This window comes from Salvelinus namaycush, chromosome 23 (genome assembly GCF_016432855.1).
Source record: "Salvelinus namaycush isolate Seneca chromosome 23, SaNama_1.0, whole genome shotgun sequence".
Classification (NCBI taxonomy): Eukaryota; Metazoa; Chordata; class Actinopteri; order Salmoniformes; family Salmonidae; genus Salvelinus; species Salvelinus namaycush.
In genome coordinates, this window is record NC_052329.1 from 29,298,112 (window position 1) to 29,442,290 (window position 144,179).

The following is a 144,179-nucleotide window of genomic DNA, read 5'->3' on the forward strand; positions in this document are numbered from 1 at the left end:
ATTTGATGGGGGGATCCCGGATCCGGGGTTGTGACTCGTTAGAGGTTAAAAACCCATTCTATGGCGTATGATGTTATTGTACTCACTCTAGCTTACTATACTAGGCCACTATAAACCCACTATAAGAACTCCCCAAACAACAAACCACCCCAAAATAACTCACTTTAAAGCTAGAATCCTTAATTGAAACAATAACAAAGCTTCCTCCCCGCCCCTGTTTTGCTTAAAAGCAAAGGGATGAGGTTGAATCAATGTAGCCACTCTCGAATTCACACACACAGAGCTATGGATGCAAGGACTGACCACCCATGATATCAAATTTATACAGTGTTTCTTCACACTTACATTGTTTAAAGACATTGGAGTAAAACAAGCTTATATTTTGGGTTATGATGGGGTAACGACAGCTAAAGCACAAATCATTTTGACACCTATCTTTTTTAGATTTGTTTTGTATTTCTTGTTAAACAAAATATTTATATTTTTCTAGTATAAAACAATATAATAGTCATTTTTTTGCATGCAATATAGCTTTGCATTATTTATTTTATAGTCTTTTTTGCTCATCTTTACCAAAGTGCCAATAATTTTGGGTGTGACTGTATTTTATGTTTTATGTGGACCCCAGGAACAGTAGTTGTTGTCTTTTTGGCCTTGCCGCCGTTTTCGCACTTTCCGACCCTGAACCATCAAATTTTGGTTCAGGCACAACACCAACAACCCCTCACTGTCTTGGGATGTCTATCTGAAAGCGGCAGTGGTGGGATTCAAACCCGTGTCGCCATGGGTTGGCATAACCTTTACTCTACTGTAATGTACTGAACTGTACTGAGCTGTATTGTACTATACTGTACTGTATTGGACTGCACCTTGGCATAGATTCTACAAGTGTCTGGTACTCTATTGGAGGGATGGGACACAATTATTCCATGAGAAATGCCATCATAAAAAATACATTCTTATGGTGGTGGAAAACACTTTCTCAGGCGCCGGTCCAAAATCTCCCACAAGTGTTCAATTGGTTTGAGATCTGGTGACTGAGACTGACATGGCATATGGCTACATCTTTTTCATGCTCACCAAACCATTCAGTGATCACTCGTGCCTTGTGAAGGGGGGCATTGTCATCCTATGGGGGCATAGCCATCGTAGACAAAATAATGGTGAAAAAAATGGCCTGCCCAGCATTTTTATACATGACGCTAAGCATGATGGGATTGCTTAATTAACTAAGAAACCACACCTGTGTGGAAGCACCTGCTTTCAACATATACTTTGTATCCCTCATTCAATCAAGTGTTTCCATTATTTTGCCAATTATCTGTACTTTTCTAGTCATTATTATTCGCCTTCCGCTGCTCTAGCGCAGATATTCACAAACTGGGGTACTTGTACCCCCAGGGGTACGCGCAATGCCGTCAGGGGTACGCAAAATAAAAATGTGATTCACATTTAAAAATAATAATAATAATAATTATATATGTATATATATACAGTTGGTCAAAAAAGTATTTAGTCAGCCACCAATTGTGCAAGTTCTCCCACTTAAAAAGATGAGGCCTGTAATTTTCATCATAGGTACACTTCAACTATGACAGACAAAATGAGGGAAAAAATCCAGAAAATCACATTGTGATCACAAAATCACTGCTTCTTAACACAGTGCGCCTCCAACCCGGAAGCCAGCCGCACCAATGTGTCGGAGGAAACACTGTGTACCTGGCCCCCTTGGTTAGCGCGCACTGCGCCCGGCCCGCCACAGGAGTCGCTGGAGCGCGATGAGACAAGGATATCCCTACCGGCCAAACCCTCCCTAACCCGGACGACACTATGCCAATTGTGCGTCGCCCCACGGACCTCCCGGTCGCGGCCGGCTGCGACAGAGCCTGGGCGCGAACCCAGAGACTCTGGTGGCGCAGCTAGCACTGCGATGCAGTACATTGTAGGATTTTTTATGAATTTATTTGCAAATTATGGTGGAAAATAAGTATTTGGTCACCTACAAACAAGCAAGATTTCTGGCTCTCACAGACCTGTAACTTCTTCTTTAAGAAGCTCCTCTGTCCTCCACTCGTTACCTGTATTAATGGCACCTGTTTGAACTTGTTATCAGTATAAAAGACACCTGTCCACAACCGCAAACAGTCACACTCCAAACTCCACTATGGCCAAGACCAAAGAGCTGTCAAAGGACACCAGAAACAAAATTGTAGACCTGCACCAGGCTGGGAAGACTGAATCCGCAATAGGTAAGCAGCTTGGTTTGAAGAAATCAACTGTGGGAGCAATTATTAGGAAATGGAAGACATACAAGACCACTGATAATCTCCCTCGATCTGGGGCTCCACGCAAGATCTCACCCCGTGGGGTCAAAATGATCACAAGAACGGTGAGCAAAAATCCCAGAACCACACGGGGGGACCTAGTGAATGACCTGCAGAGAGCTGGGACCAAAGTAACAAAGCCTACCTTCAGCAAGGGCATTGAAGATGAAACGTGGCTGGGTCTTTCAGCATGACAATGATCCCAAACACACCGCCCGGGCAACGAAGGAGTGGCTTCGTAAGAAGCATTTCAAGGTCCTGGAGTGGCCTAGCCAGTCTCCAGATCTCAACCCCATAGAAAATCTTTGGAGGGAGTTGAAAGTCCGTGTTGCCCAGCAACAGCCCCAAAACATCACTGCTCTAGAGGAGATCTGCATGGAGGAATGGGCCAAAATACCAGCAACAGTGTGTGAAAACCTTGTGAAGACTTACAGAAAATGTTTGACCTCTGTCATTGCCAACAAAGGGTATATAACAAAGTATTGAGATAAACTTTTGTTATTGACCAAATACTTATTTTCCACCATAATTTGCAAATAAATTCATTAAAAATCCTACAATGTGATTTTCTGGATTTTTTTTCTCATTTTGTCTGTCATAGTTGAAGTGTACCTATGATGAAAATTACAAGCCTCTCTCATTTTTTTAAGTGGGAGAACTTGCACAATTGGTGGCTAAATACTTTTTTGCCCCACTGTATATACTTTTTTTTTTTTTTTTTACAAAAAAACTAATCTTCACATTTTCAAACAGTCCATTTATATTTTCCAACGGGGCTATACATTTGGGTGAGGTTTTTTTCTCGCCTGAGTAGCCTCGTTTCACTGTCAAAAATAAAATTAAACCATCTAGTGTTCAGTGAAATAACAACACAATGTCAAATACAGGTAGCCTAGTCAAAAAATTAACATCCAATCACATTAACCGTTACTCTCTCGCGGGAATTCCACTAACGGTCCATATGTAGCCAAACGTAGCTGCTGCTCATTCCGTTTGCTCGAAAATTGATAAATGGTTAAAAAAAGTGTCCATAGAGACACATACCAGCTCTGCACCTGTCGACGACACAAGTTGTTCTGCTTCCACGAGCACATCCAATGCTAGCATCAGTAATTCTACATTTGTTGTTAACCCAGCTAGCATGGACACTGACAGTTGTGAATCTGATGCAGCTGAAGAGCTACTGCCCCCTTACCCGTGAAAGCACCGAACAGACAGGGATGTTGGACCATCGAAGAGGCGCAAATATGATGAGAACTAGATTGATTTGGGGTTCACTTATATTGGGAGTAGTGCCTTTCCTCAGTCACAGTGTGTTATATGTGCAAAATTACTATCTCACAACTCGATGAAACCTTCACTCTTGCGCAGACATTTGGAAACAAAACATGCCAATTTGAAAAATAAGCCACGGTTTTTGGAGCGAGAATGAAGACAACTTTCGAGTAGTAAGACATGTATAAAAGCAACAGATACCATTAATAAGAAGGGGCTAGAAGAGTCTTATATGGTGACCTACCGAGCGGCTAGGACAGGCAAGCCCTATACTATTGTGAAGGACTTAATTCTTCCTGCTGCCGCAGATATGGCTGGGACAATGCTGGGGGAAAAGGTTAAAACAACTATACAGACAATGTCTTCATCAAACAACACTGTTTCACATCGCATCAGTGACATGGCAGGAGATGTTTTGAAACAATTACTGCTTGGCATACAAGCCAGGGAATTCTATGCGTTACAGCTGGATGAGACAACAGACGTGGCGGGCCTGGCACAGCTCCTGGTATATGTCCGTTACGTTTATGGGAGGTCAATTAAGGAAGACATCCTATTCTGCAAACCAGGACAACATGAAATTACATTTTTAAAGTCCTGGACTGCTGTTTGACATCAAATGGACTTTGGTGGTCAAGATGTGTTGATATCTGTCAAATGTGATGGAGCGAAGCACCTGAGTGAGTTGGGTGCGCAATTAAGCAGGTACTTTCCCAAAACGGATGACACAAACAACTGGATTCTCTATCTCTTTCATGCCCTGCATCCAGTCTACTTACCAATATCTGAACAAGAGACACTCTTCGAAATTGCAACAAGCTGTTTTGTGAAAATGTAATTTAATCAGAAGCCACTGCCAGATTTCTGGATTGGGCTGCGTTCAGTTTCTTGCCTTGGCAAATCGCGCTGTTAAGACACTGATGCCCTTTGCAACCACGTATCTGTGTGAGAGTAGATTCTCGGCCTTCACTAGCATGAAAACAAAATACAGGCACAGACTGCGTGTGGAAAATGATTTAAGACAGACTCTCTCCAATACAACCCAACATTGCAGAGTTATGTGCATCCTTTCAAGCACACCCTTCTTGTTAACCTGTGGTGAGTTATTCACAATTGTCGATGAACAAATAAGGTTTTATATGTAAGATGGTTAAATAAAGAGCAGAATTATTATTATTATTTGTGCCCTGGTTCTATAAGAGCTCTTTGTCACTTCCCACGAGCCGGGTCGTGACAAAAACTCACACGCATTCTTATGTTTAATAAATGTATCGTATAGTGTGTGTGTGTGTGTGTGTGTGTGTGTGTGTGTGTATGTGTGGCAGGCTTACAATGATGGCAAAAAACAAACATTTGAGAGTGCGCTGACCCTGGTGCTAGAGGGGTTATGCAACTGGAGGTTGAATGTTTGAAGGGGAACGGGACTATACATGGTTTGGGAACCACTGCTCTAGCGCAAAATCGTACAGGCAGACTGTCTCCAGGTTGCTTGGAAAAACCTTTTTGATAGTACTATTACTTTTCATACTACAACCACATTTGCATAATGTGGTTGTGGTGGGGATGTCTGTGGTGGGGATGTCTGGTTGTCTGTCTCTTGGGGTTGGTAGTAGTTGTTACATTTTAGAATCCTTTTCACACTATTGTGCCAACCCGTACTGTACTGTGCTGGCCCTGGTATATCTTGACACAATGTCCTTTAACACAATTCCAGCAACTATGCTGAATGCCAATAGCAGAACCCTTGAAGAACCCTTTTTGATTGAGGGTACAAGCCCTTGGGGTTCAATGGAGAACCTTCTCCACATATGGTTCTAACTGGAACCAAAAAGGGTTCTCCTATGGCGACAGTCAAAGAACCCTTTCAGAACCCTTTTTCTAAAGGTGTAGGGACTATATAATGAGACCACATACAACAGTACTGGATATGTAATAATAATATTAATCATTCTGTGCCTTCCAGCAACTATGCTGAATGCCAATAGGAGAACCCTTTGAAGAACCCTTTTTGATTGAGGGTACAAGCCCTTGGGGTTCAATGGAGAACCTTCTCCACATATGGTTCTAACTGGAACCAAAACGGGTTCTCCTATGGCAACAGTCAAAGAACCCTTTCAGAATCCTTTTTTCAAAGGGGTCGGGACTAAATAATGAGACCACATACAACAGTACTGGATATGTAATAATAATGCTAATCATTCTGTGCCTTGACATGTCATAATACTCCTAGTCTAACTGTTATTTGAGCAGAATTGTGCTGCTCTACAGACTTGCATGGGGAAGGGAGAGGGGAGTCTGACTGCTGTTTTGATGCAGCAATACACAAGTACATGTGAACAGTAACATCCCCTGAATTCCAAGTTCCAGCCCCCACTACATCCTACGCTCTTGTGTAGATCTGAGATGATCGGTAAAGAGGTGGGAGCTCCATATCGCTCTCTGATACGCAATGTGGAATTGTCGCCATTATACTATTGCTTACACTTATCCAATTCTTTCAGATCTCCACAAGTGGACAGGGTATATGGGCTTGTTGTCAGACTCAGGGTGCATTTCAGCTTTAATAGAACGTCATGATCTGGTAGCTTGACCTAATCATTGTAAAGGACTCAGACAGGCTACACGATCACAACAACATTTATAAATCACCATCTGAATATCTTTTTAAAGAAGACTATGCTGTGATTTTGAACATGTAAACCTGAGTGTTCAGGTTTATTGAGAAGCCTTGTGAAATGTAGTTCTCTTTATGGTTAACCTGCCTGACATACAGTAGTACTGTAAACCATGTCAGTGTCAAGTAGAGGAAAACAGACTCGTGAGAAAAGACCTTAATATATTTTTCTGTTTATATTTCCCCACACCGAAATGGGTGCAACCAAATATTCAGCATTGGCCAGAGGTATATCATATCACTGTTGATCATTATCAGTGTTAAAAAAAAATATTCTAAGGTAAACTTTTTCATATGGCACTTGTATGATTATATAGATTTCCTAAGATCTATTAAAACAGAAATGTTACTGTGAGTCTGTGGTTTGAAATCATAGCAACATGGTCATGGTTTTATTAAAACATGCATTTCATTTTCAGTAGATGCAGTGCATTCTCATCATCGCAGTGGAAACACTGAAATGCTACTTTTGAAATAACGATCTCACATAATCACTTTAGTAATAGCAGTTTTAGGGTTACAACAGCAGGTTGTGACATGTTAGCACAAATCAAAGTAACAAAACAAAATAAACAGAGTTAAAAGGTAAAATCCTACAGCCCATCTCTGCCCACCTATTCAAATTGACATAAGAAAAAATGTGTTCACTTACAATATTAAAAACGGTTTATGAGTTTGTCAATGTGGTCAATGTGTTACCATGAACTATAAGCATCAAACTAAATAAATTGAGAAGATTCATGAGCTCTGCCTAAAAAAACATTCCTACGTATGAAAGCACTTGGTTGAGCCCGGGTCCAGTCAGCTTGTGATTGGCTCTCTGTCTGTCACACTTCATTGATTTCATCACCTGTGAAAATGTCAAATATCAATAGAACATTCCCTGCTTGTCCTAGGATCTTACTCTATAAAACAGTGAACATATACACATCTTCACAGGGCCGGCTCCAGGCATAACCGGTTGCTTAGGGCCCCCTTGACCAAATAAGGGTTCTCCTATGGCGACAGTCAAAGAACCCTTTCAGAAGGGGGCCCACTCAAATAACATCCAGCCAACTTGACAACTGTGGAAAGCTTTGGAATCAACATGGGCCAGCATCCTTGTGGAATGCTTTCAACACCTTGTAGAGTCCATTTCCTGACGAATTGAGGCTGTTCTGAGGGCAAAGGGGGGTTCCTAATTTTCAGAATACATCGTTTTAGAGGGGTGGGGGGGGGCACTCAGTCGGGATCTCAACTTTCTGTTACGTTTTAGAATTGTAGAATACACAAGGTGCAATTTCAAAATGTGGTTGTGCAGACACTGACAGTCACCCAAATCAGCCATGTTAGCTAACGATTTTTAGATTGACCTCTCTGACCTCCAGAGAGCCCCTCATTGATTTTTTAAGTGACTCTCATATCATTAAGATGCCATAAGTCTTGGCAAAATGTTTAGAATTACAGGAATTTAGCTGTAAAACTACACTTTTTTTTTCTCTCTGCCACAAGGCAAAATGAGTAGCATTGCATGTAATTTGTTATAAAATTGCTAAACTTCTCCCTGCCTCTTGGCAAAATGTGTAGAATTGTAGAAAGCTTACTTTAAAACTGCAACATTTTCTTTACTCCCCATGACAAATGTGTAGAATTGCAGGAAATTAGCTTTACAACTAAAATACTTCTCTGTCGTCAAGAGGGGGGCCACTAAAATGTTTTGCCTGCGAGGTGCGAATCTGTATGAGACATGTAGGTTTGGTTGTAGAAAGGTTGTTATGTACTTACTCTCTGCACATGGGGAGCTGTATTCACTCACAGCTTCATCACCTAAGAACAGAACAGATAATGCAGAGGTCAGTTTCTTCTGCTAACTTTACTTCCCTTTCAGTCAGTCAACATCATTAAACTCCCACTTCAGTGGTGAACCAATGGGCCCACTGGTGATGTCTTGTTTCCTTCTTTAGGGAACAAGAGTTACGTATGTAACCCAGACAGGTTTGCCAGTGTCACCAAATATCAAATATTTCAGAGAGAAATGGGTGGTTTGGAAACTGGTTAATAGAAACGTGTAGTCTCCATTAATAGACAAAAAGCAACATCCAAACAACTACTGTATATGTTGTTATTTTCAATTCATGGTGCTCTTTTTCAAAGGACTAATATTTCTGGGACTAATATAGCCTATGGGGAACAATGTTTTCGGTGCATGAGAAGACGTTTTTACTGTCGGTGTTAGATGGAATTCTTACTTGTCTGGTAGTAGTCATACACTTTCACCACAGCTGGTTTCAGATTCCTCACAGGCACATCCTCCTCTATGGCCAGGCTGTACGTCTTAGTTTCCTTCTGCTTCAGCTGGAAGAAAAGGAAATAATACATTTGACACTGCAGTTCAATGTTATTGATTCATATAGTGTTCCTGTATAAAACATCCACTACGGTCTTACTTTGATGTTACTGTTCAAGTTAAATCCAGTGTGTGGATGCAAATGAGACCACATCCAACTAGGTTTTCTGTAACCGATAAAGACAGCAACCTGTTTAGACGCAACATTCATTATTCATGTTCCTACCCCATCTAGGTAGATTATGACATGTCCTTCCTCCAGGTCAACTCGCTTGACAGTGGGGTCATTTTTCAACTGGAAGAACAGAACACAGGTTAACATTGTCATAGACAGTAGAACTGATATGTCCAAAGGACAACCACTGGCATTGACAATACTTACAATTAGAACAGACGCCATTATCATTATTATATATCAACTAATCCTGGAGGGGATTATACTTAGGGCCAGTAGTGTTCCCCAACCTGGTAAAACTCCTGGCCCTGATTAAACTGTATATGCGTTCCCCTCAACTAATGCTCTCTTATTGACTCACAGGCCTAAGGGAGGACTTGTCCAGGATGAAGCCGGAGAGAAGCTTGACATTGATGATCACCATGTTGGTCTCCTCTCGCCGACCGTTGTACCTGTCAGTCAAACCGGGTCAGATGAAGGTAAGATACTGTATTACCCTAAAAAGTTGCAAATATGTATAAATCGCTCCATTTCCTGGTTGCTACAGTTCTACTAGTTTGCCTAATTTATGTTTATGTGACAAAACAAGGAGTAGCACAGTATGAGTCATAATACCCATAAAACCTAGAGGTCAAACAGGGAAATGACGTTTTGATAACCGTGTAAATCTCTCTAGGATAGGTGACTTTTATCAATATGTATTCACCTGTATTTTTCCCCCAAAAATGAAACGCTTTTTAGCTGCTAATATTGCTATCATAAAGAACTACAAATGCCATGATGATCTGGACGAGACTACCGAATCAAGGCAAAAGGTAAGAATATCTGGGTTAACTATCTAATGTTAAATGTAGTAATGAATAAATAGGCTACATTTCTTTCAATGGACAATTCTGTGAACTGTCTTGTACACATTTTTAATTGACACAATACCAGTTAGAAAAGTAGCAGATAGAGATGACGTGCAGGAGCTTGCAGGGATTTGTAGTTTTGCATGATGTCTACTTTGATGCTAATTAGCGTTTTCGCATCTGAGATAAATTGAGCTAAAAATATTGATAAGTCACTTTGTCCGAGAGAGATTTACAAGGCTATCAAAATGTCACGCCAGGTAAGCCTACACAACACACAGCCCTTATTTTAAGTGTTTCTAAAATGAATAGTCAAAAAAACGACCTGAACCATTTCCGTGCATAACTGCTAGGTTGTCTGGGTATTATGACACCTCCACTGTGGGGCTCTATGGTGTAGAGAATCAATGTACCATCTCAACCTCTTTGAAATATATTTTCAATAACAACAAATATTGTATTTTCTGCTGTTTGAAGCTGGTGTACAAAACTGAAAGTAAAAGATGCAAAAACTAAATGTAAGAATGGGAAGCATAAAAATAGTGCACATAAAAACAGATCTACTGCTTCTTAGACTTGCTGTCAATGAGAATGACAGATCTATAACTCACATTTCTATGTGAATTTGGTTGGGTTGCCCAAAAAGTTACATATTGCAGCTTTAAAGATATTGACATCTACACACTGGTGGTTCAGTCACTTTTTTCACTTGTCCTACCAGTATCAGTCAGATGCTATTTCAAGGTTAAAAGGAATACCACTGTACCTTACATCCACAGACACAATCAGAGATTTCTTGGTGCCGTCGCATTTCCCCAGTGTCTCTGTTGAGATGTTAAAAGTAGAGAAATCAGGAGGAGGGGGAATATTGTAGTGCATGGCGATCTGAAAAGAAAACCGAGACAATGACATTGAGATGCATGAAATCAACATCCACATTTCAATGTACAGTACACAGGCATTTCCGTTAATGCTGACACTCTAGGGTTGAAACGTTCGTTTTTGTGCAACAGTGTGCCCTACTGAACACAAACCAGACACTCAGTACTGCATGTAGAGAGGCAGCAAAGGGCAAATGACTGGAGCCTGACCTGCACAAACACGCAGCTCTTGCCCTGTGCCTTGATGTTGTAGTCCCCAGGGACCTCCTTCAGCTGCTCCTCCTGATAGAGCAGCCTGTTGTTCTGATTCACAGTGAACTCCATATTCAGGCCTCCGGCAGAGCTCACACTGACTGCACTGGCGCCCTCTGGACTGAAGGTGGCAGCACCGTACTTGGCCAGGGCCTGCAGTGCTACCACTGTGTCCTGGTGACAGGGGAAGAAGAGGGAGATAATGTTGCAAATACAAATCTGGATGACTACAGCTTGGGTATGGATGGAGAGAATCAATATAACAAAGCAATACAATAAGAATGTAAAATTAATCACAACAATTCAAGGAAATCCATACAATGTGTTATGAAGTAAGGCTTTAATAAAATGTCCAATATGCTACATTTCATATAAAAATAAGTATTTGGTGTGATCAATGTTGAACCATGTACTAACAGTAGGATCGACAGGCAGATGAGGTGCTAGAGTGAATGAATGTCTACCAGACCAATAAAGTACCTGTGTGGAAGCAAAACCTCCGTAGGGGTTCTGCTGCTGGGCCAGCCAGCGGACGATGGCGGTGGAGTAGTCCAGCCCAAAGCCTGGCATGGAGGGGCCTGAGAGCAGCGCCAGCAGCACGTAGGATGTCATTTCCACCTCCAGAGAGTCCGTCTTCTGCCCAGAAGCCTCTGCTCTCTGCCAGTGACGATTGCCACCTGTGGTAATTTTCGTTGTCAGTAGAAACAGTGACTGTTTCACGGCAGTCAGACAGACAGGTAAAGACAAAGACATTTTCACAAAGAGACAAGACACATACCTGAGGTATCAGCAATCTTGTCCAGGTGGGTGATGAGCTTGGCCCTCATGTCCTGGTTTTGTGCCAGGGTGAATGTGTAGGACAGCAGGGCTGTGGTGTAGGTGTTCTCCAGCTTGTCAGACACTGCTGCCTTCAGACACACCAGACTCTTCTCCACCATGGGGTCCTGACACACCCACATACAAATACAACAGTGTTGTGTTCATTAGGCACCAGACAGAGGAACACTGATTGAAACTGTGAGGGAATACCTGGACCAATAAGAAATGCTAATTTTCAGTTGCAAAATGTCTATGGGTTTTCCACTGCGTTCCCTATTGAATACAACAAAGACCGTTTATCTGGTCTTTAATATGGGTATGAGTACTGAATAATGTTAGCAATACAAATAAATTAACAGGTGTATGCATGCACAGTACCAGTCAAATTTTGGACAAATACAAATAATACTACTAATACTTTCCTTTATTTTGACTATTTTCTTCATATATTTTATATTTGAGATTCTTTAAAGTAGCCACCCTTCGTCTTGAAGAAAAGCTTTGCACAATATTAGCATTTTCTCAACCAGCTTCACTTGGAATGCTTTTCCAACAGTCTTGAAGGAGTTCCTACACATGCTGAGCACTTGTTGGCTGCTTTTCCTTCACTCTCCGGTCCAACTCATCCCAAACCATCTCAATTGGGTTGAGGTCAGGTGATTCTGGAGGCCAGGTCATCTGATGCAGCACTCCATCCCTCTCCTTCTTGGTCAAATAGCCCTTACACAGCCTGGAGGTGCGTTGGGTCATTGTTCTGTTGAAAAATAAATGATCGTCCCACTAAGCACAAACCAGATGGGATGGCGTATCACTGCAGAATGCTGTGGTAGCCATGCTGGTTAAGTGTGCCTTGAATTCTAAATAAATCACTGACAGTGTCACCAGCAAAGGACACCCACACCGCCTCCTCCTTGCTTCACGGTGGGAACTACACATGCGGAGATCATCCGTTCACCTACTCTGCATCTCACAAAGACACGGCGGTTGGAACCAAGAATCTCAAATTTGGACTCATCAGACCAAAGGACAGATTTCCACCAGTCTAATGTCCATTACTCGTGTTTCTTGGCCCAAGCAAGTCTCTTCTTCTTAATGCTTCCTTTCCTGTGGCGGTCCTCATGAGAGCCAGTTTCATCATAGCGCTTGATGGTTTTTGCGACTGCACTTGAAGAAACTTACAAAGTTCTTGAATTTTGGTTGAGAGAATGCCAAGAGTGTGCAAAGCTGTCAAGGCGAAGGGTGGCTACTTTGAAGAACCTGAAATATACTACATCAAACAAATTATTTGTCACGTGCGCCGAATACAACAGGTGTCACCTTACAGTGAAATGCTTACTAACCAACAGTGCAATTTCTAAGTAAAAAAATAAAGAAAGAAAGGTATTAGGTGAACAATAGGTAAGTTGTAACGGGTTTCGTCTTCTTCGTCTGACGAGGAGTAGTAGGAAGGATCGGAGGACCAATGCGCAGCGTGGTAAGTGTCCATAATGATATATTTAATAAATCAAACAGAACACTGAAGGAAATTACAAAAGTACAAACAACCCGAAACAGTCCCGTATGGTGAAAACACTAACACAGGATACAACCACCCACAAAACCCAAAGGAAAACAGGCTACCTAAATATGGCTCCCAATCAGAGACAACGACTGACACCTGCCTCTGATTGGGAACCATACTAGGCCAAACACAGAAATAGACAACCTAGACATACAACATAGAATGCCCACCCACATCACACCCTAACCAAACAAAACATAGAAACATACAAAGCAATCTATGGTCAGGGCGTGACAGTACCCCCCCAAAGGTGCGGACTCCGGCCGCAAAACCTGAACCTATAGGGGAGGGTCTGGGTGGGCAACTGTCCGCGGTGGCGGCTCTGGCGCGGGACGTGGACCCCACTCCACCATAGTCTTAGCCCGCTTAAGTGGCGTCTTTGGCGCGGCGACCCTCGCCGCCGACCTAGGACTGGGGACCCTAATAAAGGGCACCACTGGACTGAGGGGCAGCTCCGGACTGAGGGGCAGCTCCGGACTGAAGGGCGGCTCAGGCGGCTCCTGACTGAAGGGCGGCTCAGGCGCCTCTGGACTGAAGGGCGGCTCAGGCGCCTCTGGACTGAAGGGCGGCTCAGGCGCCTCTGGACTGAAGGGCGGCTCCGGCGCCTCTGGACAGACGGGCGGCTCCGGCGCCTCTGGACAGACGGGCGGCTCCGGCGCCTCTGGACAGACGGGCGGCTCCGGCGCCTCTGGACAGACGGGCGGCTCCGGCGCCTCTGAACAGACGGGCGGCTCAGGCGCCTCTGGACAGACGGGCGGCTCAGGCGCCTCTGGACAGACGGGCGGCTCAGGCGCCTCTGGACAGACGGGCGGCTCAGGCGCCTCTGGACTGAAGGGCGGCTCAGGCGCCTCTGGACTGAAGGGCGGCTCAGGCGCCTCTGGACTGAAGGGCGGCTCAGGCGCCTCTGGACTGAAGGGCGGCTCAGGCGCCTCAGGACTGAAGGGCAGCTCAGGCGCCTCAGGACTGAAGGGCGGCTCAGGCGGCTCCTGACTGAAGGGCGGCTCAGGCGGCTCCTGACTGAAGGGCAGCTCAGGCGGCTCCTGACTGAAGGGCGGCTCAGGCGGCTCCTGACTGAAGGGCGGCTCAGGCGGCTCCTGACTGAAGGGCGGCTCAGGCGGCTCCTGACTGAAGGGCGGCTCAGGCGGCTCCTGACTGAAGGGCGGCTCAGGCGGCTCCTGACTGAAGGATGGCTCAGGCGGCTCCTGACTGAAGGGCGGCTCAGGCGGCTCCTGACTGAAGGGCGGCTCAGGCGGCTCCTGACTGAAGGGCGGCTCAGGCGGCTCAGGACAGACGGGCGGCTCAGGCGGCTCAGGACAGACGGGCGGCTCAGGCGGCTCAGGACAGACAGGCGGCTCAGGCGGCTCAGGACAGACGGGCGGCTCAGGCGGCTCAGGACAGACGGGCGGCTCAGGCGGCTCAGGACAGAAGGGCGGCTCTGGAGGATCCAGACTGGAGGGAGGCTCTGGAGCGTCCGGACTGGAGGGACACACAGGAGACTTTGTTCAGATCTACTGGAGGCCTGGTCGTTGGAGGAGGCACAGGATAGACCGGTCCGTGGAGGCACACTGGAGGTCTCGAACTAAGGACCTGCACAACCCGTCCTGGCTGGATGTTGATTTTAGCCCGGCACTTGCGGGGCGCAGGCACAGGACGCACTGGGCTGTTCAGACCCACGGGGGACACAGTGCGTAGGGCTGGTGCCATATAACATGGACTGAGGAGACGCACTGGAGACCAGATACGCTGAGCAGGCTTCATCGCACCTGGCTCGATGCCCACTCTAGCCCGGCCGATTCGAGGAGCTGCGATGTAACGTACCGGGCTAAGCACACGTACTGGAGACACCGTACGCATCTCCGCATAACCCGGTGCCTGCCCGGACCACCTCTCTCCACGGAAAGCATGGGAAGTTGGCTCTGGCCTCCTACCTGACTTAGCCCCACTCCCCGTGTGCCCCCACCCAATACATTTTTGGAGCTGCCTCTCGGGCTTCCAGCCGCGCTGCCGTGCTGCCTCCTCATACCACCGCCGCTCAGCTTTCACTGCCTCCAGCTCTGCCTTGGGGCGGCAATATTCCCCAGCCTGTGTCCAGGGTCCTTCTCTGTCTAGAATCTCCTCCCATGTCCAAGAGTCCAGAACTCGCTGCTGCCCGATACCACGCTGCTTGGTCCTTTTTTGGTGGGTGGTTCTGTAACGGGTTTCGTCCTCTTCGTCTGACGAGGAGTAGTAGGAAGGATCGGAGGACCAATGCGCAGCGTGGTAAGTGTCCATAATGATATATTTAATAAATCAAACAGAACACTGAACGAAATAACAAAAGTACAAAAAACCCGAAACAGTCCCGTATGGTGAAAACACTAACACAGGATACAACCACCCACAAAACCCAAAGGAAAACAGGCTACCTAAATATGGCTCCCAATCAGAGACAATGACTGACACCTGCCTCTGATTGGGAACCATACCAGGCCAAACACAGAAATAGACAACCTAGACATACAACATAGAATGCCCACCCACATCACACCCTGACCAAACAAAACATAGAAACATACAAAGCAATCTATGGTCAGGGCGTGACATAAGTAAAGAAATAAAAAGGTAAGACAGTGAAAAATAACAGTAGCGAGGCTATATACAGTAGCGAGGCTATTTACAGTAGCGAGGCTATATTCAGGCACCGGTTAGTCGGGCTAATTGAGGTATTATGTACATGAATGTATATTCAAAGTGACTATGGATATATGATAAACAGAGAGTAGCAGCAGTGTAAAAGAGGGGTTGGGGGGGGCACACAATGCAAATAGTCCAGGTAGCCATTAGATTACCTGTTCAGGAGTCTTCTGGCTTGGGGGTAAAAGCTGTTGAGAAGCCATTTTGTCCTGGACTTGGCGCTCCGGTACCGCTTGCCATGCGGTAGTAGAAGGAGAACAGCCAACACTGGGGTGGCTGGGGTCTTTGACAATTTTTATGGCCTTCCTCTGACACCGCCTGGTGTAGAGGTCCTGGATGGCAGGCAGCTTAGCCCCAGTGATGTACTGGGCCGTACGCACTACCCTCTGTAATGCCTTGCGGTCGGAGGCCGAGCAGTTGCCGTACCAGGCAGTGCAACCAGTCAGGATGCTCTCGATGTTGCAGCTGTAGAACCTTGTGAGGATCTGAGGACCCATGCCAAATCTTTTCAGTTTCCTGAGGGGGAATAGGCTTTGTAGTGCCCTCTACACAACTGTCTTGGTGTGTTTGGACCATTCTAGTTTGTTGGTGATGTGGACACCAAGGAAATTGAAGCTCTCAACCTGCTCCACTACAGTCCGGTCAATGAGAATGGGGGTGTGCTCGGTCCTCCTTTTCCTGTAGTCCACAATAATCTCCTTAGTCTTGGTTACGTTGAGGGATAGGTTATTATTCCGGCACCACCAGGCCAGGTCTCTGACCTCCTCCCTATAGGCTGTGTCGTCGTTGTCGGTGATCAGGCCTACCACTGTTGTGTCGTCTGCAAACTTAATGATGGTGTTGGAGTCGTGCCTGGCTACGCAGTCGTGGGTGAACGGGGAGTACAGGAAGAGACTGAGCCTGAAGGGCTCCTGTGTTGAGGATTAGCGTGGCAGATGTGTTGCTACCTACCCTCACCACCTGGGGGCGGCCCGTCAGGAAGTCCAGGATCCAGTTGCAGAGGGAGGTGTTTAGTCCCAGGATCCTTAGCTTAGTGATGAGCTTTGAGGGTACTATGGTGTTGAATGCTGAGCTGTAGTCAATAAATAGCATTCTCACATAGGTGTTCCTTTTGTCCAGGTGTGAAAGGGCAGTGTGGCGTGCAATAGAGATTGCATCATCTGTGGATCTGTTTGGGCGGTATGCAAATTGGAGTGGGTCTAGGGTTTTTGGGATAATGGTGTTGATGTGAGCCAATACCAGCCTTTCAAAGCACTTCATGTCTACAGACGTGAATGCTACAGGTCTGTAGTCATTTAGGCAGGTTGCCTTCGTGTACTTGGTCACAGGGACTATGGTGGTCTGCTTGAAACATGTTGGTATTACAGACTCATGATTCCATATGTGTTATTTCATAGTTTTGATGTCTTCACTATTATTCCACAATAGTAAAAATAAAGAAAAAACATGGAATGAGTAGATGTGTCCAAACTTTTGACTGGTAATGTATGTATATAAACTCAATATTGTATAGCTAACCTTGTGGGGACACACAATTCAGTCACATTCAAAATCCTATTTTCCCTAACCTCACCCTTAACCCAAAAACCTAACCCTAGCTCCTAACTTTAGCACCTAACCCTAAAAATAGCATTTGACCTTGTGGGGACCAACAATATGTCCCCAGTTGTCCCCACAAGAAGAGTTAAACATGTCCACACACCACACACACACCCTCACACAGTGCCTGGTTCTCTCCAGACGTGACGCTTGGCATTCAAGCCAAAGAGTTCAATCTTGGTTTCATCAGATCAGATAATCTTGTTACTCATGGTCTGAGTCTATTAGGTGTCTTTTGGCAAACTCCAAGCGGGCTGTTATGTGCCTTTACTGAAGAGTGGCTTCTGTCTGGCCACTCTACCATAATGGCCTGATTGGTGGAGTGCTGCAGAGATGGTTGTCCTTCTGGAAGGTTCTCTAATCTCCACAGAGGAAATCTTGAGCTCTGTCAGAGTGACCATCAGGTTCTTTGTCCTCCTTGACCAAGGCCCTTCTCCCCTGATTGCTTGAGTTTTGGGCGGTCAGCTCTAGGAAGAGTCTTGGTAGTTCTAAACTTCTTCCATGTAACAATGATGGAGGCCACTGTGTTCTTGGGGACCTTCAATGCAACAGAAATGTTTTGGTACTCTTCCCCAGATTCGTGCCTCGACACAATCCTGTCTCGGAGCTCTACGGACAATTCCTTCGACCTCATGGCTTGTTTTTTTCTCTGACATGCACTGTCAACTGTTGGACCTTATATAGACAGGTGTGCCTTTCCAAATCATGTCCAATCAATTGAAATTACCATAGGTGGACTCCAATCAAGTTGTAGAAACATCTCAAGGATGATCAATGGAAACAGGATGACCTGAACTCAATTTCGAGTCTCATAGCAAAGGGTCTGAATACTTATGTAAATACGTTATTTCTGTTTCTATTTTTAATAAATTAGCAAACATTTCTAGAAACCAGCTTCAGCTTTGTCATTTTGGGGTATTGTGTGTAGATTGATGACAAAAACATTTAATTTAATCCATTTAAGAATAAGGCTGTAACGCAGGGCTGTCCAACCCTCTTCCTGGAGTTCTACTGTCCTGTAGGTTCAGTCCAACCCTAATTTAGCATATCTGATTCAGCTAGTTAAGGTCTTGTTGAGCAGCTAATTAGTAGAATCAGGTGTGTTAAATTAGGGTTGGACTGAAAACCCACAGGACAGTAGATCTCCAAGAAGAGTGTTGGGCAGCCCTCCTGTAACCTAACAAAATATGGATAAAGTCAAGGGGTCTAATACTTTCCGAATGCACTGATGGATATATAGAGATGTATTTCGATCTATGAAATAGTGGGACGGCTAATGTCACGTTCCTGACCTATTGTTCCTTTTTCTTTTATTTATTTAGTTGGTCAGGGCGTGAGTTGGGGTGGGTTGTCTTTGTGTGTTTTGTCTAGTTTAGGGTGTGTGTATTGTTTAAGGGGTTTTTAGTATGTATGGGGATGTGTTCAGTGTAGGTGTTTAGGAAAGTCTATGGTTGCCTGATTTGGTTCTCAATCAGAGACAGCTGTTTATTGTTGTCTCTGATTGGGAGCCATATTTAAGGCAGCCATGGGCTTTAGGTGGTTGTGGGTAATTGTCTATGTCTATGTCGCATGTGTGCACTTAGTTCAGGTTTAGCTTCACGATCGTTTGTTTTGCTCATTTTGTAAGTGTTTGTTTTTTCCTTCATTAAAAGAAGATGTATTTTTCACGCGCTGCGCCTTGGTCCTCTCTTTCTCAAGAAGACGATCGTGACAGCTAAGCAGAAACATCCCCTAGGTCTGTACATTTTGTGATAAAAGCACCAAATGTGGCCTTCTTGTTTATCAATATGATGTAAAAAGATATGGATAAGGAAAAAGAGAAAGGTCAAACGGTGATAACTCACAGTAGTGTTGCCATCCAGCTCCAGCAGTGCAGCGGTAATGTAGGCAGTGAGCGACACTTGATCCCCGACCCCTCCCTATAACACCAAAGGATGACAGTAAACTTCATCCAACATTATACAGTACTCTCAGGTGCTACAGAGTTTCAAAGTCACTCTGATATCAACCGATATCAGGCAAAAATCAATGCAGTGTTTAAAACAACATTTGCATGGTATGGTGCACCAAGATAAAGAACAGGCTGGGAAAACCTGTTCAGCCCTTTAGATTCAAGTGTACTGTTGTGTAGATACACAAAAGATGTCAGGACTAGTCAGACTCCGGTAAGTTTGGGGAGGTGGTGTGTTTTCAGGACAGGCTAAAACATGCTTGGGATTCTTGTTTTGCTCAGCACGTGCTTTTTTGGGGCACACGTGGGGTCCTAGGTCCTCCTGAACAGTACATTATCCCAGGTGTCAGTGCAGGATGAATTATATAAAGTACACATATTTGATGTTACAACTATGTATTGTTATCAAGTTACATTGCACTAAATAGAATGGGACACTTTTGCACCAGAACCTCCTGCTGAATCTCTGCCCTTAACGTTCACTTTTCACATTAGGCGGCAGCAGTAAGATACTCTTCCTCCTCTTATTTCCAGCTAAGCTCTGATTCGCCTTTACCTTCATGCCGTTATGGAAGAGTTTCCCCACTGATGTGATGCAGCCATCCTTCTGCTGGTGACTGGCCAACCAGGCCTTGGCCTGGGCAATGTGGGCGGGGTCCACAAAGATGTAGGGCTTGGCCCCGCCAAAGGACTTCAGCACAAAGGAGGTGAGCCTGAGAGGACACAGGGAAGATGTTACTGGAGTTACTAAGACTAAACTCAGCAAAAAAAGAAACGTCCTTTTTTCAGGATCCTGTCTTTCAAAGATAATTCATAAAAATCCAAATAACTTCACAGATCTTCATTGTAAAGGGTTTAAACACCGTTTCCCATGCTTGTTCAATTACCATAAACAATTAATAAACATGCACCTGTGGAACGGTCGTTAAGACTAACAGCTTACAGACGGTATGCAATTAAGGCCACAGTTATGAAAACTTAGGACACTAAAGAGGCCTTTCTAATGACTCTGAAAAACACCAAAGAAAGATGCCCAGGCTCCCTGCTCATCTGCGTGAACATGCCTTAGGCATGCTGCAAGGAGGACTGCAGATTTGGCCAAGGCAATAAATTGCAATGTCAGTACTGTGAGACACCCAAGACAGCGCTACAGGGAGACAGGACGGACAGCTGATCGTCCTCGCAGTGGCAGACCACGTGTAACACCCACACAGGATCGGTGCATCCAATCATCACACCTGCGGGACAGGTACAGGATGGCAAAAATAACTGCCCGAATTACACCAGGAACGCACAATCCCTCCATCAGTGCTCAGACTGTCCGCAATAGGCTGAGAAAGGCTGGACTAAGGGCTTGTAGGCATATTGCAAGGCAGGTCCTTCCTGCAGGCTCATCCTGACATGACCCTCCAACATGACATTGCCTCCAGCCATACTGCTCGTTCTGCACGTGATTTCCTGCAAGACAGGAATGTCAGTGTTCTGCCATGGCCAGCGAAGAGCCCGGATCTCAATCCCATTAAGCACATCTGGGACCTGTTGGATCGGAGGGTGAGGGCTAGGGCCATTCCCCCCCAGAAATGTCCGGGAACTTGCAGGTGCCTTGGTGGAAGAGTGGGGTAACATCTCACAGCAAGAACTGGCAAATCAGGTGCAGTCCATGAGGAGGAGATGCACTGCAGTACTTATCGCAGCTGGTGGCCACATCAGATACTGACTTAATTTTGACCCCCCCCCTTTGTTCAGGGACACATTATTCCATTTCTGTAAGTCACATGTCTGTGGAACTTGCTCAGTTTAGGTCTCAGATGTTGAATCTTGTTATGTTCATACAAATATTTACAATGTTAAGTTTGCTGAAAATAAACACAGTTGACAGTGAGAGGATGTTTCTTTTTTTGCTGAATTTAGATGTGGTGAGCCTTACCTAAACTATGGATCATAGAATCTAGATAAGAGTGGCTAGTAGCCATACTGTATGTGCTGAAAGCCAACCCTAACTTTGCCACGATAACAAATCGGCTTCAGCACATCCTAATATGGATTTGAGACGATCACATTCTACCTTTATTACATACTGTTAACACCCTTAAATCAAATGTCATTTTCTAGAGTGACTTAAAAAAAAACATCTAAATTGTGGAATAATCTAAGAGACGGTATTATGACTGTGTGGACTTCCAATAAACTGACCAGGTGTTTCCAGACTCATCACTCTGCCCAAAGGCACTGTAGGAGCCATCATCATGCTTGTAGTTGAGCTCTCTCTGGTAGCCTGCAACACAAATGGACAAATGAACAAACAGACTCCTTCTAGCGACAGGTACTGTACGTGGAAGGTGCAGTTAACTGGTTTTGTGCCAAATATAGGCAACATGTTGTTGCTAGTCAGAGGGGAGATGCACAAAGAAATGATCAGACCACAAATTGTCAGAGATCGTGATCATCGTTGCAGAGTCCTGTTCAATCACAGCTCATTATTTAAAAACCACAAGGCTTATTGCAAATTATCTTGTCATATCCCATTCTATGTATTAAATTAAGCATTTGCCTTCAGAATAGATAGCAGCCTATTTACCAGGGTTGTGTCCAGTAGGGAGATTTTTTTTTTAAATGCTATTGAGTAAAATAGGGAGTGTAGGCTGTAACTGAACATGTCTGATAATAAATGCTTGTTTTTCGTTGCAACATATTTTCAACCAGTTTTGTTATGTTGTGCCTTACTGAACCAGACCCAGCTTCCTCACCACTCTCTAAGAAGCCTGTGGCCCTGGTCTGGATCTCCTTGGTGAGCTGCCTGGTGCTCTGCAGGTAGTTGAGGATGTAGATGTTGGGAGCAAACAGCACCATGTTCTGCTCTCCACAGCCATAGGGCATCTTCAACAGGCTGTCCAGGTTCTTCATGGCCCGGCCCATCAGGTCGCCTGGTGAAAGAGACCAACCATTGAGGCAAGCAATCAAACATTGGTCTCTAGTTAATGGCAGTTATTTGACCTGCAGATCCCTGTTCCTTACCCTAACGTTAATCAATGCTTATCCCTATCCTCACCCATGACCTTAAGGCAATCATAGATCTGCAGGTTTAATAGTTGAATATCCACTTCCCCCGTCATGAATAGAGGGATGACAAATCCTTGCCTACACTTCATCTGCACCAAAAGGAAAACATATCCTGAACATTTTATAAAACTTAGCATTAGGTGTGAAAACTCAGACAGAGTATTCTCACCTAGTACTGAGAGGGAGGCCTTGGCAGAGCCCTCCACAAACACCTCAGGCAGCTTCAGAGAGATGTCCTTCTCCACTGGGCCTTCTGGTGACGCGAGACAGATAAATGAGACAGACTGAGTGACTTGAAAACCGGTATAACCAATTCAAAAGTATTTAATCTAAACCAAAACGTCAACTTAATCATCAGGGTAATTATGAGAAAGTAAAATGACTGATAGAGGTCAGGAGATCACCTGCAGGGCAGAGCAGGGCGTTGTGGCTAACCGTCTCCTGGGTTCCCTCGGCCTAATAGAGGGAAACTGACTTTTTTCAGGAAAAACAGCACCAAAAGAAAAGTCTAATGATGACAACTCTAGTTCATTCGATCCTAGAATTTATATGGTAATCACTTAAAGGTTATTTAAATGTTTTTGACCTGAAAAGTAGACTGTTCAGATAAGTCTACGTCCCAGGCCGTCTGTTGTGTCAGTCCAGCTATACGACTCAATCCAAAATATATGCATTAAGTAATTGACAGATTACATTTTTCTTCAAACTTGTAAAAATATTTCCTATTTATTTATTATGCATCGGCCGGTGTATAACTGTATTTGACCTTAAAACACCAAACCATGCAGGGGATATAAAGTCTAATGTATTTACCCTCACCCTAGTGCTACTGAAAACATGTTATCAATGTGGGAGAAAGAACAGTGGACTTGCTATACAGGACAAACACTCACCTCTACCAGCAGTGTTTGCACAATGGTGTCAATGCGTCCTTTCTCTGGCACCGTGGCCACTTCGTTTCCGCAGAGCTCCTCAGTCTTCAATGCCTCGGCGCTCACTTTCACACTCACCTCCCCTATAGTTCAGGCCAGGGAGACATTAACATGCAAGTCTAGACCAGTCACCCATCAGCGTGCTCCGTTTCACCCTCTCATCCTAAAGTTAAATCTAGACTTGGTTTCTTCTATCGTAAATCGCTCCTCTTTCATCCCAGCTGCCAAACTAACCTTAATTCAGATGACCATCCTACCCATGCTAGATTATCAAGACGTAATTTATAGATCGGCAGGTAAGGGTGCTCTCGAGCGGCTAGATGTTCTTTACCATTCGGCCATCAGACTTGACACCAATGCTCCTTATAGGACACATCACTGCACTCTATACTCTTCTGTAAACTGGTCATCTCTGTATACCCGTCGCAAGACCACTGGTTGTTGCTTATTTATAAAACCCTCTTAGGCTTCACTCCCCCCTATCTGAGATATCTTCTGCAGCCCTCATCCAACACCCATTCTGCCAATCACAATCTGTTAAAGGTCCCCAAAGCACACACATCCCTGGGTCACTCGTCTTTTCAGTTTTCTGCAGCTAGCGACTTGAACGAGCTGCAACAAACACTCAAACTGGACAGTTTTATTTCAATCTCAATCATGGACACTCTTACTGACCGTTGTGGCTGCTTTGCGTGATGCATTGTTGTCTCTACCTTCTTGCCCTTTGTGCTGTTGCCTGTGCCCAACAATGTTTGTACCCTATTTTGTGCTGCTACCATGTTGTGCTCCTGCCATGTGTTGCTGCCATGCTGTGTTGGTCTCTCTTTATGTAGTGTTGTGTTGTCTCTTGTCATGATGTGTGTGGTGTCCTATATTTTTTACATAATTTATTTTTAATCCCAGCCCCCAGCCCCGCAGGAGGCCTTTTGATAAATAAGAATTTGTTCTTAACTGACTTGCCTAGTTAAATAAAGGTTAAATAAAAACATTATTTAAAAAATAATCCTCTAGCCTCTCCTCAGTCACTCATGTACCCTGGCTCAACTGTTCCCTCCCTCGTTCCTTCCTTCCCACCCACCCACCCTCGTTCCTTCCTTCCCACCCACCCTCATTCCTTCCTTCCCACCCACCCTCATTCCTTACTTCCCACCCACCCTCATTCCTTCCTTCCCTTCCTCCATTTATTCGATACCCCTGAGGGAGATCTTTCTGAGCACATCAGATATCCCTCTTGACGTTAGTACAAGCGATTGTCAACATTTCTTTACAGGGCTAGGATATATACAAGGAATGTATTTGAGCCATGTCTAATAGATACATAACTGAATATTCTTACATTTCAGTCTGACGAGAGCTATGCGAAGTGAATAACGCTGTCCTTAGGCACTACAGTGGTACCACAGACGGCAAAATTCCCATCCTACCCCCTCTTTGGCCCTAACCCGTCAACATTTGCATTAATTAAGGGTCTGGATAGGTATACGCAGTTTAGTGGAGTTACCACCATATTTATTACTTGTGATAGATTGACAGAGAGTAATGTATGGCTCACCCAGAGCAGTTGGGGTGAGGATCCACTTGAAGGTCCTGCTCTCTTCAGCACACAGACACAGGGTGTACTGGCAGCCTTCACATGGCCTGGCTGTGAACTGGTCCGACTCAGCTAGAATCACCTTCACCTAGGAGAAACACATGGGGTCAATCTCAAGTCTTTCCTAGATTCCATGTGTCCTCTTCTCTCGTCCTTAATGTCAGAGTGTCAGGTTGTCTACAGGGACTATCCAAATGAAGTGGGACTGGAGAGGTAAAAGAAATAGACAATACTGGGAGGGTTTACCATGATACACTTGGAGAGGTAGTTGAACACTGTGGCCTTGAGTGTGAACACCTCCCCCCGGATGACAGAGTAGGGCAGCGTCAGGCTCACAAAGAAGGGTTGGAAGGCAGTGAGGCCAGTGTTGGGAGCCAGGCCAAAACCCACTGAGGAAGTACAGAACGCCCCTGCAGCCCACTTAGTGATGGTGTCAGGGACAGTCTTCTCAACATTCACCTTTCCTGTATCTCTGGTGGTAAAAAGGGTGCAATAAAACAAAATGTATATTACCATTTGAACACATGGTTTATGGTCAATTCAAAAAAGGTTAAATAACCCCCCCCCCCCCCCCCCTTAAAAACAACCCCTTGGACAAAAACATACCTGTATTGCCCTATTACAAGGCATTGTCAGCTCAGCACCCCATCAAAAGGGATGTGCGTTAAACTAAATAGAAATTGGACTACAAATATGGTGTCTGTTACAGTGCTTACCCCACAGGCACCAGGTCCCAGATCCAGGTCTCAGGGAAGTATGTGCGGACGGTCTCCTTAGGCCCGTCAGAGGCTTCAGCTCCTGAGGTCTCTCGCGTCATGTAGGCAACTGCCAATGGAGCATCAATTTCATCTACGTATTTAAATAGGATAGATGTAAATAGAAACCAATCCTTTATTAGGTTAAGACTAGAAAGGTTCACACATTAGCGTATCATACCATCTACCATATCGTACAATTCCATAGAAAACCTTAGGTTACAGTCAAAAGGTTTTTTCACGTCGGAGTTGGTCAGGATCTTGATTCCAACTTCCTAAAATTAAAAAGTACAGAAAATTCTAAAAACAGTGTCCAGAAATAAAGGCCATATCATACCTGTATTTCAGTTTAGCTAAATTATGTGGGTGATAGTTTTAAAACCCAAACATTTTTTGTAGATACTGTGTACATGTCTTTCTACTTATTTCTGAAACATCACTTCACAGATTGCATTCCATTTTAATTTATTCAGTGTCTACTTCAAAAAGATCGCATTTTAGCTTGAACCTCTTACTTAATATGAGACTCTTACTTTAAAGATGTTGTAAACGTCGTTTTTGTTGTTGTTGGGGCCAAACCAGAATGAGCGTTTTTTCCTATCAGGTACGGGTGTTGCTTCCAAATCCTCAGCCAGTTTAGGTACAGGTGGAGGGGGCATCTCCATCTCCTCTTCAATGATTGGAGGAAATGGTAGGCATGGGTAGGGGTCAAAGTCTTCTACTCTGTGTGAATATCCAGACAACTTCTGAACAGGCAGCTGACTGAAGACCTGCAGAGAGAGAATATACCTCTTGTAATACTGACTAGATCATCCACATTATCTTGACATGGTCAGAGCGTGGTCAGAAAGTGATCAGAGGTTACAGGGTCAGTACGAGGTCAGTGCATAGGATAACACCTGGGTTAAATACATATAGCAAATACTTGATTTAGCTTGAGTGGTACAAGAGAACCAATGGAATAGTCCCAAAAGTTTAAACTTTAAGTATCAGACAGTTGCTAAAACATGGTTAGAAGAAGCTGAAAGTAAGCCGGATCCTATCTTGAAATACATGGGTGCACAAAATCAATGCCAAAGGAGGATTTGTGTGATCGTGGTTAAGCTTCAGCTTAGTGTGGTGAGTCAATGGTTAGTAAGTGGATGGGCTGTGTACTGTCCCAAATTGCACCCTACTCCATATATAGTTCACTACTTTAGACCAAACACCTTTGAGGCCCAAAAGTAGTTCACTACATAGGGAATAGGGTGCCATTTGGGACGCCCCCATGGAGAACGTACAGAGTCTAAGCTGAGCTCCTGTTCAGGCTGCAGCAGCAGCACACTCTGGTCGATGGCCCTGAGAGAACAAAGAGACCCCGGGTGGGCCTGGAGGCTCAGAAAGGTCTTCTCCCCTGGCAACTCCTGGAGGGACGAGAACTTCAGGGACACCTGGAGAGGAGAAAAGGAGAACACATCCCCCAGCAAATGTTTAAATATATCTTCTGTGCCTTTAGAAAGTATTCATACTCCTTGACTTACACCACATTTTGTTGATCCAGCCTGAATTCGAAAATTGTTTTAATATGTTTTTTCCCCTCACCCATCTACACACACACACAACAATAACAAAGTGAAAACATGTTTTAGAAATGTTCGTAAATATATTTATAATGAAATACAGAAATATCTAATTTACACAAGTATTCATCCCGAGTCAATACTTTGTATTAGCGCCTTTGGTGGCGATTACAGCTGTGAGTCTTTTGGGGTTAAGTCTAAGAGCTTTGCACACCTGGCTTGTACAATATTTTCCCATTATTCTTTAAAAAAATATTTATCAATGATCAACAATCAACTTGACAGAGCTCAGACAGCCATTTTCAAGTCTTGCCATAGATTTTGAAGTCGATTTAAGTCAAAACTGTAACTCAAGAACATTCAATGTCGTCTTGGTAAGCAACTCCAGCATAGAATTGACCTCGCCGATGACAAGCATACCCATAACACGATGCAGCCACCACCATGCTTGAAAATGCAGTATGACGAGTGGTATTAAGAGATGTGTTTTGTTGGATTTGCCCCAAACAAAACGCTTTGATATTCAGGACCTAAAATTAATTTCTTTGCCATAATTTTTGCAGTATTACTTAAGTGCCTTGTTGCAAACAGGATGAGGACCACACAAAATGTGAAAAAACACAAAATGTGAAAAAAGTAAAGGGGTTTGAATACTTTCTGAAGGTACTGTATACTAACATATATGTCCAACACATTGGTTCATTTCAAATACAGTAGCAAAGTGATGTGCATATTGGAACAGAGCCCACATATAGTAATAGTGCTAGAGTACTGTGTAGAGGAACAGAAACAGACCCAACGATTTTGTGATGATCCAAGAGGTGCAGTTGAAGCATTTCATATCGTAGTCTGATGCAAAGTCATTTTGGAAATCGATTGTAGTGCACGTTGCCCCGATATATCCATATGGCTCAGGCTCTCTGATGTGACATTTTGACATCTCATGTAGCTGGTGAAAGGTGCCTAGTGCCTACCTTGTTTTTCAGGCAGAGGTGAATGGGGAAGTCTCGACTGTCTGCTACTGCCTCCCCATCAGGCAGCATGGTATACACCACTACCTGGGCTAAAGGGGTCAGCTCAGGCATTCGCTGCAGCGAGAGCGTCAGCTCCCCTTGGTTTACTGAAATGAGACGGACAATGTGATTGAAATTAAGTCACCGTAAACCACCAGTCATCCAATACGGACATTGTGATCTGTGATTAGTCTATGAAATGTAAATATACTTTGCACTGTGCAGTAAGAACTTGTATTGAAGATGTAATCTGGCTGATTGAATCCTGTTGAGACAGATTTTCATCCCATGACAGTTTAATGCCATTAGGCCTTTCAACAAGGTATATTCTCTAATCAAGTGAGGTTCTGTGAAGTCCTAAAGAAACAATGTCAGGAAGCATTCGGGAGAATCCAAGACCAATTAATTTACCTTTTCCTTCAATAACGGCCACAGGAAGACGGCCGTGCTGCTGAATGCTGCCTCTAGATATAACCTGGGACATAAGATAACTTTTCAGCTGCATGTAAAGTATTGCACGGTTTGCCTGATCCATTCTTAAAATCTTTCCAGACATGACAATCAAATACCAAAGTAAGTAATATATATATTCCGAAAACCACAGTAAGTGGAAAAACAGGTTGTATTTTGAGTGAAACATCCCTTTAACCTTACCAGATAGAAAAAATCCAGGGTCTTCTGTCCCTTTATCAGCTCCTCCCCCTGGATGATGTAGCGAGCAAGAACAATACCGTCCTTTTTACAGGAGAACTTCCCTTCGCCCTGCATTATCTTCACAAAGCTCTTGCTCTTGGAATAAAACTTCCTTGCGAAATGGTTAGCGGATGTATATTTTGGTCTACACACACCGTGCATGTACTGATAATCCTCCTTAAACTTTTGATAACGAGCCTGGTTGAAGAAATACAGAAAATGTATGAAAAATAAACAACTGTAATACACCATGAGAAATTAATGATCTCATTCTGAACAAACATTTTCATATTTAAATAATATATCATTAAATATTTAGAGGAAAACATGAGTGAGTGACAACTGACCGACAGAGACACAGACTCAGAACTCCACAGAGAAGTGTCTAGAGAGAAAGAAGCAATGCCCTTGCTGTCTGTGGTGAGAGTCCAGTTCTCAGATGTGCCACTGTTTTGTAGGAAGAGATACACAGGCTCATTGGGAATGGGAGTAGAGTCTGGACCGGTCACTTTGATCTGAAAACACAGGACATGATGACTGCAGATGTCCAATATACTACATGTAAACTCCCATTGCACACAACACATCAAAATCATGATTTAGATGCTACAAATGATACGTTAACATTTATCACAACTTCTTTCACAAAGATTTTCCTGAGCAATCCGTTTCCCTGCAGTGTTATTAAACAGGCATTTGTTAATATATTTTGTCCTCACCTTCCCCTCGTATGCAATCCCTGGTTTATATGCTTGGGGCACGTCCTCAAAACTAACAGTTATGATGACATTGGTGAAGCTTGCCTTACCACTACCTTTAAGGATGACCCCTGGAGAGAACACAGGCAAGGGTCAGAGGTTAACAGTTGAGCATGTAAACACCTCTACGTTAAAGATGAAGTTCTCTCCTACCCGTTCCATATTCCTCCATCTCAGTCTCCACTTCAAAGTCATCAAACTTTGATTCATTTAGACCGAACCGGGTCACGTCAATAATTTGGGTTGCACAACCAGTTTTGTCGGTCTAGGGAGAATGAGTACAGTTATTGTAGGTCAGCTTAGCTCCTCTACGAAGCATGCTTCCATAAACCTCACAAATTTCACCACAGTGAGTTCTATTTGTCATCAAAGGATTTAGCGTAACAAGAATAAAAAATACTTACTTTCATAAGATACAAGTCGCAGATATTACTAGAATCATATAACCAGTGATGTCGAATGGCATTTCTGCAAACTTTCGTCGTGACAGACCCCAGCACTGGTTTTCCATAAGTGTATCTAGAAACAAAGTCACCATAAGAATGACAATTCAATAATGGTAAACACATGTGTTGTAAAAATAGAAACAGCTATGAACATGAGCAAGTATCAAACATGGGACAGTATCTATAAAGTATAGTCTATGCAACACACACATTAAGTCCTAATATTCTGCCCATAAAATGTCCTTGTTTAAAAGCTTGTTTGTCATTATCATTATCTTGCTGGTCATTATCATCTTATTGTCTGTCATGCTCTGTCGATCATCTTAGTCACTTACTTTCCACAAACTCTCAGTGTTGCTTGTTTGTCCAGAATAGTTATTGTTTGGGGAAGATGGACCTTCACCTCATATTTGGGCAACACTGTAAAAAAGACATGTTGATATTACTTCTTCATTGTCTGTTGTTCTACACCAAAAACAAATCACAGACCACAATTTAAATCACCATGTAATCACAATGTAAAAACAATAGAATCAGACACAAGACATCACCATATTCTTTGATGTCAAAGTTTTGGGAGGTTTGTTCTCCCTTCTCATTCCATGCAGTGATGACGTAACTTCCTTGCGTTGCCTCTGCAGACATGGGGTGGGACAGGTCCAGAATTCCACTCACTGTTGACTGGTTCAACCACTGAGCAATGCGGTTGGAGTTGGGGTCCTGTACAGATTCATAATAGGTTGAAGGAAGATATTTTTGTTACAGAGGCAGGCATTGTATCAATTCATGCCTCAGTACATATTGGCAGGTAATATTTTTGAAGGGAGATCCTGACATTATTATTGCTTATGTTATATATGCAGATTTGGTTTTTAGGTGCAATAGATGTGAATGAGTCTCACCTGAAGTTCCACTGTTTCATACTAGAAAAGAGAAACAAACATTCAGCATTTACATTGGGCCCCCAAATCTTTTTTAAAAACTGTATTTGTATTACTACCCAGAATTGTTTGGTGTCAGAAATGGGTTTAAAACATTAAATACATAACTTTCCAAAACAGTTTCCACAGTACAGGCATCTACAGAGCTACAGTACAGAGCAGGCCTTGAGATCCTGTTGATTCAGATGCTCTGACCAAACAGCCGAGCTAAATGAACTCTGACCACATGTTTGCTGATCCACCCACATACACTCACCCACACTGCCCCATAAAAAAAATGGGACTGCAAGAGAATGAAATCATTGCTCCATCACGTCCCTTCCTTACTCAACTACAGTAAACCTCTCCCAAACGACACAGCACCTCCCTAGAATGTTCCAATGCTGACTAACACCGGCTGTCCTGTACAACCCAACTTAAAAATGCTTTGAAAGACTAACTTTATTTTTATTGAATAACACTGAGAGTAACTTACCATCTGATTGAATGACAAGAAACTAGCCTCCAGCGAGACGATTCGGAACTTGACTGGAAAAGTGGTAGAAACATTGATCTATATAGCATCTGTCTATATACAGTATATTCATCATCCATTTCAGTAATGACCTTTCCTCAATATAAGTATGTATAATTATCATTCAACATTATTAACAGACGAAAAGGGTCAGTTTAGTACATTATTTGATCAATAATGAAATGTATCTAACTACCTGTCTGTCCAGGTTTGTAGACTGGTTTGTCTGTCTGGAAAATGGTGAGGAATCTTTTGGGCTTGATAAAGATCTTGGTCTTTTTACTCATCTCATCCTTCCTCCCCTTGATGCTGACATGGACAGTGGCCACACTGTCAGCCTTCACTGTGGGTACCTGTACAGCAATGGATGTTTTTTAGAAGTTCTAATATTCTCTAGCTCCTAACCTTAGCTTGGCTCTCCTAACAGTAGTTTGAGAAGAGGGCTTTTTGTTAAAATGGTGGATAGTCATACTTCACTATGCTGAGGTTAAAATAACAACTATTACATTTCATAGGTTGGATCATTTTGCATACAGCCTGGAAACCAAGTTGAGTTCCACACAACATGACTGACTGACCAAACTATTCAGAATAAAAGACTGAAATTAATGTGTGTTGTTGAATGAATGCGCATAGCTAGCTTGAGTCTAAGAATAGTGTTTTGTTTAGATAAAGAATGACCAGTACAGAAGAAGAGTCAGGAGTTTCTATCAACTGTTATCTGATATACACAGTGTATACAAAACATTAAGGACACCTTCTCTTTCCATGACAAACTGACCAGGTGAATCCAGGTGAAAGCTATGATCCCTTATTGATGTCACTTGTTAAATCCACTTCAATCAGTGCAGATGAATGGGAGGAACCAGGTTAAATAATCATTTTTAAGCCTTGAGACATGGATTGTGTATGTGTGCCATTCAGAGGGAGAATTGGCAAGACAAAATATTTAAGTGCCTTTGAACTGGGTATGGTGGGTGCCAGGTGCACCAGTTTGTGTAAAGAACTGCAACACTGCTGGGTTTTTCACACTCAACAGTTTCCCGTGTGTATCAAGAATGTTCCACCAACCAAAGGACGTCAAGCCAATTTGGGCCAGCATCTATGTAGAACGCTTTCGTCAACAAGTAGAGTCCATGGCCCGACAAATAAAGGCTGTTCTAAGGGCAAAACTCAATATTAGGAAGGTCTTCTTAATGTTTGGTATACTCAGTGTATGTACAACTAGTGGGGGTTACTGTTCAACTAAAATCAATATGAAGCGAGGCACAGGTTGTGTAACACCCAACACTGACGGGAAGAGACCCAATTCAAAGTGTCAGCTACTATTAAAGCTGATGGCTCCGGTCAGTGTTAGTTAAGTAAACAAATGACGTCAACATTTAACAAATTGGCTTGTTGACTGTAGTCGGGATGCTTTTGCATGTGAGAAGATAGAATAGGGCCACATTCAGTAGATCACATTGTTGTGGAACTTTGCAGTTAGAAATGTCATAGATAGAGCTGGCATGATTCCTTAATCTACATGTCAGAGAGGCATGTTGGCTCTACATAATATATTTCTATCAAAGCCTTCCACAATGTTGTAGCCTGCTGAACACAGCACAGTTGCAGCTGACCTGGAAGGAGGTGCAGCGATAGAAATCCTGTGTTACGGCTTCCTCCAGTAGAATGGTGCTGCTGCCATCCTCCATCTCCATCGACACCTTCAATGACAGAGGCTCTGTGGCTTGGTGGACCTGAGCACAAAGTTTCTCTGTGGTCCCTCCTACCACTTCCGAGCTGACCGTCACCAGGTAAATCCTTAAAGGGGAAAGAGTCAGCATGAATGCAGCTGTGGTAATAATACTTAAGTGGCAGTGTACTCAAACTGCTCCTTTGTTCCTCTTTTTGTTCCTACTGATGTTTTAAAGTTGGGGACAAAGTTATCTTAATCGTCTCTGGCTATGTGCCCCACTCAGAGAGGCCAACCAATGAGAAATGGAGGACACAATTGATTTTGTTTTGGACAGTGTTAGAGGGAATACCAATGAGTTGTCTTAATGATCTGTCAACCATGTCTTGGGGATGATTAAACAGAGAGACATTGGAGGAAAGCACACCAATAGGGGGGCAGTGTCTGTCAACATCTCTCAGGTGCAAATTTAAGGGCTAACTCTATTTGAATTTTCAACCCAAAAATCTATAGTTCTAATTGCCAGCATGTCTCACAACATGTGAAAAGCCTCACAACATGTGAAATGCTCAGAGAGAAAGAGAGAGGTCCTGTGGCCTTACCACTATATTTTTTGTATTATTATTCACACATGGAGACAATTGCAAGCAGACATTCAGTTATATCAGTACATATAAGTGATTACATTATGTCATATTAGGTTTATAACTAAAATAATTATATTGCTCAGGTGGACTATTCTACACCTGCAAGTGCAACGTGTGCAGAATACGGAGTAGAATTAATTATGTTGCAGGCAGAAAGGCATGTAAATACAAATTGCTGATTGTGTGTTTAATCTACTACCAGCTACATCAAATGTTTTGTAGCGTACTTACGTTTTGAAGGTGCTCGATGTCACAGTTTGTACAATCACTGAGGTGATCAATACAAGGGAAAGTAAGTGGAGAGCCATGGCAATAGCTTCGGTACACAGCCGGTCTTCCTCCGCACTTCGAAATGCTCCCTTCCCTCGTCCAGATGAGATGGTCAGAAAAGTTGCACAAACAGTGCTATTTATACCCAAATGCACCCTCGTGTCACTCCCTTCCAAATTATTTGGAACACTGCAGCCACCTCCCGTTTCCTCCTAATTCCACATAAGTTCTCAAATAGTCACAGCCCCGACTAATGGGATGGTCAGAATGACGACCAAAACACCTCAAGCTATTTTTCCAGACACATTTAGGCGGGGACACCTGATAGAAGAAATGCCTGTGTAGCCTGGCTGACCTATCGATTTAGCCCACCTGTCAATTTAGCCATTAGCCATGTAAAAAGCCACCACAGGCTACAGCTTTCTGCTTTGACTGATAAAATGCAACATATTAACTCACCAATAGCATATTTATTTCCCACTGTGTCAGCAATATGTCAATATCAACAGCGAAATATTGTCATCCAATCTAACAGTAAACATAGTGGATCAATATACTGTACCAGTCAAAAGTTTGGACACACCTACTAATTCCAAAGATTTTTCTTTATTTTTACTATTTTCTACATTGTGGAATACTAGTGAAGACATCAACACTATGAAATAAGACACTTGGAATCATGTAGTAACCAAAAAAAGTGTTAAACAAATCAACATATATTTTATATTTGGGATTCTTCAAAGTAGCCACTCTTTGCCTGGATGACAGCTTTGCACAGTCCTGGCATTTTCTCAACCAGCTTCATGAGGTAGTTGCCTGGAATACATTTCAATTAACAGCTGTGCCTTGTTAAAAGTTAATTTGTGCAATTTCTTTCCTTGTTAATGCATTTGAGCAAATTAGTTGTGTTGTGACAAGGTAGGGGTGGTATACAGAAGATAGTCTTATTTGGTAAATGACCAAGTCCATAATATTGCAAGAACAGATCAAATAAGCAAAGAGAAAGACAGTCCATCATCACTTGAAGACATGAAGGTCAGTCAATCTAGAAAAAATAACTTTGAAAGTTTCTTCAAGTGCAGTCGAAAAAAACCTCAAGTGCTATGACGAACTGGCTCTAATGAGGACCGCCCAGGAAAGGAAGAACCAGAGTTAAATCTGCTGCAGAGTATAAATTCATTAGAGTTAACTGCACCTCAGATTGCAGCCTAAATAAATGCTTCACAAAGTTCATTCAACAGACATTTAACCTAACATCCCCTACCACCTAACATCGTAACTGTTCAGAGAAGACTGTGAATCAGGCTTTCATGGTCGAATTGCTCGAAAGAAACACCTACTACAGGACAGCAATAATAAGATTGGACATTAGACCGGTGGAAATCTGTCCTTTGGTATGATGAGTTCAAATTTCAGATTTTTGATTCTAACTGCCATGTCTTTGTGCGACGCAGAGTAGGTGAACGAATGATCTCTGCATGTGTGGTTCCCATCCTGAAGCATGGAGGAGGAGTTGTGATGGTGCATTGCTGGTGATACTGTCAATTATTTATTTAGAATTCAAGGCACACTTAACCAGAAAGGCTACCACTGCATTCTGCAGCGATACGCCATCCCATCTGGTTTGCTCTTAGCGGGACAATCATTTGTTTTTCAACAGGACAATGACCCAACACACCTGCCTGGAGTGCTGCATCAGATGACCTGGCCACCACAATCACCCAACCTCAACCCAATTGAGATGGTATGGAATGAGTTGGACCGCAGAGTGAAGGAAAAACAGCCAACAAGTGTTCAGCATATGTGGGAACTCCTTCAAGACTTTTGGAAAAGCATTCCAGGTATAGATGGTTGAGATAATGCCAAGAGTGTGCAAAGCTGTCATCAAGGCAAAGGGTGGCTACTTTGAATAATCCCAAATATAAAAGATATTTTGATTTGATTAACACTTTCTTGGTTACTACATGATTTCATATGTGTTATTTCATAGTTTTGATCTCTTCACTATTATTCCACAATGTAGAAAATAGTAAGAATAAAGAAAAACCCTGGAATGAGTAGGTGTGTCCAAACCTTTGACTGGTACAGTATATTGATCCACTATGTTTACCTTTAGATTGGATGACAAAAGCATGCTGAAGTGGCAAAGTCAATTCCACGTCTACAGTTATTGTTATTTTTGGTCGTAAACATTATTTTGAGTTACTTCTATGAGGGGGGAGGGTGTTCAATTTATTTTACAGTACAAGGGGAGAGTTGTGAAAAGATTTGTAACTTTGGGGACGGTGCATCCCCTCCCCCCAGTATATTTTGATCTGTCGCTAAAGCTTGCTGTATCCCCAATCATTTACATTTTAGTCAATTAGCAAATGCTCTTATCCAGAGCCACTTACAGTAATGACTGCATCCATTTTCATATTGGTCCCCCGTGCGAATCAAACCCACAACCTTGACTTTGCAAGCACCATGCTCTACCAACTGAGGTATACGGGACGATGGTGAAATGCAGACTTCAACTTCCAGGATATTTTTTGCAGCAACAATTAAGCTTAAAAACCCATTGTATTGTAATGAGTATTAAACTTGCCCACTATGATAACTCCACACCTAAAAACCGCTCGAAAATAACTCACTTTAGCAATAGGGGGTGCTATTTGCACTTTGTAATAATTTCGTTCCCAAATTAAACTGCCTCGTGCTCAATTCTTGCTCGTACAATATGCATATTATTATTACTATTGGATAGAAAACACTCTCTAGTTTCTAAAACCGTTTGAATTATATCTGTGAGTAAAACAGAACTCGAGTTGGAGCATTTTTCCTATGAGGATGTGAGAATGCAGAATTCTGCAAGCTGTTTCCAGGTCAGTTTATTAATTTGCCTGTCTTCTATTGGTTGAGATGCACTGCATACGCCTTCCCCTGGATGTCAGCGAATAGTGAGATTTGAAATGGAGTCTCTAGGCAGATCTGAGAGGTTATAAATAGCTTGGGATTCTACAACCGAGCAACGATTCTTTTGGACAAAGGACACCTTGCCAAAGATTCTGATGGGAGTTCATCAAAAAGTAAGAACTATTTATGCTGTTAATTCGTTGTTCTGTTGAAAAATGTAAAATGCATAATCCGCCATTCATTTCCGTGCGGTCTCGCTTTAACGCAAGCTGTATGTCGTAGTAACGTTAATTTAAAAAATGTGACACAGCGATTGCATTAAGAACTAATGTATCTTTCATTTGCTGTCCAACCTGTATTTTTTAGTCAAGTTTATGATTAGTTATCGATTAGAATAGGTGCCTCTCCCAAGATTTCTCCCGACATTTTGTTGGCAGCTGGGCTACTTTTCTCATTGTATAACCACGATTTGTGCCGCTAAATATGCACATTTTCGAACAAACTCTATATGTATTGTGTAATATGATGTTATAGGACTGTCATCTTTAGAATTCTGAGCAGGTCAGTGAAAAAATGTATATCTTTTGCTGGGTTATACGTTATCACTATTTTTGGCTTGAATCAATGCTGTTGTGTGGTTTGCTATTGTGGTAAGCTAATATAATGCTATATTGTGTTTTCGCTGTAAAACACTTAAAAAATCTGAAATATTGGCTGGATTCACAAGATCTTTGTCTTTCATTTGCTGTACGCTGTGTATTTTTCAGAAATGTTTTATGATGATTATTTAGGTAATTCACGTTGCTCTCTGTAGTTATTTTAGTCGCTTGGTGAGAGTTGTGATGGTGGCTGCAATGGTAAACTATGATTTATACCTGAAATATGCACATTTTTCTAACAAAACATATGCTATACAATAAATATGTTATCAGACTATCATCTGATGAAGTTGTTTCTTGGTTAGTGGCTATTTATATCTTTATTTGGTCGAATTTGTGATAGCTACCTATGCAGGAAAAAAATGGTGGAGTAAAAAAAGTGGTGTCTTTTGCTAACGTGGTTAGCTAATAGATTTACATATTGTGTCTTCCCTGTAAAACATTTTAAAAATCAGAAATGATGGCTGGATTCACAAGATGTGTATCTTTCATCTGGTGTCTTGGACTTGTGATTTAATGATATTTAGATGCTAGTATTTACTTGTGACGCTATGCTAGGCTATGCTAGTCAGCTTTTTTACTGATGGGGGTGCTCCCAGATCCGGGATTGGGAGGAATTAGAGGTTAACTAACCCATGACAACCCTATAACTACAACTACCATTACAGAGGCCTACTTCTGTCTTTACCAATTCTGTTTCACAACCATTAATACTTCAAGACTAGCAAGCACACACATTTACTTTAATAAATACTGTTTGCTAAGAATGTTTGCTGCACAGTAATACATTATAATCTGTCCGATTACAGTAGTGTTTTCACTGAATTATCTCAAAGTTTTACTTGATAAAATCCAGCCAGATGTATAATAATGATAATATGCAACCTCCATACCTGGTTTAGAGTGTGTACTTGAATAGAGCGGTAAAACTGGTAATGCAATGTCAATACCTGGTCAAGAATGTGTTCTTGCCTGGAGCTGTGAAACTAGTAATGTACATGGCAACATTTGTTTGTGTCCATACTGTACAATCTACCTGAGCTGCTCAACCAGTCTTTACTTGACCACCTAACATCGTAGCTGTCAGGTTCTCCCTAGGAGAGGTGGGTGTGGAGTCAGGCGCAGGAGAGTACGAATTACAAGAAGTGCGTTTATTTACAAGTCCATCAAGAACAGGCACAGGACCACAACAGCAGCCACTAAACAACAGGAACGCAGTCCAGAAAAAACACCTGTTCAACAGAACAAACCAAACGCAACCCAAACAAATGACAGATACACAAACAATCCCGCACAAAACCGAGAGGGTAGGGCGAGATTAAATACCCCACTAATGAACCTAAACTAGACACAGGTGAACAACAAGACAGACAAAACCAAACGAAAAAGAAACGGGATCGGTGGCAGCTAGTAGACCGGCGACGACGACCGCCGAGCGCCGCCCGAACAGGGAGAGGAGCCACCTTCGGTGGAAGTCGTGACAGTACTCCCCCCCCCGACGCGCGGCTCCCGCAGCGCGCCGACGCCGGCCTCGAGGACGACCCGGAGGGCGAGGCGCAGGGCGATCCGGATGGAGGCGGTGGAACTCACCCAGCAGAGATGGGTCCAAGATGTCCCCCACCGGCACCCAGCACCTCTCCTCCGGACCGTACCCCTCCCAATCCACGAGGTACTGCAGGCCCCTCACCCGACGCCTAGAGTCCAGGATGGAACGTACAGTGTACGCCGGGGCCCTCTTGATGTCCAGGGGGGGAGGAGGGACCTCGCGCACCTCAACGAGGAGAGACACATGAAACGAAGGGGTTACTACGATAGTAAGGTGGAGCTGTAACCTATGGCACACCTTGTTTATTCTCCTCAGGACTTTAACCTCTTTCAGCTAGGGGGCACTATTTTTATGTTTGGAAAAATAACGTTCCCACGGTAAACAGACTATTTCTCAGGCCCAGATGCTAGAATATGCATATAATTGACAGATTAGGATAGAAAACACTCTAAAGTTTCCAAAACTGTCAAAATATTGTCTGTGAGTACAACAGAACTGATTTTGCAGGCGAAAACCTGAGGAACTCCAACCCAGAAGTGCCTTTTATTTGGAAAAATCCCTGTTCCATTGACTGCCCCTCCTCCATTTAAAGGGGTATCAACCATATTCCTTTCCCAATGGTTTCCTCGGGCTGTGACCAGGCTTCAGACATAGTTTCAAGCTTTTATTTTGAAAAATGAGCGAGATTTATCAAAACGCGTCAGGTGTCCTTTGATTAGTTCATGCGCCCGAGACTTGTGGGCCCAGCTTCCGGCAGGGCATGCGGAGGGGTAGGTTTCGGGTCGAGAGGCAGACCCGGTCCCCCGGTGCGAACACGGGGGCCTCACTGCGGTGGCGGTCAGCGCTCTCCTTCTGCCGCCCACCGGCCCGTTTCAGGGATTCCTTGACGGTTCTCCAGGTTTCCTTTGAGCACTGCACCCATTCCTCCACCGCAGGAGCCTCGGGTCTGGCTCTAATGCCACGGTACCAGGACCAGCTGATAGCCCAACATGCACTGAAACGGCAACAGGTCCGTGGAGGAGTGGCGGAGTGAATTTTGAGCCATCTCGGCCCATGGGACGAACCTCGCCCACTCTCCTGGCCGGTCCTGGCAATACAACTGCAGAAACCTGCCCACATCCTGGTTCACTCTCTCCACCTGCCCATTACTCTCTAGGTGAAAACCCGAGGTCAGGCTGATCGTGACCCCAGATGCTCCATGAACGCCCTCCAAACCCGGGACGTGAACTGGGGACCCAGATCTGAAACTATGTCCCCAGGCACCCCGTAGTGCCGGAAGACATGTGTAAACAGGGCCTCCGCAGTCTGTAGGGCCGTAGGGAGATCGGGCAAAGGGAGGAGACGGCAGGACTTAGAAAACCGATCCACAACGACCAGGATTGTGGTGTTCCCTTGTGACGGAGGAAGATCGGTGAGGAAGTCCACCAACAGGTGTGGCCAAGGCCGCTGTGGAACGCGGAGGGGCTGTAACTTCCCTCTAGGCAGGTGTCTAGGAGCCTTACACTGGGCACACACCGAACAGGAGGAGACATAAACCCTCACGTCCTTGGCCAAGGTGGGCCACCAGTACTTCCCCCTTAGACCTCCCACCATCCTATCAATCCCTGGATGACCAGAGGAAGGTAGCGCGTGGGCCCACCTGATCAATCTATCGCGAACACCAAGTGGGACGTACCTCCGAACAGCTGGACACTGTGGTGGAGTAGGTTCTAACCGTGACGCCCGCTCGATGTCCACGTCCACCTCCCATACCACCGGTGCCACCAGACAAGAGGCCGGAAGTATGGGGATGGGATCGATGGACCGAGACGGGACAGTGCGTCGGCCTTAGCGTTACGGGAACCTGGTCTATATGAGATGGTGAAACTAAATCTGGTGAAAAACATCGCCCACCATGCCTGACGAGGATTCAGTCTCCTCGCCGCCCGGATGTACCCCAGATTACAGTGGTCAGTCCAGATGAGAAAAGAGTGTTGCGCCCCCTCAAGCCAATGTCTCCACACCTTCAGAGCTTTTACCACAGCCAGCAACTCCCGGTCCCCCACATCATAGTTCCGCTCCGCCGGACTGAGCTTCCTCGAAAAGAAAGGTCAGGGACGAAGCTTCATGGGCATGCCCGAGCGCTGTGATAGCACGGCTCCAACACCAGCCTCGGACGCGTCCACCTCTACTATGAATGCCAAAGAGGGGTTCGGATGCGCCAATACGGGAGCATCGATAAACAACGCCTTCAGACGACCAAAAGCTCTGTCCGTTTCCGCCGACCACCGCAAACGCACCGGCCCCCCTTCAGCAGTGAGGTAATGGGAGCAGCAACCTGCCCAAAACCCCGGATAAACCTCCGGTAGTAATTGGCAAACCCTAAAAACCGCTGCACGTCCTTTACCGTGGTCGGAGTCGGCCAATTACGCACGGCCGCAATGCGGTCACACTCCATCACCACCCCAGATGTGGAAATGCGATACCCCAGGAAAGAGACGGCTTGTTTGGAGAACACACATTTCTCAGCCTTGACGTACAGGTCATGCTCCAACAGTCTCCCAAGTACCCTGCGCACCAGAGACACATGCGCGGCGTGTGTGGCGGAATAGATCAGAATGTCATCGATGTAAACCACCACACCCTGCCCGTGCAGGTCTCTGAGAATCTCGTCCACTTAGTTACACGAGAGTTACACGTGAAAATTGTAAACTTTTTTAAAGCAAGGCCCCTGTACTTTCGTGTATTTTCTGCACTATGCAATGATATGGGCAGCGACCATGTAAAGCTTTTACAATTTACAGAAGTGCGCTGGTTATCAAGGGGCAAAGCATTGACATATTCTTTTTAATTGAGAGAAGAGCTTCAAGTTTTCTGTATTGACCATAATTTTCACTTGTCTGACCTCTTGCTCACACGACTGGCCTATATGGGTGCTGTTTTTTTTTCGCCTGAATGATCTGAATCTAAGATTACAGGGACAAAATTGAGGCTAGGATTAAGAAGTTGGAGCTCTTTTCAGTCTGCATTAACAAGGAAAACACACAGGTCTTTCCATCATTATGATTTTTGTGTGCAAATTAACTCAAGCTTACGGACAATGTCAAATGTGATAGAGCGAAGCACCTGAGTGAGTTGTGTACGCAATTAAGCAGATACTTTCCCAAAACGGATGACACAAACAACTGGATTCTCTATCTCTTTCATGCCCTGCATCCAGTCTACTTACCGATATCTGAACAAGAGAAACTCTTCGAAATTGCAACAAGCTGTTCTGTGAAAATTGAATTTAATCAGAAGCCACTGCCAGATTTCTGGACTGGGCTGCGTTCAGTTTCTTGCCTTGGCAAATCGCTCTGTTAAGACACTGATGCCCTTTGCAACCACGTACCTATGTGAGAGTGGATTCTCGGCCTTCACTAGCATGAAAACTAAATACAGGCACAGACTGTGTGTGGAAAAGGATTTAAGACTGAGACTCTCCAATACAACCCAACATTCCAGAGTTATGTGCATCCTTTCAAGCACACCCTTCTTGTTAACCTGTGGTGAGTTATTGTTGATGAACAAATAAGGTATTATATGTAAGATGGTTAAATAAATAGCAAACTTATTATTATTATTTGTGCCCTGGTTCTATAAGAGCTCTTTGTCACTTCCCACGAGCCGGGTCGTGACAAAAACTCACACACATTCTTATGTTTAATAAATGTATCGTATAGTGTGTGTGTGTGTGTGTGTGTGTGTGTGTGTGTGTGTGTGTGTGTGTGTGTGTGTGTGTGTGTGTATGTGTGGCAGGCTTACAATGATGGAAAAAACAACATTTGAGAGTGCGCTGACCCTGGTGCTAAAGGGTTTACGCAACTGGAGGTTGAATGTTTGAAGGGGAACGGGACTATACAATGTTTGGGAACCACTGCTCTAGCGCAAAAACGTACAGGCAGACTGTCTCCAGGTTGCTTGGAAAAACCTTTTTGATAGTACTACTACTTTTCATACTACAACCACATTTGCATAAATCCCAATAAAGAGAGAGTCTAATGGCAAAGATAACCCAAACAACACAATATTCAAGTCACAGCTTGATCAGTGCTAAACAGAACTCCTCCAATGCTTAGATAAAACCTCCATATGCAGCTAACTCTGTGTCGGTCTAAAAATGACAACGCAGCACTTTTGAAGCACTTTCTTTCCGTGGCTTACTACCCTTGGTTGATATGGCTTGGCCTTGATTGCCACTGCTGAGGAGCATTGTCATTGGAGAGAGCCAAGGGGAGTGGCCAGACCCCATGGTGACCTTGTGTGGATGTGGTGGGGATGTCTGGTTGTCTGTCTCTTGGGGTTGGTAGTAGTTGTTACATTTTAGAATCCTTTTCACACTATTGTGCCAACCCGCACTGTACTGTGCTGGCCCTGGTATATCTTGACACATTGTCCTTTAACACAATTCCAGCAACTATGCTGAATGCCAATAGGAGAACCCTTTGAAGAACCCTTTTTGATTGAGGGTATAAGCCCTTGGGGTTCAATGGAGAACCTTTTCCACAGATGGTTTTAACTGGAACCAAAAAGGGTTCTCCTATGGCAACAGTCAAATAACCCTTTCAGAACCCTTTTTTCAAAGGGGTCGGGACTACATAATGAGACCACATACAACAGTACTGGATATGTAATAATAATGCTAATCATTCTGTGCCTTGACATGTCATAATACTCCTAGTCTAACTGTTATTTGAGCAGAATCATGCTGCTCTACAGACTTGCATGGGGAAGGGAGAGGGGAGTCTGACTGCTGTTTTGATGCAGCAATACACAAGTACATGTGAACAGTAACATCCCCTGAATTCCAAGTTCCAGCCCCCACTACATCCTACGCTCTTGTGTAGATCTGAGATGATGAGAGGTGAGAGGAGGTAAAGAGGTGGGAGCTCCATATCGCTCTCTGATACGCAATGTGGAAATGCCGCCATTATACTATTGCTTACACTTATCCAATTCTTTCAGATCTCCACAAGTGCACAGGGTATATGGTCTTGTTGTCAGACTCAGGGTGCGTTTCAGCTTTAATAGAACGTCATGATCTGGTAGCTTGACCTAATCATTGTAAAGGACTCAGACAGGCTACACGATCACAACAACATTTATAAATCACCATCTGAATATCTTTTTAAAGAAGACTATGCTGTGATTTTGAACATGTAAACCTGAGTGTTCAGGTTGTTGAGAAGCCTTGTGAAATGTAGTTCTCTTTATGGTTAACCTGCCATGACATACAGTAGTACTGTAAACCATGTCACTGTCAAGTAGAGGAAAACAGACTCGTGAGAAAAGACCTTAATATATTTTTCTGTTTATATTTCCCCACACCGAAATGGGTGCAACCAAATATTCAGCATTGGCCAGAGGTATATCATATCACTGTTGATCATTATCAGTGTTAAAAAATAATATTCTAAGGTAAACTTTTTCATATGGCACTTGTATGATTATATAGATTTCCTAAGATCTATTAAAACAGAAATGTTACTGTGAGTCTGTGGTTTGAAATCATAGCAACATGGTCATGGTTTTATTAAAACATGCATTTCATTTTCAGTAGATGCAGTCATGTGCATTCTCATCATCGCAGTAGAAACACTGAAATGCTACTTTTGAAATAACGAGCTCACATAATCACTTTAGTAATAGCAGTTTTAGGGTTACAACAGCAGGTTGTGACATGTTAGCACAAATCAAAGTAACAAAACAAAATAAACAGAGTTAAAAGGTAAAATCCTACAGCCCATCTCTGCCCACCTTTTCAAATTGACATAAGAAAAAATGTGTTCACTTACAATATTAAAAACGGTTTATGAGTTTGTCAATGTGGTCAATGTGTTTCCATGAACTATAAGCATCAAACTAAATAAATTGAGAAAATTCATGAGCTCTGCCTAAAAAAACATTCCTTCGTATGAAAGCACTTGGTTGAGCCCGGGTCCAGTCAGCTTGTGATTGGCTCTCTGTCTGTCACACTTCATTGATTTCATCACCTGTGAAAATGTCAAACATCAATAGAACATTCCCTGCTTGTTCTAGGATCTTACTCTATAAAACAGTGAACATATACACATCTTCACAGGGCCGGCTCCAGGAATAAGCGGTTGCTTAGGGCCCCCTTGACCAAATAAGGGTTCTCCTATGGCGACAGTCAAAGAACCCTTTCAGAAGGGGGCCCACCCAAAGAACATCCAGCCAACTTGACAACTGTGGAAAGCTTTGGAATCAACATGGGCCAGCATCCTTGTGGAATGCTTTCAACACCTTGTAGAGTCCATTTCCTGACGAATTGAGGCTGTTCTGAGGGCAAAGGGGGGTTCCTAATTTTCGGAATACATCGTTTTAGAGGGGTGGGGGGGGGCACTCAGTCGGGATCTCAACTTTCTGTTACGTTTTAGAATTGTAGAATACACAAGGTGCAATTTCAAAATGTGGTTGTGCAGACACTGACAGTCACCCAAATCAGCCATGTTAGCTAACGATTTTTAGATTGACCTCTCTGACCTCCAGAGAGCCCCTCATTGATTTTTTAAGTGACTCTCATATCATTAAGATGGCATAAGTCTTGGCAAAATGTTTAGAATTACAGGAATTTAGCTGTAAAACTACACATTTTTTTTCTCTCTGCCACAAGGCAAAATGAGTAGCATTGCATGTAATTTGCTATAAAATTGCTAAACTTCTCCCTGCCTCTTGGCAAAATGTGTAGAATTGTAGAAAGCTTACTTTAAAACTGCAACATTTTCTTTACTCCCCATGACAAATGTGTAGAATTGCAGGAAATTAGCTTTACAACTAAAATACTTCTCTGTCGTCAAGAGGGGGGCCACTAAAATGTTTTGCCTGCAAGGTGCGAATCTGTATGAGACATGTAGGTTTGGTTGTAGAAAGGTTGTTATGTACTTACTCTCTGCACATGGGGAGCTGTATTCACTCACAGCTTCATCACCTGAGAACAGAACAGATAATGCAGAGGTCAGTTTCTTCTGCTAACTTTACTTCCCTTTCAGTCAGTCAACATCATTAAACTCCCACTTCAGTGGTGAACCACTGGGCCCACTGGTGATGTCTTGTTTCCTTCTTTAGGGAACAAGAGTTATGTATGTAACCCAGACAGGTTTGCCAGTGCCACCAAATATCAAATATTTCAGAGAGAAATGGGTGGTATGGAAACTGATTAATAGAAACGTGTAGTCTCCATTAACCTGTTTGGGCTGCAAGGGGCAGTATTGAGTAGCCAGATAAAAGGTGCCCATTTCAAACGGCCTCGTACTCAATTCTTGCTCGTACAATATGCATATTATTATTACTATTGGATAGAAAACACTATCTAGTTTCTAAAACCGTTTGAATTATTTCTCTGAGTGAAACAGAACTCATTCTGCAGCACATTTCCTGACCAGGAAGTGGAAAATCTGAAATCGATGCTCTGTTCTTCTTCCTGCCTATAAATGGGCACGAGACCTATTAGTATACATGCACGTCATACACCTTCCCCTGGGTGTCAAGAGGCTGTGAGAGAAGAAATGAGGTGCTTATCTTGGTCTGAGATGGAACACATCATCTTGGAATGACGTGTCCCCCATTTTCTGTACTCTGAAGAGCGCGAGGTGGACAGTGGGATTGCCTTTTGTTTAGCTGCCGTTATAGGCGACTACAATCTCCGGCTTTGATTTTATTTGATACATGTCACCATATCATCGTAAAGTATGTTTTTTCAATATAGTTTCATCAGATTATTGAAATTTTTTCGGGAGTTTTGCCGTGTTCCGTTCTCTTCCGTTTGTTGACATGGAGAGCTTTGTGCCACTAGGCTAGCGCGCTTGCTAAATGAAGAGGGAAAGTTGCCGTTCTAAATCCAAACAACGACTGTTCTGGACAAAGGACACCTTGTCCAACATTCTGATGGAAGATCAGCAAAAGTAAGAAACATTTTATGATGCTATTTCATATATCTGTCGTAGTCGTCGGCGCCCAAGTGTTTCTGGCTATTGTGGTAAGCTAATATAACGCTACAATTTTTTCCCGCTGTAAAACACTTAATAAATCGGAAATATTGGCTGGAATCACAAGATGCCTGTCTTTCATTTGCTGTACACTATGTATTTTTCAGAAATGTTTTATGATGAGTAATTAGGTATTTGACGTTGGTGCCTGTAATTATTATGGCTGCTTTCGGTGCAATTTCTGATTGTAGCTGCAATGTAAACTATGATTTATACCTGAAATATGCACATTTTTCTAACAAAACATATGCTATACAATAAATATGTTATCAGACTGTCATCTGATGAAGTTGTTTCTTGGTTAGTGGCTATTTATATCTTTATTTGGTCGAATTTGTGATAGCTACTGATGGAGTAAAAAAGTGGTGGAGTAAAAAAAGTGGTGTCTTTTGCTAACGTGGTTAGCTAATAGATTTACATATTGTGTCTTCCCTGTAAAACATTTTAAAAATCGGACATGTTGGCTGGATTCACAAGATGTGTACCTTTCATATGCTGTATGGGACTTGTTAATGTGTGAAAGTTAAATATTTAAAAAAAAATATCTTTTGAATTTCGCGCCCTGCACTTGAAGTGGCTGTTGTCATAAGTGTACCGACGCCGGGCTTAATAGACAAAAAGCAACATCCAAACAACTACTGTATATGTTGTTATTTTCAATGCATGGTGCTCTTTTTCAAAGCACTAATATATCTGGGACTAATGTAGACTATGGGGAACAATGTTTTGGGTGCATGAGAAGACGTTTTTACTGTCGCTGTTAGATGGAATTCTTACTTGTCTGGTAGTAGTCATACACTTTCACCACAGCTGGTTTCAGATTCCTCACAGGCACATCCTCCTCTATGGCCAGGCTGTACGTCTTAGTTTCCTTCTGCTTCAGCTGGAAGAAAAGGAAATAATACATTTGACACTGCAGTTCAATGTTATTGATTCATATAGTGTTCCTGTATAAAACATCCACTACGGTCTTACTTTGATGTTACTGTTCAAGTTAAATCCAGTGTGTGGATGCAAATGAGACCACATCCAACTAGGTTTTCTGTAACCGATAAAGACAGCAACCTGTTTAGACGCAACATTCATTATTCATGTTCCTACCCCATCTAGGTAGATTATGACATGTCCTTCCTCCAGGTCAACTCGCTTGACAGTGGGGTCATTTTTCAACTGGAAGAACAGAACACAGGTTAACATTGTCATAGACAGTAGAACTGATATGTCCAAAGGACAACCACTGGCATTGACAATACTTACAGTTAGAACAGACGCCATTATCATTATTATATATCAACTAATCCTGGAGGGGATTATACTTAGGGCCAGGAGTGTTCCCCAACCTGGTAAAACTCCTGGCCCTGATTAAACTGTATATGCGTTCCCCTCAACTAATGCTCTCTTATTGACTCACAGGCCTGAGGGAGGACTTGTCCAGGACGAAGCCGGAGAGAAGCTTGACATTGATGATCACCATGTTGGTCTCCTCTCGCCGACCGTTGTACCTGTCAGTCAAACCGGGTCAGATGAAGGTAAGATACTGTATTACCCTAAAAAGTTGCAAATATGTATGAATCGCTCCATTTCCTGGTTGCTACAGTTCTACTAGTTTGCCTAATTTATGTTTATGTGACAAAACAAGGAGTAGCAAAGTATGAGTCATAATACCCATAAAACCTAGAGGTCAAACAGGGAAATGACGTTTTGATAACCGTGTAAATCTCTCTAGGACAGGTGACTTTTATCAATATGTATTCACCTGTATTTTTCCCCAAAAATGAAACGCTTTTTAGCTGCTAATATTGCTATCATAAAGAACTACAAATGCCATGATGATCTGTACGAGACTACCGAATCAAGGCAAAGGTAAGAATATCTGGGTTAACTATCTAATGTTAAATGTAGTGATGAATAAATAGGCTACATTTCTTTCAATGGACAATTCTGTGAACTGTCTTGTACACATTTTTAATTGACACAATACCAGTTAGAAAAGTAGCAGATAGAGATGACGTGCAGGAGCTTGCAGGGATTTGTAGTTTTGCATGATGTCTACTTTGATGCTAATTAGCGTTTTCGCATCTGAGATAAATTGAGCTAAAAATATTGATAAGTCACTTTGTCCGAGAGAGATTTACAAGGCTATCAAAACGTCACGCCAGGTAAGCCTACACAACACACAGCCCTTATTTTAAGTGTTTCTAAAATGAACAGTCAAAAAAACGACCTGAACCATTTCCCTGCTTGACTGCTAGGTTTTCTGGGTATTATGACACCTCCACAGTGGGGCTCTATGGTGTAGAGAATCATTGTACCATCTCAACCTCTTTGAAATATATTTTCAATAACAACAAATATTGTATTTTCTGCTGTGTGAAGCTGGTGTACAAAACTGAAAGTAAAAGATGCAAAAACTAAATGTAAGAATGGGAAGCATAAAAATAGTGCACATAAAAACAGATCTACCGCTTCTTAGACTTGCTGTCAATGAGAATGACAGATCTATAACTCACATTTCTATGTGAATTTGGTTGGGTTGCCCAAAAAGTTACATATAGCAGCTTTAAAGATATTGACATCTACACACTGGTGGTTCAGTCACTTTTTTCACTTGTCCTACCAGAATCAGTCAGATGCTATTTCAAGGTTAAAAGGAATACCACTGTACCTTACATCCACAGACACAATCAGAGATTTCTTGGTGCCGTCGCATTTCCCCAGTGTCTCTGTTGAGATGTTAAAAGTAGAGAAATCAGGAGGAGGGGGAATATTGTAGTGCATGGCGATCTGAAAAGAAAACAGACAATACCATTGAGATGCATGAAATCAACATCCACATTTCAATGTACAGTACACAGGCATTTCCGTTAATGCTGCCACTCTAGGGTTGAAACGTTAGTTTTTGTGCAACAGTGTGCCCTACTGAACACAAACCAGACACTCAGTACTGCATGTAGAGAGGCAGCAAAGGGCAAATGACTGGAGCCTGACCTGCACAAACACACAGCTCTTGCCCTGTGCCTTGATGTTGTAGTCCCCAGGGACCTCCTTCAGCTGCTCCTCCTGATAGAGCAGCCTGTTGTTCTGATTCACAGTGAACTCCATATTCAGGCCTCCGGCTGAGCTCACACTGACTGTACTGGCGCCCTCTGGACTGAAGGTAGCAGCACCGTACTTGGCCAGGGCCTGCAATGCTACCACTGTGTCCTGGTGACAGGGGAAGAAGAGGGAGATAATGTTGCAAATACAAATCTGGATGACTAGCTTGGGTATGGATGGAGAGAATCAATATAACAAAGCAATACATTAAGAATGTAAAATGAATCACAACAATTCAAGGAAATCCATACAATGTGTTATGAAGTAAGGCTTTAATAAAATGTCCAATATGCTACATTTCATATAAAAATAAGTATTTGGTGTGATCAATGTTGAACCATGTACTAACAGTAGGATTGACAGGCAGATGAGGTGCTAGAGTGAATGAATGTCTACCAGACCAATAAAGTACCTGTGTGGAAGCAAAACCTCCGTAGGGGTTCTGCTGCTGGGCCAGCCAGCGGACGATGGCGTTGGAGTAGTCCAGCCCAAAGCCTGGCATGGAGGGGCCTGAGAGCAGCGCCAGCAGCACGTAGGATGTCATTTCCACCTCCAGAGAGTCCGTCTTCCGCCCAGAAGCCTCTGCTCTCTGCCAGTGACGATTGCCACCTGTGGTAATTTTCGTTGTCAGTAGAAACAGTGACTGTTTCACGGCAGTCAGACAGACAGGTAAAGACAAAGACATTTTCACAAAGAGACAAGACACATACCTGAGGTATCAGCAATCTTGTCCAGTTGGGTGATGAGCTTGGCCCTCATGTCCTGGTTTTGTGCCAGGGTGAATGTGTAGGACAGCAGGGCTGTGGTGTAGGTGTTCTCCAGCTTGTCAGACACTGCTGCCTTCAGACACACCAGACTCTTCTCCACCATGGGGTCCTGACACACCCACATATAAATACAACAGTGTTGTGTTCATTAGGCACCAGACAGAGGAACACTGGTTGAAACTGTGAGGGAATACCTGGACCAATAAGAAATGCTAATTTTCAGTTGCAAAATGTCTATGGGTTTTCCACTGCGTTCCCTATTGAATACAACAAAGACCGTTTATCAGGTCTTTAATATGGGTATGAGTACTGAATAATGTTACCAATACAATTAAATGAACAAGTGTATGCATGCACAGTACCAGTCAAATGTTTGGACATCTATTCATTCAAGGGTTTTCCCTTTTATTTTTCCTATTTTCTTCATGTATTTTATATTTGAGATTCCTCAAAGTAGCCACCCATTGTCTTGATTACAGTTTTGCACAATATTAGCATTTTCTCAACCAGCTTCACCTGGAATGCTTTACCAACAGTCTTGAAGGAGTTCCTACATATGCTGAGCACTTGTTGGCTGCTTTTCCTTCACTCTTCTCAATTGGGTTGAGGTCAGGTGATTGTAGAGGCCAGGTCATCTGATGCAGCACTCCATCCCTCTCCTTCTTGGTCAAATAGCCCTTACACAGCCTGGAGGTGTGTTGGGTCATTGTCCTGTTGAAAAACAAATGGTAATCCCACTAAGCGCAAACCAGATGGGATGGCGTATCGCTGCAGAATGCTGTGGTAGCCATGCTGGTTAAGTGTGCCTTGAATTCTAAACAAATCACTGAGTGTCACCAGCAAAGGACCCCCACACCTCCTCCTCCATGCTTCACGGTGGGAACTACACATGTGGAGATCATCTGATCATTAGAAAGCAAATTACGGACTCCTCTAAATCTGCGTATTCCTCCAAAGCTCAGCTGTCCTGAGTCTGCACAACTCTGCCAGGACCTAAGATCAAGAGAGACCCCAGCCTCGAGGGCGACCCGGAGGGCGAGGAGCAGGGCGATCCGGGTGGAGGCGGTGAAAGTCCTTCAAGAGGGAAGGATCCAATATGTCCCCCACCGGTACCCAGCACCTCTCCTCCGGACCGTACCCCTCCCAGTCCACGAGGTACTGCAGGCCCCTACTCCGCGTCTCACAAAGACACGGCGGTTGGAACCAAGAATTTCACATTTGGAGTCATCAGACCAAAGGACAGATTTCCACCAGTCTAATGTCCATTGCTCATGTTTCTTGGCCCAAGCAAGTCTCTTCTTCTTAATGTTGTCCTTTAGTAGTGGTTTCACTGCAACAATTCCGCCATGAAGGCCTGATTCTCCTCTGAAAAGTTGATATTAAGATGTGTCTGTTACTTTAACTCTGAAGCACTTATTTGTGCTGCAATTTCTGAGGCTGGTAACTCTAATGAACATATCCTCTGCAGCAGAGGTAACTCTGGTTCTGCCTTTCCTGTGGCCGTCCTCATGAGAGCCAGTTTCATCATAGCGCTTGGTGGTTTTTGCGACTGCACTTGAAGAAACTTACAAAGTTCTTGAATTTTGGTTGAGAGAATGCCAAGAGTGTGCAAAGCTGTCAAGGCGAAGGGTGGCTACTTTGAAGAACCTCAAATATACTACATCAAATCAAATTATTTGTCACATGCGCCGAATACAACAGGTGTCACCTTACAGTGAAATGCTTACTAACCAACAGTGCAATTTCTAAGTAAAAAAAAGAAAGAAAAAAAGGTATTAGGTGAACAATAGGTAAGTAAAGAAATAAAAAAGTAAAAAAACAGTGAAAAATAACAGTAGCGAGGCTATTTACAGTAGCGAGGCTATTTACAGTAGCGAGGCTATAACCATGCACCAGTTAGTCGGGCTGATTGAGGTAGTATATACATGTAGATATGGTTAAAGTGACTATGCATATATGATAAACAGAGAGTAGCAGTAACGTAAAAGAGGGATTGGCGGGTGGTGGGACACAATGCAGATAGCCCGCGTAGCCAATGTGCGGGGGCACCGGTTGGTCGGGCTAATTGAGGTATTATGTACATGAATGTATATTCAAAGTGACTATGCATATATGATAAACAGAGAGTAGCAGCAGCGTAAAAGAGGGGTTGGGGGGGGGCACACAATGCAAATAGTCCAGGTAGCTATTAGATTACCTGTTCATGAGTCTTCTGGCTTGGGGGTAAAAGCTGTTGAGAAGCCATTTTGTCCTGGACTTGGCGCTCCAGTACCGCTTGCCATGCGGTAGTAGAAAGAACAGCCAACACTGGGGTGGCTGGGGTCTTAGACAATTTTTAGGGCCTTCCTCTGACACCGAAGGTGTAGAGGTCCTGGATGGCAGGCAGCTTAGCCCCAGTGATGTACTGGGACGTACGCACTACCCTCTGTAGTGCCTTGCGGTCGGAGGCCGAGCAGTTGCCATACCAGGCAGTGATGCAACCAGTCAGGATGCTCTCGATGTTGCAGCTGTAGAACCTTTTGAGGATTTGAGGACCCATGCCAAATCTTTTCAGTTTCCTGAGGGGGAATAGGTTTTGTCGTGCCCTCTACACGACTGTCTTGGTGCGTTTGGACCATTCTAATTTGTTGGTGATGTGGACACCAAGGAACTTGAAGTTCTGAACCTGCTCCACTACAGTCCCGTCGATGAGAATGGGGGTGTGCTCGTTCCTCATTTTCCTGTAGTCCACAATAATCTCCTTAGTCTTGGTTACGTTGAGGGAGAGGTTATTATTCCGGCACCACCAGGCCAGGTCTCTGACCGCCTCCCTACAGGCTGTCTCGTCGTTGTCGGTGATCAGGCCTACCACTGTGTCGTCTGCAAACTTAATGATGGTGTTGGAGTCGTGCCTGGCCACGCAGTCGTGGGTGAACGGGGAGTACAGGAGGAGACTGCGCCTGAGGGGCTCCTGTGTTGAGTATCAGCGTGGCAGAGGTGTTGTATCAGCGTGGCAGAGGTGTTGCTACCTACCCTCACCACCTGGGGGCAGCCCGTCAGGAAGTCCAGGATCCAGTTGCAGAGGGAGGTGTTTAGTCCCAGGATCCTTAGCTTAGTGATGAGCTTCGAGGGTACTATGGTGTTGAACGCTGACCTGTAGTCAATGAATAGCATTGTGTATGTGTATGTGACAAATAAAATTTGATTTGATTCTCACATAGGTGTTCCTTTGTCCAGGTGTGAAAGGGCAGTGTGGAGAGCAATAGAGATTGCATCATCTGTGGATCTGTTTGAGCGGTATGCAAATTGGAGTGTGTCTAGGATTTTGGGATAATGGTGTTGATGTGAGCCAATACCAGTCTTTCAAAGCACTTCATGGCTACAGACATGAATGCTACGGGTCTGTAGTCATTTAGGCAGGTTGCCTTTGTACTTGGACACAGGGACTATGGAGGTCTGCTTGAAACATGTTGGTATTACTGACTCATGATTCCATATGTGTTATTTCAGAGTTTTGATGTCTTCACTATTATTCCACAATAGTAAAAATAAAGAAAAAACATGGAATGAGTAGGTGTGTCCAAACTTGACTGGTAATGTATGTATATAAACACAGTATTGTATAGCTAACCTTGTGGGGACACACAATTCAGTCCCAATCCTATTTCACCTAACCTTACCCTTAACCCAAAAACCTAACCCTAGTGTCTAACTTTAGCACCTAATCCTAAAAATAGCATTTGACCTTGTGACCAACAAAATGTCCCAGTTGTCCCCACAAGAGTCGTTAAACATGACCACACACATGTAACAACACCCACACAGGATCGGTGCAACCAAACATCACACCTGCGGGACAGGTACAGGATGGCAAAAATAACTGCCCGAATTACACCAGGAACGCACAATCCCTCCATCAGTGCTCAGACTGTCCGCAATAGGCTGAGAAAGGCTGGACTAAGGGCCTGTGGGCATATTGCAAGGCAGGTCCTTCCTGCAGGTTCATCCTGACATGACATTGCCACCAGCCATACTGCTCGTTCTGTGCATGATTTCCTGCAAGACAGGAATGTCAGTGTTCTGCCATGGCCAGCGAAGAGCCCGGATCTCAATCCCATTAAGCACGTCTGGGACCTGTTGGATCGGAGGGTGAGGGCTAGGGCCATTCCCCCCCAGAAATGTCCGGGAACTTGCAGGTGCCTTGGTGGAAGAGTGGGGTAACATCTCACAGCAAGAACTGGCAAATCAGGTGCAGTCTATGAGGAGGAGATGCACTGCAGTACTTATCGCAGCTGGAGGCCACATCAGATACTGACTTAATTTTGACCCCCCCCCCCCTTTGTTCAGGGACACATTATTCCATTTCTGTTAGTCACATGTCTGTGGAACTTGTTCAGTTTAGGTCTCAGTTGTTGAATCTTGTTATGTTCATACAAATATTTACACATGTTAAGTTTGCTGAAAATAAACGCAGTTGACAGTGAGAGGATGTTTCTTTTTTTGCTGAATTTAGATGTGGTGAGCCTTACCTAAACTATGGATCATAGAATCTAGATAACAGTGGCTAGTAGCCATACAGTATGTGCTGAAAGCCAACCCTAACTTTGCCACGATAACAAATCGGCTTCAGCACATCCTAATATGGATTTGAGACGATCACATTCTACCTGTAACGATTGTTCTCCTCAATCACCCACAAACAAACGGTGTGAACAGCCTACCTTAATATGCTTCTCAATCAGAGGAAACGTCAAACACCTGCCCCTGATTGAGAACCATATAAGGCTAAATAACAATGAACCCAACATAGAAACACATAACATAGAATGCCCACCCAGCTCACGTCCTGACCAACTAAACAAAGACAAAACAAAGGAAAATAAGGTCAGGAATGTGACAGTACACCCCCCCCCCCCCCTCCCCCCAAGATGCGGAGGGGGGGGGGGGTTAAAACTGAACCTATAGGGGAGGGTCTGGGTGGGCTTCTGTCCACGGTGGCAGCTCTGGCTCTGGACGTTGTCCCCACCCCACCATAGTCAATCCCCGCTTCCGTAGCCTCCTCCCAATGGCCACCCTCCAAATTAACCCACCTGGATTAAGGGGCAACACCGGAAAGAGGGGCAACACCGGAATGAGGAGCAACACCGGACTGAGGGGCAGCACCGGACTGAGGGGCAGCACCGGGCTGAGGGGCAGCACCGGACTGAGGGGCAGCACCGGACTGAGGGGCTGGTCATGGCTGGCTGACGGCTCTGGCTGGTCATGGCTGGCTGACGCCTCTGGCTGGTCATGGCTGGCTGACGCCTCTGGCTGGTCATAGCTGACGGCTCTGGCTGCTCCTGCCTGGCGGACGGCTCTGGCTGCTCCTGCCTGGCGGACGGCTCTGGCTGCTCCTGCCTGGCGGACGGCTCTGGCTGCTCCTGTCTGGCGGACGGCTCTGGCTGCTCGGGACAGACGGGCGGCTCTGACGGCTCGGGACAGACGGGCGGCTCTGACGGCTCGGGACAGACGGGCGGCTCTGACGGCTCGGGACAGACGGGTGGCTCTGACGGCTCGGGACAGACGGGCGGCTCTGACGGCTCGGGACAGACGGGCGGCTCTGACGCCTCGGGACAGACGGGCGGCTCTGACGGCTCGGGACAGACGTGCGGCTCTGACGGCTCGGGACAGACGGGCGGCTCTGACGGCTCGGGACAGACGGGCGGCTCTGACTGCTCGGGACAGACGGGCGGCTCTGACTGCTCGGGACAGACGGGCGGCTCTGACGGCTCGGGACAGACGGGCGGCTCTGACGGCTCGGGACAGACGGGCGGCTCTGACGGCTCGGGACAGACGGGCAGCGCAGGCGGCTCTGGGCAGACGGGCAGCACTGGGCAGACGGGCACACCTGTAGGGAGGAGACGGAGAGACAGCCTGGTGCGTGGGGCTGCCACAGGACCCACCAAGCTGGAGAGACCTACAGGAGGCTTGATGTTAAGAGGAGGCACCTGAAGGACCGGGCTGTGGGGGAGCACTGGAGCTCTGGTGCGCAGCCTTGGCACCACTCCCCCAGGCTGGAATACTACTCCAGCCTGGACCCTCCAGAGTGCAGGCACAGGTTGAACCGGGCTGTGGATGAGCACTGGAGATCTAGTGCCTACTACGCGCACCTCTCCCTTAGGCTCCACTCCCACATTTGCCCCGTACGAGCAGAGCGTAGGCATAGGACGCACTGCACCTTCCCAGCGCCCCGGAGACACAGCAAGCAGAGCCGGCGCAGGATACCCTGGACCGAAACTGCGTACCGGAGACCAGACGCGCTGAGCAGGCACAATACGCCCCGGCTAGATGCCCACACTCACATGACACTTTCGGGGGGCTGCCCTATAGCGCACCGGGCTATGGGCACGCACTGGCGACACCGTGCGCTTAACCGCATAACACGGTGCCTGACCAGTAACGCGTTGCTTATGATAAGCGCGAGGAGTGCGCTCAGGTCTGCTACCTGGCTTAGCCACACTCCTCTCTAGCCATCCCCCCCAAAAAAATTCTGGGGCTGCTCCTCCTCGTCTGAGCATGGATCGGACCAAAACGCAGCTTGTGTGGAATACATGATGAATTTATTTAAACAAGACGAACACGAAGCACACTTGAATAAATTACAAAATAACAAAAACGACGTAGACCGACCTGGACATGAGAACTTACATAACACGAAGAACGCACGAACAGGAACAGACTAAACAAACGAAACAGTCCCGTGTGGTACATACACAGACACGGAAGACAATCACCCACAAACAAACAGTGTGAACACCCTACCTTAATATGGTTCTCAATCAGAGGAAACGTCAAACACCTGCCCCTGATTGAGAACCATATAAGGCTAAATAACAATGAACCCAACATAGAAACACATAACATAGAATGCCCACCCAGCTCACGTCCTGACCAACTAAACAAAGACAAAACAAAGGAAAATAAGGTCAGGAACGTGACACTACCTTTATTACATACTGTTAACACCCTTAAATCAAATGTCATTTTCTAGAGTGACTTAAAAAAAAACATCTAAATTGTGGAATAATCTACGAGACGGTATTATGACTGTGTGGACTTCCAATAAACTGACCAGGTGTTTCCAGACTCATCACTCTGCCCAAAGGCACTGTAGGAGCCATCATCATGCTTGTAGTTGAGCTCTCTCTGGTAGCCTGCAACACAAATGGACAAATGAACAAACAGACTCCTTCTAGCGACAGGTACTGTACGTGGAAGGTGCAGTTAACTGGTTTTGTGCCAAATATAGACAACATGATGTTGCTAGTCAGAGGGGAGATGCACACAGAAATGATCAGACCACAAATTCTGTAACTGAACATGTCTGATAATAAATGCTTGTTTTTCGTTGCAACATATTTTAAACCAGTTTTGTTATGTTGTGCCTTACTGAACCAGACCCAGCTTCCTCACCACTCTCTAAGAAGCCTGTGGCCCTGGTCTGGATCTCCTTGGTGAGCTGCCTGGTGCTCTGCAGGTAGTTGAGGATGTAGATGTTGGGAGCAAACAGCACCATGTTCTGCTCTCCACAGCCATAGGGCATCTGCAACAGGCTGTCCAGGTTCTTCATGGCCCGGCCCATCAGGTCGCCTGGTGAAAGAGACCAACCATTGAGGCAAGCAATCAAACATTGGTCTCTAGTTAATGGCAGTTATTTGACCTGCAGATCCCTGTTCCTTACCCTAACGTTAATCAATGCTTATCCCTATCCTCACCCATGACCTTAAGGCAATCATAGATCTGCAGGTTTAATAGTTGAATATCCACTTCCCCCGTCATGAATAGAGGGATGAAAAATCCTTGCCTACACTTCATCTGCACCAAAAGGAAAACATATCCTGAACATTTTATAAAACTTAGAATTAGGTGTGAAAACTCAGACAGAGTATTCTCACCTAGTACTGAGAGGGAGGCCTTGGCAGAGCCCTCCACAAACACCTCAGGCAGCTTCAGAGAGATATCCTTCTCCACTGGGCCTTCTGGTGACGCGAGACAGATAAATGAGACAGACTGAGTGACTTGAAAACCGGTATAACCAATAAAAAAGTATTTAATCTAAACCAAAACAAATACATGTCAACTTAATCATCAGGGTAATTATGAGAAAGTAAAATGACTGATAGAAGTCAGGAGATCACCTGCAGGGCAGAGCAGGGCGTTGTGGCTAACCGTCTCCTGGGTTCCCTCGGCCTAATAGAGGGAAACTGACTTTTTTCAGGAAAAACAGCACCAAAATAAAAGTCTAATGATGACAACTCTAGTTCATTCGATCCTAGAATTTATATGGTAATCACTTAAAGGTTATTTAAATGTTTTTGACCTGAAAAGTAGACTGTTCAGATAAGTCTACGTCCCAGGCCGTCTGTTGTGTCAGTCCAGCTATACGACTCAATCCAAAATATATGCATTAAGTAATTTACAGATTACATTTTTCTTCAAACTTGTAAAAATATTTCCTATTTATTTATTATGCATCGGCCGGTGTATAACTGTATTTGACCTTAAAACACCAAACCATGCAGGGGATATAAAGTCTAATGTATTTACCCTCACCCTAGTGCTACTGAAAACATGTTATCAATGTGGGAGAAAGAACAGTGGACTTGCTATACAGGACAAACACTCACCTCTACCAGCAGTGTTTGCACAATGGTGTCAATGCGTCCTTTCTCTGGCACCGTGGCTACTTCGTTTCCGCAGAGCTCCTCAGTCTTCAATGCCTCGGCGCTCACTTTCACACTCACCTCCCCTATAGTTCAGGCCAGGGAGACATTAACATGCAAGTCTGGACCAGTCACCCATCAGCCTGCCCCTCCATCTGCTTCCTCCCTTTCACCCTCTCATCCTACAGTTAAATCTAGACTTGGTTTCTTCTATCGTTCTATCGCTCCTCTTTCCCCCCAGCTGCCAAACTAATCCTAATTCAGATGACTATCCTACCCATGCTAGATTATGGAGACGTAATGTATAGATCGGCAGGTAAGGGTGCTCTCGAGCGGCTAGATGTTCTTTACCATTCGGCCATCAGACTTGACACCAATGCTCCTTATAGGACACATCACTGTACTCTATACTCTTCTGTAAACTGGTCATCTCTGTATACCCGTCGCAAGAACACTGGTTGTTGCTTATTTATAAAACCCTCTTAGGCTTCACTCCCCCCTATCTGAGATATCTTCTGCAGCCCTCATCCAACACCCATTCTGCCAGTCACAATCTGTTAAAGGTCCCCAAAGCACACACATCCCTGGGTCACTCGTCTTTTCAGTTTTCTGCAGCTAGCGACTTGAACGAGCTGCAACAAACACTCAAACTGGACAGTTTTATTTCAATCTCAATCATGGACACTCTTACTGACCGTTGTGGCTGCTTTGCGTGATGCATTGTTGTCTCTACCTTCTTGCCCTTTGTGCTGTTGCCTGTGCCCAACAATGTTTGTACCCTATTTTGTGCTGCTACCATGTTGTGTTCCTGCCATGTGTTGCTGCCATGCTGTGTTGGTCTCTCTTTATGTAGTGTTGTGTTGTCTCTTGTCGTGATGTGTGTGGTGTCCTATATTTTTTACATAATTTATTTTTAATCCCAGCCCCCAGCCCCACAGGAGGCCTTTTGATAAATAAGAATTTGTTCTTAACTGACTTGCCTAGTTAAATAAAGGTTAAATAAAAACATTATTTAAAAAAAGAATCCTCTAGCCTCTCCTCAGTCACTCATGTACCCTGGCTCAACTGTTCCCTCCCTCGTTCCTTCCCTCCCACCCACCCACCCTCGTTCCTTCCTTCCCACCCACCCTCATTCCTTCCTTCCCACCCACCCTCATTCCTTCCTTCCCACCCACCCTCATTCCTTACTTCCCACCCACCCTCATTCCTTCCTTCCCTTCCTCCATTTATTCGATACCCCTGAGGGAGATCTTTCTGAGCACATCAGATATCCCTCTTGACGTTAGTACAAGCAATTGTCAACATTTCTTTACAGGCCTAGGATATATACAAGGAATGTATTTGAGCCATGTCTAATAGATACCTAACTGAATATTCTTACATTTCAGTCTGACGAGAGCTGTGCGAAGTGAATAACGCTGTCCTTAGGCACTACAGTGGTACCACAGACGGCAAAATTCCCATCCTACCCCCTCTTTGGCCCTAACCCGTCAACATTTGCATTAATTAAGGATCTGGATAGGTATACGCAGTTTAGTGGAGTTACCACCATATTTATTACACGTTACAGAAGAGTTAGTGGGAAGGACCAAGGTGCAGGAATGTACATTTGGAGCCTTGTGATAGATTGACAGAGAGTAATGTATGGCTCACCCAGAGCAGTTGGGGTGAGGATCCACTTGAAGGTCCTGCTCTCTTCAGCACACAGACACAGGGTGTACTGGCAGCCTTCACATGGCCTGGCTGTGAACTGGTCCGACTCAGCTAGAATCACCTTCACCTAGGAGAAACACATGGGGTCAATCTCAAGTCTTTCCTAGATTCCATGTGTCCTCTTCTCTCATCCTTAATGTCAGAGTGTCAGGTTGTCTACAGGGACTATCCAAATGAAGTGGGACTGGAGAGGTAAAAGAAATAGACAATACTGGGAGGGTTTACCATGATACACTTGGAGAGGTAGTTGAACACTGTGGCCTTGAGTGTGAACACCTCCCCCCGGATGACAGAGTAGGGCAGCGTCAGGCTCACAAAGAAGGGTTGGAAGGCAGTGAGGCCAGTGTTGGGAGCCAGGCCAAAACCCACTGAGGAAGTACGCCCCTGCAGCCCACTTAGTGATGGTGTCAGGGACAGTCTTCTCAACATTCACCTTTCCTGTATCTCTGGTGGTAAAAAGGGTGCAATAAAACAAAATGTATATTACCATTTGAACACATGGTTTATGGTCAATTCAAAAAAGGTTAAATACCCCCCCCCCCCCCCCCCCCTTAAAAACAACCCCTTGGACAAAAACATACCTGTATTCCCCTTTTACAAGGCATTGTCAGCTCAGCACCCCATCAAAAGGAATGTGCGTTGAACTAAATTGGACTACAAATATGGTGTCTGTTACAGTGCTTACCCCACAGGCACCAGGTCCCAGATCCAGGTCTCAGGGAAGTATGTGCGGACGGTCTCCTTAGGCCCGTCAGAGGCTTCAGCTCCTGAGGTCTCTCGCGTCATGTAGGCAACTGACAATGGAGCATCAATTTCATCTACGTATTTAAATAGGATAGATGTAAATAGAAACCAATCCTTTATTAGGTTAAGACTAGAAAGGTTTACACATTAGCGTATCATACCGTTTTCTACCATATCGTCATATTCCATAGAAAAGCGTGTGTTACAGTCAAAAGGTTTTTTCATGTCGGAGTTGGTCAGGATCTTGATTCCAACTTCCTAAAATTAAAAAGTACAAAAAATTCTAAAACAGTGTCCAGAAATAAAGGCCATATCATACCGGTATTTCAGTTTAGCTAAATTATGTGGGTGATAGTTTTAAAACCCAAACATTTTTGTAGATACTGTGTACATGTCTTTCTACTTATTTCTGAAACATCACTTCACAGATTGCATTCCATTTTAATTTATTCAGTGTCTACTTCAAAAAGACCGCATTTTAGCCTGAACCTCTTACTTAAATATTAAGTACACACACACACTTTCCATATCCCACACAGACAAAAACAATAACAGCAAACTTATTTGAGACTCTTACTTTAAAGATGTTGTAAACGTCGTTTTTGTCGTTGTTGGGGCCAAACCAGAATGAGCGTTTTTTCCTATCAGGTACGGGTGTTGCTTCCAAATCCTCGGCCAGTTTAGGTGCAGGAGGAAAGGGCACCTCCATCTCCTCTTCAATGTTTGGAGGAAATGGTAGGCATGGGTAGGGGTCAAAGTCTTCTACTCTGTGTGAATATCCAGACAACTTCTTAACAGGCAGCTGACTGAAGACCTGCAGAGAGAGAATATACCTCTTGTAATACTGACTAGATCATCCGCAGCATCTTGACATGGTCAGAGCGTGGTCAGAAAGTGATCAGAGGTTACAGGGTCAGTACGAGGTCAGTGCATAGGATAACACCTGGGTTAAATACATATAGCAAATACTTGATTTAGCTTGAGTGGTACAAGAGAACCAATGGAATAGTCCCAAAAGTTTAAACTTTAAGTATCAGACAGTTGCTAAAACATGGTTAGAAGAAGCTGAAAGTAAGCCGGATCCTATCTTGAAATACATGGGTGCACAAAATCAATGCCAAAGGAGGATTTGTGTGATCGTGGTTAAGCTTCAGCTTAGTGTGGTGAGTCAATGGTTAGTAAGTGGATGGGCTGTGTACTGTCCCAAATTGCACCCTACTCCTTATATAGTGCACTACTTTAGACCAAACCCCTTTGAGGCCCAAAAGTAGTTCACTACATAGGGAATAGGGTGCCATTTGGGACTCCCCCATGGAGAACGTACAGACTTTAAGCTGAGCTCCTGTTCAGGCTGCAGCAGCAGCACACTCTGGTCGATGGCCCTGAGAGAACAAAGAGACCCTGGGTGGGCCTGGAGGCTCAGAGAGGTCTTCTCCCCTGGCAACTCCTGGAGGGACGAGAACTTCAGGGACACCTGGAGAGGAGAAAAGGAGAACACATCCCAGCAAATGTTTAAATATATCTTCTGTGCATCCAGAAAGTATTCATACCCCTTGACTTACACCACAGTTTGTTGTGTTACAGCCTGAATTCAAAAATTGTTTTAATATGTTTTTTCCCCTCACCCATCTACACACACACAACAATAACAAAGTGAAAACATGTTTTAGAAATGTTCGTAAATATATTTATAATGAAATACAGAAATATCTAATTTACACAAGTATTCATCCCGAGTCAATACTTTGTATTAGCGCCTTTGGTGGCGATTACAGCTGTGAGTCTTTTGGGGTTAAGTCTAAGAGCTTTGCACACCTGGTTTGTACAATATTTTCCCATTATTCTTAAAAAAAAATGTCATCAATGATCAACAATCAACTTGACAGAGCTCAGACAGCCATTTTCAAGTCTTGCCATAGATTTTGAAGTCGATTTAAGTCAAAACTGTAACTCAAGAACATTCAATGTCGTCTTGGTAAGCAACTCCAGCATAGAATTGACCTCGCCGATGACAAGCATACCCATAACATGATGCAGCCACCACCATGCTTGAAAATGCAGTATGAAGAGTGGTACTAAGAGATGTGTTTTGTTGGATTTGCCCCAAACAAAACGCTTTGATATTCAGGACATAAAATTAATTTCTTTGACATAATTTTTGCAGTATTACTTAAGTGCCTTGTTGCAAACAGGATGAGGATCAGTGACACAAAATCTAAATTCAATCAATTCTAAATTCCGTCTAACACAAAATGTGAAAAAAGTAAAGGGGTTTGAATACTTTCTGAAGGTACTGTATACTAACATATATGTCCAACACATTGGTTCATTTCAAATACAGTAGCAAAGTGATGTGCATATTGGAACAGAGCCCACATATAGTAATAGTGCTAGAGTACTGTGTAGAGGAACAGAAACAGACCCAAAGATATTGTGATGATCCAAGAGGTGCAGTTGAAGCATTTCATATCATAGTCTGATGCAAAGTCATTTTGGAAATCGATTGTAGTGCACGTTGCCCCGATATATCCATATGGCTCAGGCTCTCTGATGTGACATTTTGACATCTCATGTAGCTGGTGAAAGGTGCCTAGTTGCCTACCTTGTTTTTCAGGCAGAGGTGAATGGGGAAGTCTTGACTGTCTGCTACTGCCTCCCCATCAGGCAGCATGGTATACACCACTACCTGGGCTAAAGGGGTCAGCTCAGGCATTCGCTGCAGCGAGAGCGTCAGCTCCCCTTGGTTTACTGAAATGAGATGGACAATGTGATTGAAAATAAGTCACCGTAAACCACCAGCCATCCAATACGGACATTGTGATCTGTGATTAGTCTATGAAATGTAAATATACTTTGCACTGTGCAGTAAGAACTTGTATTGAAGATGTAATCTGGCTGATTGAATCCTGTTGAGACAGATTTTCATCCCATGACAGTTTAATGCCATTAGGCCTTTCAACAAGGTATATTCTCTAATCAAGTGAGGTTCTGTGAAGTCCCAAAGAAAAAATGTCAGGAAGCATTCGGGAGAATCCAAGACCAATTCATTTACCTTTTCCTTCAATAACGGCCACAGGAAGACGGCCATGCTGCTGAATGCTGCCTCTAGATATAACCTGGGACATAAGATAACTTTTCAGCTGCATGTAAAGTATTGCACGGTTTTCCTGATCCATTCTTAAAATCTTTCCAGACATGACAATCAAATACCAAAGTAAGTAATATATATATTCCGAAAACCACAGACAAAGTAAGTGGAAAAACAGGTTGTATTTTGAGTGAAACATCCCTTTAACCTTACCAGATAGAAAAAATCCAGGGTCTTCTGTCCCTTTATCAGCTCCTCCCCCTGGATGATGTAGCGAGCAAGAACAATACCGTCCTTTTTACAGGAGAACTTCCCTTCGCCCTGCATTATCTTCACAAAGCTCTTGCTCTTGGAATAAAACTTCCTTGCGAAATGGTAAGCGGATGTATATTCTGGTCTACGCACTCTGCGCATGTACGGATAATCCTTCTTAACCTTTTGATAACGAGCCTGGTTGAAGAAATACAGAAAATATATGAAAAATAAACAATTGTAGTAACCTTAAAGAATACACCATGAGAAATGAATGATCTCTTTCTGAACAAACATTTTCATATTTAAATAATATATCATTAAATATTTAACAGAGGAAGACATGAGTGAGTGACAACTGACCGACAGAGACACAGACTCAGAACTCCACAGAGAAGTGTCTAGAGAGAAAGAAGCAATGCCCTTGCTGTCTGTGGTGAGAGTCCAGTTCTCAGATGTGCCACTGTTTTGTAGGAAGAGATACACAGGCTCATTGGGGATGGGAGTAGAGTCTGGACCGGTCACTTTGATCTGAAAAAACAGGACAGGATGACTGCAGACGTCCAATATACTACATGTAAACTCCCATTGCACACAACACATCAAAATCATGATTTAGATGCTACAAATGATACGTTAACATTTATCACAACTTCTTTCACAAAGATTTTCCTGAGCAATCCGTTTCCCTGCAGTGTTATTAAAAAGGCATTTGTTAATATATTTTGTCCTCACCTTCCCCTCGTATGCAATCCCTGGTTTATATGCTTGGGGCACGTCCTCAAAACTGACAGTTATGATGACATTGGTGAAGCTTGCCTTACCACTACCTTTAAGGATGACCCCTGGAGAGAACACAGGCAAGGGTCAGAGGTTAACAGTTGAGCATGTAAACACCTCTACGTTAAAGATGAAGTTCTCTCCTACCCGTTCCATATTCCTCCATCTCAGTCTCCACTTCAAAGTCATCAAACTTTGATTCATTTAAACCGAACCGGGTCACGTCAATAATTTGGGTTGCACAACCAGTTTTGTCGGTCTAGGGAGAATGAGTACAGTTATTGTAGGTCAGCTTAGCTCCTCTACGAAGCATGCTTCCATAAACCTCACAAATTTCACCACAGTGAGTTCTATTTGTCATCAAAGGATTTAGCGTAACAAGAATAAAAAATACTTACTTTCATAAGATACAAGTCGCAGATATTACTAGAATCATATAACCAGTGATGTCGAATGGCATTTCTGCAAACTTTCGTCGTGACAGACCCCATCACTGGTTTTCCATAAGTGTATCTAGAAACAAAGTCACCATAAGAATGACAATTCAATAATGGTAAACACATGTGTTGTAAAAATAGAAACAGCTATGAACATGAGCAAGTATCAAACATGGGACAGTATCTATAAAGTATAGTCTATGCAACACACACATTAAGTCCTAATATTCTGCCCATAAAATGTCCTTGTTTAAAAGCTTGTTTGTCATTATCATTATCTTGCTGGTCATTATCATCTTATTGTCTGTCATGCTCTGTCGATCATCTTAGTCACTTACTTTCCACAAACTCTCAGTGTTGCTTGTTTGTCCAGAATAGTTATTGTTTGGGGAAGATGGACCTTCACCTCATATTTGGGCAACACTGTAAAAAAGACATGTTGATATTACTTCTTCATTGTCTGTTGAACTACACCAAAAACAAATCACAGACCACAATTTAAATCACCATGTAATCACAATGTAAAAACAATAGAATCAGACACAAGACATCACCATATTCTTTGATGTCAAAGTTTTGGGAGGTTTGTTCTCCCTTCTCATTCCATGCAGTGATGACGTAACTTCCTTGCATTGCCTCTGCAGACATGGGGTGGGACAGGTCCAGAATTCCACTCACTGTTGACTGGTTCAACCACTGAGCAATGCGGTTGGAGTTGGGGTCCTGTATACAGATTCATAATAGGTTGAAGGAAGATACAGAGGCAGGCATTGTATCAATTCATGCCTCAGTACATATTGGCAGGTAATATTTTTGAAGGGAGATCCTGACATTATTATTGCTTATGTTATATATGCAGATTTGGTTTTTAGGTGCAATAGATGTGAATGAGTCTCACCTGAAGTTCCACTGTTTCATACTAGAAAAGAGAAACAAACATTCAGCATTTACATTGGGCCCCCAAATCTTTTTTTAAAACTGTATTTGTATTACTACCCAGAATTGTTTGGTGTCAGAAATGGGTTTAAAACATTAAATACATAACTTTCCAAAACAGTTTCCACAGTACAGGCATCTACAGAGCTACAGTACAGAGCAGGCCTTGAGATCCTGTTGATTCAGATGCTCTGACCAAACAGCCGAGCTAAATGAACTCTGACCACATGTTTGCTGATCCACCCACATACACTCAACCACACTGCCCCATAAAAAAAATGGGACTGCAAGAGAATGAAATCATTGCTCCATCACGTCCCTTCCTTACTCAACTACAGTAAACCTCTCCCAAACGACACAGCACCTCCCTAGAACGTTCCAATGCTGACTAACACCGGCTGTCCTGTACAACCCAACTTAAAAATGCTTTGAAAGACTAACTTTATTTTTATTGAATAACACTGAGAGTAACTTACCATCTGATTGAATGACAAGAAACTAGCATCCAGCGAGACGATTCGGAACTTGACTGGAAAAGTGGTAGAAACATTTATCTATATAGCATCTGTCTATATACAGTATATTCATCATCCATTTCAGTAATGACCTTTCCTCAATATAAGTATGTATAATTATCATTCAACATTATTAACAGACGAAAAGGGTCAGTTTAGTACATTATTTGATCAATAATGAAATGTATCTAACTACCTGTCTGTCCAGGTTTGTAGACTGGTTTGTCTGTCTGGAAAATGGTGAGGAATCTTTTGGGCTTGATAAAGATCTTGGTCTTTTTACTCATCTCATCCTTCCTCCCCTTGATGCTGACATGGACAGTGGCCACACTGTCAGCCTTCACTGTGGGTACCTGTACAGCAATGGATGTTTTTTAGAAGTTCTAATATTCTCTAGCTCCTAACCTTAGCTTGGCTCTCCTAACAGTAGTTTGAGAAGAGGGCTTTTTGTTAAAATGGTGGATAGTCATACTTCACTATGCTGAGGTTAAAATAACAGCTATTACATTTCATAGGTTGGATCATTTTGCATACAGCCTGGAAACCAAGTTGAGTTCCACACAACATGACTGACTGACCAAACTATTCAGAATAAAAGACTGAAATGAATGTGTGTTGTTGAATGAATGCGCATAGCTAGCTTGAGTCTAAGAATAGTGTTTTGTTTAGATAAAGAATGACCAGTACAGAAGAAGAGTCAGGAGTTTCTATCAACTGTTATCTGATATACACAGAGTATACAAAACATTAAGGACACCTTCTCTTTCCATGACATAGACTGACCAGGTGAATCCAGGTGAAAGCTATGATCCCTTATTGATGTCACTTGTTAAATCCACTTCAATCAGTGTAGATGAATGGGAGGAGACAGGTTAAATAATCATTTTTAAGCCTTGAGACATGGATTGTGTATGTGTGCCATTCAGAGGGAGAATTGGCAAGACAAAATATTTAAGTGCCTTTGAACTGAGTATGGTAGGTGCCAGGTGCACCAGTTTGTGTAAAGAACTGCAACACTGCTGGGTTTTTCACACTCAACAGTTTCCCGTGTGTATCAAGAATGGTCCACCAACCAAAGGACGTCAAGCCAACTTGGGCCAGCATCTATGTAGAACGCTTTCGACAACAAGTAGAGTCCATGGCCCGACAAATAAAGTCTGTTCTAAGGGCAAAACTCAATATTAGGAAGGTCTTCTTAATGTTTGGTATACTCAGTGTATGTACAACTAGTGGGGGTTACTGTTCAACTAAAATCAATATGAAGCGACGCACAGGTTGTGTAACACCCAACACTGACGGGAAGAGACCCAATTCAAAGTGTCAGCTACTATTAAAGCTGATGGCTCCGGTCAGTGTTAGTTAAGTAAACAAATGACGTCAACATTTAACAAATTGGCTTGTTGACTGTAGTCGGGATGCTTTTGCATGTGAGAAGATAGAATAGGGCCACATTCAGTAGATCACATTGTTGTGGAACTTTGCAGTTAGAAATGTCATAGATAGAGCTGGCATGATTCCTTAATCTACATGTCAGAGAGGCATGTTGGCTCTACATAATATATTTGTATCAAAGCCTTCCACAATGTTGTAGCCTGCTGAACACAGCACAGTTGCAGCTGACCTGGAAGGAGGTGCAGCGATAGAAATCCTGTGTTACGGCTTCCTCCAGTAGAATGGTGCTGCTGCCATCCTCCATCTCCATCGACACCTTCAATGACAGAGGCTCTGTGGCTTGGTGGACCTGAGCACAAAGTTTCTCTGTGGTCCCTCCTACCACTTTCGAGCTGACCGTCACCAGGTAAATCCTTAAAGGGGAAAGAGTCAGCATGAATGCAGCTGTGGTAATAATACTTAAGTGGCAGTGTACTCAAACTGCTCCTTTGTTCCTCTTTTTGTTCCTACTGTTTTAAAGTTGGGGACAAAGTTATCTTAATCGTCTCTGGCTATGTGCCCCACTCAGAGAGGCCAACCAATGAGAAATGGAGGACACAATTGATTTTGTTTTGGACAGTGTTAGAGGGAATACCAATGAGTTGTCTTAATGGTCTGTCAACCATGTCTTGGGGATGATTAAACAGAGAGACATTGGAGGAAAGCACACCAATAGGGGGGCGGTGTCTGTCAACATCTCTCAGGTGCACATTTAAGGGCTAACTCTATTTGAATTTTCAACCCAAAAATCTATAGTTCTAATTGCCAGCATGTCTCACAACATGTGAAAAGCCTCACAACATGTGAAAAGCCTCACAACATGTGAAAAGCCTCAGATGCTCAGAGAGAAAGAGAGAGGTCCTGTGGCCTTACCACTATATTTGTTGTATTATTATTCACACAGAGGCAATTGTAAGCAGATATTCAGTTATATCAGTACATATAAAAGATTACATTATGTAATATTAGGTTTATAACTAAAATAATTATATTGCTCAGGTGGACTATTCTACACCTGCAAGTGCAAAGTGTGCAGAATAAGGAGTAGAATTAATTATGTTGCAGGCAGAAAGGCATGTAAATACAAATTGCTGATTGTGTGTTTAATCTACTACCAGCTACATCAAATGTTTTGTAGCGTACTTACGTTTTGAAGGTGCTCGATGTCACAGTTTGTAAAATCACTGAGGTGATCAATACAAGGGAAAGTAAGTGGAGAGCCATGGCAATAGCTTCGGTACACAGCCGGTCTTCCTCCGCACTTCGAAATGCTCCCTTCCCTCGTCCAGATGAGATGGTCAGAAAAGTTGCACAAACAGTGCTATTTATACCCAAATGCACCCTCGTGTCACTCCCTTCCAAATTATTTGGAACACTGCAGCCACCTCCCGTTTCCTCCTAATTCCACATAAGTTCTCAAATAGTCACAGCCCCCGACTAATGGGATGGTCAGAATGACGACCAAAACACCTCAAGCTATTTTTCCAGACACATTTAGGCGGGAACACCTGATAGAAGAAATGCCTGTGTAGCCTGGCTGACCTATCGATTTAGCCCACCTGTCAATTTAGCCATTAGCCATGTAAAAAGCCACCACAGGCTACAGCTTTCTGCTTTGACTGATAAAATGCAACATATTAGCTCACCAATAGCATATTTATGTCCCATTGTGTCAGCAATATGTCAATATCAACAGCGAAATATTGTCATCCAATCTAACAGTAAACATAGTGGATCAATATACTGTACCAGTCAAAAGTTTGGACACACCTACTAATTCCAGGGGTTTTTCTTTATTTTTACTATTTTCTACATTGTGAAATACTAGTGAAGACATCAACACTATGAAATACTACATCATTCCATATGTGTTAACCAAAAAAAGTGTTAAACAAATCAACATATATTTTATATTTGGGATTCTTCAAAGTAGCCACCCTTTGCCTGGATGACAGCTTTGCACAGTCCTGGCATTCTCTCAGCCAGCTTCATGACGTAGTCGCTTGGAATACATTTCAATTAACAGCTGTGTCTTGTTAAAAGTTAATTTGTGCAATTTCTTTCCTTGTTAATGCAATTGAGCCAATTAGTTGTGTTGTGACAAGGTAGGGGTGGTATACAGAAGATAGCTCTATTTGGTAAAAGACCAAGTCCATATTATGGCAAGAACAGATCAAATAAGCAACGAGAAAGACATGAAGGTCAGTCAATCTGGAAAATTTCAAGAACTTTGAAAGTTTCTTCAAGTGCAGTTGCAAAATCCATCAAGCGCTATGATGAAACTGGCTCTCATGAGGACTGCCACAGGTCAAGGCCTCCCAGGTGGCGCAGTGGTCTAGGGCACTGCATCGCAGTGCTAGCTGCGCCACCAGAGTCTCTGGGTTCGCGCCCAGGCTCTGTCGCAACCGGGAGGTCCGTGGGGCGACGCACAATTGGCATAGCGTCGTCCGGGTTAGGGAGGGTTTGGCCGGTAGGGATATCCTTGTCTCAGTATGTAAAATGAAATAAAAATGTATGCACTCTACTGTAAGTCGCTCTGGATAAGAGCGTCTGCTAAATGACTAAAATGTTTGTTTTTTTAAATGTAAAATGTGGAAAGGAAGACCCAGAGTTACCTCTGGTGCAGAGGATAAGTTCATTAGAGTTAACTGCACCTCAGATTGCAGCCTAAATAAATGGTTCACAGAGTTCATTCAACAGACACCTCAACATCAACTGTTCAGAGGAGCCTGGTCTGATGAGTCCAAATTTGAGATTTTTGGTTCCAACTGCCGTGTCTTTGGGAGACGCAGAGTAGGTGAACGGATGATCTCTGCATGTGTGGTTCCCACCGTGAAGCATGGAGGAGGAGGTGTGATGGTGCATTGCTAGTGATACTGTCAATTACTTATTTAGAATTCAAGGCACACTTAACCAGCATGGCTACCACAGCATTCTGCAGCGATATGCCATCCCATCTGGTTTGCGCTTAGTGGGACTATCATTTGTTTTTCCCGCAGGCTGTATAAGGGCTATTTGTCCAAGAAAGAGAGTTATGGAGTGCTGCATCAGATGACCTGGCCTCCACAATCACCCGACCTCAACCCAATTGAGATGGTTTGGGATGAGTTGGACCGCAGAGTGAAGGAAAAGCAGCCAACAAGTGTTAAGGCTATGTGGGAACTCCTTCAAGACTTTTGGAAAAGCATTCCAGGTATAGATGGTTGAGATAATGCCAAGAGTGTGCAAAGCTGTCATCAAGGCAAAGGGAGTCTACTTTGAATAATCCCAAATATGTTTTGATTTGAATAACACTTTTTTGGTTACTACATGATTTCATATGTGTTATTTCATAGTTTATGTCTTCACTAGTATTCCACAATGTAGAAAATAGTAAAAAATAAAGAAAAACCCTGGAATGAGTAGGTGTGTCCCAACTTTTGACTGGTACAGTATATTGATCCACTATGTTTACTGTTAGATTGAATGACAAAATCATGCTGAAGTGGCAAATTCAATATCCACGTCTACAGTTATTGTCATTTTTGGTCGTAAACATTATTTTGAGTTACTTCTATGAGTGGGGAGGGTGAAACTAGTAATGTACATGGCAACATTTGTTTTTGTCCATACTGTAAAATCTACCTGAGATGCTCAACCAGTCTTTACCTAGCATCGTAGCATTAGATTTTTCATCCTCCAACAGCTTCAAAACAAACCAACAAAGCTTTGTATTCCAGCCAACAGCCCCCAAACCACCACCACAAATGCCCATACACCCACTCAACCTTCCATGTTGGATCCAACACGGCTCTTGAACCATTTATGCTACAAACACCAAACCAAATGAGCAGTCTGACTACATTTTTAAAAACATTTTTATTTACCCAGGCAAGTCAGTTAAGAACAAATACAATGATTTATTTTTATTTTTATTTATTTTTATTTTTATTTATTTTTATTTTTATTTTTTACAATGATGGCCTATCCCACCTGGCCAAACCCTCCCCTAACCCGTACAACGCTGGGCCAACTGTGCGCTGCCCTATGGGATTCCAATCACATCCAGATATGACACAGCCCGGGAACAAACCAGGGTCTGTAGTGATGCCTCTAGCACTGCAATGCAGTGACTTAGACCGCTGCGCCACTCATGAGGCCTATTAGATTGCTTCAACACAGCTTGATGCTACCATTCATAGATTATAAAGCTTTGTGTATCCACAATCCTTTCAATGGCGCATAACTTTCAGAATGTTCAAACTTAAAAACTTAAAAACCCATTCTATGGCGTATGACGTTATTGTACTCACTCTAGCTTACTATACTAGGCCACTATAAACCCACTATAAGAACTCCCAAACAACAAACCACCCCAAAATAACTCACTTTAAAGCTAGAATCCTTAATTGAAACAATAACAATGCCTCCTCCCTGCCCCTGTTTTGCTTAAAAACAAAGGGATGAGGTTGAATCAATGTAGCCACTCTCGAATTCACACACACAGAGCTATGGATGCAAGGACTGACCACGCATGATATCAAATTTATACAGTGTTTCTTCACACTTACATTGTTTAAAGACATTGGAGTAAAACAAGCTTATATTTGGGGTTTTGATGAGGTAACGACAGCTAAAGCACAAATAATTTTGACACCTATCTTTTTTAGATTTTTTTGTATTTCTTGTTAAACAAAATATTTTTATTTTTCTAGTATAAAATAATATAATAGTCATTTTTTTGCATACAATATAGCTTTGCATTATTTATTTTAATAGTCTTTTTTGCTCATCTTTACCAAAGTGCCAATAATTTTGGGTGTGACTGTATTTTATGTTTTATGTGGACCCCAGGAAGAGTAGTTGTTGTCTTTTTGGCCTTGCCGCCGTTTTCGCACTTTCCGACCCTGAACCATCAAATTTTGGTTCAGGCACAACACCAACAACCCCTCACTGTCTTGGGATGTCTATCTGAAAGCGGCAGTGGTGGGATTCAAACCCGTGTCGCCATGGGTTGGCATAACCTTTACTCTACTGTAATGTACTGAACTGTACTGAGCTGTATTGTACTATACTGTACTGTATTGGACTGCACCTTGGCATAGATTCTACAAGTGTCTGGAACTCTATTGGAGGGATGGGACACAATTATTCCATGAGAAATGCCATCATAAAAAATACATTCTTATGGTGGTGGAAAACACTTTCTCAGGCGCCGGTCCAAAATCTCCCACAAGTGTTCAATTGGTTTGAGATCTGGTGACTGAGACTGACATGGCATATGGCTACATCTTTTTCATGCTCACCAAACCATTCAGTGATCACTCGTGCCTTGTGAATGGGGGCATTGTCATCCTATGGGGGCATAGCCATCGTAGACAAAATAATGGTGAAAAAAATGGCCTGCCCAGCATTTTTATACATGACGCTAAGCATGATGGGATTGCTTAATTAACTAAGAAACCACACCTGTGTGGAAGCACCTGCTTTCAACATATACTTTGTATCCCTCATTCAATCAAGTGTTTCCATTATTTTGCCAATTATCTGTACTTTTGTAGTCATTATTATTCGGCTTCCGCTGCTCTAGCGCAAATATTCACAAACTGGGGTACTTGTACACCCAGGGGTATGCGCAATGCCGTCAGGGGTACGCAAAATAAAAATGTGATTCACATTTAAAAATAATAATAATATATATGTATATATATACAGTTGGTCAAAAAAGTATTTAGTCAGCCACCAATTGTGCAAGTTCTCCCACTTAAAAAGATGAGAGAGGCCTGTAATTTTCATCATAGGTACACTTCAACTATGACAGACAAAATGAGGGGAAAAAATCCAGAAAATCACATTGTAGGATTTTTAATGAATTTATTTGCAAATTATGGTGGAAAATAAGTATTTGGTCAATAACAAAAGTTTATCTCAATACTTTGTTATATACCCTTTGTTGGCAATGACAGAGGTCAAACATTTTCTGTAAGTCTTCACAAGGTTTTCACACACTGTTGCTGGTATTTTGGCCCATTCCTCCATGCAGATCTCGGGAATATTGGCTGGATTCACAAGATGTTTGTCTTTAATTTGCTGTATTTGCTGTATGATGAGTATTTAGGTATTTCAATTTGGTCTCTGTAATTGTTCTAGCTGCTTCGGTGCTATTTCCGATTGTAGCTGCAATGTAAAACTATGATTTATACCTCAAATATGCACATTTTTCGAACAAAACATAGATTTATTGTATAACTTGTTATAAGACTGTCATCTGATGAAGTTGTTTCTTGGTTAGTTTGGTTGGTTCTTGGTTAGTTAGGTTGGTTTTGTGCAAGCTACCTGTGCTGTGAAAAATGTCTGTGCTTTTTTGTATTTGGTGGTGAGCTAACATAAATATATGTGGTGTTTTCGCTGTAAAACATTTTAAAAATCGGACATGTTGGCTGGATTCACAAGATGTGTATCTTTCCTTTGCTGTATTGGACTTGTTAATGTGTGAAAGTTTCTAAAAAATATATTTTGAATTTCGCGCCCTGCACTTGGACGGGCTGTTGTCATAAGTGTACCGGCACCGCCCTGCAGCCATAAGAAGTTATATTGGGAGTAGTGCCTTTCCTCAGTCACAGTGTGTTATATGTGCAAAAGTACTATCTCACAACTCGATGAAACCTTCACTCTTGCGCAGACATTTGGAAACAAAACATGCCAATTTGAAAAATAAGCCACGGGAGTTTTTGGAGCGAGAATGAAGACAACTTTCGAGTAGTAAGACATGTATAAAAGCAACAGATACCATTAATAAGAAGGGGCTAGAAGAGTCTTATATGGTGACCTACCGAGCGGCTAGGACAGGCAAGCCCTATACTATTGTGAAGGACTTAATTCTTCCTGCTGCCGCAGATATGGCTGGGACAATGCTGGGGGAAAAGGTTAAAACAACTATACAGACAATGTCTTCATCAAACAACACTGTTTCACATCGCATCAGTGACATGGCAGGAGATGTTTTGAAACAATTACTGCTTGGCATACAAGCCAGGGAATTCTATGCGTTACAGCTGGATGAGACAACAGACGTGGCGGGCCTGGCACAGCTCCTGGTATATGTCCGTTATGTTTATGGGAGGTCAATTAAGGAAGACATCCTATTCTGCAAACCAGGACAACATGAAATGACATTTTTAAAGTCCTGGACTGCTTTTTGACATCAAATGGAATTTGGTGGTCAAGATGTGGAGTGGTAACGCGTGTGCAAGCAGTTGCTCCCGATGCCACTTGGGTACACTGCAGCATCCACCGAGAGGCTCTTCCTGCCAAAGGAATGCCTGACTGCTTGAAAGACATTTTGGACACTTCAGTGAAAATGGTAAACTTTTTTAAAGCAAGGCCCCTGTACTCTCGTGTATTTTCTGCACTATGCAATGATATGGGCAGCGACCATGTAACGCTTTTACAACTTACAGAAGTGCGCTGGTTATCAAGGGGCAAAGTATTGCCATGTTTTTTTAAATTGAGATAAGAGCTTAAAGGTTTCTGTACTGACCATCATTTTCACTTGTCTGACCTCTTGCTCACACGACTGGGCTATATGGGTGATGTTCTTTCTGGCCTGAATGATCTGAATTTTAGGATTACAGGGAATCTCCGCAACTATATTCAATGTGCGGAACAAAATTGAGGCTAGGATTAAGAAGTTGGAGCTCTTTTCAGTCTGCATTAACAAGGACAACACACAGGTCTTTCCATCATTATGATTTTTGTGTGCAAATTTCCTCAAGCTTACGGTTAATGTCAAATGTGATGGAGCGAAGCACCTGAGTGAGTTGGGTGCGCAATTAAGCAGGTACTTTCCCAAAACGGATGACACAAACAACTGGATTCTCTATCTCTTTCATGCCCTGCATCCAGTCTACTTACCAATATCTGAACAAGAGAAACTCTTCGAAATTGCAACAAGCTGTTCTGTGAAAATGTAATTTAATCAGAAGCCACTGCCAGATTTCTGGATTGGGCTGCGTTCAGTTTCTTGCCTTGGCAAATCGCTCTGTTAAGACACAGATGCCCTTTGCAACCACGTATCTGTGTGAGAGTAGATTCTCGGCCTTCACTAGCATGAAAACAAAATACAGGCACAGACTGTGTGTGGAAAATGATTTAAGACAGACTCTCTCCAATACAACATTGCAGAGTTATGTGCATCCTTTCAAGCACACCCTTCTTGTTAACCTGTGGTGAGTTATTCACAATTGTCGATGAACAAATAAGGTTTTATATGTAAGATGGTTAAATAAAGAGCAGAATTATTATTATTATTTGTGCCCTGGTTCTATAAGAGCTCTTTGTCACTTCCCACGAGCCGGGTCGTGACAAAAACTCACACGCATTCTTATGTTTAATAAATGTATCGTATAGTGTGTGTGTGTGTGTGTGTGTGTGTGTGTGTGTGTGTGTGTGTGTGTGTGTGTGTGTGTGTGTGTGTGTGTGTGTGTGTGTGTGTGTGTGTGTGTGTGTGTGTGTGTGTGTGTGTGTGTGTGTGTGGCAGGCTTACAATGATGGTAAAAAACAAACATTTGAGAGTGCGCTGACCCTGGTGCTAGAGGGGTTATGCAACTGGAGGTTGAATGTTTGAAGGGGAACGGGACTATACATGGTTTGGGAACCACTGCTCTAGCGCAAAATCGTACAGGCAGACTGTCTCCAGGTTGCTTGGAAAAAGCTTTTTGATAGTACTATTAATTTTCATACTACAACCACATTTGCATAAATCCCAATAAAGAGAGAGTCTAATGGCAAAGATAACCCAAACAACACAATATTCAAGTCACAGCTTGATCAGTGCTAAACAGAACTCCTCCAATGCTTAGATAAAACCTCCATATGCAGCTAACTCTGTGTCGGTCTAAAAATGACAACGCAGCACTCTTTTGAAGCACTTTCTTTCCGTGGCTTACTACCCTTGGTTGATATGGCTTGGCCTTGATTGCCACTGCTGAGGAGCATTGTCATTGGAGAGAGCCAAGGGGAGTGGCCTGACCCCATGGTGACCTTGTGGGGATGTGGTGGGAATGTCTGGTTGTCTGTCTCTTGGGGTTGGTAGTAGTTGTTACATTTTAGAATCCTTTTCAAACTATTGTGCCAACCCGCACTGTACTGTGCTGGCCCTGGTATATCTTGACACATTGTCCTTTAACACAATTCCAGCAACTATGCTGAATGCCAATAGGAGAACCCTTTGAAGAATCCTTTTTGATTGAGGTTATAAGCCCTTGGGGTTCAATGGAGAACCTTTTCCACAGATGGTTTTAACTGGAACCAAAAAGGGTTCTCCTATGGCAACAGTCAAAGAACCCTTTCAGAACCCTTTTTTCTAAAGGTGTAGGGACTACATAATGAGACCACATACAACAGTACTGGATATGTAATAATAATGCTAATCATTCTGTGCCTTGACATGTCATAATACTCCTAGTCTAACTGTTATTTGAGCAGAATTGTGCTGCTCTACAGACTTGCATGGGGAAGGGAGAGGGGAGTCTGACTGCTGTTTTGATGCAGCAATACACAAGTACATGTGAACAGTAACCTCCCCTGAATTCCAAGTTCCAGCCCCCACTACATCCTACGCTCTTGTGTAGATCTGAGATAATGAGAGGTGAGAGGAGGTAAAGAGGTGGGAGCTCCATATCGCTCTCTGATACGCAATGTGGAATTGTCGCCATTATACTATTGCTTACACTTATCCAATTCTTTCAGATCTCCACAAGTGGACAGGGTATATGGTCTTGTTGTCAGACTCAGGGTGCGTTTCAGCTTTAATAGAACGTCATGATCTGGTAGCTTGACCTAATCATTGTAAAGGACTGACAGGCTACACGATCACAACAACATTTATAAATCACCATCTGAATATCTTTTTAAAGAAGACTATGCTGTGATTTTGAACATGTAAACCTGAGTGTTCAGGTTATTGAGAAGCCTTGTGAAATGTAGTTCTCTTTATGGTTAACCTGCCATGACATACAGTAGTACTGTAAACCATGTCACTGTCAAGTAGAGGAAAACAGACTCGTGAGAAAAGACCTTAATATATTTTTCTGTTTATATTTCCCCACACCGAAATGGGTGCAACCAAATATTCAGCATTGGCCAGAGGTATATCATATCACTGTTGATCATTATCAGTGTTAAAAAAAAATATTTTAAGGTAAACTTTTTCATATGGCACTTGTATGATTATATAGATTTCCTAAGATCTATTAAAACAGAAATGTTACTGTGAGTCTGTGGTTTGAAATCATAGCAACATGGTCATGGTTTTATTAAAACATGCATTTCATTTTCAGTAGATGCAGTCATGTGCATTCTCATCATTGCAGTAGAAACACTGAAATGCTACTTTTGAAATAACGATCTCACATAATCACTTTAGTAATAGCAGTTTTAGGGTTACAACAGCAGGTTGTGACGTGTTGGCACAAATCAAAGTTGAAAAAAAAACTGAATTAAAAAGGTACATTTTAAAGGCCCATGTATTAAACATATTTTAAAAATTATGTTAAAAACGGATCACAAGTTGGTCAATGCGGTACCATGAACTGTAAGCATCAAATCAAATAAATGTAGAGGTTTTATGAACTCTATCTAAAAACATGACTTCCTTGATAGGAAAACAATTGTTTGAGACATGGTCCAGTCAGCTTGTGATTGGCTTTCTGTCTCTCACACTTCATTGATTGCATTATCTGTGAAAATGTCAAACATCAATAGAATATTCCCTGCTTATCCTAGGATTTTACTCTATAAACAGTGAACATACACATTTGTCATTTAGGCTAATTTCACAAACTGAAAACAAACAAAGTATGAGACATGTAGGTTTGGTTGTAGAAAGGTTATGTACTTACTCTCTGCACATGGGGAGCTGTATTCACTCACAGCTTCATCACCTGAGAACAACAGATAATGCAGAGGTCAGTTTCTTCTGCTAACTTTACTTCCCTTTCAGTCAGTCAACATCATTAAACTCCTACTTCAGTGGTGAACCAATGGGCCCACTGGTAATGTCTTGTTTCCTTCTTTAGGGAGGAAACAAGACAGTGCCACCAAATATCAAATATTTCAGAGAGAAATGGGTGGTTTGGAAACTGGTTAATAGAAATGTGTAGTCTCCATTAATAGACAAAAAGCAACATCCAAACAACTACTGTATATGTTGTTATTTTCAATTCATGGTGCTCTTTTTCAAAGCACTAATATATCTGGGACTAATGTAGACTATGGGGAACAATGTTTTGGGTGCATGAGAAGACGTTTTTACTGTCGCTGTTAGATGGAATTCTTACTTGTCTGGTAGTAGTCATACACTTTCACCACAGCTGGTTTCAGATTCCTCACAGGCACATCCTCCTCTATGGCCAGGCTGTACGTCTTAGTTTCCTTCTGCTTCAGCTGGAAGAAAAGGAAATAATACATTTGACACTGCAGTTCAATGTTATTGATTCATATAGTGTTCCTGTATAAAACATCCACTACGGTCTTACTTTGATGTTACTGTTCAAGTTAAATCCAGTGTGTGGATGCAAATGAGACCACATCCAACTAGGTTTTCTGTAACCGATAAAGACAGCAACCTGTTTAGACGCAACATTCATTATTCATGTTCCCACCCCATCTAGGTAGATTATGACATGTCCTTCCTCCAGGTCAACTCGCTTGACAGTGGGGTCATTTTTCAACTGGAAGAACAGAACACAGGTTAACATTGTCATAGACAGTAGAACTGATATGTCCAAAGGACAACCACTGGCATTGACAATACTTACAATTAGAACAGACGCCATTATCATTATTATATATCAACTAATCCTGGAGGGGATTATACTTAGGGCCAGGAGTGTTCCGCAACCTGGTAAAACTCCTGGCCCTGATTAAACTGTATATGCGTTCCCCTCAACTAATGCTCTCTTATTGACTCACAGGCCTGAGGGAGGACTTGTCCAGGACGAAGCCGGAGAGAAGCTTGACATTGATGATCACCATGTTGGTCTCCTCTCTCCGACCGTTGTACCTGTCAGTCAAACCGGGTCAGATGAAGGTAAGATATTGAATTACCCTATAAAGTAGAAAATATCCAGAAATCGCTCCATTTCCTGGTTGCTACAATTCTACTAGTTTGCCTAATTTTGTGACAAAACAAGGAGTAGTACAGTATGAGTCATAATACCCATAAAACCTAGAGGTCAAACAGGGAAATGTTCCAATCGTTTTCTACCTGGCATGACGTTTTGATAACCGTGTAAATCTCTCTAGGACAGGTGACTTTTATCAATATGTATTCACCTGTATTTTTCTCCAAAAAATGAAACGCTTTTTAGCTGCTAATATTGCTATCATAAAGAACTACAAATGCCATGATGATCTGGACGAGACTACCGAATCAAGGCAAAACGTACGAATATCTGGGTTAACTATCTAATGTTAAATGTAGTGATGAATAAATAGGCTACATTTCTTTCAATGGACAATTCTGTGAACTGTCTTGTACACATTTTTAATTGACACAATACCAGTTAGAAAAGTAGCAGATAGAGATGACGTGCAGGAGCTTGCAGGGATTTGTAGTTTTGCATGATGTCTACTTTGATGCTAATTAGCGTTTTCGCATCTGAGATAAATTGAGCTAAAAATATTGATAAGTAACTTTGTCCGAGAGAGATTTACAAGGCTATCAAAACGTCACGCCAGGTGAGCCTACACAACACACAGCCCTTATTTTAAGTGTTTCTAAAATGAACAGTCAAAAAAACGACCTGAACCATTTCCCTGCTTGACTGCTAGGTTTTCTGGGTATTATGACACATCCACTGTGGGGCTCTATGGTGTAGAGAATCATTGTACCATCTCAACCTCTTTGAAATATATTTTCAATAACAACAAATATTGTATTTTCTGCTGTTTGAAGCTGGTGTACAAAACTGAAAGTAAAAGATGCAAAAACTAAATGTAAGAATGGGAAGCATAAAAATAGTGCACATAAAAACAGATCTACCGCTTCTTAGACTTGCTGTCAATGAGAATGACAGATCTATAACTCACAGTTCTATGTGAATTTGGTTGGGTTGCCCAAAAAGTTACATATTGCAGCTGTAAAGATATTGACATCTACACACTGGTGGTTCAGTCACTTTTTTCACTTGTCCTACCAGAATCAGTTAGATGCTATTTCAAGGTTAAAAGGAATACCACTGTACCTTACATCCACAGACACAATCAGAGATTTCTTGGTGCCGTCGCATTTCCCCAGCGTATTTGTTAAGATGTTAAAAGCAGAGAAATCAGGAGGAGGGGGAATATTGTAGTGCATGGCGATCTGAAAAGAAAACAGACAATACCATTGAGATGCATGAAATCAACATCCACATTTCAATGTACAGTACACAGGCATTTCCGTTAATGCTGCCACTCTAGGGTTGAAACGTTAGTTTTTGTGCAACAGTGTGCCCTACTGAACACAAACCAGACACTCAGTACTGCATGTAGAGAGGCAGCAAAGGGCAAATGACTGGAGCCTGACCTGCACAAACACGCAGCTCTTGCCCTGTGCCTTGATGTTGTAGTCCCCAGGGACCTCCTTCAGCTGCTCCTCCTGATAGAGCAGCCTGTTGTTCTGATTCACAGTGAACTCCATATTCAGGCCTCCGGCAGAGCTCACACTGACTGCACTGGTGCCCTCTGGACTGAAGGTGGCAGCACCGTACTTGGCCAGGGCCTGCAGTGCTACCACTGTGTCCTGGTGACAGGGGAAGAAGAGGGAGATAATGTTGCAAATACAAATCTGGATGACTAGCTTGGGTATGGATGGAGAGAATCAATATAACAAAGCAATACAATAAGAATGTAAAATGAATCACAACAATTCAAGGAAATCCATACAATGTGTTATGAAGTAAGGCTTTAATAAAATGTCCAATATGCTACATTTCATATAAAAATAAGTATTTGGTGATCAATGTTGAACCATGTACTAACAGTAGGAGCGACAGGCAGATGAGGTGCTAGAGTGAATGAATGTCTACCAGACCAATAAAGTACCTGTGTGGAAGCAAAACCTCCGTAGGGGTTCTGCTGCTGGGCCAGCCAGCGGACGATGGCGGTGGAGTAGTCCAGCCCAAAGCCTGGCATGGAGGGGCCTGAGAGCAGCGCCAGCAGCACGTAGGATGTCATTTCCACCTCCAGAGAGTCCGTCTTCCGCCCAGAAGCCTCTGCTCTCTGCCAGTGACGATTGCCACCTGTGGTAATTTTCGTTGTCAGTAGAAACAGTGACTGTTTCACGGCAGTCAGACAGACAGGTAAAGACAAAGACATTTTCACAAAGAGACAAGACACATACCTGAGGTATCAGCAATCTTGTCCAGTTGGGTGATGAGCTTGGCCCTCATGTCCTGGTTTTGTGCCAGGGTGAATGTGTAGGACAGCAGGGCTGTGGTGTAGGTGTTCTCCAGCTTGTCAGACACTGCTGCCTTCAGACACACCAGACTCTTCTCCACCATGGGGTCCTGACACACCCACATACAAATACAACAGTGTTGTGTTCATTAGGCACCAGACAGAGGAACACTGATTGAAACTGTGAGGGAATACCTGGACCAATAAGAAATGCTAATTTTCAGTTGCAAAATGTCTATGGGTTTTCCACTGCGTTCCCTATTGAATACAACAAAGACCGTTTATCTGGTCTTTAATATGGGTATGAGTACTGAATAATGTTAGCAATACAAATAAATTAACAGGTGTATGCATGCACAGTACCAGTCAAATGTTTGGACATCTATTCATTTAAGGGTTTCTCCTATATTTTTACTATTTTCTTCATATATTTTATATTTGAGATTCTTTAAAGTAGCCACCCTTCGTCTTGAAGACAGCTTTGCACAATATTAGCATTTTCTCAACCAGCTTCACTTGGAATGCTTTTCCAACAGTCTTGAAGGAGTTCCTACATATGCTGAGCACTTGTTGGCTGCTTTTCCTTCACTTTCTCAATTGGGTTGAGGTCAGGTGATTGTGGAGGCCAGGTCATCTGATTCAGCACTCCATCACTCTCCTTCTTGGTCAAATAGCCCTTACACAGCCTGGATGTGTGTTGGGTCATTGTCCTGTTGAAAAACAAATGGTAATCCCACTAAGCGCAAACCAGATGGGATGACGTTTCGCTGCAGAATGCTGTGGTAGCCATGCTGGTTAAGTGTGCCTTGATTTCTAAATAAATCACTTACAGTGTTATCAGCAAAGCACCCCCACACCATCACACCTCCACACATCACACCACCACATGCTTCACGGTGGGAACTACACATGTGGAGATTATATGTTCACCTACTCTGCGTCTCACAAAGACATGGCAGTTGGAATCAAAAATCTCAAATTTGGACTCATCAGACCAAAGAACAGATTTACACCGGTCTAATGTCCATTGCTCGAGTTTCTTGGCCCAAGCAAGTCTCTTCTTATTATTGGTGTCCTTTAGTAGTGGTTTCTTTGCAGCAATTTGACCATGAAGGCCCGATTTACGCAGTCTCCTCTGAACAGTTGATGTTGAGATGTGTCTGTTACTTGAAGTCTGTGAAGCATTTACAGTTGAAGTCGGAGGTTTACATACACCTTAGCCAAATACATTTAAAATCAGTTTTTCACAATTCCTGACGTTTAATCCTAGTAACAATTCCCTGTCTTAGGTCAGTTAGGATCACCACTTTATTTTAAGAATGTGAAATGTCAGAATAATAGTAGAGAGAATGATTTATTTCAGCTTTAATTTCTTTCATCACATTCCCAGTGGGTCAGAAGTTTACATACACTCAATTAGTATTTGGTAGCATTGTCTTTCAATTGTTTAACTTGGGTCAAACATTTCGGGTAGCCTTCCACAAGCTTCCCACAATAGTTGGGTGAATTTTGGCCCATTCCTCCTGACAGAGCTGGTGTAACTGAGTCAAGTTTGTAGGCCTCCTTGCTCGTACACACTTTTTCAGTTCTTCCCACACATTTTCTATATTATTGAGGTCAGGGCTTTGTGATGGCCACTCCAATAGCTTGACTTTGTTGTCCTTAATAAGGGATTGTTTAAGTTATACAACACTTTTCCAGGTGTTCAAAGCACTTTACATTGTATGGGGCTTAACTCATCTTTTCCATTACCAATGTGTAGCACCCACCTGGGTGACCATAGAGAATCAGGATTGTATCTTAATATTCAATCTGATGGATGGTAGCCTGTACAGAGCAGTACCCCCAACCCTCACTGCTGTGGAACTCTTAAACCAGAAGGAAGAGTGCCCCCTATTGTCCCTCCAACATCACCTCCAGAAGCATCTGGTCTCCCATCCAAGGATCAGCCAGGCCAAACCTTCTTTAGCTTCAGAGGAATGCCAGCAGTGGGATACAGGGTGGTATGGCTGCAATTCACATCTGTAGTCACAATTCTGAGGGTCTTCAAAGCTGAGCTGGACATCTTGTGGTGAAGACATGAATTACTACCCTGGCATTTTTTTCTGTTGAAGTTTCTGTCCATCTGATCATGTGAGCAATGTATTATTTTTCACAAGAATAAAATATATAATGTTTACTGAACTAACTGCAAGTACAACTGAATGAACCTCCTAATGTGCTATACTATCAATACAAATTGAATCACAAAACACTAGAGGAGTATATCACCCAACCACCCTGTGAGAAGACAGTGAAGCACTAGAGCGAGGTATACATATTTATTCATTCCAGCAACTCCCTCTTTCTCTCTCTGATCTGCAAGAATTGTATAAGATTGCCTCATACTTTCAGAGGCCCCTGTAGGATAGATATGGAGATGTTTTACACACCCTCCTAGTGGTGGTGGATGAGATTAGGAGCTTCGGTTGTCACTCCAAGAGACAGAAACCAGCCTTCCTCATTGTGCCTTTGGCCTCTGGGTATGCAGTAGATTATTACTTTAGCTTCAGATTACCTGGCCTCCACAATCACCCAACCTCAACCCAATTGAGATGGTTTGGGATGAGTTGGACTGCAGAGATAAGGAAAAGCAGCCAACAAGTGCTCAGCATATGGCAGAACTCCTTCAAGACTGTTGGAAAAGCATTCCAGGTGAAGCTGGTTGAGAGAATGCCAAGAGTGTGCAAAGCTGTCATCAAGGCAAAGGGTGGCTACTTTGAAGAAACTAAAATCTATTTTGATTTGTTTAACACTTTTTTGGTTACTACATGATTCGATGTGTTATTTCAGTTTTGATGTCTTCACTATTATTCTACAATGTAGAAAATAGTCAAAATAAAGAAAAACCCTTGAATGAGCAAGTGTGTCCAAACCTTTGACTGTTACTGTATGTATAAATGACCCTTTCTGCCACGCCCTGATCTGTTTCACCTGTCCTTGTGATTGTCTCCACCCCCCTCCGGGTGTCGCCCAGCTTCTCCATTATCCCCTGTGTATTTATACCTGTGTTCTCTGTTTGTCTGTTGCCAGTTCGTCTTCTTTGTCAAGTCAACCAGCGGTTTTTGTATCAGCTCCTGCTTTTTCCCAGTCTCTCTTTTCTCATCTTCCTGGTTTTGCCTGTCCTGACTCTGAGCCCGCCTGCCACTCTGCCTGAGCCTGCCTGCCATCCTGTACCTTTGCCCTGTTGCTGTAATAAACATTGTTACTTCGACACGGTCTGCATCTGGGTCTTACCTTTATCCTGATACTTTCTACGTTTTCCTCCCTGACTTTACACTAGAGAGTGATCTCCTACTACCGTAGTGATTGTTTGCAGTCATTGTAGAAATTGTGTTTGTAAAATGTCCCATATTTCTATGAAAAACACAAGATTTCATGGTAAACAGAACATTTACAAATTTTTATCATTATATGCGTCATGATTCCTTACTGTCTTCCCTCTAGTGGTAAAAAAGATATGTACTTACTCTCCCTGCAATGCAGCCAACCAGACAAGAGGGAGTGAAATCTCAGTTCAAAACAGACATAGAAGAAAGGGGCATCTCACATCCTACTCTTGTCTATGACTTTGAGAATACAGCCCAAATAGAATGCATAGCCTTTTGGGATATGAAGGAATTGAATAAGTGTTACAAAATAGTGATACAGTACTACACCTATAAAGGGTTTAAGGGTTTCGCCATATTGCTACACCAATCTGATTCCTTCAGATCTACACACCGACATATTGGCAGGTCAAGTTGGATCCACCCTAGCCTGGTGAAACCACCCTGATCGCTGCATTCACTATTCTGTAATATGTGAAGTGAAATAGAATGGTGAATGCAGCAATCACGTTGGTCCTACCAGGCTAGATCCACAGATTATGTATTTACCACACTGTCTGGTCTGTACGAGTTTGACTGGGAATATTTCAGCCTGTGTAACGCCCCCGTCTTTTTTCTTACCCTTCCTCCGCTGGATGTCTACGAGTTTGACCTTCCGGTCTGCATAATGCCCCTGCAATGCCCCTTACCACCCCATTGGGTTTCTGTCTTTGAGCGGATACCTTTCGGCCTGTGTAAGGCCCCTGACACAGCGGTATCTGGGCCGATGGTGAGACTCCCTCTTGATCTACCTTGACAACGCTGTTTATTCGCTGGACTTTGACAGCCATTGAGTCCACCGTTAACTAGTTTTCCAGAAGATACATTAAACTACATGAACAAGGCTTGGAAATCCTGCCCTTGAAGAGAATCAGGTGTGTTAGCTGGGCTAAAACAGAGAAGTGCACTCCCTCTGTAGGTCCCACAGGAATGGATTGAGCAACACAGATGTAAACTGTCTGACTTCTATAACAGTGTAATTGTAATTGTAATAACAGTCCACAAAGAATAAATGATAAAACATAACTGGTTTATTTGACTGCAATTTACCTGATAGTTACCTGATATAGTCATCTATCAAACAAGTAGACCTGAATTCAACACATATTCATTAAATAAGATTATCATGAAGACATTACGGCCAACAACAATTTATTGTTGTGTCAACAGGTGATTGTTTTTTCGCAAAATACAGCCAAGAACAAAACCAAGATGATAAAACAGTGATAGCCATGTCAATTTTCCCCATTATGTAAAAGTGGACAAACATCCTGAGTATAAAATAAATAGTTTAGCATAAAGCTCTGTGGAACTTGTCAGCTAATGAAACTAAAACAGTAAAGGCATGACTTGAGAAAATGCTCTATGGAAACCATTAAATCATGAAGCCATGCAGTTAAAAGAATAGTCATTTTCAAATAACAATCAATCATGCTTTTTTAACAATCAAACATGCATTGGGTACTTTAGCAAGGTGGTTTCCTACATGTTCTACATCAGCCTTTCAGCAATCAAATGTCCTAGTAGTTTGCAGCATTTATTAATGAACTTTTCCACAGCATTTTAAACATCCCTTCTACCAAATGAGTGGACAAAGCAAAAGGTGATGAATAAATAAAACAAAACGTACAACATCACAGCATGAAACATCCTTCCTTTATGCTGCCATTGACTGTCAATAAAAACAGGCATAATTCAATCGTTTCTATTACGGTTAGAAAATGACTGTAAAACGGTCTATCATTGCAAGCTCAAACTCCAACATTACAAGGCTGTGAGTGCAGGTCAGTGTCACAGTGGTCACGGACAGTTTAGTTTCCTCCTAAATTCACCAACTAAGCCCTGAAGTCATTCAGGGAAACATTTGGGAAGATACATTGTGTGGCTTATTGTCTGTAACAATAATAAAGCGATTATATTTTTAGAAAAACTACCAAAATCATGCAACTATCATTTTGAACAAACAAGTGCTCTTGATGCGAGTGCTGGTGTTGTGGGTGGGAGATTAGGCACTGGCATCTTGCTTTAGGCGTTGACTACGGGCTTTGTAGACCTCGATTAGTAAATCTTTGACATATTGAATCTCTCGTTCCACTGACTCCGCCTTGTCCCGGAGCTCCCGGTTCTGTCCCTCCAGCCCATGAAGCTCCTCCTCCAGTATGTCCAGCTCCGCCCTCTTACGCAGTCGATACCTTTAGTTTACAAAATACCAGGATCAGCTTGCATCTACCATTGGAGCCCCCCCCCCTACATCTTTTCCCCTTATTTTGTCGTTCTCGCACGCCCCACGGCAACTGGCAGTTGCCAACCCTGTCCTACACCCACAACATCCCATCTGTCCAAAAAAACCTACCACAGGACATTCTGTATCTTTGTAGAAGCTACCATGTCTGGGTCACTGAGCTACAGTAGGCTGGCAGTTCAATATCAGTTCTCTCTAATTATAGAGAAAGCTAACATCATGAATTTAACATGGACATGTTTTCCCACCCTCATCCCTCAAGAACTAGATTTCCGGATATGCATCTATGAACATCCAAGATAGCGGGACCTATTAGAAGAAGAGTTCAGATTTCATCTTTTATAAAACACATTTGTAACTAAGCAATTCTAGTAGCACTATCACATCAGTGAAAAGCCAAAGTTATCCCATTCAAACCAGATATTAGAGTCTACAAAAAAGTTCAGTTTTTCAACTTTAAAAGATGAGTTAAAATGTACACAGATGTTTCTTTGGTCAAACAAAAAAAATGACCAAACATTCTATCCTCACTGTTTTTATTTAAACATCATAACACAAAGAAAATCACAACATTTTTCACAACATACCTGTGAGCAGCTGTTTTGTTCTGGTCTCTCTTCTTCTGCTTCCGTTCTCCGGTATGTACTTCCAGAGGGACAGCGACAAGGCCTGGTTTGAGGCAGCTCAGGGAGCATGGATCTTCCTTTAGCCTCTGTACTGCTTGCCTGTGAATGGGCGAGCCCACCATTGGCCCCTCGCTCTCTCCTCTTGACAGACATTCGTAGCTTTGGTCTCCGAGGCATTCTGGGAAGAGGTAATGGCCATGCTGGGGCTCTATACCATGTACTTGTGTAGGCTCTTCGATTTCACCGATAAAGCTATGATAAGGCTCTGTATGAGCAATGTTCGGGTGGTGGTGGTAATAGCCATCGTTTGCCTCTGGCTCTTGAGGAATAGTTCCAGAGTGTCCACCATCTTTGTTGCAATGCAAGACCTCCAGCCCCATACCATCATAACCACTAACCTTCATACCATGCATCAACTGTCCTTCTCTCTTGGGGTGGGTATCGAACGACCCACCCATACAAAAACCTCTGGTCATCTCTTCACTGCAAAAAACGTCCTCTGTAAAACAATAACTTTCCTCTTCCTTCAACGATACACCACATTCTCTGACTTTCTTAACACTGCTAATGCTCTTCCCCACGGTTTTCAATGTAGAACAGTGGTTAACAGCCACCTCTGTGCATCCTGAGTAACTTCCTTTGGCACTCCAGGTGTCATGCTCAAGTTCCTCTCCAACTTTGTTGACACCATCTGAAACTATTTTTCGGCAAGTATTGTATGAACGATGATGATAGTTGTATGGGGCTGGTCTCGCCATTTTGGATCTTCCAACGGGACCACCACAGAAGCTCACCCGGTCGAGTTCCCCCGTTGCCAGGGTAACAACCAGTGGGCTGGTTTCTGATTGGTTGCCACTGTACGAAGCATAGGGCAACTGGTAGTAAGAATGGGCACCCATTGCTTGGGCGCCTTTGTCACATTTTGGTGATTTGTCCAATTTGGTTGAAGTCGATTCAGACCGGAAGTAATCCTCAAGCTGAGCAAGCTCCTCTTGCAAAAGAGAGGTCATGACCTCCAAGTCAGAGGGCACCTTGACATCATGTTCCAACGGTGAGGGCGGAGAAGATGAGCTAGAAGAGGATTCAGTAGTCGACTGGAACGAAGACAAATCAACTTTTTCCGTCATCCAGTCCGTCTGACCATCACCTACGAAAAATACAATTTTCGTTAAAAATATTTAATTTGAATGTCCATATTGCAGGCATAAAAATTAAATGAGGAATTAACAAAAACAGTCCTTTAATATCTGATGATAAATGTAGAAAAATCTGAAAACGAAGACGATAAATGTAGAAAAGTAAAAATATCCTTGAAAAACTAACCGATCATTTGAAAATGATTGAACGCCATCGTCTTCATTGGGAAAATATCCACTTAGCTTCACTCACTGTACGACATTAGCTCGTACTGCAGTGCGGTTCCACCTGGAATGTGGAAAAATAAAAAAGCGTATTGCAGTAACTCACCAATTATGTGCGGTCTCTCCGATAACTCCGCCCCCTTCCTTCCCCAGGATTGGCTGTCGTTAGCTTGTTGGAGAGAGGGAATAATGAGGTCGACCATGCAAACAAGAGGAATTTTCCTGCGAAGGATCGATGCAGCCATCGTGTCTTTTATTTCGGTCCAAACGGTGAAATGCACTAAATGTGTGAGGGTTTGAGAGAAGCGTCACTATGGACAGAGTGGTGGGAACACTTGAAGACCTGTAAATGACAAAAAATACAAATGAAAACTATCAACAACTCTACTGAATTTCCACACCCAAACACCCCATTACACCCCACTGCCACACCCCCAAAACCACCACAGTCTAAAAACACCTATTCAAATAGTGCAAGTATCAGAGAGTCCAAAATTGGTTAAAGATTCCTGATAATTGCATGTTACATGCATAAAACAACATCTAAGTTTTCTTTTTATGAAACTACTGAACTTTAGGAAAATAAGTTAGGAAATCTGTTTCAGGGCTATATACTGTAACACTGTCTCTATGAAAACTCACTCCCCTCATAAATGCAACTATAATATCTCAACAACATATCAAATTGTATTTGTTCTAATCCATTTCACAGTTCAGGAGAGCGGTGTCTGTAGTATAGTAAAAAACGTTCATGTTAGTTAGCCTATGTGTATTATAGATCAAATACAAAAAATATATACATTTCCTCTCATTCCAACTACTGTTATTTGTTAATGTTTTTAACATATAGCACATTTCTACATTTGAAAAATATAGTTTTACTATAGTAGTCCACTGATCAAATATGTTTCACTGGCAATTCTCACTTCTGAGCTCAGTAGGCTACTGTAAAACTGTATATTCAAAATATCTCCGTTAGACTAAAAGGTGATTACAATAACCACAACATAATTTCAGAAATGGTTAATAAAACAATTGCAATGTCAAAGATAACATATTCAACACATTATACTTCACAACTACTGTAGTATAAAGAGAACAAACAATTTCACTTACCCCATTATTTCTGGATAGTTTTTTGGAAGTGCGTTGCAAATGCAGAGCACAACGACTAGAGTGACAGTGGGGTCAATTTAATAAGCCATGTCTTCCTAAGAACACAATGACTTCACATGGACTGTTATGAAGACGAGTTGCAAACAGAAAGTTTTGGGATCCGCTACTTCTTCTGGAACTCCTAAAGCCGGACCGAATCACACAGATACAAATCAATCCGCTGTTTACATTTCACCCTTTTTATCGCGTCATATGCAAGGGACTTTCCACCTTCTGTTATTTTCAAAGGTCATATTGAAATAAAATGGAAAGAAAACGATGTAACTTTTAATTATTTAATTGAAAAGTATATACCTACATTTCTACACCCACACTTGTGTTGCAATAACGTAATTCCCCTCTGCATCTTTGCATCATGGTATTTTTATGGATAATATTTCCGAGCTAATGTCTTGTTAGTAAATAATATGTCTCCCACAGAGAATGTCTTATAGCCTTCTGTAATAACGGCCACGGTTTATAAGGAACTATTTAGTCACACACCCGGGAGGAAGGATACAGTCTTGCAGTTGGAAGGTGTAACTTTTGTTGCAGCCTTGTTGCATCAGATACGCAGGGGATTCGCCGAATGCTGTAAGACTGTGGTCACACTATTGGTTTATCTAGACTGAACCGCTTATTGGTCTATTATGAATTGTCCAATGTTTTTATTTGTCATAGATCCAATGTTACTTTGTATACGTGTGTACAAGTAGTAAGGAGACAGAGGCCATCTACCTATTTTAGTATTTATTATTTCCTCCATAAGGCATGACTTCTTTAATAATTATAATAAGAAGGTTGCAACCTTCTAACTTTACGAATGAGCAACTTTCATTATACATGTAATGTCTTCAACCAGAGAAACACTTAATAGGCTACCAGCCACAACTTTCATTATACATGTAATGCACTTTAGTGTCTTCAACCAGAGAAACACTTAGTAGGCTACCGGCCATTAATTTCAACTCAACTAAAATTGTCAAACTTGTATAAAGAAAGGTCTTATTTCCATATTCTGTTAATAGAAATGAGTATAATAATAATTCCAAAGGGCCATATGGTTAGAAGGACAAAAGGACACACAGGAGGACAAATCGGCTTACACTTGACTTTATCTCTCGTTAGTACAACAGTTACACCACTCTCTGTCTGGAGTTGCTATGCATTTTCCTCACTGAGAAACCCAAAGCTGATTGAAGCAGCCATGTCTTCTTCCTGTTGCTATAGTAATAGGGAACACTGCCCCCCTTTTGAAATGTGTTTTTTTCGACATGTCTGTTGCCAAGGGTTTAAAATAATCCCCTTACCTCTGTGCTTACAATGTTCTTGTTATTGCACTCGTTGCAGCTTTTGTGCATATTTAACCTCTCAATTCTTTGCATTTGTAATATGCGTGTCATGAAGTTCATGAAAATGTCCTGCAGTCGTCTGACCCTCTCTACATCTATCCTTTCTCGATGCGATGTGTGTAACCTAACCCGCAACCTCTATTCTATACAGTGGGGCAAAAAAGTATTTAGTCAGCCACCAATTGTGCAAGTTCTCCCACTTAAAAAGATGAGAGAGGCCTGTAATTTTCCTCATAGGTACACTTCAACTATGACAGACAAAATGAGAAAATAAATCCAGAAAATCACATTGTAGGATTTTTAATGAATTTATTTGCAAATTATGGTGGAAAATATATATATCTAATATATGTAGTGTATTCGGAAAGTATTTAGACCCATTGACTTTTTCCACATTTTGTTATGTTACAGCCTTATTCTAAAATGTATTAAATTAATGTTTTCCTCATCAATATCAATCTGCACACAATACCCCATAATGACAAAGCGAAAACAGGTTTTTAGCTTAGGTGCATCCTGTTTCCATTGATCATCCTTTCTACAACTTGATTGGGGTCCACCTGTTGTAAATGAATTTGATTGGACATGATTTGGAAAGGTACACACCTGTCTATATAAGGTCCCACAGTTGACAGTGCATGTCAGAGCAAAAACCAAGCCATGAGGTCGAAGGAATTCACTGTAGAGCTCCGAGAGAGGATTGTGTCGAGGCACAGATCTGGGGAAGGGTACCAAAAGATTTCTGCAGCATTGAAGGACCCCATGAACCCAGTGGCCTCGATCATTCTTATATGGAAGAAGTTTGGAATCACCAAGACTCTTCCTAGAGCTGGCCGCCCGGCCAAACTGAGCAATCGGGGGAGAAGGGCCTTGGTCTGGGAGGTGATCAAGAACCCAATGGTCACTCTGACAGAGTTCCTTTGTGGAGATGGGAGAACCTTCCAGAAGGACAACCATCTCTGCATCACCCCACAATCAGGCCTTTATGGTAGAGTGGCCAGACGGAATTCACTCCTCAGTAAAAGGCACATGGAGTTTGCCAAAAAGCACCTAAAGGACTATTAGACCATGAGAAACAAGATTCTCTGGTCTGGTGAAACCAAGATTGAACTCTTTGGCCTGAATGCCAAGCGTCACGTCTGTAGGAAACCAGGCACCGCTAATCACCTGGCCAATACCATCCCTATAGTGACACATGGTGCTGGCCGCATCATGCGGTGGGGATGTTTTTCAGCGGCAGGGACTGGGAGACTAGTCAGGATCGAGGGATAGATGAATGATTTTCTTCATTTTCTTTGTACATTTAATTTATTGAAAATCATACAAATCATATTTTCTGCTGCAAAAGCATTGCCCTTATTTGAGCATTATTGCCTGTCGTCATTCTGCAGCTACTGTACAAGAAGCTCTGAGAGATCTGACCCTGCAGCATATAGAGAAACGCTTTCAAAGGAAGGCTTGCACTTCGCAAGTATGGCACATTGGTAACAGTTACAGCATAGTTTCATCACCAGCTCCCTGCAAATCCTGCTTACATTAACTTTTCACAGGGATTGGTAACATGGAAAGCAACACAGGTTACTGCCAATGCAGAGACACTTTTGATACCTTTAATCCACCCTCCCTCCCACATTACTTGTGTTTAAGATGTAATTGTAGTGATTAAAACCTGTACTATAATAAACAACATAATTGCTTCCTTTACTTTCTGTATGTATATTTTGTCAAGATCATCCTTTACTGAAATGAATTTGTATAAAATAATCCTGAAAAATTAAATCAGAGGCAAATATACAAAGATATGACCTTTAATTTGATGACACCTTCTTCTTAAAAGTAAATCATCCCTGAGGAAGCTTGGTAGAAATAGGGAGAAAGAGGGAGTGTCATCCTGTCATCTTATCATGCGGATAGTGTGCTGCATTGTCAAATGTGGTCCAATCACGAGCTGGAACTAACAACTTTTGTAAGTCTGTATGACATTGAGAATAATAAAGAATCTCTGTGTTGAATTAATACAAATGCTCATACGAAAATACTTTGAATCATATTGACCTTGAGTCTGAATATCAATTTACCATAACATATTTTACCCTTGTTCACTGGGCCAAAAGCATCACTTTAGGATATTGTATTTTCAATTGGTTTAACAGTATTTCATACATGCTGAGTTTATATCCTGTACACAAAAGGTGAATGATGGTGGGGGAACAAAGTGCAGTGTTCTGGAAAGTCTGGTTTAATATGCTTTAGGATATGGGTTGAACTTGAGCAGGACGAGTGATTTAGAGGCTAAAGAATTTTCTTTAGCATGTATTTTAAGACAAGGCTTCTTAGGTTCTCATTACATTTCATTTCAGTTGTCATTTAATTTCATTAATCATACCTGTGACACTTTGTTCACCTTCATCTTAAGCTCTCACACAGTCACCTCCAGTCAGTAACTGATCGTGGCTCAGATTGGGGAGGTAGCTAGTATCCAATGCCCCACAGCCCTGACTATGAGCTGACCAGGACCAGGAGAGCTGAGGCAGCAGACCACAAAATAACTGTAAGTTGCTCTGGATAAGAGCATCTCCTAAATTACTAAAATGTCAAATGTAAATCTAAACTATTTTTTCCAGGGCCCATAGACTCTGGTCAAAAGTCATGCATTATTTAGTGAATAGGGTACAATTTGGGATGCACCTACTGTATTGTCTGTCACGTAAAAAAATGACAAGCATGTCTGTGAGAGCCAAGACAATTAATACATCAACAGGACCTGGGTGGAAGACGGTAAGATGAGGGAAGAGGGAGACACTATCCTCTACCTTCACAACACCAGCCTCTGGGATGACAACAGTATTAATGCTTCGTTGTTATGGAGCCCTATTAAAATAAGTCACTATGGAAAGATCACTGAAGAAGAGCTAAGAAACGAACAAATCCTAGACAGTAGTATTTCAAAGGGAGGACATAAGGGTTACAGTTATATGTACAGATAATGTTACTGGATTACTGAATCTTATTTGAGTGCTGCATAACAATATGGGTTGGAATAGAGAACGATCCAGTGATTTCAAACCATTGTAGTTTTATCACAGAATGCAGAAGAATAATAAGCCTTGTCTTTGATCTTAGAGCCAAAGGGAACAAGTGTTTTACAGTGTTCAAATAATGTTCTTATCTCTCCCTCAGCACCTTACTTACTCCCACCCGACAGTCTATTGTGAATCTCACCCTGAGAATATTTGTGGAGTGCTAGTCCACCAGGGGTTATCCTGAGGGATTATAGATACTGGATACTGGATAGGAAACTCAAAGTGGGTAGGACACAGCAACAGGGACGCTCCTGAACAGCAGTACTGCCATGATCAGTCGCTCCTCCCATGACAACAGGGGCCTTTTGAACCTCAGCAGCAGTCTGAGTCTATAGGGAACTAACAGGCAGCAGCAGCCAGCTGCTCTCCTGTGTCATCCACAACCACAGGCTTAATCAGTCCCTCATCAACAGGCCAGACACGACAAAGCTCCCCAGTACCCTCACACAGGTGCCTCCGTACGGCTTCTGTATACTAAAATGAGATGATGTGTGCTCCGATGAACATTCCGGTGTCAAAATGTGTCAATGGGCATTTGTTTTTGTTACTCTGATCTTTAACATTTTGATGAAGATGTAGCAGATTCCACTCAATACAGTTGAGTTGTAAGATCAGGATCACTTCAGAAGGAACCTCGAGAAAAATATAGAGTAGACTTGTCTTGGCCTCATGAGTTGATTCAGATACTGCAATACAATGCCCATGAATTAGATATTGATCAGTATTAGATATTGACCAGAAATAACTATTATTCCGAATTACATCGTTTCAATATATTCATCTATCAAGTACGCATTGATTACTCAAAATGAGCCCATCCCAAAAATGCCAGGGGTTCTTGATATGCTACTGTGCTTGAGTCTGCTGCCCTCTTCTGTTACTTGTTGTAGATGACTGTGAAACTGACACAACTTCATTACATTCAGGAGATCCTCGAGTACCACTTCTCTCGCTGTTGTTTTGTTGACAAGGAACAAATGATTGTCCAGCAACAACAGTTAAGAGCACACATACAACACACACATGCTGACTCTTGTCTGTGTGTGTATGTGCGCGTGTGTGTGTGTGTGCTCTTAATTGTTGTTGCTGGACAATCATTTGCGTGTGTTTGTTTGTGTGGTGCATGTGTGCGTGTGCGCGTGTGTACGTACAGTGCATTCGGAAAGTATTCAGACCCCTTAACATTTTCCACATTTTGTTACGTTACAGCCTTATTCTAAAATGGATATAATAAAATAAATTGTCAGCAATCGACACACAATACCCCATAATGACAAAGTGAAAACAGGTTTTTAGAAATGCTTGCAAATGTATTAAAAATAAAAAACAGAAATACCTTATTTACATAACTATTCAGACCCTTTGCTGTGAGACTCAAAATTGAGCTCAGGTGAATCTTGTTTCCATTGATCGTCCTTCAGATTTTTCTACAACTGGATTGTAGTCCACCTGAATGCCAAGCGTCACGTGTGGAGGGAAACAGGCAACGTTCATCACCTGACCAATACCATCCCTACGGTGACGCATGGTGGTGGCAGCATCATGCTGTGGGGATGTTTTTCAGCAGCAGGGACTGGGAGACTAGTCAGGATCGAGGGAAAGATGAACGGAGCAAAGTACAGAGAGATCCTTGATGAAAACCTGCTCCAGAGCGCTCGGGAGCTCAGACTGGGACAAAGGTTCACCTTCCAACAGGACATTTACCCTAAGCACACAGCCAAGACAATGCAGGAGTGGCTTGGGGACAAGTCTCTGAATGTTTTTGTGGCCCAGCCAGAGCCCAGACTTGAACCTGATCGAACATCTCTGGAGAGACCTGAAAATAGCTGTGCAGCTCCCCATCCAACCTGACAGAGCTTGAGAGGATCTGTAGAGAAGAATGGGAGAAACTCTCCAAATACAGTTTTGCGAAGCTTGTAGCATCATCAAATCAAATCAAATGTATTTATATAGCCCTTCTTACATCAGCTGATATCTCAAAGTGCTGTACAGAAACCCAGCCTAAAACCCCAAACAGCAAGCAATGCAGGTGTAGAAGCACGGTGGCTAGGAAAAACTCCCTAGAAAGGCCAAAACCTAGGAAGAACCCTAGAGAGGAACCAGGCTATGAGGTGTGGCCAGTCCTCTTCTGGCTGTGCCGGGTGGAGATTATAACAGAACATGGCCAAGATGTTCAAATGTTCATAAATTACCAGCATGGTCAAATAATAACAATCACAGTAGTTGTCGAGGGTGCAGCAAGTCAGCACCTCAGGAGTAAATGTGAGTTGGCTTTTCATAGCCGTTCATTAAGAGTATCTCTACCGCTCCTGCGGTCTCTAGAGAGTTGAAAACAGCAGGTCTGGGACAGGTAGCACGTCCGGTGAACAGGTCAGGGTTCCATAGCCGCAGGCAGAACAGTTGAAACTGGAGCAGCAGCACGGCCAGGTGGACTGGGGACAGCAAGGAGTCCTCATGCCAGGTATTCCTGAGGCATGGTCCTAGGGCTCAGGTCCTCCGAGAGAGAGAAAGAAAGTTATCATTGTGTCAAGAGATATAGTACTAAAACACTTGAGTGTCTCTCTTGATCCTAGGTCCTGGCAGAGTTGTGCAGACTCAGGACAGCTGAGCTTTGGAGGAATACGCAGATTTAAAGAGGAGTCCGTAATTTGCTTTCTAATGATCATGATCTTTTCCTCAAAGAAGTTCATGAATTTATTACTGCTGAAGTGAAAGCCATCCTCACTTGGGGAATGCTGCTTTTTAGTTAGCTTTGCGACAGTATCAAAAATAAATGTTGGATTGTTCTTATTTTCCTCAATTAAGTTGGAAAAATAGGATGATCGAGCAGCAGTGAGGGCTCTTCGATACTGCACGGTACTGTCTTTCCAAGCTAGTCGGAAGACTTCCAGTTTGGTATGGCGCCATTTCCGTTCCAATTTTCTGGAAGCTTGCTTCAGAGCTCGGGTATTTTCTGTATACCAGGGAGCTAGTTTCTTATGACAAATGTTTTTAGTTTTTAGGGGTGCAACTGCATATAGGGTATTGCGCAAGGTTAAATTGAGTTCCTCAGTTAGGTGGTTAACTGATTTTTTCCTCTGACGTCCTTGGGTAGGCAGAAGGAGTCTGGAAGGGCATCAAGGAATCTTTGTGTTGTCTGAGAATTTATAGCACGACTTTTGATGCTCCTTGGTTGGGGTCTGAGCAGATTATTTGTTGCGATTGCAAACGTAATAAAATGGTGTTCCGATAGTCCAGGATTATGAGGAAAAACAATAAGATCTACAACATTTATTCCATGGGACAAAACTAGGTCCAGAGTATGACTGTGGCAGTGAGTAGGTCCAGAGACATGTTGGACAAAACCCACTGAGTCGATGATGGCTCCGAAAGCTCCGAAAGCCTTTTGGCTCCGAAAGCCTCAAGAAGACTTAAGGCCGTAATCACTGCCAAAGGTGCTTCAACAAAGTACTGAGTAAAGGGTCTGAATACTTATGTAAATGTGATATTTAAGTTTTTTTTTTTTATACATTTGCTAAAATGTCTTAAAACCTGTTTTTGCTTTGTCATTATGGGGTATTGTGTGCAGATTGATGAGGGAATTTAAAAAAAGATATATTTTAGAATAAGGCTGTAACGTAACAAAATGTGAAAAAAGTCAAGGGGTCTGAATACTTTTCGAATGCACTGTACAGTGTGTGTGTGTGTGTGTGTGTGTGTGTGTGTGTGTGTGTGTGTGTGTGTGTGTGTGTGTGTGTGTGTGTGTGTGTGTGTGTGTGTGTGTGTGTGTGTGCATCTTCAATGCAGATTGTGGTGTTGTGCTTCACAAGTCTGTAGGAGCTGGGCGTCAAGCCAACAACAACTCTAAGGGTCTCAAAGTGTTCTCTTCTCCAGCCACATCAAGGGTTATTACTGGACTGGGAAATATGTACAAATCTGTAACACAATTGGTAAATGTCTTCTCACCGAAAGAAAAATAATTTGTATACTGGTTCATATTTGATACAGACAGTAGGATGTCTTGAGAAATGTTCATAGCCCTAGAACTGTGTAGTAATATCCTGTCCTATCAGACCAAGAGAATGTAGGAGCATGCAGCCTCTTCGGGAGAGGCTTTTGGATATCCATTGGTAAATTCCTCTGTTAACCTCCCAATGTCTGACTAAGTGCTTCTGTCTCTCTTATCAAACCATAAGACCACTCTAGAGTTATTACATATTCATATTATTAGTGTGCTTGCTGAAGGCAAGACCACACAAGATTTCTTACATACTCATTAATGTGCTTGCTGAAGGCAAGACCACACAAGATTTCTTACATAGTTGTATTATCAATGTGCTTTCTGAAGGCAATATCACTCTAGAGTTCTTACGTAGTCTTATTATTGTTATATGATTTCTTTAGCCCGCTCTAGAGCGTAAACAATTTAATTTTTAAATTCTATAATTGAGAGCATTTCAACTTTTTGAACAACAACAATCTTTTTTATGATCTCCAATGCATTTTAATGACAATAAAGGGAGTCATACAGTGCATTTACACTAGGAAGCGGCATCGAACGGTGAAACATCGGAAGTCATTCACTTCAATAAGCCAGAGAAGTGGAGTGGGCAGGGGGACCGTTGAGAGAGGCGAGCATGAGTGAAGGAGCTGAACAGGGTGGGACTAAAGTTGTGGAAAGCTGAACTTTATTAAAATCCTCCGCAATATGGTGATGCGAGTGACCGATCGAAGCTCACGATCGCTTCCAACCCCTACTGGATTGGCTGACAAAGGCTGTTATATATTAGCACTACCTAGCTTGCTTGCTAGCTTGTTAGCACCCACATGAAGGCGAGGCTAGTGTGGCTAGGTGAGTGCCACTTCTATAGTGTAAATGCTCTGATAGAGTTCAAGGGTAAAAAATCTGAAATTCTAGACCTATCTCCTCGTTCACTGTGTAAGCTATCAACTCCAAACCAATGTTTAGATTTTATACAGCTTTTTGATACTATATCAACTTTTTTTTAAATGTAACCATTTTAACATGTGTTTGATAAGAACCAAATAAAATAAAATAACATTGTATTTGTCACATGCGCCGGTGTAGACTTTACCGTGAAATACTTGCTTTACCATGAAACGCTTGCTTACGAGCCCTTCCCAACCATGCAGAGTAAAAAAAAATGGAATAGTAACACAAGAGGAATAAAATATAATACACAAGAATGGAAGTATATATGCATGGTACCAGATCAATGTGCAGAGGAACAAGGTATTTGAGGTAGGTACAGTATGTACATGAAGGCAGGGTAAAGTGACTAGGCATCAGGATAGATAACAATAAGACCATAGGAATTGCTCCTTGGCCAATTAAGTTACAACACATCTGACTGGCTGACTTACTGCAAATTGAGAAATTATGTGACAAAACTCAACATGAAGCCAATATCAATTATTTAAAGTATGATGGAAAAAACTTTGGAGTACTTTAAATGGAATTATGGGCATAAAGACAAAATTCAACTCCATCTTTCATCGAATCAGATGGCTTATTCATCACAAAACCATTTAACGTTGCCAATTATTTTAATGATGACTTCATTGGCAAAGTGGGCAAACTTAGGCAGGAAATGCCCACAATGAACAGTGAGCCATCGTATTCATACATAAAAAAACTAATAATGAAAGAAAAGCATTGCAAGTTTGAATTTTGTAAAGTTAGTGTGGGAGAGGTGGGAAAATTATTGTTATCGATTAATAATGACAAACCTCCTGGCATTGACAACTTAGATGGAGAGCTACTGACGATGGTAGCTGACTCCATAGCCACTCCTATCTGTCATATCTTTAACCAGAGCCTAGAGGAAAGTCTTTGTTCTCAGGCCTGGAGGGAAGCAAAAGTAATTCCGCTACCCAAGAGTGGTAAAGAGGCTGTTACTGGTTCTAACAGTAAGCTTGCTGCCAGCTCTTAGCAAACTGTTGGAAAAAATGGTGTTTGACCAAATACAATGCTATTTCTCTGTAAACAAATTAACAACAGACTTCCAGCATTCTTATAGAGAAGAGCACTCAACATGTACTGCACTGACACAAATGACTGATGATTGGTTGAAAGAAATTGATAATAAGAAGATTGTGGGAGCAGTACTGATAGATTTCATTGCAGCCTTTGATATAGTGATGGAACATTTTATGTTGGTGATTTTCTATTTAGACATTTCTGCGTTCTATGTTTGTGCTTTTCTAATAACTGTTCATGCAAGTGATTGATTGAACAAACCCTCACTATCAGTATCTGCAATTTGGCAGTATGTCCAGACCCTTGTTTTGAGAACGAAATATATCTCAGTTTCAAGGTCTCAGCTTAGAGAAGAAGCCTCGTGAGGTATTGGTCTGTCACATGCATGACCCAGTATTGGTTGGTCACATGAATGAAGCAAACGTTAATTTTGAATTAATTATGAATAAGCCAAAATATTGACTTGGCTGCGTTATTTAAAACCTCTTAGGGATCCCTAAGCGTGAATCCCGCTCGAATCCCGTTAGCGGGATCGATTTGACAACATCCAGTGAAATTGTAGCGCGCCAAATTCAAACTACAGAAATATCAATATTCAACCTTCACGAAAATATAAGTGTAATACATCAAAATAAAGCTTAACTTCTTGTTAATCCAGCCACTGTGTCAGATTTCAAAAAAGCTTTACGGCGAAAGCAAACCATGCGATTATCTGAGGACAACGCCCCGCATACAAACACATGAAAAAAAAAATTCAACCAGGCAGGTGCGACACAAAAGTCAGAAATAGCCATATAATAAATGCCATACCTTTGAAGATCTTCTTCTTTTTGCAATCTCAAATGTCTCAGTGACACAATGAATGGTCGTTTTGTTTGATAAATTCCTTCTTTATAACCCCAAAATGTTAATTTATTTGGCGCGTTTGATTCAGAAATACACCGGTTCCAACATGACTACAAAGTATTTAATAAGTTACCTGTAAACTTGGTCCAAACATTTCAAACAACGTTCCTAATCCAACCTCAGGTATCCTAAAATGTAAATAAATGATAACATTTTAGACGGAATAAACTGTTTCTAATACCGGATAAAAACAACGTGAAGCGCCCTCCAGTTCACGCGCAACAAAAGACTAAAGCCCTTCAGAGTGACACCTACAAAGAACAACCCTACTTCTTCATTTCTCAAAAGAAAAACATCGAACAATTTCTAAAGACTTTTGACATCTAGTGGTAGCCATAGGAACTGCAATCTGGGCCCTAATAAATCAGGTCTCTCATAGAAAACCATTGGAAAACACAGTGACATCAATTATTTTCCACCCTGGATGGATTGTGCTCGGGGTTTCGCCTGCCAAATCAGTTCTGTTATACTCGTAGGCATTATTCTAACAGTTTTAGAAACTTCAGAGTGTTTTCTATCCAAATCTACTAATTATATGCATATCCTAACTTCTGGGCCTGAGTAGCAGGCAGTTTACTTTGGGCACAATTTTCATCCGGACGTGAAAATACTGCCCCCTATCCCAGAGAGGATAACCTTTACAGGATCGGTGTCCCCCCCGCAGGACGATTGAGCTAACGTGCGCTAATGTGATTAGCATGAGGTTGTAAGTAACAAGAACATTTCCCAGAACATAGACATATTTGACATGGGCAGAAAGCTTAAATTCTTGTTAATCTAACTGCACTGTCCAATTTACAGTAGCTATTACAGTGAAAGAATATCATGCTATTGTTTGAGGAGAGTGCACAGTTATGAACTTGAACATTTATTAATAAACCAATTAGGCACATTTGGGCAGACTTGAAACAACATTTTGAACAGAAATGCAATGGTTCATTGGATCAGTCTAAAACGTTGCACATACACTGCTGCCATCTAGTGGCCAAAATCTAAATTGCGCTTAAACTGGAATAATATACTGTGGCCTTTCTCTTGCATTTAAAATATCATGAGAAGAAAAAACAATAATGTTTTTACCAGATCTAATGTGTTATATTCTCCTACATTCATTTCACATTTCCACAAACTTCAAAGTGTTTCCTTTCAAATGGTATCAGGAATATGCATATCCTTGCTTCAGGTCCTGAGCTACAGGCAGTTAGATTTAGGTATGTCATCTTAGGCAAAAATTGAAAAAAAGGGTCATTATTCATCCTCCACCAAACTTTACAGTTGGCACTATGCATTCGGGCAGGTAGCATTCTCCTGGCAACCTACAAACCCAGATTTGTCTGTTGGACTGCCAGATAGTGAAGCGTGATTCATCACTCCAGTCCAATGGCGACAAGCTTTACACCACTCCAGCCGATGCTTGGCATCGCGCATGGTGATCTTAGACTTGTGTGTGGCTAATCAGCCAAGGAAACCCATTTCATAAAGCTCCCGACGATCAGCTATTGTTCTGACGTTGCTTCCATAGTCAGTTTGGAACTCGGTAGTGAGTGTTGCAACTGTGGAAAGACAATTTGTACGTTCTCCGCTCTTCAGCACTCGGTGGTTCCATTCTGTGAGCTTGTGTGACCTACCACTTCGTGGCTGAGCCGTTGTTGCTCCTAGACGTTTCCACTTCACCATTACAGAACTTACAGTTGACCGGGGCAGCTCTAGCAAGGCAGAAATTTGACAAACTGACTAGTTGGAAAGGTGGCATCCCATGATGGTGCCATGGTGAAAATCACTGAGCTCCTCAGTAAGGCCAGTCTACTGCCAATGTTTGTCTATGGAGATTGCATGGTTGTGTGCTCGATGTTATACAACTGTCAGCAACGGGTTAATATGACATTGCAGAAACCACAAATTTGAATGGGTGTCCATATACTTTTGTATAAATAATGTATTTGGTTGAATAAGTAATAAAAAGATAGGAGTCAAAATTATTGGCTCCCCTGTTTTCAAAACTCTAGCACCATCCACTTGTGAGGATAACGACACAGTTCAATAGGGCTCAGAAAGGAGAGGGTTGAGAAAAATCCTTGGTGCATAGTAGTAAAACACTGCCATCTAAAGGATTTTAATAAGCAATCTACAGATCTCATGTCTCCAAGGAAATAAAGGCTGGGGTCTTTGAGTGAATCTCAATTGTATTGATTCCTCATGTCCTCCTTTCCGGCTAACAATGCGTTTAGCCTACTAAACTACCTAATTACTTGAGTTCTACTATGGTGTTTTTGTAAGTGTACATTTGTAAGTGTTATTTTTTTTACTTACGTAATTGTTTCAATCCTTTTGCACCCTCTGCTGTTGGTGATACAGTATAGCATGCCTTACAGTTACTGTATCGCAGTGTGGTATATTATGGTAGTTAGTCCATATCTACACTAGGTGGCAGTAGTGTATTGGAATGTAGCATAATAGGAGGGGGAATACCAATTCATACATTTTTATTTTATTGAATAAGGTACTGAATTTAGAAGACCAAACCACAGTATTATAGCATACTTTGCCAGACAGGAAAATCCTGAAGAAGTAGAAAAGAAATGGTTCAGTTTATGCTACTGTTTCACCTGATATACAGTATAATAACAACAACTTCCAATGGGATGGGCACCGTTGATAGGGGTGGGGGGGACACATAAAATCTGAACTCATCATGAGGAGCTCCAGTGGCTCACGGGTCTGTGTACCCACATCCATACCTGCACATGCAGTCAGAGCCAGCACTACCCTTTTAGGGGCCCTTGGTGTTATGTGGGGTTATGTTTTCCATTCATAATACAACCTACTATGCAGGAATTTCAATAGGGCACTGCTTGTGTAACCTATTAACTGTACTCAGACCATTTAGTCGGTACTCCAATAGGAATGCAGAATTATCATCCCATCACTCTAGCAAACTTCCCCAGAAAACTGTTTATGAATGTAAACCGTTAAACTGGTTTGTTGAGTGTAGGGAAAATGAACAAGACATATCTTAGCACATATAGTACCACTACTCATCCAAAACTTGCTGAAAGTTCTCCTTGAAACAACAAATTCAGATTTACAGTTTGCGTGCCTTGAACAAATATTTACGTAAGCGTTTGTCTCGCATTAGCAGGTATATGAATCACGTTTCACTGATACTTGGAGCACCATGAATGTGTTGGGTGGGTATTGGAAGAGTGACTTTCTATAGGAACTATGAGACAAGCCTCTACATGCTCTGTTGGGGCTGTAATTCATCTTTAGATTTGTTTCAATAGATAATGCCAATATGCTTTCATTGAGGATCACTTTTCTAAAGATGTTCGTCATTGAGTTATCCCTCACAGAAAAACGACATGATTTCACATGTGTGAATGTGTTTTAGGAACACTTCAAACAAAGGACAAACAGTGTTTTCAAATGACAGATTTGACACACATGACTGCGTTGTATTTACAGTCATTTTTATTCAACATCTCATCACCTGGGATTTGACCTCGTAACCTCTTGGTTCACAGCATTCCGATCTTTCTGTTGCGCCACCACATCTGCAGGGTTGGGGAGTAACGGATTACATGTAACAGATCCGTTACATGTAAGGGATTGCAAAAACACGGTAAATGTAATCCGTTATGTTACCAGAAAAAATATTGTAATCAGATTACAGATACTTTAGAAAAACTAGACAATTACTTTTAAATTCAGAAAGGATGTTTGCGGAAAAAAATATTTGACACTTCTCTGTTTTCTCAATGACATTCAAATCAGCATTGAAAAAAGGCGCAAGTTTAAGTTTGTTCCACCTGAACGAGTCTGACCACAAGTCAGAGATCACTATGATGACACACCAAATGTGTTTGATGGATCACAGGAAAAGAGCAGGAATAGTCTTTTGTAGGCTACAGTCCAAGCTTTGTCCTCCAATGGTGCGACTGCTGTCGGCATCCTAAGATTATCCAACTTGAATAAACCCTTGGAGGTAAATTTGACAGCAGGGGTGTAGTCTGAAGCGATACGGATATCACTTATTATTGATATCTACAAAGCTCATTGATCTGAATCACACTGCTGCTCTCTCATTTAGCTATTTGCGCCTTACGGATTGTGGTTGTTGTGGATGGCTGTTCACAAATCTAAATGTGTATTTGAACCCAATGATGGTTGAATTCAAGAAGTTTAAACTGCCTATCAATCATTGTTTTTGAAACCAGTGGACAGCCAGGGAAAAATGCGCTCTTGCAACAGCTACATAGTGCCGATCCCAGCCTGTGGAATAAAAGTGTGGCTTTTATTGCTCAATCTAATTCATGCTGATAAAATAAATAAATCCATAGGTCTAATGGACACATGCTCAAATTCGCACACTTTTGACAGACTTAAAGGGGCAGTCTGTAGTTGTATATATATATGCACTGATTCTTGAAGAATATAATTTATAAATGTCTCATGAGCTTAGTTCAACTGTCACACTCCATGAGAACCCAAAATATAAGTTTGTTTTTCTCCAATGTTTGTAAACATTGTAAATGTGGAATAGCCTTATAACATGGTTAAAACAATCATTTTGATGTCATGGATGGTCAGTCCTTGCATCCTATTAATCTGAGAGTGGTTACATTTCTCCAGGCCCAGAACAGAGGCGGGGCAACCATTTTATAATTGTTTTATCTGTGGATTTGCCCTATAAACAGCTGCATATTAGCAAGATATCAAACTGTCACCAACAAACAGGTAAACAATAGCAATAGGCCTATAGCAAATGCAGCATATGGCATTCATTTCTGACATGTAAATAGCACTTTTCAGTAGTGCTCAATTCTGGGGACATTGCCCTGTGTAGGGTGTCGTCTTTCGGGTGGGACGTTCAACGGGTGTCCTGACTCTCTGTGGTCACTAAAGATCCCATGGCACTTATCGTAAGAGTAGGGGTGTTAACCCCGGTGTCCTGGCTAAATTCCCAATCTGTCCCTCATACCATCATGGCCACCTAATCATCCCCAGTTTACAATTGGCTCATTAATCTCCCCTCCTCTTCCCTGTAACTATTCCCCAGGTCGTTGCTGTAAATGAGAATGTGTTCTGAGTCAACTTACCTGGTAAAATAAGGGTTACATAAAATAAATATAAGGTATGAAGGTAAGACCCAGATGCAGACCACGTCGAATAAACAATAGTTTAATATTCCATCAGGGGCAGGCAATAGACAGATCAAGGCAGGCAGAAGTCAGAGGTGGGGCAACGGTTCCGGGTCGCAAGCAGGCTCAGGGTAAGGCAGAGGTCGGTAATTCAGAGGAGGGCAAAGGTACAGGTCGGCAGGCAGGCTCAGGGTCAGGGGCAGGCAGAGTGGTCAGGCAGGTGGGCTCGGAGTCAGGGCACGCAATGGTCAAAACCTAAAATCCCTATGATTTTAAAAACAGAGCAGGTTTTGGCCTCTTGTATGTTAATGTCAGAAGTCTTTTTCCAAAAATAGACATGATTAGAATATGGGCCAAAATGACAAATGCAGACGTAATGGTTTTATCAGAAACTTGGCTAAAGAAGTCTGTGTCAAATAACTCGATTTCTATTGATGGGTACATTGTTTTTAGAACGGATCGGATGAGTAAAGGAGGAGGGGATGCAATTTATGTGAAATCCGAGTTTAACACCTTTGAAATTCTCTCGATTACCAAAGCCAAACATTTTGACTTGCTTGCGGTTAAAGTGAACATATATAAGGACTCCCACATCACTGTAGTCTGCTGCTACAGACCGCACTCGGCTTCGGGAGACGCTCTTAACTCTCTTTCTGATGTCCTGCACAAGCTAAATGACTCTGAATTCATTATTTTAGGAGATTTGAACTGGGACATGCTTACATCTGTATCGGACTCTTTTAAAGAACTGTGTGACTCTCTGAATCTCGCTCAATTAATTAATGTGCCGACAAGACCGAATCCCAGAGCACCTAACAAATCAACTCTGTTGGACATTGTTCTAACGAAGACCCCTCACAAATACACATGGACTGGGATATTCTGTAATGATGTCAGTGATCACTGTGCTATTGCTTGTGTTAGAAATACAAAAATGACCCAAGCCAAACCCCGTTATATTTTTAAAAGACATTTTAGACAGTTTGATGAGCAAGCGCTCTTACTTGATCTGTACCATAATATTGACAGAGTAAGTCTGATTCCCCATGTTGACACTGCCTGGGACTATTTTTATATGAAATTTGTGTCAATTTGTGATAAGCATGCCCCTGTGAAGAAATTTTGAATCAGTGGAAGGGACAATCCCTGGTTTTCAGATAACTTGGCAGAATTAATTTGAAAGAGAAATATCTCTTGGGCTCCTTCAGAGCGCTAAGAAACAAATGCCCAGGATTGATCAGGAAGTCCAAATCAGATTACTATTTAAATGCAGTCACAGAGAACCTAAACAACCCTACCAAGTTCTGGAAGCTAAACAAATCAGTGTCAGGTTCTAATGTATCCTCTGTCCTTCCTGACCATTTAATGATGGATTCTAATGAAGTGAAGGATAAAGTCAATATTGTAGGGTTTTTTAACAAGCACTTCATATCGGCTGGTTCAGTTTTTGATAATGGTGAGGCCCAGGCCTCTAATGTAAGCTCTGTTACAGTCAACTATGATATAGGCCCTCATGTCAACCATTTTAACTTTGAGCCTGTTTCTTATACTGAGGTCTATAAAGCACCAAAGGCTATAGGCACTAAAAAGTCTGCAGGTCCAGACAACCTGGACCCCTACTCTCTTAAAGCTAGCAGCTGGTATTATTACTGAACCTGTGGCTCACATTTTCAACTTGAGTCTCTTGACCAATTCCATACCCAGCATTTGGAAATCAGCTTATGTCCTCCCAATGCTAAAGGGTGGAGATCCATCAGATGCGAATAACTATCGTCATATCTCTAAACTCTCTATCCTGGCCAAAGTCTATGAATCCATAGTGAACTCACAGTTAAAAAACTTCTTAATTGAAATAACATACTGAGCGGGGTTCATTGGTTTAGGAACTATCTTTCTGACAGAATACAATGTGTATATACAAGTCAAGATTTCTTGAGATTAATAGAGGTGTGCCCCAGGGTTCCATTTTAGCTCCTGTGTTGATCTCAATTTTATTAATGATTTGGGAAATGGGATGCAACCAGCAAAGTTACATGTATATGCAGGTGATACAGTCATATATTCATGTGTACCTTCTCTGGTTAAGGCTGTTGAAGAGCTCCAGACTGCGTTTCAGTCACTGCAGGCCTCCCTTTATGGTCTCAAACTGGTCTTGAATGTACAAAAAACAAAATTCATGACCTTTACCAGAGCTAGAACTCTGCCAGAGAACATTAGCATTGTCACATCTGGTGGCTTATCCATTGAAAAAGTGTCATCCTACAAATACCTAGGTATTTGGTTGGATGACAAGTTGTCCGCTAAAGTTCATATGGATAATCTTGTGACAAAGCCTAAATTGAAATTTATTTTTTATTTTTGTAAAAAGTCTTGCTTCCTGCTTATGGCTAGAAAGGAACTTGTTCAGGCCACTTTTCTCTTTGTAATTGAATATGGTGACTTGTTGTATATGCATGCAACCTCCTCCATCTTACAGAGACTGGACTCTGTTTATCATGTATCCTTGCGCTTTATTACAAATGCCAAGTCACTCACCCACCATTGCACATTGTACCAAATATTAGGATGGACCTCACATTATATGCGCAGAAAGATAGATTTGTATGTGTTCATCTACAAAGCCCTTTTGGGTAAACTCCCTCTTTACCTCTGTAGTCTGGTCTCCTTCACCACCAGCAGTTACCATACCCTGTCTACTGGGTGGTTGCTACTTAAAGTCCCCAGGACATTCACAGTGTTAGGCAAGACTGCCTTCTCTTCTTGTGCACATCTCCTCCGTGCCATAACCCTCCCAGTCAACCAGGTACTGGAACCCCCTGCCCCGAGGTCGAACCTTCAGGAGACGCCTCACTGTGTAAGCCGGTTGGCCGTCGATGAGACGGGGTAGAGGGATGGGCCTGAAAACAGGAGACAAAGGGCTGTGAGACATGGGTTTGACTCTGGACAAATGAAAGGTGGGATGTATACAAAGGGTATGGGGAAACAGAAGATGAACATCAGAAGGGCTAATGATCTTGGAGATGGGGAACCGTTATCCACTACCACTCATTTCCTCGGCCTTTGAGCCGCTCCAGGGGGCCACTGAGTTCTCCAAGCTGGGTCTACGTAGCGCAAACCACCTGGTGCGGATACGAGAGGGGGACAAGTGGAAGACCGCCTTCAACACGGCCAGCGGCCACTACGAATATCTGGTCATGCCCTTTGGGCCTCACCGGCCGATAAACCGGAGGGAGAGTTTGCGGGATTCCACCCGGAGGGGCAGATCCCAGGTGGATAGCCATACCTTCTGCCCGAGACGATACCGGGGAGCCGGGGTCCGATGGTGATCCGCTTGTCGTCGATACCTAGAGGTGGTCTTGAGGAGGGCCGACTGGGCTCTCCTCCAGATATGACGACAGCGGCGGACAAACATCTGGGTAGAAGGTATGGGCGTATTCCACCCACACCAGCTGCTGGCTCCAGGTGGTGGGGTTGGCGGAGACCAGGCAGTGCAGGGTGGTCTCAAGGTACTGGTTGGCTCACTCTGACTGGCCGTTAGACTGAGGGTGGAACCCGGAGGACAGGCTGGCCGATGACCCAATGAGGGTGCAGAACCAGGACAAGAACTGAGGGCCGCGGTCGGAGACCATTTACACGGGCAGTCCATGGAGCCGGAAGACGTGCTGCACAATGAGCTGGGCCGTCTCCTTGGCAGAGGGTAACTTGGGGAGAGGAATGAAGTGGGCGGCCCTGGAAAAGTGTTCCACCACAGTCAGGATGGCGGTGTTGCCATCAAACGGGGGGAGACCCATGACAAAGTCCAGGGAGATGTGAGACCAGGGTCGATGAGGGACGGGCAGAGTTTGGAGGGGGCCAGCCGGAACTTGTCGAGGGGTCTTGTTCCGTGCACAGACCGTGCAGGCGGCGACAAAGGCAGCGACGTCCGGAACCATGGTAGGCCACCTAAAGCACTCTCACATGAAGGCCAGGGTCCGCAGGGAGCCCGGGTGGCAGGCAAGCCTGGAGGAATTGGCCCACTTCAGGACCGAGGAGCGGGCAGCGTCAGGCATGAACATCCAGTTATCTGGGCCCTGCGCTTTCCAACCTGTTTCCGATACCCCAGCTGAGTGCCGTCGCCAGGCACAGGGTGGGAAGGATGGTCTCGGGTTCCGCTGGGGTAGCTGTGGGGTTATAGTGGCGAGACAGAGCATCTGGCTTGACGTTCTTGGACCCCGGCCGATAGGAGAGGGAAAAGTTGAACCAGGTAAACAGCAGGGCCCATCTCGCCTGCCTGGAGTTGAGGTGCTTGGCGGTGCAGAGATACTCCAGGTTGTTGTGGTTGGTCCACACAATGAACGGATGTTCCGCCCTTTTGAGCCAGTGCCTCCATTCCTCCAATGCCATCTTCACTGCGAGAAGATCCCGATTCCCCACATCGTAATTCCTCTCTGTGGCAGTAAGGCGGTGGGTGAAGTAGGCGCAGGGATGCTGCTTAAGGTCCAGGGCAGAACGGTGAAACAGAACAGCCCCCACTCCGACATCCGAAGCATCGGCCTCCACCACGAACTAGCGGGAAGGGTCCGGATGAGCAAGGAGAATCCCAAAACCACGGGGATCTGGGACCATGCAGCAGGAACTGAATGGTCTCGCTGTGATTCCCTGACACACGTAGGTTGATGGGAGTGGTGTTATGGATGACCTGACCTGTAGAGTCCAACGCTCTAACATCCACGGGAATGGAGAGGGGTTGAGTGGGGATGTTCAGCTCGGGAAGCCAGTGTTGCGTCCGAAAAGCTCTCATCGGCCCCAGAGTTAATGGGGACCCGGAGAGATTTGGACTGGTTTCCCCACAGCAGAATGACATGAAATGGGGTGTGAGTAAGGAAAGCAGAAAAGTTCCCATATGGCCCACCAGAGTACTCGCTCCTACCAGTGAGCCTGGTCTTTTACCGGGCATGAGGACACAAAATGACCAAAAGTCCCGCAATACAGACAGCTCCTTGTGCTGATCTGGTGTTGCCGTTCCGCTGGCGACACCCCAGCCCTGCCTAGTTGCATGGGCTCGGGAAACAGTGCCTCGGCCCTCCTCGGTGACTCTCGAGGACCGTCGGGGACTTCTGGGATGACTCTGAGGCGAGTGGAATCGAATTTCCTCTCCATCCGTCGTTCTCGCAATCGCTCATCGATGCGGATGGTCAAAGCAATGAGGAAGACATTGGGTAACTCCCGAGCTGCAAGCTCGTTCTTAACCTCCTCCGAGACGCCATGCAGTAACACATCGAACAGTGCTTCCGGGTTCCATGTACTCTCCGCTGCCAACGTACGGAAATCTACCGCATAGTCGGCCACAGTGCGGGCGTCCTGCCGGAGCTGGATTAGCTTCCAGGCAGCTTCTCTCCCGGAGAACGGAGCATCAAAGACCTTCCTCACCTCTCCCACGAACCCCTCCAGGCTTGCGCATATGGCCGGCTACTGTTCCCATACTGAGGTTGCCCAGATGAGAGCCCTTCTATACATCAGCGTGATGAGGTAGGCTATTTTGGAGCGATCCGAGGGGAAGGAGGAGGGCTAAAGCTCAAAAATGAGGGCGCTAGAAATGCCCGACAGGTGCTCTGCTCTCCATTAAAGCATTCCAGAGGCCGTAACTGGGGCTCCCAGGAAGGTGGAGTGGCCGGTGGGGCGGCGCTGCTAACCGCGTGTTGCTGAGGGGCGGTGGGGCTACCACCGTGGCAGGCTGCCCCCCAGACAACCCGCAGAATTGCGCCAATAGCATGTCCAACGCCCCGTCATGGCACTCAGCCAACATATGGACCCCCTCCATCAGCCCACAAAGCAATTCCTCGTGCCTACCAATGGAGGCTCCTTGGGAGGAGATGGCGTTTCGCAGCTGGTCCAGGTCTGCTGGGACAGTCATGGCCAGTGCGTACTATCAGGTATGAAGGTAAGACCCAGATGCAGACTACGTCGAATAAACAATTGATTAATTTTCCAACAGGGGCAGTGATAAGACAGGTCAAGGCAGGCAGGGGTCAGTAAACCAGAGGTAGGGCAACGGTACCAGGCAGCAGGCAGGCAGGCTCAGGGTCAGGGTAAGGCAGAGGTTGGTAATCCAGAGGGGGGCAAATGTACAGGTCGACAGGCAGGCTTAGGGTCAGGGTCAGGGGCAGGCAGAGTGGTCAGGCAGGCGAGCTCGGAGTCAGGACAGGTAAGGGTCAAATCCAGGAGGGAGAGAAAAGAGAGACTGGAAAAAGCAGGAGCTGAGACACAAAACGCTGGTTGACTTGACAAACAAGACAAACTGGCAACAGATAAACAGAGAACACAGGTATAAACACACAGGGGATAATGGGGAAGATGGGCGACACCTGGAGGGGGTGGAGATAATCACAAAGACAGGTGAAACAGCTCAGGGTGTGACAATAAAAACATTTTAAAAACTTGAATCAATGAGCCCAATCAGTCCTCCATAACAACAGAGTAGGGCTGGCTAATAAGTCCTTAGTTTTGAGGTTATGCTCAGGTTAAACAATTTGGCTAATATATACTTCCAAGTCCTATTCTTGAAGATCAAGGGGTATAACATTTATTGGAATGACTGGAATTCAGACTTTGGTTTTTAATGTGAAGATATCATTTAATCGTATTATTATATGAAGTAGAAAGTGATGGTTTGGAAGAAGCCTACATAACCAACCCATAAAGCAAAATGTAACATCCATATATGTCCAGCTATGTAAACTTTAACATTGATTTACCCTGCAATAGATGTCATTCAATTGGTAACATACATTTTTGTCTTCTTCTAATGCCTTTTAAGGGGAAAGTAATCTAAAAGTACCTGAATGTAGTCAGATTACGCTACTGAGTTTGGGTAATCCAAATTTGGACAGGTAACTAGTAACTGTAACAGATTGCATTTAGAAAGTAACCTACCCAAGCCTGCACATCTGTGTAAATTGCAGTAAATCTCAGCTTTGTAAAAAAATACACTCAAGAAAAACTATCATAGAGAATCAGGAATAAGATTGAAACAGAATAATATACCCCACCAACATTAGACAGCTATACAGAAAATCCTCCTTTACTGAGTAAAAATATGCATTATAGGTAAGGGAATGCTACAGACTTTGTGGTGATACAGAAAGATCAGCGCACCTCACATCGAGAGGTTGTGTTTTCAATTCCCAGAATGGGTAATATTTTAGTTGAACAGCGTACCACTTACTTTAAAACAACCATAACATTATTTTAATTATAATGGTTTGTGACCATCAGGGACATCAAGTGACGTCCTGACAACTGGTCAAATAAATGTCTTGAGAACATCTTACAAAAATCCTGACACAGTCCTCACCCTTATGGAAAAAACACGACTGCGTGGCCAATTACGACTCCAACACCATCATTAAGTTTGCTGACGACACAACAGTGGTAGGCCTGATCACCGACAATGATGAGACAGCCTATAGGGAGGAGGTCAGAGCCCTGGCAATGTGGTGCCAGGACAACAACCTCTCCCTCAATGTGAGCAAGACAAAGGAGCTGATCGTGGACTACAGGAAAAGGTGGGCCGAACAGGCTGCCATTAACATCGACGGGGCTGTAGTGGAGCGGGTTGAGAGTTTCAAGTTCCTTGGTGTCCACATCACCAACAAACTATCATGGTCCAAACACACCAAGACAGTCGTGAAGAGGGCACGACAACACCTTTTCCCCCTCAGGAGACTGAAAATATTTGGCATGGGTCCCCAGATCCTCAAAAGGTTCTACAGCTAACACCATCGAGAGCATCCTGACCGGTTGCATCACCGCCTGGTATTGCAACTGCTCGGCATCTGACCATAAGGCCCTATAGAGGGTAGTGTGTACGGCCCAGTACATCACTGGGGCCAAGCTACCCGCCATCCAGGACTTATATAATAGGCAATGTCAGAGGAAAGCCCAAAAACTTGTCAGACTCCAGTCACCCAAGTCATAGACTGTTTTCTCTGCTACTGCACGGCAAGCGGTACCGGAGCGCCAAGTCTAGGACCAAAAGGCTCCTTAACAGACTGCTGAACAATTAATCAAATGGCCACCGGACTATTTACATTGACACACCCCTTCCATTTGTTTTGTACACTGCTGCTACTCGCTGTTTATTATCTATGCATAGTCACTTCACCCCCACCTACATGTACACATTACCTCGACTAACCTATACCCCTGCACATTGACTCGGTACCGGTACCCCCTGTATATAGCCTCGTGATTGTTATTTTATTGTGTTACTTCTTATCATTTTTTACTTTAGTTTATTTGGTAAATATTTTCTTAACTCTTCTTGAACTGCGCTGTTGGTTAAGGGCTTTTAAGTAAGCATTTCACGGTAAGGTCTACACTTGTATTCGGCGCTTGTGACAAATAAAGTTTGATTATATTTTTTGTATTCAATGTAAGATGTGCTGCTGGGGCTTATTGTTGCCTAGTTTTGTCAATGCTATCTATGTGTGGTAGTATGAATTTCTACTTAAAAGGGCATGCCCATTTCCATGGTATTTTGCTCTTTAAAAAAAAACATAAAAACTAAACTCAAAGACCTGCTCCTGATTCCGACTCCAGCCATGCCTGCCCCTGCCTCCCACCTATTTCATAACTTATAATTTCACTGGCATGGCTGTGAGAAGTTTACAGTAAATCAGCAGTGTCATGATTCTGTAATACATTAAAATGTTGCTGGTTGAAACCAGCCAATGTTGGATTAGTGTTGTTGTATCATTGTATTATTAAAGTTAATGATTTATTGTGGCCTTACAGTAGTTCACTTTAGTTGGCCTATGAGCTGTTCTTCTCCCCACTTTCATTGTGTTTTCTTTAATAGCTGTAGGACACATAATACAATCTTTAAATAAAATTGTGCTATCTAGAACCTAACATTTTTGGTTCCAGGTAGAACACCTTTGGGTTCCATGAAAAAACCTTTCCACAGAGGGTTGTACGTGGAACCCAATAGAGTTCTACTGTACCTAAAATCAAAAATGGTTCTACCTGGAACCAAAAAAGGTCATCCTATGTGGCCAGCCAAAGAACCCTTTTAGAACCCTTTTACCTAAGAGTGTAGTAACGAGAGAGAAAGTCTTCAGATCTCATGTCTCCAAGAAAATGTACCTTTTAGGCAGTTCTCTGATGTCATTGTCGTATTGTGACAAAGGCAACCTAAATAGGCTACTTTGCTCCAGATGTTTATTGGGAGAAAAAAGACAGTTGTGAGTGGTCCATTGACTGACTGCGCGCCTGGCTGCATGGCTGGCTGCTTGGTCGTACAGTATGTGCTCTTCAGTGGAAAGCTGTTGTTTAACCAAGATATACTGAGAAAGTCCCTCACAGGGCACCATTTATCATTGTTCAGCCACTGAATGAGGAAGTGAGGCACTGAAGGGTGTCAATCCAACTTGAGCAATAGTTGATTTAGGAAAATTAATTCAGAGCGTGTATGCAACATGTGTCCATTTGACAGTATGCCAAAATAGCTCAAGTTTAGCAGGTGATGTCTTGTCTTGTTCACAACATAGAAACATATCCATCATAAATGGTATATTGTCCTCCTCACAGAGTTGATATGGAGATAGCTAGAATCATGTAGTGATTTACAAATCTGTGGCAAGGAGGTAAAGCGCTTGCCTAAGTGTTGTCCATGTGCGCTTGAGAACAATGGCTGACGTCTATGGGTGAGAAGATGACAGACTGGATTCTCAGGGAGAGTATATAGTATACTCTGCCATGGGTATTATGATACTTGGAAACAGGGGAGCGCTTCTTGGTGAAAGACAGCATCATTCAGTGTTTTTTAGCTAGCTTTGGGTATTGTCTTTCATTATTTGCTTCAGAGTCCAACGGCAGATACTGCTCAGGTGCATTACAAATAATAGTTTGCTCTGTGAAGGAAATGATCCCCACAGGCATCACACACTTACTCTACATGTATGAAATCCTCTGTGTCATGCAGTACTCTATTTTAGCCTACATTAGCATGTCACTCATACAGTAACTGATTTGCCATAACTTGTTTTTTAAGTAATTTGTCATCCGTGAAGGAGTTCATCTTTCTTGGGGAGGAAGAGGGGATTTCCCAGTTCTAGTTCCTTCTAAACTATCAATATGAACATCCTCCTCAGTGTCCTCTCATTAGGCATCATGACCATATAAAACATTACAGAACACCTACTGATTAACTGTTGATCAAAAAGAATGCAGGTCTCAGACAGCCGCACGGAGACTCAAACTAGTTTATCGAGCAACTAAACAAACCATAAACTCTATGTCTAAAAACAGCTCTCGCTTTTAAGTAAGCAAGGCAAAAAGGTAGTGCATTACAGTGAATAACAAAACGTAGTGGGAAACTTGAATTTTTTGCAGTTAATGTATTTGGCATAGTGTGGAGCAATTTATGTCATTTATGTAATTTGGTTAAAGTCCACTGTTACCTGTCTCGTATAGCTACTTGTAGGAGTCGTTTTACAGCTGTGTTTCTGTATTATCAGTACAATTTGGTTATCAGGATATGTACTGTATATTGATTGATATCAACGTACTTCCTTTGAACCGGTTCCTTTGAACCCTTTTTTCGGTATTTGCTAAGTATTTACTCACTCAGACCTAGTGTATAGCCTTCCCACACTGGGAAGAACCAGGACAGTTGAAGACCAAAACTCTACAGATCTATTAACATATTCCACCCCAAATCTTCTGTTGCTGACCATTATATGAAGACTAACAGCTGTGCAAGCCTTTTCACAAACTTTACTAAGTGATTCATTCAAGATGTCCGAAGTAACCCAAGTTTTACTCCTGGAGATGGGGCTATATAGTGTCTTATATCCTCACCCGTGTTATACCCTAGACTTGTTGATCTCGTGGCAGTGGGATTGAGTGGGGAGTAGAAGTGCAAGGGAAGTGCACAGCCACTGGAGCAGGCAGCTCATGTTTGTTTTAGCAGGTCCTGGCCTGCTGCAGCTCTCTGGAGAGGTGGCATGTACACACAGGCCAAAGAAACTAGCACAGCCCTCACTAGGCCTGGCACACACACACACACACACACACACACACACACACACACACACACACACACACACACACACACACACACACACACACACACACACACACACACACACACACACACACACACACACACACACACACAGTCACACACTGCTCCGGGTAATCTCATGATACTGCCCTCACACCTCACAAACATGTGCATGCACTCACACACACACACTCCATCCCATCTAGAACATATTTTAATATTATCACATTCATTACCTCCTGTCTAGACAGAGGTACTATCTTGATCAGATATGTTCATCAATGTCTGAGGAGAACTTGACTATATCCTGATGAACACATTGAGTCCTGATGCCACTGAATTTGGGAATGTTTCCTCATACAGTATTTAGATACAGTATGATAAGGCAGAGACAGTCAATCATTTTTGTTTCAACGACTGATTATCCATTTTGATATTAGCTTTTCAATCTAAGTGAGAGCTTCTGCTGGCTTCTCATGGTGCTTCGGTTGCCTCCTTGTGGTCGTAAGGAGAAAAGAGATCATACCGATGTTGCTTGCCAAATTTAGATTGGCTCAACCCCCTGATATTGTATGTTTAAAGCCCCTTATACAATTTACACTTCCACTAATGACGTTGACTACAACCTTTGGGCTGAAACAGATACATTAGCTTTACCTTGTGGGCATCCTGAGGAAATTCCCTCTTAGCTCAGCAACATCATGTTACCCCCTCACTGCTCTCCAGCAAGTGTGTGCATGTGACATGGAGACAGGGGCTGAAAGCGGGATTAAGATGGTGAATGAGAGAGAGAGAGATAGAGAGAGAGGGTGCGTGCACGCACCCGTTCATGTCTGTGTAATTGACATAGTAAATTACGATGTTAAGAGTTCCATTTTCCTCACGGTTCGTACTTTTCCCATGTCATCCTCATTTCTGATACCATCACAAAAGAAATCTGTGCTGTCCAAGTTTCATTTATATTTCACTCTCAGAAATTATATTCATCCGTTGTTCATATATTGAACCATCCGTTCCAGCAAACTCCTCTGCTTTGTTGAGGGTGTAAGGATTTCTAAATGTAGATTTTACATGTGAGAGAGGAATAAAGTACATTGTCCTCGACCTACAGAGTGATTCTAATGAGGTGTCATGTTAAATGGACTTGACATTGACTAGTAGAGATACAGGAAGATAAGTATCACATTCTTAGTTTTTTTCTAGAGTCATCAGTATCCCTACACAGGAGCAGTGCCTTCAGAAAGTATTAATCATCCTTAACTTATTCTACATGTTACAGCCTGAATTCAAAATGGATTAAATAGATTTTGTTTTCACCCATCTACACACAATACCCCATTATGACAAAGAGAAAACATGTTTTTAGACATTTTAGCAAATTTATTGAAAATTAAATAAATAAATATCTAATTTACATAAGTATGCACATGCCTGAGTCAATTCTTTGTAAAAGCACCTTTGACAGCGATAACAGCTGTGAGTCTTTCTGGGTAAGACTCTAGGAGCTTTCCACTCCTGGATTGTGCAATATTTGCCCATTATTTGTAGATTTTTTTTATCAAGCTCTGTCAAATTGGTTGTTGATCATTCCCAGAGATTTTCAAGCAGATTTAAGTCAAAACTTTAATTCGGCCACTCAGGAACGTTCACTGTCTTCTTGGTAAGCAAGTCCAGTGTAGATTTGGCCTTGTGTTTTAGGTTATTGTCCTGCTGAAAGGTGAATTAATTTACCAGTGTCAGGTGGAAAGCAGACTGAACCAGGTTTTCCTCTAGGATTTTGCCTGTGCTTAGTTCCATTCTATTTATTTTTTATCCTGAAAAACTCCCCAGTCCTTTAACTCTTACAAGCATACCCATAACATGACGCAGCCACCACTATGCTTGAAAATGTGGAGAGTGGTCCTCAGTAATGGGTTGTATTGGATTTGCCCCAAACATAAAATGTTGTATTCAGGACAAAAAGTGAATTGCTTGCCACATTTAAAAATATATATTTTAGTGCCTTGTTGCAACAGGATGCATGTTTTCAAATATATTTATTCTGTACAGGCGTCCTTCTTTTCACTCTGTCAGTTTCTTTATAGTTACTGGGTTTATTGATACACCACCCAAAGTGTAATTAATAACTTCACCATGCTCAAAGGTGTATTCCATTTGTTTATTTGTTTTTTACCCATCTAGCAATAGGAGCCCTTCTTTGCAAGGTATTGGAAAACTTCCCTTTGTGGTTGAATCTGTGTTTAAAATGCACTGCTCGATGCAGGGACCTTACAGATAATTGTATGTGTGTGGAACAGAGATGAGGTAGTCATTAAAAAATGTTATGTTAAACACTATTATTGCACACAGAATGAGTCCATGCAACTTATGTGATTTGTTAAGCACATTTTTACTCCTGAACTTATTTAGGCTTGCCATAACAAAGGGGTTGCATACTCACTGACTCAAGACATTTCAACTTTTAATTTTTATTAATTTGTAAACATTTTGAAAATGTGTGTGCGTGTGTGTGTGTGTATGTGCGTGCATGTGTGTGTGCGTGTCTGGGTATGTATGTGCATGTGTCAGTCTAAGAGGCCAATGAGCATCTTCCTTTGTGAAATCAGAAAGCTACTTCTGAGAGACACAATCTCAGTGTTACAATACAGTTACACTCAAAATACATAATGGTGAATATAAATGTTATTTGTAATCAAAGCGCCTCATTTTGCTTAAAGCCACAGAACACCTCTGTGATCCTTTGAAATCCTCTCTATAACAGCTTCTTTGCATCAGCTATCTAAACGAAGCCATACTTTGCATCAGTCAGTGCACTCATTCAAAAGCCATGGGAAGAAAATAGAATGAACAGTGATAGCTTTTAGACATGGGCGTAGAAGTAGCTGGAACTACATAATTATCTCACCATGACAATGTAAGTTAAAACGTATTCATTATGTTCTAGTTCTGGTAAAAAATAATAGCTATAGGTAACATATCAGGAAGATTACAATGGATATCTCAAAGCCTGGAAATGTTGATTATATGTGTCTTTTAGACACTATTGCAAGTGTAGCCTATTAATCTGTCTGCCTTTGCAGGCAGTAAGCCAAAGTGTTGGTCATAACTGTCTACTACAAATGACAGATCATTGAAAATGTGTTTACTCTGTTGTTTTCCTCAGTCTAGCTAGCGATGGAATTTAATTGTATTTAAATAGGAAAAATAAGAACTCCCAGATGAAGATAATGCTGATGGATGCAGACATTATACGATTGATCGTCACATTTTTAAGAGAACAAACTGCTATGAAAGGGAACATGATGTCTCGTACTGCATTGGTGGTCAATCAACCTCTAAGTATATGCAGGTGTTTCCTATGCATTTCCTGATATATCTAGTAGACTTGCTTAGTTCAGTTTCAGGGATGGTTTTGATGTGCTTTATGCTATTTTGGTGTGATGGCTGCAAAGAAGAAACCTTTACTTGTCAGTGTTCCAAACGGGAAATTATTTGGCTTTTTACCTAAACCTGCAAACACCATCAGATAGAATTCATAACAAGCAGTGCACTGGGTTAGTCAGATTTGATGAAATATAAAATAGAACAGATTAACTTGAAAGACATTCACTGTCATGGGATGGGTTGCCAAAAATAACTAACTGAATGCCACACCCCTAATAAGCCACAAGTATGACAAAATGTGTAGAATTGCAGGAAATTAGCTTTTAAACAGCAACAGTTTCTCTCAGCCTCATGGCAAAATGTGTAGAATAGCATGAGATTAGCTGTAAAATGGCAATTTTTATCTTTGCCCCATGCATCAACATTTCTACAGGCTTTACGAGGGGAAGAACTGTTTCATGTACAATATTGTGCAGCAATACTTACTCTGTTGTAATCTTGTTTGAATATAAAGAATGTAAAGGAAACAGTAACTATTAATAGTTACTATTTGAATGGATAATGTGGATTTGAATGGATAATTTGAATGGATAATTTGAACTATTTGAATGGATAATTTGAACTATTTGAATGGATAATTTGAATGGATAATGTGGATAATAAAACATTTATCGCAAATTCTCATAGTCCTTATGTACGTACCTTTCAAGTAAAATACACTGCTCAAAAAATAAAGGGAACACTTAAACAACACAATGTAACTCCAAGTCAATCACACTTCTGTGAAATCAAACTGTCCACTTAGGAAGCAACACTGATTGACAATAAATTTCACATGCTGTTGTGCAAATGGAATAGACAAAAGGTGGAAATTATAGGCAATTAGCAAGACACCCCCCAAAACAGGAGTGATTCTGCAGGTGGTGACCACAGACCACTTCTCAGTTCCTATGCTTCCTGGCTGATGTTTTGGTCACTTTTGAATGCTGGCGGTGCTCTCACTCTAGTGGTAGCATGAGACGGAGTCTACAACCCACACAAGTGGCTCAGGTAGTGCAATTCATCCAGGATGGCACATCAATGCGAACTGTGGCAAAAAGGTTTGCTGTGTCTGTCAGCGTAGTGTCCAGAGCATGCAGGCGCTACCAGGAGACAGGCCAGTACATCAGGAGACGTGGAGGAGGCCGTAGGAGGGCAACAACCCAGCAGCAGGACCGGTACCTCCGCCTTAGTGCAAGGAGGTGCACTGCCAGAGCCCTGCAAAATGACCTCCAGCAGGCCACAAATGTGCATGTGTCAGCATATGGTCTCACAAGGGGTCTGAGGATCTCATCTCGGTACCTAATGGCAGTCAGGCTACCTCTGGCGAGCACATGGAGGGCTGTGCGGCCCCACAAAGAAATGCCACCCCACACCATGACTGACCCATCGCCAAACCGGTCATGCTGGAGGATGTTGCAGGCAGCAGAACGTTCTCCACGGCGTCTCCAGACTCTGTCACGTCTGTCACATGTGCTCATGTGCTCAGTGTGAACCTGCTTTCATCTGTGAAGAGCACAGGGCGCCAGTGGCGAATTTGCCAATCTTGGTGTTCTCTGGCAAATGCCAAACGTCCTGCACGGTGTTGGGCTGTAAGCACAACCCCCACCTGTGGACGTCGGGCCCTCATACCACCCTCATGGAGTCTGTTTCTGACCGTTTGAGCAGACACATGCACATTTGTGGCCTGCTGGAGGTCATTTTGCAGGGCTCTGGCAGTGCACCTCCTTGCACTAAGGCGGAGGTACCGGTCCTGCTGCTGGGTTGTTGCCCTCCTACGGCCTCCTCCACGTCTCCTGATGTACTGGCCTGTCTCCTGGTAGCGCCTGCATGCTCTGGACACTACGCTGACAGACACAGCAAACCTTTTTGCCACAGTTCGCATTGATGTGCCATCCTGGATGAATTGCACTACCTGAGCCACTTGTGTGGGTTGTAGACTCCGTCTCATGCTACCACTAGAGTGAGAGCACCGCCAGCATTCAAAAGTGACCAAAACATCAGCCAGGAAGCATAGGAACTGAGAAGTGGTCTGTGGTCACCACCTGCAGAATCACTCCTGTTTTGGGGGGTGTCTTGCTAATTGCCTATAATTTCCACCTTTTGTCTATTCCATTTGCACAACAGCATGTGAAATTTATTGTCAATCAGTGTTGCTTCCTAAGTGGACAGTTTGATTTCACAGAAGTGTGATTGACTTGGAGTTACATTGTGTTGTTTAAGTGTTCCCTTTATTTTTTTGAGCAGTGTACATCTCATCTAATGGATCTTGGTGAACACTGACATGTTTAGAGTGTAAAAGAGTGTACTAGTCAAGCTCTAAATCAATGTCAGTGGAGCGTTGGTGACACTGGGACCACTCAGGGAAACCTGTGGTTGGAAGAGATGTGACATCACTTGAGGTTTTATAGCGGCTGCTATAAAGCAAGTCACTGAAGCCCATCACTCACTATGGTTCTGTTTCAAACTCAGATCCTATTAAGAAAAGTCAAGCAAGTGAACAAATGACAGAGCTTGAGATATCTGACAGCCGTAGAGCTGGGAGAAATGTAAGTACATATTCCTTTCAAAAATTGAATCGAAATTGAAATTAGAAATGTTGACACATCAACTCATGAATGAATTAATTTATCTGACCAAATGTTGTGCTATATTCCAAAACATGATATTGTACTTGTTATCAATTTATCAAATGTTGCCAAACAGAATAATTTAGATTTTTTAATACAGCATGCTAACATATTATTGCATGGAAAGTAATAGCAAGTGACTCAGTGTCAATTAGCCTACCTGACCAGTCCAACTGACCAGTCATCATACAGTACGTACTGTATGTGGGCGCTGTAAAAATGTGCACAGTATTGTACAAGTCCATATGATTACTACAAGATAACAGCACTGAGAACTATGGCATGAGAATGAGCATTTTGCACATTGTCATTGAGGGTCAAAAGTTGGGGTCAGAAGTTGAGGGTCATAATTGATACAACATGCCCTACAGAAAAAGGATTTTCTACTTAGTATTTGCTGAGTCAACCTTTCAGGTCGTGTGGCGACATGTTTCAGGTCAGTCTTGATGGATAGTTTTCTCCAAGCTTCCTCACCGTTTTGCACTCTAGTGTCATGGTTAAGATGATTTACCGTGGTTTTCGACCTAGAAAGTTTTTATAAAGCAGCAATACGTTAGGAGATGTAATACTTTGGCCAGTATAAAAGGAAAAAAAGAGTAGGCCTCTGTTTGGACAGAAGGATTTTTACATTCTTTAATCAGAGACAGGGATGGTGTTTAAGTAGCACTTCAAACCAAATCCTAATTTGAGATCCACAATTGTAACTAGAGTAACTGTGTACTTCAGCATATTGACGTGTGGTAAAAGTGCTAAAATCAATGTTGTCAGAATCACTGGAGAAAGCGTTATGTTGAAGCCCCTTTGGAAACAGGAAGGCAATCATTTGGAGGTTGGTCTTCATGTTGCCTATAATCTTGATATGCAAACGGCACAAGTGCCACACCACTGTAAAACACATCACAGCTGCGTTGCTTCCTCTTTTGTACAGCTCAGAATTGTGTGTGTGCCTGAGTGTGTTTGGCGTGCGTGCCTGAGTGTGTTTGGCGTGCGTGCATGCGCGTGAGTTGTTTGTGTTTATGAGGAATAGGACTGAAATCATGTTTTTTTTAATGTTCTCTTAGATCGCCTTATTTAATATCAAATATTTTTTTTCTTTTTCATATTAAATGTGGACACCCCCTCACACACTCGCTCAATCTAATTTCCATTTGTACAGTTTCTGGTTGCTCCAGTTACATTGAGAGTTTATATTCACCAATAGGTAGTGGAATATAAGAATGCATTATTTAAAAAAATAATGAAGGTCCTCCAAACGTATCAAATTCAGCATTTTACAGTGCATTCGGAAAGTATTCAGACCCCTTGACTTTTTCCACATTTTGTTACGTTACAGCCTTATTCTAAAATGGATTAAATCGTTTTTTTCCTCATCAATCTACACACAATCCACCAATACTGACAAAGCAAAAACAGTTTTTTAGACGTTTTTACAAATTTATATTTAAAAAAAGCAATTGCCAGGGATTACATCCTCGAGTCTTCTTGGGTATGACGCTACTAGTTTGGCACACCTGTATTTGGGGAGTTTCTTCCATTCTTCTCTGCAGATCCTCTCAAGCTCTGTCAGGTTTGATGGGGAGCGTTGCTGCACAGCTATTTTCAGTTTCTCTCTAGAGATTTTCAATCAGGTTCAAGTCCGGGCTCTGGCTGGGCCACTCAAGGACATTCAAAGACTTGTCCTGAAGCCACTCCTCTGGAGCAGGTTTTCATCAAGGGTCTCTCTGTACTTTGCTCCATTCATCTTTCCCCCGATCCTGACTAGTCTCCTAGTACCTGCCACTGAAAAAAATCCCCACAGCATGATGCTGCCACCACCATGCTTCACCATAGAGATGGTGCTAGGTTTCCTCCAGAGATGGTGCTAGGTTTCCTGGAGCTCTGTCAGTGACCATCGGGTTCTTTGTCACCTCCCTGACCAAGGCCCTTCTCCCCTGATTGCTCAGTTTGGCCAGGCGGCCAGCTCTAGGTGGTTCCAAACTTGTACTATTTAATAATGATGGAGGCCACTGTGTTCTCGGGGACCTTCAATGATTCAGAGATTTTTTTTGTACCCTTCCCTAGATCTGTGCCTCAACACAATCCTGTCTCTGAGTTCTACGGACAATTCTTTCGACCTCATGGCTTGGTTTTTGCTCTGACGTGCACTGTCAACTGTGGGACCTTACATAGACAGGTGTGTACCTTTCCAAATCATGTCCAATCAATTGAATTTACCACAAGTGGACTCCAATCAAGTTGTAGAAAGATTTCAAGGATGATCAATGGAAACAGGATGCACCTGAGCTCAATTTCCAGTCTCATAGCAAAAGGTCTGATATTTCTAATACTTATGTAAATAAGGTGTTCTGTTTTCTTTTTTTTAATACATTTGCAAAAATCTCCAAAAATCTGTTTTCGCATTGTCATTATGGGGTATTGTGTGTAGATTGATGAGTGAAAAACATAATTGTATCAATTTTAGAATCATTTTACGAATGCACTGTATTCCGTTTCACAGCTATATAGCTAATGCTTTACCTTCTGTTGGTTGGTTCTAATGGTTTGACCTCTGAGTAATGCTGCGTGCCATAGCTTCCTTTCCCACTGACATGCATGCTATACATGTGGTTACTGCTTGTCAGAGCCCACAGCTTTCTCGGGGGCTGCATGAGGTCTGTTTGACTACAGTACAGACACACTTAGTGTAATTAAAGTGATAGTTCACTTTTTAAGTTTATGCTTATCATTCGACTTGCCTAAAGTTTTACTGTAAGTTAGTTAGCTGGTTATTTAGTATAGTTTCACTGTTTGGATGAAACAACAACTCCATACTGTAGTTAATGTGGAAAATGATCAACAATTCAGTAATATGAAGTTACTCATTGATCCTACTCCAGGTGAAACAACACATTCAGAATTATCTACTACAATGGGATGAGTTACAGTCTTTTGCACCACAGTAAGTTAAGTGTAAAAAAATTCTTATTTACAATGACAGCCTACCGGGGAACAGTGGGTTAACTGCCCGACAGATTTTTCCCTTGTCAGCTCAGGAATTAGATTCAGCAACCTTTTGATTACTGGCCCAACGCTCTAACCACTATGCTACCTGCCGCCCCTTGGTCTGCTAGTAATTGGGCCTTATAGAGTTGAATAATAATGTGAATGTAATTTAAAATTGTTATTTGGTTAAAAAGTTAAATCAGCTGACTGCTCCTGGAGTCAGTGTAATTTACTGTGGTGGGGGGTAAATCAATCATGTTTTGATTTAGATTTGGAGAGGAAAGTGGCAGAACTCGATCCAGCTGACAACACAAGCCAAGTGCTTACAGTATACAGCCAGCTCTGAAACCATAGGGCCTTACTCTCTGCATTATAGATCATCATCAGTCTCTAGACACCTGACAACAGGAAAAGGGTTCCCACGGTTTCACACACCTTGGTCACACACGTGCACAGACAAACATTGTCTTATTGTATGTGACAGTGATTTTTAAAGGCACAGTTTAAAAAATATATTCAAACCTGGGGAAAAGTATAAGTCAAAGGCAAGGTATGATATTCTTTCCGGTGTCAATCAAATTTGTATGAAATAAGTTACATTTTTATGGACCAATTTACAAAGCCTAAAAACCATGATTTTTCATCTACAGATGCCTTGGTTGAGTAATGTCTAACTTCTGAACCTTTTGATTAATTATGTCACTGAGAAAGATCAGGGAGTGTGTCTGATAGTGAGTCAAAGTTATCATAAATGTGCATTAAATATCTACTGGTTCATATCATTAAGAGAAGATTATTAATTAAAAACAAATTCATTAAGTGAGAGTTGACGAAGGGAATAGATGTGAACTGGTAACAGTTAAACTTCCAAAATATCCTTTTCAACAATGATAACAGAGCTGCTCACAATTTATGACTCAAAAGTATTTTTCGTTCACGCTTAGTCCATTGATCAAATTCTGAATACGTTGTCATTAATGACATGCCTATGGGAAAATTCCTCCCTCTATTTACAATGTCTCAACATTAAATTCTCTATAGCTTATTCTAGTCGATCAAATTGACAAGTAAATTGTTTGTAAAAAGATGACAGTTTATATAGCAAGTGAGTATGTGCTGTTCTCATGTTGTTGAAAATATTTGTTTCACAATGGAAGTGCGTTTCAAATTCCAACTTGGCCTACTTAAAGAGGCCACCACACTCATTTCAAGCTAATACATGCAGAATGTCTGAGGTAGCATGCGTTTCGGTCTGTCTTAGTGCCTACAGACATACGGTTTTCTGGGTGTAGCACACTTGAGCTTGAGCTTCAACTTTTGTTTCTATTATGTTCCTTCCTGTTCTCTTACCCAATCAGAACCACTATCAGTGGAGCAAATCACATCTATGATACCTCTTATTAAAGAGTTTTTACATAACTTTTGTTTCTAGGGGTGCTCTCAAGCCAAAAGCTGTATCCTAAATGGACAAAAATACTGTCTTGAAATTACCTCAGGACAGAAAAGGGCACACCTCCCCACCACACCCATGAAGCAATCAATAAGAAATTGAACCTACATTCTTAAAGAGCAATCAATGAATAATATTTAAAAATTTATTTATAGGGGACAATGCACATTAATCAACACCAATATTACAGTAATGCAACATCCATGTAAATGTGCCGGGGTTAGCCAAAAGGTCATTTGCACCCGTAGTCCCAGGGCAGATAACTACAGGTCTGTAGTTGCAGACTCAACCCTTGCTGCCCTGATGACACACGGATATAAGCTAACTGCCAGTTTCTCCTTTCTGTGATTGGCTCTATAGCTCCGTCCTCAGGGCTGCCTGATGAAAAGCCATACCAGGAGGTGCGAGTCTGAGACCCAGTCTCAGACGAGGAAACGAGGTTGCTGATGAGGAAACGAGGACTTCATCTCCACAATGCCAAGACAGTGCCCCCTAGAGTGGTGAGGGAATCATAACAAGAACTATGAATTTTGTGTATTTATATTTCTACTTATTATGCAAGACAGCAGCTATTAAATGCAAGGCAGCAGCAAAATTAAGGCAGTTATCCAATTTTAAAAACATTACAATACACTCACAGGTCCAGGAGTCCTGCGATCGCTGCTGCTGCTGCTGCTGCCCGTTACCATGCTGCTTGGTCCTTTTGTGGTGGGTTATTCTGTAACGTTCTTCGTCGGGTGAAAGAGAGGAGGACCAAGATGCAGCGTGGTGAGTATTCATTTTAATAGAATACTTGAACAAAACAAAAACAAAAAACCAACAAACAAACGACGACGAAACAGTCCCGTAACGTGAACACAAGTACACATAAAACAGGAACAATAACCCACAACCCACAATACAAAACAGGCTACCTAAATAGGGCTCCCAATCAGAGACAACGATAAACACCCGCCTCTGATTGAGAACCATATCAGGTCAAACACATAGAAATAGACAAACTAGACAAACAACATAGAATGCCCACTCATATCACACCCTGACCAAACAAAACATAGAAACATACAAAACAAACTATGGTCAGGGCGTGACAACTGTTTATTTTGAATCATATTTCCAGTCGCCTTGCCATGATTAAATGCTGTGATAAGTGCTTTCAGCTTCGCGCAAATGCTGCCATTAATCCTATACACTTCCTTATAAACTTGCTCACCGAGTCAGTGTATACGTCAATGTTATTATCGGAGGCTACCTGGAACATATCCCAGTATATGTGTTCGAAGCAATCTTGAAGCGTGGAATCTGATTGGTCAGACCAGCGTTGGATAGGCCTAAGCACGTGCACTTCCTGTTTTAGTTTCTGCCTATAGGAGGGAAGCAACAAGATGGAGTCATGGTCAGATTTGCCAAAAGGAGGTCGGGGGAGGGCCGTGTATGCATCGCAGAAGTTAGACTAGCAATGGCCGAGAGTGTTACTCGCTCGTGTACAACGAGCTGATATTATTTGTTCTCAGAAAAGATTTGTTAAAATCCCCAGCTACAATAAATGCAGCTTCAGGGTATACAGTTGAAGTTGGAAGTTTACATGCACTTAGGATGGAGTCATTAAAACTCATTTTTCAATCACTCCACAATGTTCTTGTTAACAAACTAGTTTTGGCAAGTCAGTCAGGACATCTACTTTGTGCATGACACAAGTAAATTTTCCAACAATTGTTTACAGACAGATTATTTGTCAATTGGAGGTGTACCTGTGGATGTATTTCAAGGCCTACCTTCAAACTCAGTGCCTCTTTGCTTGACATCATCGTAAAATTCAAAGGAAATCAGCCAAGACCTCAGAACAAAAATTTGTAGACCTCCACATGTCTGGTTCATCCTTGGGAGTACTTTCCAAACGCCAGAAGTTACCACGTTCATCTGTACAAACAATAGTACGCAAGTGTAAACACCATGGGACCACGCAGCCATCATACTGCTCAGGAAGGAGACGCATTCTGTCTCCTAGAGATGAACGAACTTTGGTACGAAAAGTGCAAATCAATCCCAGAACAACAGCAATGGACCTTGTGAAGATGCTGGAGGAAACAGGTACAAAAGTATCTATATCCACAGTAAAATGAGTCCTGTATCGATGTAACCTGAAAGGCCGCTCAGCAAGGAAGAAGGCACTGCTCCTAAACCACCATAAAAAAGCCAGACTACGGTTTGCAACTGCACATGGGGACAAAGATCGTACTTTTGGAGAAATGTCCTCTGGTCTGATGAAACAAAAATAGAACTGTTTGGCCATAATGACCATCGTTATGTTTGGAGGAAAAAGGGGGAGGCTTGCAAGCCGAAGGACATCATCCCACGGGGGTGGCAGCATCATGTTGTGGGGGTGCTTTGCTGCAGGAGGGACTGGTGCACTTCACAAAATAGATGGCATCATGAGAAATAAAAAATTATGTGGACATACTGAAGCAACATCTCAAGATATTAGTCAGGAAGTTAAAGCTTGGTCGCAAATGGGTCTTCCAAAAGGACAATGAGCCCAAGCATACTTCAAAAGTTGTGGCGAAGTAGCTTAAGGACAACAAAGTCAAGGTATTGGAGTGGCCATCACAAATCCCTGACCTCAACCCGTGGCCATCACAAATCCCTGACCTCAACCCTACCGAAAATGTGTGGGCAGACCTGAAAAAGCGTTGTGCGAGCAAGGAGGCCTACAAACCTGACTCAGTTAAACCAGCTCTGTCAGGAGGAATGGGCCAAAATTCACCCAACGTATTGTGGGAAGCTTGTGGAAGGCTACCTGAAATGTTTGACCAAAGTTAAACAATTTAAAGGCAATGCTACCAAATACTAATTGAGTGTATGTAAACTTCTGACCCACTGGGAATGTGATGAAAGAAATAAAAGCTGAAATAAATCATTCTGGCTACTATTATTCTGACATCTCACATTCTTAAAATAAAGTGGTGATCCTAACTGACCTAAGACAGGGACTTTTTTTACCAGGATTAAATGTCAGGAATTGTGAAATACTGAGTTTAAATGTATTTGGCTAAGGTGTATGTAAACTTCCGACTTCAACTGTATGGTTTACAGTTTGCATAAAGTCCAATGAAGTTCCTTGATGGCCGTCTTGGTATCCACTTGCGGTGGGATATACACGGCTGTGACGATAACTGAGGAGAGTTCTCTTGGGAGATAATATGGTCGGCATTTGACAGTGAGGAATTTTACGTCAGGTGAACAAAAGGACTTGAGTTCTTGTATGTTGTTACAATTACACTATGAGTCGTTAATCATGAAACATACACCATTGCCCTTCTTCTTACCGGAGAGATGTTTATTCCTGTCAGTGCAATCAATTAATTTGTTGTCCCTCTTTAGAACTGTGTGCTGTTGAGCTCAACTAGTTAGATTTGTCTCTGCCTCATTGTTCACGGCTCCTGTTCCTTCCTCTAATTTCTTAATTTACCTCTTTCTCCTGCCCCGTAGGGTGCATCCCAATTTATATATTTTGTTCCATTAGCTTCATGGATTTAACAGATACTGAAAATCCCGTTGGCTGTATGGACTCTGACTGTAACGTTCGTCTAAGTCGTTCTCCTCCTCAGACGAGGAGGAGCAAGGATCGGACCAACATGCAGCGAGGTATGTAGACATAATGATTTAATTAAATTGACAAGACGAACACTGACACGAAATATACTTGAATAAGCTACAAAACCAGAAACGATGTGAACAAACCTGAACGAGATAACATAACGCATGAACAGGAACGAACACATACACGAACACAAACGAAACAGTCCCGTGTGGTGCGACATACACAGACACAGGAACAATCACCCACAAACAAACAGTGAGAACAGCCTACCTTAATATGGTTCTCAATCAGAGGAAACGTCAAACACCTGCCTCTAATTGAGAACCATATCAGGCAACACATTTAACCCAACATAGAAACACATAACAAGGAATGCCCACCCCAACTCACGCCCTGACCAACTAAACACATACAAAAACAACAGAAAACAGGTCAGGAACGTGACACTGACAGCATATCCCCAGCTAGCCATGTTTCCATGAAAGAGAGTATGTTACAATCCCGGATATCTCTTTGGAAAGCAAAGTCAGTTCAAATGCCCTGGGAGGTGCAGATAAAGGATCTGCTTTGGGAATGTCTTATTCCTGGTCGTAGCGCTGGTTGTGCTGGTAAGTTGATGTCTCTCTGATATCCAATAGTTCTTCCCGGTTGTATGTAATAACACTTAAGGTGTTCTGGGCTAACAATGTAATAAATAATACATAAAAAACTAAATACTGCACAGTTTCCTAAGGACTCGAAGCGAAGCTGCCATCTCTATCAGCGCCATCTTGTCCAGGTGCGACCAAACTAGGGCCTGCAGGACCTGCCTTGTTGATAGGGCTGTTAAGAAGGCAGCTTATTATGGACAAACTTCTCCCCATCTTAGCTACTGTTGTATCAATGTTTTGACCATGACAATTTACAATCTAGGATTAATCCAAGCAGTTTAGTCACCTCAATTTGCTCAATTTCCACATTATTCATCACAAGATTTAGTTGAGGTTTAGGGTTTAGTGAAGGATTTGTCCCCAATACAATGCTTTAAGTATTTTTTTTATATTTAGGACTAACTTATTCCTTGCCACCCATTTTGAAACTAACTGCAGCTCTTTGTTAAGTGTTGCTGTCATTTCACTAGCTGTAGTAGCTGATGTCTATACTGTTGAGTCATCCGCATACAAAGACACACTGGCTTTACTGAGTGGCATGTCGTTAGTAAAGTTGAAATAAGTAAGGGGCCTAGACAGCTTCCGTGGGGAATTCCTGATTCTACCTGGAATACGTTGGAGAGGCTTCCATTAAAGAACACCCTCTGTGTTCTGTTGGACAGGTAACTCTTTATCCACAATATAGCTGGGTGTGTAAAGCCATAACACATACATTTTTCCAGCAGCAGACTATGATCGATTATGTCAAAAACCGCACTGAAGTCTAACAAAACAGCCCCCACAATCTTTTTTTCATCAGTTACTCTCAGCTAATCATCGGTCATTTGTGTAAGTGCTGTGCTTGTTAAATGTCCCTCCCTATTAGCATGCTGAAAGTCTGTTGTCAATTTGTTTACTGTAAAGTAGCGTTGTATCTAGCCAAACACCGTTTTTTCCAAAAGTTTACTAAGGGTTTGTGGCAGGATGATTGGTCGGCTATTTGAGCCAGTAAAGTTTTTTTTACTATTCTTAGGTAGCAGAATGATTTTTGCTTCCCTCCATGCCTGAGGGCATACACTTTCTAGTAGGCTTAAATTGAAGATATGGCAAATAGGAGTGGCAATATCGTCCGCTATCAACCTAAATAATTTTCCATCCAAGTTGTCATGCCCCGGTGGCTTGTCATTGTTGATAGATAGTGATAATTGTTTCACGTCTTCCACACTCACTTTACGGAATTCAAAATGACAGTGCTTGTGAGCCTGTCATTCTATAATAGAGGATTGAACAAGACAGAGCAGGAGACAAAAGAGAACAGAGGCCAAGCCACAGGAATGCAATTGGAAACATTTTAGATAAGTGTCAACCTGTCAACCTGAAGCGACAAACAGAATCTTCAGCATTTCTTCTTATCTTTACAACATGCCCTAAAAACCGAGAGAGATGGCCTTTCGTTCGGCTGGACATGCACAACGTCAACTGAAAGGAGCCTGGAGAAGATCAGATCAGATTCCTACAGCAGGGTACAAAAGGGGATTTTCTCCTTATATAATGCAGGTGTTTTTCCATGACAGTTACTACCTGGCTGCAAGGCTGGGCACAGGGCCTATGCAAATCAGCTCAGCTCAGCCATGCCAACAAGCCCTCTTACCAACCTCTCAACCTATTAATTACCTGACAACTCACAACGCACACAGAGTATGGCATTCTCAACATTACACTCCAACCAACAGACCCTGATGAGATAGAAAGATCGAGGGCCTGTTAAAAAAAGGAGGGATACCCAACTAAATGGACTGTGTTACTTGAGTCTCAGAGGGACTTGATAGTCTAAAAAGAGAGGTTCTCAGAGGTTCCCGGAAGGGTTCAGCAGATCAGTAGAAGAAGTTAGACTGAGTTCAATTTATTTTACTAAATGTGTGCTATTTGTCTTTAAAAAAAGAGAAATGCAAAATGAAGTAATAGATGAATACACCATATAATATATGAAACACCTCTTGCAACAACAATATACAATGAAATTCTCCAGCCTGGCAAGTGAATTTGCATGCCTGGATTCAATTTAATAGTCTCCTGTTCCAGAACCTTTCTGCCATTCCACTGTTCGCTCCAAATTCCCACATACTTCACACACACACACACACACACACACACACACACACACACACACACACACACACACACACACACACACACACACACACACACACACACACACACACACACACACACACACACACACACACACACACACACACACACACACACAAATTGATATAATTTAGTTATTATTCCACTGTGAAGTAATGCAAGTTAATACATTGTTCTACACACAGGGAAAATGCCTAAATAAGCAGGTGGATTTGTAGCTACTGTTGAAATTATGTTGGCATTTAGAAGGATTAAAATCACTCACCACCTGGGGTTTACCGTTGATAATGCACATAAAGCATTTGAATGTAAACTCCTGAGCTTTAAAGCTCAAATACCATTGTAACTCAGCTTAAATAATAAAGAGTGAAGTGGTGTGAATTTAGATTCCCTTCCTTCAGGTTGATTTCTCAGTACATATTTTTCACAGGTTGGGATCACAAACAACAACTTGCCTTCATATGCACATCTTGGTAAGTGAATTGGAGTATATATCCCCATCATTTATTTGGATAAGTTTAAATCTTTACGTTACTATTGGCTACTAGTGCTAACCCAGTATGGTATATCCATAGGGACTTCCAGGTTTGAAGTGGCTAGTAGCCTATCCAATGACTCCTCCACAGTCAATGATGGTGGCCTCTGTGCAGGTTGGATAGCCCAGCCTGCAGCTACTGCTCTCCAGCCCATGAACCATTGGTCCTACCCAGAGTACCTCCAAGAACATGACCCCACCACCCTGCCCCTCACCACTGACATGTACATGGTGGGCCCATCCTCCATACTCACCTACACACACACCTCTTTTTACCAACTTTGGGGTGAGTGAAAGAGCAACAAATCTTGATGCCAACTGAATTTAAAGCATAAACTCTGTAAACATTCCATCATATCCACAGAGCATAGTAATATACACCTTCATCTGTACAAAATAGTTGTAACACAGCTGGGTTTTGACTACAAACACATCCACTGTTGTCGGTGCAGACCCTAGCACCTACGTCCACAGCCCTACCGCAAGTGGACCTCCAGGACTCAGTGCTGACTTATATTCCGTGGACCCAGCCACTAACCACCAACCCTACATCGGGGGTGCAGTTTGCCTCTCACCCTGCCACTCTGGCTGGGTCTCAGCTGCTTCCCATGTCCATGACAGTGACCCCCACCATGCCCCAGCAGGACCCCCAGCCCCTGGAGCAGAGCCCTGCTGGGGCTGAAGAGCCCAACCCTCTGGAGAAACTTCTGGAGTACCAGGATCAGGATGACAAATACACATATGTGAACAGTTCCTCAATCTTCATCCCCAGTGTCTAAGATATATCAGTGTTGCAGCCAGTCATAAGCATTATTGAAATGTTTACAGAATGCTTATGAATGTTTTATCTATGGGTTATAAATGAATGTATTATGTCGGTAACCCTTGTACTTCTATTGCTCAGATTTCAGGTTAATATACATGGTGTTTTTTAGTTATTATTTTCTTTATGTTGTAATGTACATTGAAGTACTGTGAATAGATTTTTTTATGATGTAAAAGGAACAGTGTTGTAGTTTGACTAGTTCTATTATTTACTACACAAGAGTTTTGCTGAAAAAGAACTGCTGTCATGTATTATAGATGCTGTAACTGAAAGACAGGCCTTGAATGATTTGTCCCGAATCATGCTAGGAGTTTAAATGTATTTTTTATTTAAATTACTTGTAAGATGTTTATTTGTTAAAGAAATACCTCCTTTCTGACAACCATAATCGAACACAGTTGTTTTAAAAGTAGTTACACTGAGACGTCATTCAATTGTTAAATGAACCCATATTGATATTTATCCAGGGTCTGCTTTGAAGAGTATTTGACATAAAACATGAAAACCTTATCTTGCTTCCTGTAGCCTTGCACTCTCTTGTCATTATCTTTTCAACTCAGAAGTCGGAGGTTATGGCTGTCAGTTAACTATGGTCCAGGAGTGGGAAAGGCCATGGTTCTCTGTTTATCTGGCTGTCCCATCTGTGGCTCCCCTGTAGGGTTTTAACCACCGCCCTCAGGCCCCGGGGGAAACCGTCAGAGAAGGGGCTCTGAAGCACACCTGCCACACCCACCTGAAGAAAACCAACTACTACAGGTCTGAGGTCCAGCAAGACTGTGCTCTTGTGTTCTTTCAGTTTATTGGTTTGCGTTTGAAGAAATGTTACGTTGCAGTATGTTACATTACAGTATTTAGAGATCCTGAAGACTGTGTGAGGCTTCAAAATGTATTATGTCAAACATATTATGTCACTAATTGTCAAACCTCTACTCTTTCTGTATGTTTTTAATGAAAGTTAACTTATAAGTTCATTTTAATGCCATTACTCAATTTAAGACTTTAATAGGATACTAATACGTCTCAGAGTGGACAGAACTGACAGTTCTAAGGCCTCATACGATATATGCTGAACACAACTATTACAGAACATTAGGATTTTCAGTTGAGGATAAAACAGAAGATGCTATCTTTATCTTATCAAAATTAAGTATGAAATGAAACACTGCTAACAGTGTGGCATAATAAAAGTGTTTTAAACTCCAAATAAATCATCAAGGGAACCACAATCAGTCTTATCTCTCTCAAAAAAAAATGTTTTGTTGCACATCTTGAAAATCTATCACCAATGACGTCCTTCATCAGGCCCTCAACCTTTTATTCCTGTTATAACATGTATTAACGCCCTTAGGATGAAGGTCCTGACCTACCTTGTAGCCTCTTTCTGTTTGTGTTTGCATTGCTTGATAGTACTTAAGAAGAAAGACGACAGCTATGTTGAGATTATACAGTGCATTTGGAAAGTATTCAGACCTCTTGACATTTTCCACATTTAGTTACATTACAGTCTTATTCTAAAATGGATTAAATAGTTTTTTCACTCATCAATCTACACACAATAACACCGATTTATATGAACATTTTGCAAAAAATAATTCACGTTTACGTAAGTGTTCAGAACCTTTACTCAATACTTTGTTGAAGCACCTTTGGCAACAATTACAGCCTCGAATCTTCTTGGATATGATGCTACAAGCTTGGCACACCTGTATTTGTGGAGTTTCTCTCATTCTTCTCTGCAGATCCTCTCAAGCTCTGTCAGGTTGGATGGGGAGCGTCGCTGCACAACTATTTTCAGGTCTCTCTAGAGATGTTAGATTGGGAGCAAGTTTCCGTCAAGGATTTCTCTGTACTTTGCTCCATTCATCTTTCCCTCAATCATGACTACTCTCCCAGTCCCTGCCGCTGTTTCTCATGGTCTGAGTTCTTTAGGGGCCTTTTGGCAAACTCCAAATGGGCTGTATATGTATTTGTGTTTATTATGGATCCCCATTAGCTACTGCCAAGGCAGCAGCTACTCTTCCAGGGGTCTGGCAAAATCAAGGCAGTTATACAATTTTAAAAACATTACAATACATTCATCACAGAATTCACAACACACTAAGTGTGTGCCCTCAGGCCCATACTCCACTACCACATATCTACAACACAAAATCCATGTGTATGTGTGTGTCTAGTGCATATGTTATCATGTGTGTGTATGCATGTGTCTGAGCCTATGTTTGTGTTGCTTCACAGTCCCTGCTGTTTTTATCTGTTGTTTAAATATAATTATACTGCTTGCATCAGTTACCTGACGTGGAATATAGCTGCATGAATAGAGTTGCATGTCTATATTTAGTACTGTGTGCCTCCCATAGTCTGTTCTGGACTTGGCGACTGTGAAAAGACCTCGGGTGGCATGTCTTGTGGAGTATGCAAGGGTGACTGAGCTGTGTGCTAGTCGTTTAAACAGACCGCTCTGTGCTTTCAACATGTCAATACATCTCACAAATACAAGTAGTGATGAATTCAATCTCTCCTCTACTTTGAGCCAGGAGAGATTGACATGCATATTATTAAGTCCCTATTTGTTGCACCTGACCACACGACTGAACAATGGTCCCGGTGTGATAAAATTAGAGCCTGTAGGACTTGCCTTGTTGATAGTGTTGTTAAGGAGGTAGAGTAGCACTTTATTATGGACAGACTTATCCCCATCTTAGTTACTGTTGCATCAATATGTTTTGGCCATGACAATTTACAATCCAGGGTTACTCCAAGCAGTTTAGTCACATCAACTTGCTCAATTTCCACATGATTTATTACAATATTTAGTGAATATATTAGTGAATATATTAGTGAATGATTAGTCCCAAATACAATGCCTTCAGTTTTTTAAATATTTAGGACTAACTTAATCCTTGGCACCCATTCTGAAATGAACTGCAGCTCTTTGTTAAGAGTGGCAGTCATTCCAGAAGCTGACATGTAAAGTGTTGAGTCATCCGCATACAAAGACACACTGGCTTCACTCAAAGCCAGTGGCATGTCGGTAGTAAAGATTAAATGAAAATGACAGCTGCCCTGAGGAATTCCTAATTCTACCTGGATTATGTTGGAGAGGCTTCCATTAAAGAACACCCCCTGTGATCTCTCAGCCAATCATCAGTCATTTGTGTAAGTGCTGTGCTTGTTGAATGTCCTTCCCTATAAACATGCTGAAAATCTTTTGTCAATTTGTTTACTGCAAAATAGCATTGTATCTGGTCAATCACAATTCTTTCCCAATCTTTACTAAGGGGTTGGTTGGCTATTTGAGCCAGTAAATGGGCCTTTACTATTCCTAGGTAGCGGAATAACTTTTGACTTGAGGGCACACACTTTCTGGTATGCTTAAATTGAGGATATGGCAAATAGGAGTGGAAATATCGTCCGCTATTATCCTCAGTCATTTTGCCGTGAGCCTTTTACTGAGGAGGGGCTTATGTCTGGCCAATCTACCATAAAGGCCTGATTGGTGGAGTGCTGTGCAGAGATGGTTGTCCTTCTTGAAGGTTGTCCCTTCTCCACAAAGGAACTCTGGAGCTCTGTCAGAGTGACCATTGGGTTCTTGGTCACCTCCCTGACCAAGGCCCTTCTCCCCCGATTGCTCAGTTTGGCCGGGCAGCCAGCTCTGGGAAGAGTCTTGGTGGTTCCAAACTTCATCCATTTAAGAATGATGGAGGCTACTGTGTTCTTGGGGACCTTCAATGCCGAAGAAAAGTTTTGGTACCGTTCCCCAGATCTGTGTCTCGACACAATCCTGTCTCGGAGCTCTACAGACAATTCCTTAGACCTCACGGCTTGGTTTTTGCTCTGACATGCACTGTCAACTGTGGGACATTATATAGACAGATTTGTACCTTTCAAAATCATGTCCAGTCAATTTATTTTACCAAAGGTGGACTCCAATCAAGTTGTAAAAACATCTCAAGGATGATAAACGGAGCAGGATGCAATTGATCTCAATTTTGAGTCTCATAACAAAGGGGATGAAGTCGTAAGTTTACATACACCTTAGCCACATTTAAAATCAGTTTTTCACAATTCCTGACATTTAATCCTAGTAACAATGTTCGGTCTTAGGTCAGTTAGGATCACCACTTTATTTTAAGAATGTGAAATATCAGAATAATAGTAGAGAGAATGATTTATTTCAGCTTTATTTATTTCATCACATTCCCAGTGGGTCAGACGTTTACATACACTCAATTAGTATTTGGTAGCATTGCCTTTAAGTTGTTTAACATGGGTCAAACATTTCGGGTAGCCTTCCACAAGCTTCCCACAATAAGTTGGGTGAATTTTGGCCCATTCCTCCTGACAGAGCTGGTGTAACTGAGTAAAGTTTGTAGGCCTCTTTGCTCGCACACGTTATTTCAGTTCTGCCCACAAATTTTCTATAGGGTTGAGGTCAGGACTTTGTGATTCCCACTCCAATACCTTGACTTTGTTGTCCTTAAGCTACTTTGCCACCATTAGATGCAGTTAACTACATTTTATTACATGTGAAAGGTTCAGAACACACCACTGCATTATTTACCAGAAAGTAGGCTGGCCCCCTTTGAAATCACATAGGTTGATCCATTGCTCTCTTTTAATCTATATAGCTCTCTTTAAAAAATCTGAACATAATGAATAACCTTGTGAGTATGAGTTACCATACCCGGTCTCAGTGATGGCAAATTCTGGAAACCCCTTCGGTCTCCTCGGAGTTAGGAAAATCTGCTTTTAGTTTATTTTCACCCCAAATATTGAACAACCAGGGTTCCCTACAACTGCAGGTTCTGGTGCCTTTCGGGCAGTTCAAAATGTTGTTTAGGTACCTCCTTGCTGAGGAATGTGATTGTTTTTCTTGAATATTTATAATATATTGTATTTTATTTTACATTAGATTTTATAATTTGTGTATATGCAGGGTTCACTTATAAAAGATATCTTGGTCTCAATGGTGATTCACTGTCAAAAAAAATAAAAAATAATAATGTTTCTCTAAATTAAGCACTGCTGGGAATAATTGTATTTTTATGAACTCAGAAGCTAATTGTGGTTCTGGTAAATGGTACTGTATGCATAAACAGGTATTTTTCTTATCTCATAGCTTTGAGAGATGGGGGGAAAACCCAAATCCAATCTCTGCCATGGAAGGTGCCATAGGTGAGATTGCTATTGGCCTGATATCAGGTAAATTCATTGTTTCCTTCAGTTAGTGTTTGTATTCCAGCACATGCCAGATGCTTCTATAGGCTGGGTTGCCCCTTAGGGCCATCGTACATAGCCTACAGAGTCACATTTTGTGGTTTTACTATAACATTCAACTTTCTGTAAAACCTTGTTTAATAATCTTTTACTGCAGTGGGCTAAATCAGGGTCACATAGAGTGATTCTTGGTAGTCTTAAACAAATCTACTTTGAAACAAAAGTATACACCTCA

General features: G+C 42.6%; 3 protein-coding genes and 2 pseudogenes across 4 annotated transcripts; 1 reads left to right on the forward strand and 4 right to left on the reverse strand.

Annotated features, from left to right (window-relative positions):
* Positions 1-6,429: 6,429 nt before the first annotated feature.
* On the reverse strand, positions 6,430-34,337 carry LOC120018266 (alpha-2-macroglobulin-like). 2 transcript variants are annotated; one of them, XM_038961373.1, is made up of 36 exons: positions 34,177-34,337; positions 33,243-33,426; positions 31,820-31,976; positions 31,585-31,637; positions 31,071-31,091; positions 30,720-30,888; positions 30,504-30,588; positions 30,127-30,241; positions 29,876-29,987; positions 29,684-29,793; positions 29,312-29,479; positions 28,926-29,162; positions 28,683-28,746; positions 28,233-28,378; positions 26,980-27,129; positions 26,233-26,469; positions 25,881-25,974; positions 25,661-25,769; positions 25,191-25,416; positions 24,906-25,032; positions 23,315-23,436; positions 22,826-22,877; positions 22,591-22,674; positions 22,109-22,285; positions 21,555-21,636; positions 19,918-20,074; positions 19,255-19,329; positions 11,537-11,702; positions 11,239-11,435; positions 10,717-10,932; positions 10,392-10,510; positions 9,136-9,226; positions 8,826-8,894; positions 8,502-8,607; positions 8,038-8,079; positions 6,430-7,123 (listed from the first exon to the last, which is right to left on the reverse strand). In XM_038961373.1, exons 1-36 carry the CDS (start codon positions 34,251-34,253, stop codon positions 7,101-7,103), a joined length of 4,419 nt encoding a protein of 1,472 aa, XP_038817301.1. In that variant the 5' UTR covers positions 34,254-34,337; the 3' UTR covers positions 6,430-7,100. The 2 variants fall into 2 exon arrangements, with proteins under 2 accessions (XP_038817301.1, XP_038817300.1); XM_038961372.1 differs by having other exon boundaries at positions 25,661-25,793.
* Positions 34,338-44,632: 10,295 nt separating this feature from the next.
* LOC120018623 lies at positions 44,633-71,130 on the reverse strand (annotated as a pseudogene).
* An 8,244-nt stretch (positions 71,131-79,374) lies between these two features.
* LOC120018624 (murinoglobulin-2-like) lies at positions 79,375-84,340 on the reverse strand. The gene is made up of 9 exons (XM_038961828.1): positions 84,145-84,340; positions 83,847-84,043; positions 83,329-83,544; positions 83,006-83,124; positions 81,732-81,822; positions 81,422-81,490; positions 81,098-81,203; positions 80,625-80,701; positions 79,375-79,392 (listed from the first exon to the last, which is right to left on the reverse strand). The coding sequence occupies exons 1-9, from the start codon at positions 84,323-84,325 to the stop codon at positions 79,375-79,377; spliced, it is 1,074 nt and encodes a 357-aa protein (XP_038817756.1). The 5' UTR covers positions 84,326-84,340.
* A 4,276-nt stretch (positions 84,341-88,616) lies between these two features.
* LOC120018274 lies at positions 88,617-93,146 on the reverse strand. The gene is made up of 4 exons (XM_038961383.1): positions 92,953-93,146; positions 91,943-92,179; positions 90,437-91,622; positions 88,617-89,799 (listed from the first exon to the last, which is right to left on the reverse strand). The coding sequence occupies exons 2-4, from the start codon at positions 92,079-92,081 to the stop codon at positions 89,613-89,615; spliced, it is 1,512 nt and encodes a 503-aa protein (XP_038817311.1). The 5' UTR covers positions 92,082-92,179; positions 92,953-93,146; the 3' UTR covers positions 88,617-89,612.
* A 37,475-nt stretch (positions 93,147-130,621) lies between these two features.
* Positions 130,622-138,906, forward strand: LOC120018625 (annotated as a pseudogene).
* Positions 138,907-144,179: the final 5,273 nt, after the last annotated feature.

Excerpts from the sequence above, each read along its gene's own strand:
- LOC120018266 (XM_038961372.1), bottom strand. The coding sequence starts at position 34,253 with ATGGCTCTCCACTTACTTTCCCTTGTATTGATCACCTCAGTGATTGTA. Across the intron at positions 31,638-31,819 it reads CTACAAACCTGGACAGACAG|TCAAGTTCCGAATCGTCTCG; the intron begins GTAGTTAGATAC and ends CCACTTTTCCAG. Across the intron at positions 11,703-19,254 it reads AGCTGGATGGCAACACTACT|GACCCCATGGTGGAGAAGAG; the intron begins GTGAGTTATCAC and ends TGGGTGTGTCAG.
- LOC120018624 (XM_038961828.1), bottom strand. The coding sequence starts at position 84,325 with ATGTGGGTGTGTCAGGACCCCATGGTGGAGAAGAGTCTGGTGTGTCTG. Across the intron at positions 83,125-83,328 it reads AGAGCTGCGTGTTTGTGCAG|ATCGCCATGCACTACAATAT; the intron begins GTCAGGCTCCAG and ends TTTTCTTTTCAG. Across the intron at positions 81,204-81,421 it reads TCATAATCTACCTAGATGGG|CTGAAGCAGAAGGAAACTAA; the intron begins GTGGGAACATGA and ends CTTTTCTTCCAG.
- LOC120018274 (XM_038961383.1), bottom strand. The coding sequence starts at position 92,081 with ATGGCTGCATCGATCCTTCGCAGGAAAATTCCTCTTGTTTGCATGGTC. Across the intron at positions 91,623-91,942 it reads GGAGAGACCGCACATAATTG|GTGATGGTCAGACGGACTGG; the intron begins GTGAGTTACTGC and ends TATTTTTCGTAG. Across the intron at positions 89,800-90,436 it reads AACAAAACAGCTGCTCACAG|GTATCGACTGCGTAAGAGGG; the intron begins GTATGTTGTGAA and ends TGTAAACTAAAG.